The sequence below is a fragment of the Hippocampus zosterae genome, chromosome 13 (genome assembly GCF_025434085.1).
Source record: "Hippocampus zosterae strain Florida chromosome 13, ASM2543408v3, whole genome shotgun sequence".
Lineage (NCBI taxonomy): Eukaryota > Metazoa > Chordata > Actinopteri > Syngnathiformes > Syngnathidae > Hippocampus > Hippocampus zosterae.
In genome coordinates, this window is record NC_067463.1 from 18,724,500 (window position 1) to 18,846,395 (window position 121,896).

Here is a 121,896-nt window from a genome sequence, read left to right on the forward strand (position 1 = left end):
ATATATGTCGGTGGGAATTGTGAGGGGAAACAACCTAAAAGTAAGTCTCTGAGCACATAATGATGCCATTACTATGCACACCCACATAAAATGTAAATTGTGGAAGAGCAGTGGTTTTAAAAATATAATGGGGGGGGATTATGCTGGTCGTGACTGGATGGTCGAGACAGAACTGGAGCCCCCCCGCCCTCACGTCCCTTTTTCGCACCTTTACATCGACATAGGGGAAATACAGTCCCTGAATCAAGACATATTGTCAATTTCAGGGATCCTTGGTAATCAGCATGGGATGGCACCCAGAGGAAAGACAGTGAGAATCTTAAAAGGTAGGACCTAACTCTGCGATCCTGCCAACCTAACCAGAGATGGACACCTGGCCCAGTTGCCTCTATAGGGGCAAAACGGGGGATCTAAAGGCAAATGAATAAAATGTCTGACATTGTAATTCTGGAAGGTTGTAAAATCGGACAATCGCAAACACTCATTCAAAGTCTGAGTTTGACTAGAATCAAATAAACAAATGGACCTACACTGTAAGGTGGGCAAATGCATAAATAAGGACATAAAGATCGACTTTTTTTCTTTGAAACTGTATTTGATCCTCACTGAAAATTAAATTCTGTTTATTTTCATATTCAGTCGAACAAATACAAAACGACATTTTTTTCAACATCAGATTTTGTTTTTGAATTGAGGTACTAAGTTTTAAATTAACTTTATGGTCAAGTATGAAGTATCCGGTTTGTATTGCAGCAAACAGAATGAAAATTAATATAATTGTATTTCAGTGCAGAAAGGGTTCTTTTTGGCAGCACCTCTGACTGTTCAATCACCTACATTTTCACAAGTGATGTGTCGGTCGCGAACTAGCCGGTACAAAGAGCCGTAACTTTGAAGTTAACAATGAGCTGTTTTTAGACGAAAAAAAACGACCATGTGGAGCAGGAGGATTTGGGTGCAGCGTACATTAACACAAAAAATATATATTTATAACATGTACAAAGACACACAAATGGTTGTTTTTTTTGTTTTTTCTCCTCGACACTCCTCAGATCTACTTGGGACCTGTCTTAGATCTACCGGTAGATCAGGATCTACCTAATGGGCACCTCTGATGTAGAGTAAGGTGTTTTTAGCCCCCCCAAAAGAACGACCGTGTATAGTAAGGCGTTATTCGACGAAAAAACGACCATGAAGAGTATGGTATTTTTAGCCAAAAAAAACGACCATGTAAAGTAAGGCGTTTTGAGCCGAAAAACCCCCCCACCATGTATAGTAAGGCTTCTTTAACAAAAAACAACAACCATATACTGGATAGTAAGGCGTTTTTACCCTAAAAAAAGACCATGTCAAGTAAGGCGTTTTGAGACGAAAAAAACGACCATGTATAGTAAGGCTTCTTTAACAAAAAAACAACCATATACTGTATGGTAAGGCGTTTTAACCCGAAAAAAACGACCATATACGTCGTCGTTTTTTTCAACCCAAAACGCCTGACGAGACATGGTTGGTTTTTATTTGGCCCAAAATGCCTTACTATACATTGTCATTTTTTTTCGGCTAAAAACGCCTGACTATACATGGTCGTTTTTTTCGGCTAAAAACGCCTGACTGTAAATGGTCGTTTTTTTCGGCTAATAACGCCTGACTATACATGGTCATTTTTTTATCGGCTAAAAACGCCTTACTATACATGGTCGTTTTTTTCGGCTAAAAAACGCCTTACTATATACATGGTCGTTTTTTTTCCGCTAAAAATGCCTTGCTACACATGGTCGTTTGTTTCGGCTAAAAAAACGCCTTACTATACATGGTCATTTTTTTTTTGGCTAAAAAAACGCCTTATTATACATGGTCATTTTTTTTCGGCTAAAAACGCCTTACTATACGTCGTCGTTTTTTTCAACCCAAAACGCCTGACGAGACATGGTTGGTTTTTATTTGGCCCAAAATGCCTTACTATACATGGTCATTTTTTTTCGGCTAAAAACGCCTGACTATACATGGTCGTTTTTTTCGGCTAAAAACGCCTGACTATACATGCTCATTTTTTTCCGGCTAAAAACGCCTTACTATACATGATCGTTTTTTTCGGCTAAAAAACGCCTTACGAAACAAGGTCTTTTTTGGGGCTAAAAAATCCTTACGAAACAAGGTCGGTTTTTTTCAGCTAAAAACGCCTTACTATAAATGGTCATTTTTTTCGGCTAAAAACGCCTTACTATTTATGGTTCTATTTTTCAGCTAAAAACGCCATATTATACATGGTCGTTTTTTTTGGCGAAAAACGCCTTACTATAAATGGTCATTTTTTTCGGCTAAAAACGCCTAACTAGACATGGTCGCTTTTTTCGGCTAAAAACGCCTTGCTATTTATGGTTCTATTTTTCAGCTAAAAACGCCATATTATACATGGTTGTTTTTTTCGGCGAAAAACGCCTTACTATAAACGGTCATTTTTTTTTTAGGCTAAAAATGCCTTACTATATACATGGTCAGGTTTTTTTCGGCTAAAAACGCCTAACTAGACATGGTCGTTTTTTTCAGCGAAAAACGCCTTACTATAAAATGTTGAGGCTGATGGGTTAACTGAATTGCTGTTGTATTTATAACCCAATAATGTACCAAAAAATGATTGTTTGCTTTCACGACTGTTGGAAACATTTTGTTGCCTTGGTGTTGTCTTGGCACTGAATAACATGCAGAAGTGCAGCACATGCGAGAAAACCCAAAATGGTTTTAATCGGCCACAAAGTTGCAAACAACAAGACATAATGAACAACCACAGCAATGAAAATTAATCTTATTTTTAAAAAAAAGCAGGTCAACTGCTGTCAATACAAATTCATGAAAGGACAAGGACAAGAACAGCAGCTAAGAGACACATAATATGATTAAAAAAATCTGACAAGAGGGAACGTCCAAAACAGTTGAAACTGGATGACAAAATACAGCTACAATTGAACACCCAAAATGAACTGATAATTTAACAAAGTTCAGCACAAAATCATAATTTCAGCAATCCAGAGCGACTGTGACACATGAAAACCAAGTGCAGTACAGTGTCTATCTTTTGAATTTTTGAATCTCTTGAGTCAATTTGTCATTATTTCAGGCGTCACTAACAATACTAACGTCAAAAGCACAAATATCGGGATGAATGTTAGCACATATTGAAGTTCTTTTAACTGCAGGACTGTTCCCTCACAATCTACAAAACGGGAGCAAGGATTTGAAGGAAAATGTTTGTTTGTTTTAATATTTATGACCACATGCATATCTTAAACTGTCATTTCTTATTTTAGAAGAGCCCCACAAAGCATCACCTCATCCTGTTGATGTTAAATGCTCTTGAAAGAGGATTCCATCGAGAAATAAATGGATTGCAACACAAAACGGATCATTTTCAGTCGGCGCAAAAGTGGAGAAAATGTCTGTCCACAAATACAAAAGCTTCCACTTTTGGTGAATTTCCACAAGCCCTTCGTCTGAATCACTGAATTCGTTTAAATTGCGTCAAATTCCGCAAGACGCGCGGGATGGCGGGGCCTTCGTTGACAGATCTATGAATGGTGTCACTCCATGTTTTTTTTTTTTCTTTCTCAAATAAATCTCATCATTTTTTTATAATACTCGTCTTGGTTTCCCTGGACAACACAGGCGGACAAGCGTTACTCCCAACGACACGCCAATTGGAATATCCCGATGTAAATCACGACGCAAATGGATGTCATTTCCGCTTCTTACTTTCTACCGTCAATCAAACACATTATTACGTCATTCACCACAACAATTATCGGTTTCTTCCTTGCTGCAAGAGTGTGTGCTGCTTTGAGTTTGTTTACCTCTGCTTGTGGACTTCCGGCAAGTTGCGCGCCAGATGAACATAGATGTGTGTGTGTATATGGACACATTGTGGAATTTATGCCCTTGAGAAAGAAAATAACGTAAGAGAAATCTCTGTATTCAATTTAGGCTCGCTTACCAAGTGGTAAAATAAGATGGCCGTAAGTGGAGAAAAAAACCCTAATACTCCATTCAATGGAGGTTTATGCGATCAAATGTTTGTGTTTGGAAAAGGAGTAACCCAGGGGTATTGTTCGAATTTTAAAAAGACGAATACAAACATGTTCGGCTTTTTGTGGGCGTTACATAGACTTTCAAAACCCGAATATTGCTAATATTTGGTCTTGAAATGGTTCTTGACTGCATACAAACCTCATCAGTGTTCTGAGGCTCATTATAGCTTGAAAAAAATATTCAAATTCGGAGCGTCAGACTTGAAAGAATGATGAAACGTCGATTTCCTTCTCTGTCTTGCTCAGCCTCTTTCTCCTAATTTAGTTTTCTTCACCCTCTATGGTCCTCCACCGCATGGGTGGCATCCTCCCTCCGCTAGTGATTCTCTGCCCTCTTCCTCCTGACGCGAAGTGAGTCAGCTTCATGAGCGCCAGAATCCCGGCGTTCGGCCTCCATGTCCTCTGCTCGAAACTCATTCGCCAATTGCTCCTCTGGCTCTCTGTCCTCTTCATTTTCGTCATCCTCCTCACTCCTCTCTGAGTCTGACTCATCTGAGTTGCCTTCTTCCAGGTAGCGATAACCTTTGACCTATGGACACATGAGATCATTTCTGCAGGGTTTTTGTCGGTCGGCTCAGTGTTAGAGAAATTTCACCTGATGAAAAAAATCATGATGCTCATAAGGTAGCTATAGAAAGTCAACACAACTCCCGGCTCGACATGAACTGAATAGATCTAAAACCATTTTTGAAAAATATGTTTTGAGTTTCGGCAGCAAGAGTGCTTAAACGGCATACTGAAATTAATTTTTCTCATATGATTTGCAGCTAGATAATCAATACATTCATTCATTCATTCATCTTCCTAACCGCTTGATCCTCACTAGGGTCGCGGGGGGTGCAGGAGCCTATCCCAGCTGTCTCCGGGCAGTAGGCGGGGGACACCCTGAATCGGTCGCCAGCCAATCGCAGGGCACACAGAGACGAACAACCATTCGCACTCACACTCACACCTAGGGACAATTTGGAGCGTTCAATCAGACTGCCACGCATGATTTTGGAATGTGGGAGGAAACCGGAGCACCCAGAGAAAACCCACGCAGGCCCGGGGAGAACATGCAAACTCCACACAGGGAGGCCGGAGCTGGAATCGAACCCAGTACCTCTGCACTGTGAAGCCGACGTGCTAACCACTGGACTACCGGGCCTAGATAATCAATAATGTGAACATTTTCCAAATGTACTTGTAATGATTTGTACTAAAACGATGGGGAAAATTCATCCATTCATTCATCTTCCGAACCGCTTTATTCTCACTAGGGTCGCGGGGGGAGCTGGAGCCCATCCCAGCCGCCTTCGGGCAGTAGGCGGGGGACACCCTGAATCGGTTGCCAGCCAATCGCAGGGCACACAGAGACAAACAACCATGCACGCCCACACTCACACCTCGGGACAATTTAGAGTGTTCAATCAAAATTGAAATAGTTAATTATGGCTTATTAAGCAACAAATATACAGGTCTGGCCCACTTCGGATAAAATGAGGGTGAATATGGCCCGCAAACTAAAATAAGTTTGACATCCTTGTTCTTGTGGTTAGTTCGTCGGCTTTCACAGTTGAGGTTCTTGGTTAGAATCTCAGCTCAGGCCTTGCCGTTTCCAACTTCCCCCTGCACTTATGAATCTTTTCTCGAGAAACTACGGGCCTCGTCCCAAATACCAAAAACATGTTCAGTATTTTAGTCCAACTTTAGTCTTTGTGTTTAAATTAGTTTTGTTTACTTTAAAGACTGCTGAATTCTGTGACATTTTTGAGGGACATTGAAAATATCTTTAGTATAAAATGAACTGCAATCATTTGTGTTTTGGTAGATTACAGTGTAATACATGCAGGACTGGTTTGGTCACCTTGTGCCTTGGTCGAGGGATGCGGGGCAGCCTGTGGCGCACTTTCTTGGCAAGGCGGCGCTCCATCAGCCAGTAGCAGTAGCAAGCTAGCAGTAAAGTTGCGAGCAGGATGGCAAGTTTAGCCTTAATTGTGTGGGGGAGAAAGACGGGATTCAAATATGACATTTCATTGACAACATGAACGGCAATTCAGTATCATGTATTTTCCGTCGGTTCTTTCTAAAACACTTTCCCTACATTTTTACCCCCTCCAATTCATGCCAAGAAGGTTTAGAAGTTGAAAACACAAATCTTTGAAAAATGTGTTGACAATTTTTGGAAGACGCTGTGTTTTGTGGATGTTGTTGAAAACTTCCAACTAATCAGTATATACTCTCTGTCGGTATCTAAAGCCTCAAATAGGAAGAGGAAGTGCAATTGATGCTGATGTACATAGTTTTTTCTTAACAAAGTGACTGAATCGCTGGTGTGGCTTTCATTTTCAATAAGAATGGGCCGGGCGATGGTTTAACTGATTGTTCACACAAAAAGATATGCTGCATGAATTAAAAACAAAGGGTGAAACATACCTACTTTGGGTTGGCTGTTGTGGAAACACATTTTCTAGCCCTGTGAGAATTGACAACGTTCGGCACTATTATGCAGCTCTCTCACTTTCTTAATGAGAGTTTGTGTAGATTTTAGTTACTCTGCTTCCCCAAATACATGTACACCTAACCCGGCATGAAAAAAACCTTTACAAGAATACAACACTGCAAATATGGACATTCCATTCATTGAGAATATTACAGTATTGCAATTCAGGATAAATACCCTAATACGGTCTCGAGCACACAGTCATTAAAAAAAAAACAGTCACATATACTGTATACAACAAATGTGACGTAAATTCTCACACCTTCTAGTTCAATTCAGACACATACTTAAATGAAGACACTGGTCAAAACAGAAGAACAACTTAAGCAGTTGAACCAAAGTGCAGATACGACTTTTAATCCGATCGAGAGGCCTCTTCCCACACTCCGGCGGTGCAAACTGTAAGTTTTTCATGTGAAATGGAGTGCGTCTCTCATGTGACACGTGTTTGCACTTCTTCATCTTCATCTTCATCTTCCGAACCGCTTGATCCTCACTAGGGCGGCGGGGGGTGCTGGAGCCCATCCCAGCCGTCTCCAGGCAGTAGGCGGGGGACACCCAGAATCGGTTGCCAGCCAATCGCAGGGCACACATAGACGAACAACCATCCGCGCTCACACTCACACCTAGGGACAATTTAGAGTGTTCAATCAGCCTGCCATGCATATTTTTGGAATGTGGGAGGAAACCGGAGCACCCGGAGAAAACCCACGCAGGCCAGAGGAGAACATGCAAACTCCACACAGGGAGGCCGGAGCTGGAATCGAACCCGGTACCTCTGCACTGTGAAGCCGACGTGCTAACCACTGGACTACCGGGCCGCCACATTGAGTGCACAAAAAAACAAAACAAAACCAACCCCCCCCCCCAAAAAAAAACATCACATAGCATGGTGTTCGAAGAAGTAAAAATGTTCCCACATGTAGCGACTCATTTTATCCCTCATATCACCAGGCGAGATTGAAGGAGGTAGAAATATTTTGGAGACATGAGGCAACGCTCGTCGAGTATCAAGTGTAAGGAGTAAAAGTAAAAAAGTTGTCAGTAAAACAAACCAAGATATGTGCAGATACATGACGAATACACTTAAGTACAGAAACATTGTTGATTTCCACCACTGATGAAGTCACTTACCCTCATCGGCAACTCTGACCAGAGGTAGACTGCAAAGATGGCAATGGCTTGTAACCAGTGATAGATCGTGTAGACAAAGTCCAGACGTTCCTTCTCCTCCGCATATAAAATGCCAAGCAAGGCTGAAACAGACACACACACACACGGAAATATGCCTGCTTCTATCGTAATCCAAAGCACATGCACGTACCAGCACATCTCAGGTGCTACTCACTGCTCACTCCAGTCTTATTCAGGGCCGTCCCAAGCCCCCACAGCATAGAAATGATCAGAAGCGGGGCCTCATACTCATCGTGTCGAGGACTTGGTGAAAACACCATGAGTACCACCAACAGCACCAAATGGACACTGGCTCCTGCTGCCAGACACACCCACCGCGGGAGGCGGAGGAGGCAGAGGGACAGGAAGGAGAAGATGGAGCACGACAGCCCGTAGACCACAATTAAGAGCCACAGTTTTTGTAGGCCCAAAGTACAAACACCGTAGGACTGTATGGAGAGAAATGATTGATTAATATGTGTACACTTGGCATGATATTGTGCTTTTCCGCGTGTATCAACTGTATCTAGTACAGTGGCACCTTGACTTTGGAGTCCTTCAAATCCAGATTTCGCCCATTTTTTTTTTGCCTTTAGTTAACAGAAAATTGGCTTCCAAAACGCTGCCATTAATGGCCACCAGACGGCGGCAGAGGACCTCACAACGTCCAGTCAATTCAAGAGGTTACCTCGCAAGCACGGAGTCTGTTGAGTTTTATGCTCGCATTTTCCATTTTTGCCCCGATTAAAATCATTTCTTTGCTGTGGACCTTTGTAATCTGCGGAATGTGTGCAAAAGCGTGGCGAAAAATACAAAATTAAAAAAAAAAACGTGAAGCAATTTGATTTACAAGCATGGAACAAATTAAACTTCTAAGTCAAGTTATCACTGTACTGCACTACTTAATGAATGAACAGTGAATTTGGATGACAGTTTAGTACCAGGCTGAGTCCGGTGATGGCGAAGAGGACTTCCAATCCACTGTAGACAAAGAAAGGGCAGAGAAACCGCAAGCGGTAGTCCCTCAAATGTTTGAAAGGAAGCTGGAAGATGTTCCCCCAGCCAATACTGCGCAGATCGATCTCCTCTGTTGGGCGGTACGCAGCACCACACAGCAAAAGGAACTGAATGAGGTAGAACAATTGTACTTTATGTTTAAAAAAAAAATAGACAAAAATCGAGATTTTTAAAGTTAGAGAAAAATGAATCAAAAGATATGTATCGACATCATTGAAGTCCATGAAGCCTTGATTTCTCACATAAATGTTGCTTCATGCAGAAAAATTGTGCTAATTATGGGATTTGCTGTTTATAGTGTACCGGTACTCATAGTGACGTGTGCAGGCACACATCTTTAAGTTACACATATTTTCTCTATGACCTGGGGATCAGGAAATAAATATTGCTGCATTATTATTGACTAATTCAAATTCAATCCATCTAGTTCAATTGCAAAATGCTAAAAGGCGTAGTGATGAACTCAATTATTGTACGCGTCGAAAGATCTAGTTTATTCGATTTAGAGCTTGTAAAGAGCTTATTATTACTTCATTAACCCTATCGGGGACAGCGGTTACTCCAATGGGAGAGTTTACCATGTTATCTGGGTGCGTGAAACGGTTAAAAGGTCGGATTGTTTTTATATGATGTCAGAGTGTGTGTTGTTGTAAACGAATGAAACGAATGAAAAGAAAGAACAATACGTTTAAACTCTGTGGATTGTTGGGTCTTTGTAACAAGTCACTTACAATGATCATGGAAAGGAAAGCAAAGCCCATGAGCACGCTTTCCACGATGATCAACTTCATGGACTGGGGTAGACTTCTCAGCACCGTAGTGTTCAAACCTGGAACCACACCACTGATTTTGGCCCCTGGGAAGCAAATGACAAGAAAGTTCAGCCAGGACTGTCTGGAATACCAGGTTAGGAATGTCATACAGTGACAACTACAAGCTGAAACCTTGAAGATTCATTTTAACTAAACAATTTTAACAATTATAAAAATGAAAGAAATCTTGATTTTGGAAATAATCTGAGCAGTCAAAATTGAATTTTGAGCTACTGGATGGATGAGATGCACTTTAATGTGATTCCGTTTCCCTCCGGAGGAAACTCAGCGAAATAAGTGTTCCACAAAAAATGTTTGATGATGATGCAAATAGTCATCCACCACTGTAGTTCATTCTAAATGTGTTTTGATTGGCTTGAGGTCAGGAAACTCGATTTCCGCAACGCTGAACTGATCCAAACATGCATATACTGTATGTACAGTACTTATATCTTGCATACATTTGTCCACCGTGTCCTCTGAGATTAAACAATTTAGGGGGGAAAACAGAGGGGAATAAGGGTAAGGGTTTGTTATATTTCGCAGCTTTTTTTTCTCGCCAAAATACATTTAATTGGGTGTTAATTAGACACGGATTTTCACTCTTTGCAGGCTGCCCAGGTCCTTATCCCACCACAAATAGCAGGGGTCCACTGTAAAAGGAAAAATATTGCTGTTTAAAAATGAAAAGGGAAAAAAAAAACTGGTGAAATGCCATTAAACATGTTTGTGCAAGTAACATTTAAGTTTTTTCTTTTAGTTTTACACATGTAGAGAAGAGAAAGCTTTGATTTAACATTCTAACAAAATGTACCAAGAGCTCCCATTGCCCTCAGCATGTCTCAAGTTAAACGAAACTCTCAACATATCAGTAAGTCCCCAAAGGTTTCGATTGTCAACTAAGTTTTACACAATTTCAAAACTTTTTATTTCAGGTTTATATTTATAATTTTGGGCGGCCCGGTAGTCCAGTGGTTAGCACGTTGGCTTCACAGTGCAGAGGTACCGGGTTCGATTCCAGCTCCGGCCTCCCTGTGTGGAGTTTGCATGTTCTCCCCGGGTCTGCGTGGCTTTTCTCTGGGTGCTCCGGTTTCCTCCCACATTCCAAAAAACATGCGTGGCAGGCTGATTGAACACTCTAAATTGTCCCGAGGTGTGAGTGTGAGCGTGAATGGTTGTTCGTCTCTGTGTGCCCTGCGATTGGCTGGCAACCGATTCGGGGTGTCCCCCGCCTACTGCCCGGAGACAGCTGGGATCGGCTCCAGCGACCCTAGTGAGGATCAAGCGGTTCGGAAGATGGATGGATGGATATTTATAATTTCAAACTATTCATTTTCTAACAAATAAAAAGTGTATGGAATTTTTAAATAAATGAAGGAATACATCAATAGTTCCCTGAAGCTGACCTCGTTTTGAATTGATCTCTTCATATTTTTAAAAGAGGCAAATGTCGATCGTCGACAAAATGCCAAATGTCTGCATCGAGAAGCAAACGCGCGCACACACACACACACACGCGCACACACACACACTTGTATTTTTGCTGTGTTACTACATAATGCTGAGCTCAAAGTTTCCAATGATGGTGCAGTGTACCCATGTGACTTTACCACAGCTTTTGACGTTGAAGAGAACGTGATTTTTGTCAAGAATGTGGTCATTGAGGAGGAGACTCATGGGGAACTCGGCAAAGACGAAGCTCAGCTAGTGAGAGACACAAGGAAGACAAGCTGTTGTAGATGATGGAGGCAAAACAAAATTATATTATGAGTCTCGGTCATCAGACCTGCAATCGGCCAACAAATATCTAAATATATCTAAGATGACTTTTTAAAAGAAGAATTATTATATTCATAACTTGGTGAAATAGCTTCAACTTAAATGTGCGTTTTATTTCAGAAACAAATTGGGTTTTTTTTTTTTTTTTTTTAAATACCAGACACTGATTGGTGCCACATTTGTGTCTGTTCAGTTTATCTGCGGCGTAAGGATGCATCATCCCAATGTCGGCTTACACTGGTTCCAATGTTTCGTGGAGCCTTTCGGTTAACTGTAAAGTCATCGCTTTGCATTTTATTGTCAAACGGCGTCTTTGTCAGTTAATCAACGTGTTCTCTGGTATGTTGTCATCTATAAGTACAAGTACGATTGCAGTATTTTGCTTCCTCTACTTGGAAGAGGCTGCAAGGTCATAAACTTTCATAGTTTCAAAAGTTGATTGATTTATTTGTTTGATTTGCAGTGGTTGCAAAGTCCTAATAAGCTATCGCCTGGGAGGATAATGATCATTTGTGCTGTTTTGAAGCACATTCAAATGGGAAATGTTGTTCATGTTTTATGCATGTCCAGACTGAATGTCACATTTTTGTATGAGTGGCGGAGGAACTCACATGGAAGATGATACTGAAGATTGACTGGAAGATGATGATGTATTTGTGGCACATTCCCTTTGGGATCTTCTTCTGCTCCTGTACATGCTCTTCCTTGTAGTTGACGTATTCATAATACTGTTGTGCCATCCTGTGTGTGTAGTGACAAATAACCTTTCAGGGTCTTCGGTGCAAAGGTCGTGTTTCTCAAACCACATAAAAATGGGAGTGAAATCATATTTTACCTCACTAAATGTTTGAAAACAAAGTTATTTAAGAATGAATGCAAATAGTTTGATCTCAAAAGTGAAATACAACTGAACTGTACTTAACAAATGTACTATAGTGAATAACACTATAAAGTTGAAGCCAGTGCCGAATTATTCAATTCAGTGATTCGACACATTCCACAAAAGGGGACCTGCGAACCACCTGCTCATGATGACACACATAATGTCCCTCCTTCCATCCGTTATCTGAAAAGCTTTACCTTACAAGGGTTGCGGATTTTCCAACTTTTGTCCGAAAAGCGCAGGTAAACAAATGCGCTTTATGATCCGTGCCCTTTCTCACCTCGTGATATAATTTCCAAGGGAAGCCCAGAGTGGCACAATGGCCACACCGATGGCAACAGCAGACGGAACCAAGGTGTAGTAACGCTCCCAGTAATTGGTCGAGACAAAAAAGGCATAGATTCCGGAAGCCAGAAACATCATCCACTTTGTTCCTAGAAACCTTGGATGAAGACATTAGGTTGAGATGGTGTATCCGAGCACCACTGTCTGATGGAATGAGCTGTTGTACATCTACCTGATGAGAATGGGGGTGTACAGCAGCCCTAATATGGGCGTGACGTTGATTCCCCTCAGCATCTTCCGATCAATGTCTTCGAGACCGAGGTTGCTATACTTCACTTCGCGATAAGTCATATCGTAATGAAGGATAAGCTGCATCTGCAATAACCCTGGAGAATGCAAAATATGCAACTGAGTTTGTGGCCGCGTCTCCGGACGCACGTCAAACTATGACAGAGCATTCTTACCCATGTACACACTGTACATAATCATGGCTGCAACGCTGGCTGCGAGAACATTCTTGATAACTCCAAATCGCTTCCTCCTGTAGTATTTTCTCTCTTCCTCCTCCTCATTGTATTCTGCCTGTGGACCCAAAAACTCCTCCATCTTTGGGAAACAGTGGTTAAATGTGACTAGACCACAAGAAATTAAAACAGAAGCATGGAAAAAACTTACCGTATTTTCACGACTATTCGACGCATCGTACTAATGGCCGCAGTCTCATTAATGCGTGACATTTCTGTATTTTACACATACACAGGACGCATCGTACGAATAGCCGCAGTTTTACAGTGGTAAAACATACGCCAGCTTAAACATACGGCATGCATGCGCGCACTCTAACACGTTAGCTTGAAGCATACGGTAGCATGCCAAAACATACAAATAAGATAAAAACACGTTTTTAAAAAGGCAACGAAAGCAGAACTGAGTTCGGGTGTATTTTATTTAGCCATCGTACAATGTTGTCACGTTTTTCGATCAATCATCACCTAGAAATCCATCAAAGTCCTCATCCTCTGTATCAGAAGCAGAGGACTGCACATCTCAGTTGTCATTGAATGCATCACATGCTAGTGTGAGTTGCTACGCATTGCCGAGCGGAAAGAAGGAGTAGCAACAGCAAAGTCAACATTTCTCTCGTGTGAAGCTTTCCCACATTTGAAAGTAAAGAACAGAGCGAAACATGGTGGCAGCGCGTGTGTGTGTAGAAAGAATTGAACAATTGTGCAAGTACCGTAATCCATCAAAAACGCCGCGTTCCCTCTTGTTGTTGCGTATTGTGGCGTAACTCGCCAAGCGCTGCCTCTCACTCTTTGTAAAGTTGTGTTTGCCACCGATCATCCATTGTTCCCATGCCGTTTGCAACTTTACTTTGAACGCCCGGTTGATGCCAATGTCCAGCGGTTGGAGTTCTTTAGTCAAGCCTCCGGGAATAACGGCAAGCTCAGAGTTCATTTGCTTGACTTTTTTTTTTCACCGCTGCTGTGAGATGGGCACGCATGCCAAAAGCATAACCGGTGGCTTTAAGTTTGAACTGAGCTTCGTAGGCGTGCGTGTCTTTTCGTCGAATTTATTTTCAGGGGTTCTTAGAAACCAAAACCGGAGTTGTTTTGCAACAAAGCACATTGCCACACTCTATACAAGTGTTGGTACTGGCTTGAGGCGTCCACTTACACGCCCACCCTTCACCATTGGCGGACTAGCTTGTCTGTCCTCTCTCTCCCTCTCTCTCTCTCTCTCTCCCTCTCCATATATGTATGTATACACGCCCACCCTTCCCTGATTGGCCGACTTCTTTCACAGTCACTTCCGCCTTTTCTCTATATAAACAGCGTGTCGGCAGTCAGTCAGATTTTGGAACTCAGCGCATATAAAGGACGCTCCGCACCATAAGGCGTACTGTCCATTTTGGAGAAAATTTAAGACTTTTAATGGCGCCTTATAGTCGTGAAAATACGGTACTTCAACCCGAAGTCTGCCTATCACAAGGACAAGATATTGTAGGTTTGATTAAACACTGTGTAGCAGAAAGCTCACCTGGCCCTGCATGTTGTCTTCTTGACCCACATCCAGCATTTCATTCGCAGCGCCATTGGGGGCTGCTAAAATCTGATCCGTTTCTTTGAGCTCTTCCTCCAGATTCATGGCTGCCATCTGGTGACCACAAGGAATACAACACCAAATGAATGAGCATTGCAAGCACACGCTGTAATTGTGTACTCATCCAATTAAATCTTTATTTACAAACAATAAGTTCCGCATTGGATTCCAAATATTTTGCTAATATCAGGGTAACTACTTCTTGAATATGATTGATTAATTTGATGACCCAAATATGCGCAATGTCCATTCAAATCCACAATTTCACATTTGCTTGTTTTTTGTTTTTTTAATTGAACATATAAGCACATAACATAAATTATTTTCGTAAGAAATAAAAAGAAGACAAAACATATATGGTCATCACCAAGCACAGTTTAAATGTTCAAAAGAAAGTAAGAAGGAGAATACGTATACAGTCAAACCCCTTGTTCATGTCCCCACAACGGGTGAACAGGCATGAGCCAGATGATCAAACATTGATGGACTGCATTTTACTTGGCTGTAAAATGACCTTAATTTGATTTACTGATGATTTATTACAGTAGCATTTCCTTAAAAAAACTACAAAGGAAAATGCAGATGAAATACCGGTACATTTCTTACACAGGTTCTATATGTGTGTGTGTGTGTGGTCTGGTTAGTCACATTGCACTGCTATTATTTTGAACAGCACTGTTCAATGATTTCTCTGTGGCGTTTTCACTTTTTTTTCTGTCTCTAAGGGGAAAAACGAATTTGTGGTGTGCGGTTGTCAAATGACCAAAACTCAGAAAACAGGTAAGCCGTGAGCAACAGTCATTTTCGGTTGACAGCAAGTGGCAAAATAGCAGATGGATAAAAACAGCTGGATTTAGTTGCTCAATTCATATTCCACAAATAATGCGATATTAATCCGAATGTTTAGGTGTGGGGGGGGCAGCTAAAACATTTTCTACTCTTCTCGGAAAATGCAAAGATGGCGGCAGTCGACTGGGGATTTTGTGGGGAGCTGGAAGAATGCCTGATAACTCGCCCTCTCTTTCCGAAGTGATTAATTCCTGCCATGGGTTTCAGGTCAAGGTTCCGAGTAACTTTTTCCACATCAAATTCATATGTGACGGCCCTCATGGGGCTTGCTTTCTGCACCCTTCATCAGTACTGGATTGGCGAAAGAGAAAAAGACCTTCCGCAAATTGTTTCCACAAAGAGAAAGTTCAAAATGTGTCTGCAAAATAAAGACGTCAGATTAAATTGGAAATACAGTTTTCAGTCATGATGAATAACGAATGTTTCTCTACTTATCATATCACATAGGCTACGGTACGATAGTTCCTCCCTGTCCTTCCTTGTCATTTAATAAATTATTCTTACTTCTCTGTGTAACTTCCCCATTGCAATTTGTTCATTTCTTTTCCGTCGTTTCATTCAAATCTTATAAACTTTTTGTTCTAACAATTCTTTTAATGAGCCCCCATTGAATTTTGAAAGATTTACACATCACAAGCCCATTTCGTTTCTTCTAGGCAGCTAATAAATTAATAGGATATCCTTTATTCGTCCCACAATGGGGAAATTTACAACTGTTAGATGTATGTTGACATTATTAAATACATGTACACATCTTCAGAGCATAAGTACGACTACTATTTTGAATATGGCCGTGATTTTAAAAAGCAAATGATACAATTTAAGGCTGGATTAAACTAGTTAATACGGCTTGTTACCTGCGAAATTTTTAAATCTCTTAAACGGTTATTGCCAAACTTTACAAGTTTAGCATTGGCTATTGGATTATAAACAGTTAAAACACAACTGCTTCTTGGGGTTTATGTTAAGCACAGAAAGCAAAAGCGCGTGCTTTCCAATGCCGAGATGTACGAAAACATTCAAACATCTCGTCGTATGGTGCACTCTCACCTCAAGTGGTCATACGCAGCAAGCCACTTACCATGTCTGATACACTCGAATCGAGTCGTGCGGAGCGTGAAGACGTCCAGTGCCCACCGAAGGGACAAGCACCAGTGCCGAGCCTCTCCTTACACGTCGCGGATAGGTTAGTCTTTCGTTTTCCAATGTAAGGGCCACAGGTATATAATTACAGGAGTTTCGAGAGGAACCGAAAGCCACCTTTTCTTCACTTCCTCCCAATCTGCTCGTGTTTATTTTAAAGGGCCAGGCACAAATTTGCCGCCTCACTCAATGACTGGAATGATCGTTCCCAATATCCGCTTCAAAGTTTATTGCTAACACACATGTTTACTCCATCAAATAATCAAATTGCTTTATTCGGGTTAGGAGGGGGGGGGAAACATTGCAGCCCCGATGATATGCAGTCTGACGGCTGACGGGGAGGTTAAAGGTAACACGCAAAATGAAATGGAAATTAAAATAGAAAAATACACGGTCCACCTATAACACAATATGGACAAGAATGACAGAATAAAGTGTGTACAGGTACATGATAAAACGTGAGGAGGGTAGCAACGTCCTACATAATTCAATGTCTTCCAACATTTGTATACTGTGTGTTTTGAGGCTTTTTACCCCACTGACAACTGTTCAACTACCAAGCACATGTTCAATAATCCTCACATTGCTTTCAAATACCGGACAACGTTTCACATTCAACTCACTCTTTATCGTAGTATATGCACTTTTAAATAGTTTTTAAGTCAAATGAAATAGTCGATATATACAGTGGACCCCGCATAATCAGTGATTTAGCCTCCTGCCCCATGCATTTTAATAGGCGTCAATTTTATGCTTTTTTTTAAAGATATATATATACTGTATGTGGATTTTCGCGAACACGAGCCGTCCACGCTAGCGCCTATCATGGGGCCCTTAGTTGCTTAAAAATTACCCACGGGGGTAGTAAAAATATGTTAAGCATGCAGTGTTAGAAGAGGAGAAGCTAACTTCTCATAATGAAGAGGATCCTGATTGCTACTGGCTGTGATGAAAGCAACTGCAAGCAGGTCAACGGAAAGTACAGTAAGCTTTGAACTAAAGATAAACTTGTCTCTGATATATTACTGTACTTCAAAGTCTAAGTAGGACTGATCAGCTAAAGTAAAAAATAAAAATGAAATAAAACTAAAATAATAAATGCAAACATATCCAAGGCCTCCACTTTGATGGACCAGGCCTGGTCGAATATATTAGTCCACCTCCAGAGAGGCTCTTAAGACTGTTTCTGAAGGATGTGAAGGTGTACAAAATGCTCAGACAAAATGCTAATTCCATTGCCATTATAGATTTTTTTTAAGTCTTTGGCATATTGTCCTGTTCTTGGTGTTGCTATCCGCTGCCGACAGCTGCTTTCCTCATCATATCTTCATCTTGGACCGAGAGCTCCGTTAGCTTGCGTCCCAGCCTCTCGTGGAGGTCCAGGTATTTGGCCACGCATCGGTCAAGGCACACAGACTCGCCCTTCGTCAGCTCCGGCTCTTTGTAATGTGGGGGCACACATTTTCGGTGGCAGGCGTTGGTCATTCTGTAAATGAAGAGTGTATTTGAGCTATTATGATTTGGGGTACTGGGCTATTATGACTTTTTACCATCCGGTGAAAAGTTGTATCGATTAGTGAGATATGCAAAGTACACCAGCAACTAAAATCATTGTTGCATTAGACATTTGTCCATACAGTTAAGTCTGGGTGTTTTTTTTTTCCTATATGATGGACCACAGATAATGTTCATCTGAATCACTTTATAAGGCCTGAAAGAATGTTCAACCAGACAGCAAATTCCATGTAAGTATAGATCTAACAATGGGGAGTAAACATTTTTGACTGGAAAACTAGGTTGAACCTATTTGCAAATATGTTTGAATGTACTTGTAGGCTAAATCCTAAAAACTGCATCCCCCCCCCTCCCGCACACACACACGATGCCACAGGGTATTGACTTGCAGATACCCAAGGGGGGAAAATGCATTTGGCCCTCACCAATACGTTCAAAAATGAGTTAAGTAAACATTGTTCATAAGTGTTATGGTTTTATGCCTGTAGTGCATGATTTCCTTTTGACATTTTCCCCCATAAGGGCACCCGTAATGTGCATGAGCAAGTTGCGCATGCACATACCCCACAGCATTACAAGGAAAATAAATGGCATTGCATTCAGGCTGTCAGGCTGCTGAATAAAAATAACAACAATAATAATAATAATAATAATATTTAAATGATGTGAAAGACAATTGTAAATAGCACTGCGATTTATCCATTTTGTGTTTATATTGCACTTAATTGAACGGGGTTGTTGTTGTTTTTTCTTCTTTCTTCTTTCTACCTACATTCTTGCTGCTGGAGGCTGTAAATTTCCCCAGTGTGGGACAAATAAAGGATATCTTATCTCATCTTTGCACGAACCTTGCCTGCAAGCTGAATTCTCATAGTACTTGCAAGTTCACAAAAAAACAGAATCCAACTTGCCCGAATCAAACTCATTTTGTCCGAGTGGCGCCGCTCGAGTGTCGGACCAATCACAAAGCAACAGTGAATGGGGGAGGGGCATGCGATTGCGAGGGAAACCGGAAGCGCAGTGGGCGGAAGAAACAAGCAAACCAAACTGGCAATATACAGACAGTTGCATGGACGCCGCAATTAAATAAATAGATCATATCGCCCTTTGTCTGCATATTTATGTTGCAAAAAACGACAACTGTCACTCAACGCCATGATGCCATCTATGCCAATCATCGAGGACTCAGCTGGTCAAAACAAGGCACTTGCCGGTGACTATCTTCATCCGTTGCCATGATTCGTTAAACCAAAAGTTTGGTAGGCGTACACAAATTGCAGCATCACCTAAGGTGTCAGTATTGTACTGTACATTAACCGGCAGATCACGTTGGAGCAGTGTCCCACAATGGTACACACACTGTACTTTCGGGGAATACATTCATACGTGGCTTTACTGCTTCGTTAACATTTATTGGTGATCGATAATGGAGCCGATTTGCGTACACCTTTGTTGGAATTGGGGTTAAAATCCTCCGTAAACACAGGATCCGCAGTGAAATGGTGACGTAGATCCAAATTGGACTGAAATGTAATTTGGAAATATGTAACAGTTGATAGGCATGCGTCAGAAGCGTTATTGCTAGGGAGTAACAATGTTAATTGTGAGGACGCCTCTATAGCATTCAGTTCCCACACGATACATATTCGGTAAAATATTTCTGCAAAACGAAGATACGGATGCCAGGATATCGCTGGCCGTTTTCTGTGCAATTGTGATATGTGAAATTTGTATTATATTCTCAAATATTTTAATAAAAGCTGTCACGTTCATTACGGTGCTCCGAAGAACCAAGGAAGCATGTGTCGTGGTGATGAAACATTTTTATATTGCACGTGCTTTCAATTATTATTGAACAATACGTTTTCTTTGTCGTGCTTAACGTGAACACAAGTGCGGAAAATGTTGGCCCGTATCAACAGTTAAGACCCGGTGCATAGACAATTTTACAGCCAGTATTTCGTAGTGATTCCTCTTACGCTGCTGCATTGGTTCTTTTAATAACTTATCACCTCAATGCTAAGCGGGAGAGCAGTATTTCAATGAATGAACACAGCTAGCTCTCATTAGCTAATTGCGACTTTACCGGTTGTACATATCAGCCATCATCTCCACTTCCAGCTCCGCCGCCAGCTGTTGAGCCCTCAAGGGATCCATGACTGTATTGGGAGTGCAGACCGCTGTCTTTCTGACCGCAAACACACCGTCGTAGTGACCTGTTCTCCCTGGACAGTGGCGAAGTTCCTTGCCGGCGAGGTTTGCATAACCTTCAAGCCCGAACCACACACGTGCAGTCACATTTCCGCCACCACTTCCGATGTCAATAAAGTTCAATTCAAAAGTAGACATGTAAAGGCAGCGCGCCCTCTATTGTCCTCAATACGTAATTTCAGTACAAGAAAGCCAATACAGTAGACTGTAAATCACTTATGCAAACAAGTACATCAACACTATGCAATTAACAATAACAAAATTTATTAACGGTTTGTTTTTTGTAAATACAGGCTTATTTTTTTCCACATACAGTATTAGTATGGAAAATTATTTCAGTACCCAACCACTTTTCAAACAAAACAATTTTTACACATAACAAGCAACATTTTACATGCTTTTTCAGATTAGGGATTGGAAACAAAACTGCAAAGAAAATGTGAGATACTAGTGTTGCCATATTTCTCAAACAAAAACACGCAACAGGATATATATAAAAGCCTATCATACAAAGAGTCACTAAATTCGGCATCTGACAGGCATAAAAGTCCAACAACACAGAGAACACTAGGAATGACCTCTACTCACACAACAAAAAGGAGGAACACATATGAACATCAGGCATCGCCCGTCACATCAATTTCTCCTTCCTCGTCACTTTGTGTAGCATCAGTGTCGCTGACGAAGCACTCGCGCTGCCAGGTGAAAGGCATTTTTTCTGGGGAGGAGAGCAACACGTCTACTTCGATTGTCCCTTCTTTGCTGCCTTCTGGGCTCTTTGGCGACCCAGTGGTAGCAGGTAGGCATGTACCGATTTGGGGGTTCCCATTGAGCTCCAAAGGCATTTGATTTTGCCGGCTTGGCTGCCTGTCGCAAGGAGAGCAGCCTGGATTGTAATTTTGAGGCGGCACCACAACAGAATTCAATTCTGCAAATCAAAGGAGAACAAGCAGTCAACTTTCCTGCTGACTTTTGTATAAAAGAAAGTTCATTTGCAACAGCAGTGGCCACTGGTTTTGCCTTCCTCATGAATTGATTCCCATATGTTGAATTGCTCCTTTGAGATGGTCGATATACCAACATCAGTGACCGTTTACTCTCGCTGTCCAACATCCAAGAGTGTTCTTCCCTTTGCTGGCAACATTATATTAGTAAACTAATAATTTTTTTAAATGCATTTTACAGCTTTGCACATTCAACATTTGCATCTATGTGGCTCGCCATTTTTTCACAGATGAAGATTGAAAAGTCATGGTGATACATTTTATGTTTCAAATCAATCAATTTGCACTCAGGAGACTTCTGTTTAAGAAAAAGTCAAGTGAATAAGCAGTTGCATGTGATATACCCGTTTCAAATGAACCAAAAGAAATTCTTAAGATTGTTGAAATTAAAATAAAAATGGAAATGTGAAACAGACTGGCTTACTGAAATTTGTTGAACAATATTGTTGTTCAATGTAAAGAATGTCAGCCAAGGTCGGCCCCCCCGACATTTTACCACATAAAATCTGGCCTCTTGGCAAAAAGTTTGGACACCCCTGCTCTAAACGAATAATGGATGATCAAGGTTGTCGTCATTCAGTTTGATGATTCATTTCTAAATGAATCATTTCATTTTGACACCTCCACATTAAATGTTTTCCACAAAATCTCAACTAAATTGGTCTTTTGTCGACATCAATTAGTTTCTTCTAGTTTTCCTCACCGCCTTGACTTTCACAACGAACACATCGGAAAGCTAAACACCTATTGTATAACATGTATAGTAGTACCTTGCATGTGGGTCGTCTGTGTTTGGTCCCCCTCGGACTGTTGAGGAATTGATCTCTTGACCACGTTCGCCGACGGATGCGCGTCACTTAAGACAGCCTTTCTAGAAGACCTCCCCAAGTCTTTCTCCTCGGTCGATTCGTTGAGAACGGGACTGCCAGTTTGATTGACAGCAACACTAACGTTGGCAGAGGATTCTTCCTGAAGCTCAATAACATCAACGTCTTCATGATCATCTCGGCTTTCATTTGCTTGCGTTCTTAAGTTGTGGGCCTTCAGAAACGTCTGCAATTCCTTGAAAGCAACCGTTTGTTTGGGCTTATTGTACTGCTCACTAGGCTGAGCAGCGCTTTTAACCCTTTTCAGTGTAACGGCCTCCTCTCCTTTTCCATTCCTCATTTTGGGTCTTTTTCCTTTTGCGACGTTACTCTTTCCCAGGTCGATCTTTGACAATTCCTTTTCAATGTTCTTCTGGTTGTCACTCAATATGACAGCAGGGGCCGTGTTTGGAGAAAAACACGCCTTCCTCTTTTTTGACGGTCTCCCACGTTTCCGCTTGAAGAGACCGACTTGGTTTGATGCAACAGAAGGTCTCAGGGCCTCAGACTTTGTATCTGGCATACTTTGTGGGCATGTGACACTCGAAGGCACTTGAGTTGTTTTCATAAACGCCGTGGTCTTGAGGCGGGTTTGGCATGAGCTCACCGATTTGGAAGATACCGTGTTTCTGCTTCTCTCTTTCAGATGGTTCTTTGCGGTTGACTCTTGGTTCTGTTTGGCCGAAAAAATGGGCGGTGATTTTTCAGAACCTTTGGCCAGATTTCTTTCTTTTGCCAGGACATTGTTTCGTGACATACTAACCGAGCAAATGCTCATGGTTGTTTTGCTTTTAATTCTATCACAGATTGAACCGGTGGCATCTTGTGGATAATCAATGCAGACTTTCCTTTTTTTAGGAGGTGCATTGCCATCCATAGCAACAGCATTTTTACATACTAAAGTTTTCTTTATCTTCTGGGGGTAGGATTTCCTCTCAGCAGCCGTTGGACACACTCTCGCCCTGTTTTTAATACGAGGTCGGGTGCAGCTTAGGCTTTGCTGTGGTTCACACACCGGCTTTTTCAGGCGTTGCATTGGCCGGGAGTTTCGACGTGCCTTCAATAAATGGGGATGTTTATGTTCTCCGTGAAAAATCAGTAATCCAGAATGTTCTGGGATCAGAGGTCTTGCACAGTGAGGCAACTGACAATTACGAGCGACTGGGTCATTCATTCCTACTGAAGGGAAAGACTTGATTGGAGAAAGGCACCTCGGGAGCCGCAAATCGTTCAACCAAGGCGGCGAAAGCAAAGACAAGGGCTGCCGCTCCGGGACTGGTGGGTAATTTCGATCATGGTGGCTCAGTCGATTTGTTTGCCTCACGGAGGATGGATCCAAAAGAAACGGTTGATGTGGGATTTTCACACCGCTAGATTCACCAAGTGGCACACTTTTGGAGTCGAGTTGTTTCTGAGCTGTAAAGAAAAAAAAAATCCAATCAGTATTGTTCAAAAAAATAAAAATCTTTGAAGAGTGCTACAAAGGCAGCAGCAACATATAACAGCAGCAGTTGTGTGCCAACAACCCGAGAGTTGGTTAAAATTATTCAATACACTCATAAAAAAAAACATTGAATCACTCCATTCCATACCCCCTCAGAACTCCCTGAGGCACACGGTCGAATGCCTTCTACAAGTCCACAAAACACTTGTAGATGAGTTGGGCAAGTTCCCATGCCCACTCGGTGGTATATTAAGATATTTTGTGATGTTTTCTTTAACCAATGTATATCTTCTCAGAGGTAAACTCTTGAACCTGCTTTGGAATAATTGCAAGTAAATGATTACAAGTCCGTGCCACTTGGTTACACAACAAACAGTGTGGCGTAGGGAGGGATGAGAATGGCCACTCACCCCTCCCGATGCACACACTTTAGAGGATAAAAGGAGGGGAGCGATGCTACTTCAGCAGAGTCCGCTGTGGGTTACCGTACGAACGCCCAGCTCGTATTGAAGCTCACTCTGCTGAGGGTGTTGGCTCTCCACCCTACTGGCACACGGTAAGAGTTCTTTAGCTTCATACAACTTGTTTGAACGGTGTTATCATTTCTGTGTGGGACCAATAAAGTGCCTATTGTTGGTAGCCAGAAGTGTCTTGTCGTTATTTCTGAGTGCCCATCTCCGACGATCCTTTAAAAAAACTTGATATTCATTCAAATTGAGTATCAGAAGTGTTTCAAAACACTCGGCCACACTGCCGAGGGTATATAGGCCCACAAGATCCAGAGCCGTAAGGAACTCCGGGAAAATCTACTCCACCCCCAGAGACCCTTCCACAGAGGAACGTTTCAACCACCTCGGTGATCCCAGCCATGTATACATTCTGCATTGTGTTCTTTGGCACGAGTGCCCAATCCAGGGCTGTTCCCCAGTCACATCTGTGGTCAAATTTAACTTTCAAACAGGATCTTTGTAATGTTTGGTTATGGAACTCAAGCAAACCATTCTTACTCCAAGCAGCTATGGTGTTTATCCAAGTGTTAAAATTCTATGCCATCGTCTCCTATTTCATTATTTAACCCTATTGTCACTGCAAAGCCAGTTGAGTGGGCCAAGGACACAAAACTAACTGTTGCACTATTACACTCGGCTCCTTGGAGGTGACAGCATTGAAACGAATTCAATGATCAATGATGTGGATGTATTACCCATTTAGTTCTAGTTCATGTCAATCCACTGCTACGGTTTCGTGGTAGCGAGATGCCACGGGGGTGGACCGACGTCAGGGTTCGATGTAGGCTTGCTGTGCGTGTGACATTTGCCTCCTGCTTCTTCTAGAACAGAAGTGAACTCAACATTTCCAGCATTCTTCAGTTCTTTGAGTTTATCAACTGAACCGTGGCCGAACTGCTCGTGAAGTTTCTTTACAGCTTTTGCATTTTTCATCAGTGATATTTTCTGAAATAGCAAGCGCCATTATTCATGTATGCATTACTTGCGGATTCTTTTTCTAATATGCAGTATTTGTACAGCAAATGTCATGAAGAATGTAATTTCAAAAGCTAACAGTTGTTTCAACAGGGCTGTGGTATCTTGCTTCAAATCTAGCACAGCCTCTGCCTGCTCTCTTTCGGGAACTTTTACTTGCTAGCAAGGGAATGTCTGATGGAACCACTTGTGTTTCCATGCGTCATTTTGTTGTTCGTATGTTTGCTGGATTTAAAATAAATAAATACATTCTCAAATCTTCCATCTTTGAAAGGCTTGCTGCTTTCAACGCTTGTCGCTTTTGGCGTTTCACTTTCATCCAATCCCTGTAAATAGTTCGAGTCACTTTTCTCCACAGCTTCAACCATGAATATTTCTTTGGAAAACGGCGTTGTTATAATCACATGCCTGATCACTGCCCTGACTTTCATTTGCCGTCTGTACATGTTCTTTCTTCTGAGGACAATCTTTTACTAAGTGGTGTGTGCTCTGAGAAAAAAAATGTCCTGTTCCCAAATCAACTTCGTCATGCCATTATCCTTGTCATCATCTGCTTGTATTTCCAGATTTATGTCCCATGTTCCACTTTTTTTCTTTTTTTTTTAAATCCAAGTCCGTCACAGTTGTCAGCATTTCCACTTCATTTTTCTAGTTCTCACAGGACTTTCTTTCATCAAAGCCCGGGAGCAATCTGTAGCCGTTAGCAGCTGACATCCTCTGCTACCATGCTAACCTCCACTGATAGAACACATTCGAGTTGTTTTGTCCATAATCATTATTTGATGCTGTCAACAGCTTCACACAACCACTTGCTCAATAACAATAAAACATATAGCAGACTCCTCACTCACGTCATCAGTGCACATTCCCTCGTAACAAGTTGATAACTGCGGTAAACAACAGAATAAACAGTAAAATACTTTAAACTTACTTTTCTTTGATGAAAAGAGGGGTACCACCAATTCTGTCCATGTGTACAAAAAGTACTGGCCGTGGAAATTCATAGTACAAAGTACATAGTTCTTTGAAAGTTTCCAGAAATTATCTTCAAATATGTATGATGTATTTGGGGTTGTGGGGACACTGATGTCAGGGTGTTAAAAACAAATTAGATAATCATCCTGGCAAACAAAGTCAAATGAATGAATGAAATCCATGTTCTACCTTGACTGTTTGTGCGCAAGAACGTTTGGCACTTGCCACTTAAAACACCGTCAATATCACCGCACACTTTTTCGTCAATCGGCATTACATGATTAAATGATTTCTATCTGGAATCATCCCATCAGATTAGAAACAGTTGAAGAAAATGAGAATTAACAGTTATCTTGAAATATATATATATATATATATATATATATATATATATATATTTATATATATATACGTGTAAACCTGCATTCTCTTGTGGCTTCAAAATCTGTTTAGACTTTACCACCACAAACAATTAAAGGCAACGGCAAATGTTAAAATTATGAATAAAATTAAACTAATTACATAAATGCTGCTCTATTTGTGGCTGTGGTATATGCAGCAAACCAAATCTTTGTTAGCAGCTACAAAAATACACAAGTGTTGAGTAAAATAATGGAAACACATGCATTCAAATACCTGCATTTGTTGATGTATGGGCACTTTGTTCCACAATGTTCTGGAAATGTTGACATTCGGCTGAAGGTATTTTACTTTGCCCTGTGTCACCATCTGGAACTCCCAAGTCAGGTAGAATGTTCAGACCCATCATGATGTCCTCCAGCAGCTTTTGTATTTGCTCATCAGATTCTTCTGCAAGGCCCTGAGGCTGTGGAACACATGCTGGCGGAGGCGTTCCATTTTGGTGTGGAGCGCTATCATCAATGAAGTGATGTGACGGTCCAGGTATAGTACTGAGGTGGGATGGAAGTTTAGTCGAGCAACTGGGTTCAGCTTGTGCAACATGGTGATCTGACGTCAGAGCTGCAGTTGGGTGTGCCTCCTACAAAGAGATAAGGACCAATAAGATCAAATATAATGAAATCCATCTATCTTCTGATCCGCTCATCCTCACGAAGGTCGCGGGGCGTGCTGGAGCCTGTCCCGGCTGTTTTCCAACAATCGGCGGGGAACTCCCTGAACCGGTTGCCAGCCAATCGCAGGGCACACATAGACGAACAACTATCCACGCTTACACTCACACCTAGGGACAATTTAGAGTGTTTATTAACCTGCCACGCATGTTTTTGGAATATGGGAGGAAACCGGACTATCCGGAGAAAACCCACACAGGCAACGGGAGAACATGCAAAGTCTGCATGTTTTAAAAAAAAAAATTATCAGGGTTCATTTGAGATTGCAGAGACGTTTGTCAGAACCATGCAAACAGTTTTTCCAGTCCCCGTCACATTTTGAGAGCTCTGATGGTTGAGCGGCATTCTCAAAGAGATATGGGTTTACATTATAGGTAGCTACCAAAAACGTTAGCCTAATGTTACTTATTCACTTGATCGGCTACGTTATAATGTCGTCATTGGGAACTCCGGTTCGTACAGAGCCATATCCTGCCTGTTTTAGAGCTTTATTTACTCCAACGCACCTGATCTAATTGATCATGACCGTTTCAGGCGTCTATTGGAGTGCTGAAGAGATGATCGATTCAATCGGGTGTGTCTTGAAGTAGAGGGAGATGAAAAACAGGCAGGATATGTCTCTTGACGAAGTGGTGTTCCCTAACCTGTCATAATTTCTTGGCAGAGAAGCTCAAACGTTTCCTCCTTTGACAAAGACTTGCTAACCGGAATAATGGAGCAAATAGAAGGACAAGAAAACAGAAAGCAGCACAGTGAAAATGAAATATACTGTTTGGGAGCAACAACCTGACAGTTACATCAGATGAACCAGAGTGAAAGAGAACAGAGATGTTGCTCAATTAAAGCTTGCTGGGAAAAACTAAAACAAAAGAAAACTGCCGTTGGCGGGTCAGGGGTATTTCTGTTACAGCCTTGTATGTTGATGCAGAATTTCTCTTCAGCTCCAATTCATTACAAATTTAGAGAGTATTGACCCTGCCTATCAATTTTGTGTGAGGTTTAAATATAATTTAAGATGGAAATATGAATAAAAATGCGATTGGCTGGCAACCGATTCAGGGTGTCCCCCGCCTACTGCCCGAAGACAGCTGAGATAGGCTCCAGCACCCCCCGCGACCCTAGTGAGGATCAAGCGGCTCGGAAGATGAATGAATGAATGAATGAATATGAATAAAAATTGCGCTTTCGAAGTACAGTAGTAAGTACATTTCATATCGAGACCTAATGATTTTCATTTCTGGGCAACCAGCAGATGGAGCAGCTGTAACAAATAAGGAAATACCAACAGGAAGAAAGGATGGCCAGATTAACAAACAAACAAAGCAAAAAAATTTAAGACCCTATCCACCTCAGTGTAGACGAGTGTGTGTGTGTGCCGAAACTTTAGGACCTACTGTATATGGTACAGGCTCGCTGGTTTCACACATTTGAAAGATGAAATTTAAAGAATTTGTCGATTGCTGTTAACTTGTTTTGTTTCAGTTGCAATGTTGATTTAAATGTGAAGCAGGTTTTGCACTGAGGTTTTAAGGTTCCCCAGCCTTCCCGTCCCGCTGTTTGCGTTTGTCCCCAAATACAGAACTGCACGACTGCATCAAAGCTGCTAACAAACAGTCCTTACCATTGCGGGTCTAGAATTGCGCCCACATATTGAGGGATAAAAGCTATTCTTGTGAAATAGAATCAACAAATTTCTTGAAAGATTTAGACGATAAAAGCAAAATTTTGTGAGTCTCCTACACTGTGTATTTTACCTGAGATAAAGGGGCGAACCCTGACGTTGTCTCATCCTCATCTTGAATGGACACAACCTCCCATAGTTTTTCTTTTGCCTTCCTCCTCCTCAGCTTCACCTGCAAAGTATCAACACACTAGTTTACGTAGCCTGACCCAAGATGAGGATAAAAATGTGTGAGAAAGTGCACACACACCCAACGAAAACAAAATTAAGACATGACCTGAGTCCTAAAGGCCACGCGCGTTACAGCATATCCTCAAGAACCCTTTTACAAATTTCTCTACTCCAACACCCTTGTGTTGCAGGGTATCAAATTTGAACAAAACAAAGTGAATTTGTCATCTGTCAGTTTCCAAATTGAGCAAAGTGTATTTAAGGCTAAAACATGTAAAGTAGTATGTAGATGTAACCAATGCCATTCTACATACTTAGACCTGAATAGTGTTTCAAAAACCGTGACATGCAGGGGTTGCAACATTCACTTTTACTTCTCTGTACCTTAAAAGAAATTTGTGTTGACTTCACCAGTTTCATCTTGGCCAGGTTCTTCTTTGCTATATTGGTAAATGCAGGCCTCCTCTCTGTTGAGTTGGGATTTTCATCTTCTGTCATCTTCTTTGCTTCATCTCTGCTTGTCTTATTCTGGTCCTTTGTTTGAGTCAGCACAAGGGCACTGCCACTAGAATCAGAACATCCATTCTGAAGCCTCTCAGAGAAGGAAGTGTGATCGCTTGAACTACAGGACTGATTCCTGTACACTTCGCCATTTGCGGTTGGACTTGTAGAGGCAGAGGGTTGGTATGAAATAGATTCATACACGTCTAAAGGGAAGTTTTGGGATTGAAATGTGAAGTGTTCCAGAGTTTCTGGATGAGTTTGATTGTCTAATGGAGTTTGTGTCCCAGTGGATACACAACTTCTCTTCTTTGCTGAACAATGTGTATCTTTCTGTCCTGCCACCTCGGGATGCACATGTGCATCTTTCCTCATACTGAAATTAGCACACTCTCTGTCAGCAACTGTTACAGCAACTGTTAACGTGCAACATTTACTGCAAATCCCGACCCGATTCTCCTGGATTTCCATGTCCTTTGCAGACTCATTTCTCTGTCTCTCTATGAGGGGTGCGATCCCAAACTTCTGGACTGCATCCATCACATCATTCTTTTCCACGCTTCCATTTACCTCCAACCCCCCTGAATAGAGTAGACCAACGAGCTTCAAAAGGGTGTGGGCCTTCAAAGACTGAAGATGGAGCTGGCGTTTTTGCCCAGATGGAGGAGACGGTGTGGATGACAGCTTCTGAGATAAGTAAGGGCTAAAAGCAGCCAGAACACAGCTGTGGGTGGGCACTGAAATGCCTAAACAAGAGAATGACGAATACCATTAAATCCAATTGCTTAAGACTCGGATCATTGTAAATATATTTTGTTTTTTTTGTTGTTGATTTTTTTAACCCTCTGGGCCTCACCCTCAGTTTGCAAAAGTGTATCACAGAACTCGGCGCGGTTTTGTTGTCTCTGGAGCTCTCCAAGAAGCTTCATCTCATAGTCCCGCAAATGGTAGTGCTGCATGTTTCATTGACAATGGAGGGTTGCTTGGAAACCTAATTAAAAGCAACCACACAGTAAGTCTTCTACTTGCTAATTTTGGGCCTGTTTTTATTTTGACGTGATAAAATATGCTCCAATCGTGTGAAAATGACCCGAATTGAAATACCATTGGCCTCCATTCTGAGCAGGTGGTTAGCCGCCGTGTGCACGTGGTCTTCGTGTAAGATTTTGAATAGTTATCAATATTTAAAAAAAAAAAAAATTAACGCTGAAAGCGACAATTGGCCGTGGAATGTCCTGATATTAAACTACAGTATTGCAAAACATTAGTAAGTATACGGCACATAAGTATGGCGAATGTGCAAACAGATGTGTCAATGACAATCAGTTGAAATGTCATCCTAACACATGGTCATCAGCGCAGCTAGCATTCTAGAGTTCATTCATACATTCATTCATTCATCTTTCGAACCGCTTGATCCTCACTAGGATCGCGGGCATTCTATTTTACTTACCCAAATTTAATTGTCGCCTGTACTTGTTTTTTTTTTCCTTCACACAACGGAGGCCCTATCTAAAATGAACTGCGTTTTGAAGTGGGCACTATGTTTATCTCAGTTGCTAACTTCTGAGCTTCCATTAACTGACCGTGGCGCCACAGGTAGGGCCTTGCAAGTAGCGATGACGTCATAGCGGAGGACTACAAGCTCGCAGTTGGCAGGGCTGAGGGACTATTTCCACAATTGCAAAAAATAATTATTCACAAAGTGGAAACCAACTCAGGCTGAAAAATCATTTCCTTTTTTTATTAAAAACAATATTGCTAGTTACATAAGTCATTCATAAATGAGAATGTGCAACTTTAAGAGCAAAGGCAGAAATACTCAGGTGTAGTTTATAATCAGTTTTCAACCAATTGCAGATGTCTAAGTTGGATCTTTTTTATGCTTCTAATTAAGACAATTTTCAATCTAACAAAAACGGATTGCATATGCGTTCACCCAGATGCCCAAAACAATTAAACCCAAATCAATATTAAAACAAAAATACATAAAGCCATAAAATTAACAAATATTCTCTTGTGTATATATATTGTATAAATGTGCTTTTATTTTTCCCCCTCCTCTACCTAAAGGACAATTTCTGGTCTATGTTTTTTTTTTAAGCCAAACGAACATAATCCCAAGCAATTCGCTATTCTTTTAATCAGTCCTCTCTTCGAGGCAACTTGAAAATTAGGCAGTTGGCACGAAAAATTAAAGCAAAGAAACAAAATATCACCTCGTGCTTTTTTTTCCTTTCTTTTTTTTGGTGAAATTATCTACATCTTACTTTGCACTAGGGAATATTGTGCTCCACATAAGCACAGAACTTGAGAATGTGGGCAAAAAAGGACAACTTTCTTCTCCCATGTGCTGTTCTGTTGACTTAAAAGGCAGGTAGGCGGTGCGTTTGTGGCACACATACACAGAATGCAAGAGTTTTGCCTTTAAACCACATCAACAAAAATCAATGCCATACCAAAAAAAAAAAAAAAAAACAGATGTAGTCCATTAACTCATAGAACACAAAACTCCGGCATTCCATATACTAAGACGGTGATTGACAAGCCACATTATGGTTTGACACACCCATCATACCTATCCTGAGTAATCAAGGCACTCTAGTTGGCCCACACAATCTCTGTTAAGACAGTACTGTATTACACATTCAGATTATGGGCTCACAAATAAGAAAAATGCCTCTGCTGAATCACAACTGTAAGGAGTTCGCAGTACATAGCGCAATCAATCAGATGTCGCAGGTGAAGACTGATCTTCCACTAAATCATAAGAGACCCCAAATTCATAATTGACGCCCCCTTTATAGTGATATCAAATTCAGAAACTGCAGCATGCCCATGCATCTTCGTGATGGACTTTCACAAAGAAAAACATTGTACATAAAGCTTCCGTTACGTTGTTAATAGAATTCAGTAATGGCAGCTGTAGCGGCGGCATTGTAATTTGGCACATGTACATGTCGTACAGCACAAAGCAAAAACAGGAACAACCACTACAAAACTCGAAATCCATGTGTGAGCGCCTAACAATCAACAGTTGTTCTACAGTAACAAATATTTCTGTAGTTGTCAACCATTAAAGAAGTTGGTGGTGGTTGTGTGTGTGTGTGGAGGGGTGATTACACTAACCCTCAATTTCTTTTAAACATATACATGTACAATTTCCCCCAAACGTCTTATTCTCCTAACAGTCAAACCTGAAATTGAGCAATAGTGTTTTCCAGGCAAGTCGTAGTGTAGTTGCGCAGAGATGTAAGATACGAGAACAATCTTGTTGTCATAAAGCCATGTCACTTTTCCAGTTTTTATGGGGGTTCCTTGAATGTCAACTGCAAAAGGAGGACTGTTCGTTACGAGGGAATAGGATGCAAAATCATGAGCAGCAGAGAGGAGAATGTGAAGAAAATGGTGGTGGTTTGTCCCATCGGTAGTGTTCTGGTCCCTCTTTGTCAGTTCAGCAAGGGCAGTGGGCGGGAGGATGTCGTTTTGTGATGCACACGATCAGTTTTTCTGTAAGGGGGGGGAGGGGGGGGGGGGTCCAAGAATAAAATCATTTGCCAGAAGATATCATTAGAATCACAGCAGACAAACTCAATCATGCAGCTGCTCACAACTTTGTCACAAAATTAGAGACGACCTTGAAGAACACTGTTACGACAGTACAATGGAAGCTCACTGGCGACAACAGGAAAAATCAGGCCATGCTAGTGAGCTGAATGCGGCTGCCGGAGAGACAAACATACCATGCACTGACATGCAGTTACACACTGGATGTGGCCTAACCATCATAAGAATCCATTAGAGGCAAAGAGGCCTGTCTTTCCCCAAACCTCACACCCTGGGAGATAGGGGGGAGGGGTAGGGGGGGCAAAGAAAAAATGTGTGACAGAGAATCAGCATAGAGAAAATTAGTGGCAGAAAGTGACGGATGGAAAGGAAGGAGCAAAATACAATACAGTTTTAGTTGATGAACGTCAAATGTTTGAGGCAAGCATATTTAAGAAGGGGGTCTAAGATAGAAAAACAGGGGTGGCAAAATGTTAGGTTCTTTTTAATTCATAAAGCAGGTGAGAAATGTGCCAGACAATTATAAACCAAGTGCTCCATTAAGACATGAAGAGACATGTTGTCTGTGGGCGTGTGTGAGCATGTCCCTTATCACAGTAACGTTCGCTGCTGCGAACATGGGAACGAATATGTGTATCGAGTGCAAACATGTAACTTTGAAGCAAATGTTGCAATATTACTCGAATTCTTGGCTACAAATAGCTAAAGCGGATGTGATTTTAAAAAAAAATACAATTGTGTCCAAAAAGTTTACATTTACATTTGTCAAAGTCTGTAGGTTTCACTGTTTTACTGGCGTTGTACTGAGACCAGCATATGTATTTCTGGGTTGTGCCGCTGTTTTCAGAGTTATGGTCAGAGATCCACAAGCTAGATCCGGCTAACGGAAACATTTATGTGGCAGACATTCTGGCAGGGGCGATGTTCCGGTCAAATGCAATGGAAAGCACAGACGTTATTTTAGCGTCCCCAAAGCACACCGTTCATAAAGGGGCAAACCTACCTATCCATATCTAACTTTGGCTGTTGTTTACTCGAGAGCTGATCATGCACATATCTCTTGAACATGATTTTTGTGCAATACAAAGTTGTTTTTTGTCAAGTCTCTCTCCATGGTATTCTGCATCCATGGTCAACAATTTGATTAACAATTAGGTCAACAACGAGAAAACCATTCGAAATATAAATTATGTAAAAATATAGGGTCTTATACCTGCGCTGCATCTTTATCATCAGGCTCGATTGTGTTGTCCAGAGTGTTCCTTCTCCCTCGTTGGTCCAGCGTGGAATAGGCATCTAAATAGGAGTAGCATATTCAAAGCAGCAGTCTGAATGTGCTTGTAATGGAAAGCCATCATTTGTAGTTTAATCTCTTCTACATCCAAGTATCGTCTCAAGATGAGCATGATACATGATGAATAAAAAATAACAATCATAATAATAATAGTAATTAAATGATGTGAAGGAAAATTGTAAATAGTACTGCGATTTATCCATTTTGTGTTCATATTGCATTTAATTGAAAGATGTTTGTTGCTTTTTTTTTCTCTTTCTTCTTTCTACATACATTCTTGCTGCTGGAGGCTGTAAATTTCCCCAGTGTGGGACGAATAAAGGATATCTTATCTTATTATACAACTTAGTTTCTTGTAAATGTGTTGTTCTGTGGTCATACTCGCCTGGTCCCATGTCGTTCATCGGAATCATTTCTCGGTCACCTTTGCCACCTGACGACAGTAATGTTAGAATGAAGTCACGAAGATGTCGGTGTTTTATTTAATAGGATGTGAATTTTAGTTTCATTTTATTGCTGACACAAACGAAGATTGAGGGCCGACATAAGCAGTGCATTTGAAATGTCTTTACTTTTTACTGTCTGACCTTTGTCTATGAGCGGCAGCGTGCTATCCTCATATCCTCCGTTGGTCCGAGTATTGTTACTTGGAGGGTTTAGATTGACCATGAAGTCAGTTTTCTTCCATCCATCCTTCTCCAAAGTGCGGCGCAGCTCCTTGTAGCCCCATACAGTTTGCAGCACCAGCCCAGCCCCACGCACTTCTCTCTCTGACCGATTACTGGTGATGCCAAAGAGAGGCAGAAAAAGGGTATTTCAAACGCACACAAAAAGCCGAAACAAGATTAAATGCTCTGCTTCCTATAATTCAGTGAAGACCCGTACCCGTCCTTGTTGATGAGGACTAGCCTCTCAATTCCTTGTGAGGCCCTGAGAGTCTTTGCAGCTTCCAAGCTTGAGCCCAGCACCTCATGGAGCGTGCTCAACACGGACACCACGGTAGCTTCTGACAGTGCTCGCACGGGCTGACTCTGACCGCCACCAGGAAGGTTGGCCACTAGGTGAGGCACTGCATGTTTGCCTGACCATATAAGCAATAAGCAAGTGTAAAAAGTGTGTGAGTGTTAAAGGTCAATTAGAAAGTATCGTTTATTCAAGTAGAGAGCTGCGAGCTTCACCTAGTAGGTCTCTGTTACGAGCATCAATCGCCAGGTTACGAAGCGCACCCGACATCGCTCGAACCACTCGGTCGTTGCCGTGTGCTAGCAGTTCAGTCATCATGGGCAAACCTTTCTCCTGGCGTAGCAGGGCACGGATGTAGCGGCCATACTGCACAAATACGGATACATATTCATTTGCAAATCAGGATGGGAGATGGTAGTTATAATATGAAAAACAAAAATATGACTATTTACAAACTCAATACATAAAAAAGGCATTTATGTCTTGAAATTTTATTTGCTTTTTTCTGTTTTTAATAAGTATACATTTTTTTCAAATTTTACGACGTACTATCACGACACGACAGTCACACGTTGACTACTATGCGAATTAGATTTCCCACAGCACTGATTGGACAAGCAATGATCATCTGCAGCCAATGATTGCCAAGCGGGCGTGTCATAACTAACTGACATGTTGAGTCGGGTGTTTCTTAACCTTCACGGCAGAGGATCCGTCGAACCCCTGAGACCGATTCACCGAACCCTTAGGGTTGGATCGAACCCAGGTTAAGAACCATTGGTTTAAGGTGTATTCTTCCTGACAGTTTTAGTTGTTCTGTGTTATTTTATATATTTTTGTACATTTGTTGCAACGTTGTGCAAAAAAAAAAAAAAAACGATTTGCTCCGTTCATCATTTTGTTTTAAAAATGTACTCCTCATGAATAAAATGTTGAAGTAATCTCTTCTTATCTTAGTTTTCAGTACAAATACTTAAAAAACTGGCAATTTAAAGACGATGTATTTTCTCCCGACTCCACTCAATACCCCAGCTCAGCATAAAGCATGTGCATGTATGAAGCGGGCTGTGGTGCAAAAAAGGTTGAGGACTACTGGTCTTAAGGATTTATTTTAACCACACAACCATCAAAATAAGTAATAGACTGTATAACTATGGCTTAGGGGCTGGGACGAATTATTGGTAATTGCATTTCCATGGCAAAAGTTAATGGTCAATGCTTGACACATAGGAGTGCATGCGTTTTTTTAGTTCAGATGTTGGACCACTTGAGAACATAGCTCCATTTGTGCACATCTAAACGAAAAGCAGCGCTTATTGAAAGGAGGTACCGTCCAACGTCCAGCGCACAAATTCTGAACAGCTCCTGCCGAGGCCTCCAGCACCGTGGGGTTCTTCGACTCCTTCAGCAGAGAGGTATAGATGCGAACCACCTCTGGTTGGAACAACAGCTCATAGCCTACAGAGCAGAGGGGGTAAACAGGCGAGCACAGCAGGTAAAGTGGAAGCTACTCAAAGCAGGGAGAGGAAGATAGAACCTCTAAGTGTTAGAAAAACAATCACTGTTGATTGAACTGGAGTTACCTTTAGCTGGTGTTGTTCTCTTTGGAATGTCTATTGTGTCTGCAGCTGCATCCTCATCTTTCTTTCCTGGAACAGACATTGTAGTTCCACAAGAAAATGACTTAGAAGTTGACTACATTCGTTGTTAGTAAATTGGTTAAGTTCTTTCAGTAAGACGGTTTGCATGTTAGTACAAGGAGAACACTCTAATCTGTTAACTACAACTACGACTACTACTACAGCGACTGTTACGACAAACAGAGAACGCAAAGTCACACCACGGTCAGGAGCTTACCTTTGGAAAACCACTCATCTGAAGCCCAGCGCCGAAAGGGAGAGAAAAAGTGGAGAGGATCAGAAGAAGTAGAGGAGGACAGATGAAGAAAACGCATTTAAGCAAAAGGAAGCTCTATAACTTAGGACACCAAGTCAACACCTGCCCCAACACCAATGACTCTACCCACAAGAATAAGCATCACAACATGCCGGGCATGAAGACTTGATGGAAGCAATGGAAGGACACTGAAATGTTATATACAGAAAAATCTGACAATGAAGACACTGATAAAGATGAAACATTCAGCATGTATCAAGGTTGTACATCCTCAACAATATGACAATAGAACCAGTTCATATGATGTACCATTCGAGGGATGTTTGTCTCAAGCTACAGTCTTTTTTTTTAATGCCCATTTGTAACAACAGGATGGAACTCTACGTGCATCAAGGGAAACAAAAAATATACGCATTATACATGTAGACACCACACACACAAAATATATATATAGCTGTCAAACGATTAAAATATTTAATGCAATTAAAAATGCAACTGTAATAATTAACTCAAATTCGCTAAAAATTAATTGTGATTACACACACATTTTTTATCGTTTCTGAATTTCCTTTGATATTTTTTGTCCTATTTTTGCATGAACATTTTTCACTTGGAGCAGTCATCCACACATAATCTCTCACACAATTTTACTGTCCATCAACAACAGTGAAAAAAATATTTTGTCACACAACAGCTGCTTTAACAGCTCTTTTTATGGAATCAAAACAGAGCAATATAACATTATAAAGTGCACATCTAAGGTTAACTAGTACTCAGCCTATAGTGGATTTAAGCCATGGTTGCATAATTCGTTTTTCTCAAATTATCAATACCGCCCGCATATCAATATGCCCGCATATCAATACAGTCATGGTATATAGCCTACACTTCGAGAATTACTGGCCTTGTGTAAATATTCATATCGTGTACAGAATGTTATTTTCTCTGATAACATGCTAAATCGCGTGTGGTCTCATGCAAATACCCAGAAAGTGAAGCCACTTGAGGAAAAAGAGAAAAGGAAAAAAAAAATCAATACTCTCAATGAAACACAAACAGAGCAACTGGAAAGGTTGACCTTTCTCTCACATTCTCAGCATTCCTGTGCAAACTTGTTGGTTTGTTTGGGTGGGAGTGTGTTCAAATAAGATGAGACTCAGTTCCTGAATCATACCTTTATTCTTGCGAGAGCTGAAACAACCGCTCTTCTGGCTGGATGGGGCCGGGCCCTGGTTGACAGGTACAGCTTCTTGGTAACGCTCACAGCCGGGGATTTCACGATGCACATGATATGATAGGTTTCTCAGCAGACACACACTGTTCTCTATAAGCTGTACAGGAATAAAAGGAGAATGAAAATTAAAACAATAGATACAGCATGATGATGTAAAATAAAGATAGCCAATAAAAAAAGTAAACACTCCGAAATGAGTGTTCATGGGGCCACAATCGATGCATCTTGCACCTTCTGTACCTTGTTGTCGACATCTTTACAGTCAATTTGGGACTGGACGATGTACATGAGGGAATCCACTAATCCTGTGCACTCTCTCAGCTTCCGCCTTGCTTCACTTCGCTCCGAACTCACATTTCTGTCATTGGGCAGAAATTTGACAGGAGCAGAAAGAAGAATGTAAAACCAAAACGGAGAGGCCAATTGAAAAGTCTAGATCCAGTAGGAAATGGAAAAACTAAAAAGGTGAATTCAACTCAATGTAAAAAAAGATTGCACTTATGTGCTTGGGCACACCCCCAAAACTAACCCTCTGAAATGCAGCTCACATTTCAACCCTGGGTTCAATTGTCAAGGGTTGGAAGAAAGGAAAGTTAGCAGGGGAAAGTTATGTCCTCCTTGGCCATGTCCACACATATACAGATATTTGATTGGCTATGCTTTAAGCTTGTGTCATTGTAACTGTGAAACATCATCAAACGTAATTAAACTTCACTGAATAATAAAACTGGAATTGCAGCGATAGCTTTAAATGCCCTGATTTCATTTCACACAATCACAGATGCAAGCATGACTTTTAACACGCAAGGTCAATTTAAAGAAGATATTTGCATATTGGCTAAAGGTAATAACATACACACAACCACGATTTAAAAGTCAGTGACCATTGTTGGGTTTTCTTTTCTCACCACTCGAATATCAGTAAGCACCATTGAAGGCTTTTTCGTAAACAAAAAAAAGTTATTCTTCTGGATTCCATTAAATTACAGATCAACATCATACCTTATCATGCACCGAGCACAGACTTCATACATATCAGTGTCAGAGACTAAAATCCAGCACAGTATTTATATTTTTTTCGAGGCCCTGGTGTACAGTAGCTTCTTGAAATTCCACATCCCATTTTAATTTATTTGGATTCAATTGGGAACAATTGATATCTGCAGAACCAATTTGTGTAAATCCATCTATTCACCCTTTCATCTGCTCTAAATAGCACGTCTGCGTCGCAATGCTACCTTGATGTTCTTCATTTGCACTCATACCTCAGGCAGCCCGCTGTGTTGGTGAGAGCTGTCTCCCACTCCAGGTGCCTGGGCTTACAATTTTCCTCCCCTCCACCGCCATTGCTCCCGCGTTCCCAGCCTGAACGAGGTACCATCACTTCATCCGAGAGGGCGTGTAATGCGTGGTCCACAATCTCCATTTTTACAGAGTCATGGGATGACAGGTTCCAAAGTGTCCCTGAAACATTTTGTATTTCGAATATGAATATTGATGAAAATCAAAACTCCTCAGGAATATAGGAATAGAAAGTCACGGTCACAAGATACACATTTGCATGTGTGCAGCTAACCTGTGATTAAGTCGGTAAGGTCCTGCTCATGGGTCTTTCTCAAAAGCCTAATTAGGGCAGGCACTCCATCACAGTTCTTGATGGCGATTTTGTTGTCTGGATCTTTACCAAATGAAATGTTCTTTAATGCTCCACAGGCTGCATAATGCACCTGTGACACACAGTTTTCATCAGACTAAAATGATTACATTGTAACATTTGAAAATTCCCACATCCATGTTAAGGCACCCAGCAACTGTAACCTTGACTAAAATGTACTTTTGAAAAGGTTATGGAGCAGGCAGCTGACCGGACCTATTTCTCCTGCAATGTCTTTCGACAAACAATAGACAGACTGATAACAGCTCAGCTAAATATAGTCATTTGTAAAGTATTCGTCAAATTAGGGGACTTCCTGGCCTCAATAATGCAACTGAAGCAGTGTTGTGACTGCCAGGACTCAAACTTACATCAGCAGAAATTCACCACAGCTTGTACTCAATTTAAATTTGAAAGACCAAAGAATGTTTAGACAAACTATATTTGGGGCAAATGCTAACAGCAGAATTTGCCAGGAACATCCAAACGCTGTGTGGCAACCACCACAGCAAAAATCTATTCCTGCCCCTCTTTCATTCACTATTTGTGTTAGAATTTGGGAGTTTAATACATACCAATAAACTGTTTCAGTGTTGCATAACTAAAACAACCTCAACTGGGAACAATAATAATCACCGTTACAAAGACATTAGACCATTGCAAAACTAAACTTACATCTTTGTTTGGGTTGTCAAGCATTGATACCAACGCTGGGATTCCTTTCAGACGTCGAACCTCTGACTTCACCTAAAAGCAGAAGGCTTTGGCTAAGTCATAATGCACATGGTAAATGCACATTCTGTGTGCAGAGGTACATAATTAGACAGAGCAACTTCCCATTTTAAACAATTAAATGTGAAAGGGGGAAATAAGTGACGAGTAATCTGCCACAAATTCAACAACCATATTGATTGAAGGTGTCAATTCAAGTTGAAAAAAATAAAAAATAAAAAAATAAAGACGAGATTCAAATTACCGTCTGTTCTACCAAAACTCCTACAGACACGCTTTATAGAAGTATAGGTACATGCTTATCTTACCTTATCATTCTTATAAGTGAGATGCTGCAAGTATGCAGCAGCATTGCTCCTGACTGGATCCAGCCTGTAGTTGAGCATGGCAACAACCTCTGGCAACTCAGGCTGACGCCAGCCACCTGGGCCGGGGCCTTTCCTCAGAGTGCTGTCCAATGAAGCCATGCTTCCTCTCTCTCCCTGTGCCATCGGGACACCACCTCCCCAATAGTACATGTCCCCTGGACCACTCATATCACCATCCAGCGTGCCCTCGTAACTCCTGAGGATGAAGAACCAGAGCCGAGAGATGAACACACACACGCACGCACGCACGCACAACATATCCACACTAAACTATTCACCAAAGTAAAAAAATCCACATGACGTGCAACAACTCACCCAGTCCTACGTGGTGGCCCTTGGGGAAAGCCTTGGTGGTTACGGGGCACAGTGCTATAGTGCACTGGATGGCCCATGCCATAGTCAGCTTCATCATAGCCCATACTTCGGCGATCATCCTCCAGTCCGTACGACTCGGGAACAAACCTTGGGATTGAAGAGAGCTCCACTGCACTTCCCATTCGTCCAACCTAAAAAGCAGGAAAATGTTTCACATCACACACTTAGACTCAGAATTTTGGACTGGGCTAACGCTGCCATTCCATGACATTTAAGTCAAGTCACATTTACAAAAAATAAGGTATTCAATTAATTATATGGATAATCAATTAAAAGTTATTAAAAAAAACAGTTCAGGATAGTCTAAATCTGAACTATAATTGGGATAGGGAACATATGGCGGCCCAGGAATAGCGAAAATCCGCATATGTTGTAAATGATGTCCAGTGATATCCATTGGAGCCAATGCATTTTTTTCTCTTTTTAAACTTTTCTCTTTAAAAAAAAAATTACTAAACCTCAAATATGTGTTTTCCATGAAAAACGGGGGATGGCTCCACAATCTCTAATGTCTCCCATTCAAATCTTGTTAGCACTGCTCTAAATGAACAATTTGGTTGAGCTGAAAATCATATTCACTTTGAAAGGATAGTATGGTGGAAAACTGCTAATTCTACCTGTGGTTGAGCAGCATAGGGGTCTATCTGATTCCTGCTTGGTGCTCTGTAGCTTGGATCCAGAGTTCGATAACCATCTGGATGGACTGGTCTGGACAGATGATTGACAGAGAAGTGAGAATATCACAGATTGAAGTTTAAAACACAAAGGTAAATGATGACCATTACAGACGGTGTGCTACCGATAGCGATCATCCACACGGGCACCCCTGCTGAGACTTGCGTATGTTTCAGACGGGGTTCCAGCACGGTAGTCCTCATAGCCCACTGGAGGTCCATATTGGTAGTTGCGGGGCACGGTGTGAGTAGGGTATTCCATGGGTACACCTACTCCAGGAGCCTGCCTGTAGCCCCGGTCCTTGGGTGGGATGTAGGCGCCCACGCCAGTCGCCGAACCCCCACCATCCAAGGAAAGTGTGTCGGATACGGAGGGGATGACTGTGCGGGTGGTAGTGGGCATCACTACTTTTTTTACCTAGAAAAAGAGGCAGGGTGGGATCCGAGACATCAGGATCTGATATGGCATAGTACATAACCTTGTGCAATAAAACCCAAAGATCAACTACAAATCTGAATATTTTCATTCAGAGAATCTAAATGCAAATCAGGACGTATTTTACTCATCTGAAAATCTTTTGTAGGGCGTCTTTATGTTCATTCATTGTTGCTGCGATTTTTCAGGGATTCGTCCCGTACTATTTGTTCGGGTCTTTGATTTATGTCTGATCCACTGGCGGCGACATCGTTTGTTTTATTTTGAAAGGTTAGAACTCGACGTTTATCTCGACTAACCCAATAGTCAAAAGGCTTTACATGATCAACATTTTGGAGGTGATTGAGTTGTGGGGGAGAAAAAAAAAACATCACCGATCTGATCATAAGATGGACCAAACTATTTAAACAACTTGATTATTTACTGCATGTACAGTTGTGGGACTATAATTTGTCATGACAAATTTTGACAAGTTTAAACATCTTCATTCAACATACAAATCCATCCATTGATTTCAAGAAAGTCGATATAGATGCGAAAGCAAACTAATGACACTACACCACACTTGTGCAGAGCACAAACATCCATCTACATTTTACCAGGGGTTCTATGCGTCTTGTGGTGCCATCGTCGTTGGTCTCCACAGATACCGAAGGTTTGGACTCCAGGGGCTCTTGTTCCACTGTGTATGTCTCCTGCACCATCTGACCAGGCTCCATCCTGAACTGCACAAGTCCATTCCAGAGTTTCAAAAAAAAAGTCTCCCACAGTTTACCTTTGTTAATAATTAAACAGTCGACTACGAGGGAGGTTTGTTTCTTACGTGATGTGTCCCGTTGACGTAACTCTCGTTAAGTGTTAGCCTCTCTACGTCTGCATCACAAAGAAGGCGGCCGTTCTATGAGGAGGAGGAAATGTACTTCAAGCTTGTTCAAAGCAATTTGAACGAATGAATCACAAAAATTCTCAGCAACGGTAAGGATCTCCAAGTGGATGGTTGTGCCCTTTGGCAATGTCCTCCTTTGGACTCAAAAAATAATGATTTTAATTAATGATTCAAGTAATGCTACTATCATATCAGATTAGTGTCAACTGACGAGTAATGCTCGCTAATAAGTACATTATATTATTCGTAGTTATTAATAATCACAGCCTCATAATCTTATTTCCAAAATTCCTGAAACCATGCCAATCACATCAGAAAATGGTGTAATGGGAATGCAATGAATGAAAGAATATGAGTGAAAGGGAGATGAAATGTGTGTTGACTGTCAATTTCAGTAGATTGTAATGTAAATTCCAGCTCCCAAACTTTCTTAAAGCCCATATGTATGTCACGCCGGGTGGATAAGGTTTGCAAGTGGTGCGCACGCAGCAAATGTTTTTTTTTTCTTTTCTTTTTTTTTTTTGTCAGGGTTCGTTCAATGTTGAAACAGTTGCAAAGATGTTGGACGGTCTTTCCCAAACAGCTTTAATGATTGTAACCATTTCATCCCGTGACCATCATATTTTGAACATGTTCAACAATTTCTATGCAAAAAAACAACAAAAAAAAACTATTTGAGACTATTAAAATTGTCGTGGAACATCTTTACGATCGTTTGGGACCTTGAATGAAACCTGATGAAAAAAAACAACTTTCATTCCGTGCGCACACCTTTTAGGGCCATAAAGCCATGAGGATCAAACAGATCACAGACAAGGTCAAACTTGTGTAACAATGACTCAGAGATGAGACGTTGCTCTGGTGATAAATAATGATAATAAAAATAAAAATATTATTATTATTATTATGATAATAATAAAAAATATGGAATACAGAAAGAATCAATCTGGAGCTGTCATATTTATTTTTATATTTATTTTATATTTAAGTCGATCGTCAAAGCATGTTGAAATCTGGAAAAACAGAAAAGACTCATTTAAAAAGTGACAGTCCGGAGACGGTTTTACTGGTTGTACAACAGAAGAAAATGTTGAACCAAAGAACATGTGAGAGCATGTCAGTAACCAGGGTGACAGAGAAATGCCGAAGCCTTTGGGGTATGTAAACAAACAGAAAAACGGCAACAGGATACATTTATCTTGCCCTCACACAAAAACGGAACATGTAATTCAAGTACGCTTGTATTCATCCATTTTCATCGCATCGGTTAGTAAAGAGGCTGAAGGTGGAAGACATGAAAGTATGATTCAAACCTCAATTCAAACTGTCACGTGGATGCGAGTGTATGCAAGTACACAGCCAAGATTTAACGCTCCACCTCTAAAGAAAGTTCAACCATAACTGGCAACTTGTTCCACAGTCCTTGATGAAATGAAGAAAGTGACTGCAAGTTAACCTTACCCCAAAAACAGAACCAATAAACATCTAAGCACATACTGTACATCATTGAAGTCTTATATAGAGGGAAGATCGGGTCGCCCGAGCCCGACCCAACCTGAAATTCGGGTCGGGCCCTAAAAATGTCAATCGTTGCTTCGGGTTCGGGTCGGGTCGGGCTTCTCTCTCGCCGACTTTTTTTTTTTCCTTCCAGTCTCTGTCGAGTATCCACCCGTCATTGTTCAGCTTTGTCTCTCTGCAACTCTCTCTTAAAGTACCACGCTAGATTCTTAAGGACGTACTGCTGCAGTGGTTTACGGCCCAATTTTCAACCCGTCAAAATGACGGACGGCCTTAAATTTTCCCCGTCCACTCTTAAAAAAAAAAATTTAAAAAAAAATTTTAAAAATCAGTCAATGATGGAAAATTGTCGGAAATTTCGGGTTAGCTTCGGGCTCGGGCCTGCAAATCAAGCTAAGTGATCGGGCTCGGGCCGGGTCGGGCTTAAATACCCTCGGGCCGGTTCGGGTGAGGCTAGATTTTTTTTTAGGACCGATCTTAGCTCTCGTCTTATATGGTGACCATACTAGAGACAAATAAGAGGATTTTTTTTTTTTTTTTTTTTTTAAAGAAACAGCCATTTAACTTGATGGATTGCATTGGTGTGCTGGGATGAATTGTTGGAGCAGTAGGAGGATGGGGAAGACACCGAAAAACATGGATGTTCTTGGGGAATGGACAGGGGACAGAAGCGTGTGTAATCACAACATATAAAGAACAGCCGAGGGTCAAAATGATACCACTCAGGAACACTCCACCGCGAATTGCGTCACTAAAATATTCACTGTGACTACTCAACGATAAACACACGTTTACTGCTAAAATGTATTAACATTACTTCACATATTACTCACACATGCCCAGTTTCTTCTGCAATTCAAAATATCAATGTTGGGATAGGGCCCAAATGACAGATGTACCTTTACCTCACCTTCGTTACATATCCAAATTAAAGCTCCAGTGAGAACCGGCTAAATTCTTTATCCGCGGCTTCTGCTGCCATTCTGTCCACACGCACACTGATTGACGCTGACCGTAAAAATGACAATGGTGGAACTTTGTTCGATTCAAGGGGGATGGCCAGATGCTTGAGGGTGGATGAGAATGGGGGAAGGAATATACACCGTTACCTGCATGTTGGGGAGGGGGCGGGGCAAAGTGCCGGCGCACGACCTCCGCTCCTCCTCCAGAGCTCGGCTCAGCATCTCAAACTGCCTCTCCTGCTCCCGCACGGAGGCCAGCAGGGAGGCCGTACTCGCACACTGCTCCATTCACACACTAAGAGCAAAGCAGAGGAAAGGGAAGGGACAGGGTCAACACCAAAGAGCAAGAGGGATTTAACCAACACCAGGAATCAAAGAACCAACAGAGGAGAACCGAATCACCCAGATAAACAAACGGGTATGAGGGCAGGTGGTCACCACTACCATGCACAAATGAAAACTGCACCTAAAGGGGTGGTACTCCAAGTCATAATGAAGGCAATTAAACAGTACAATTTAACACAGTGATGAGGAGATAAGGAAGAGATTAAAATAGCGGTTAATGCCATGAAATATAAAAACAGTGTTAAAAAAGGAGCTTGCAACCAGAGCTTCAGTCAATCTCAATGATTACGACCAACCTGAGGGCCGAGCATTAACTTGCAGAACTCGAGCAAAGTTTGTCGACATGCTCTTCTGCTCAGCAGGTTAAAAACAGAAATAAGTGGTTTGTAAAAAGAGGTACTACAGAACCAGAGTCTGAAGTTAAACCCTTTTGGGTTGTGGCCATGCCGGGCCACCATGAGCCATGTTGTGGTGGTCGTGCCAGAACTGCCCCTGTTGTATACTTGTGAAATAATCTGACGTTTCAGTGATCATTTCATATTTTGCGTGATAACACGGTATTATTTAAGACATTAAGAATATGTTGCTTCTGTGTAGTTACTTTTTTTTTGGACATTTTCTGGACTTACCTTGAACAAGCCATTCCTAATGGAAAAAGATCAACGATAATCAATAAATTTAGGTAGATTAACCTAAATATATTGAATATTCATGCTAAAAATAGAGGTGCATCGATTGATCATTTGGGATCGGAATCAGGGCTCAGTTAATTAATTCTGGAGGATTGGTGAATAGCCAACTCCTAAAAATAAAATTGATCTTCGCCGCAATCGCCGTATTCCTCTGCACAGAGGTCTGAAAGTTTTTGCTCTGTCCTGCTGTGAAGTGACGAATGGGATTTTCATTTTTATTTGAGAACTACTTCCTGCAGTTTAAACAATCTGTTTGTTTTGTTTCATCTGTATTTTGCTCAGTGCTTGCTGTCGGTGCTCTTCCAATTTAAAAAACAAAAAAAAACAAGATGATGTTGATTTCATCGTATTTACTTGAAATGTGTACTAGCTCAGCCGCACCAGCGTCAGTGAACTTTGGGTGGCCCGACACAGTCAGATTATAGTTGATGTAGAACCGTGAGAATGTTTTAAGGTGCAGCATGGGCAGCTGGTTAGCACTCCTTCATTCCAACTTCCAAGCAGGCAGTAAAACTGTGAAGGAATAAAAGGTGTGAGCAACACATCCTCAGTTACTAGAAAACGGGAGTCATACCATCCCTAACATGCAATTTAAAAAGTCAGAAGCGTTTCGAGTGAATTGAGCAAAAGATGTGGGACACAAATGCGCAACAAGCAACGGTTACCTTTGGTGTATGAAAATTAAGCACATGCTCAACAATTGGCATCTGCAGCCACGGTGGTCATTCAATGATATATTGGTGATTGATGCGGGAACTATTTTAAGATTCATCTCCTTTATATGTTCATGAATATGTGATTGGTAATTTGACAGCATGTCTCACTCCAGCAGATGTGTGCACCCAAGGGAGGAAGGGAGGCACCACATGCAGACTTCAGTCATGGTGCAAATATTAAAAATAAAAAAACATAAAAATCACACATTGCAATTAGCCATTCATCCTTTCATTTTCTATCAGCAGTTGCTCATCAGGGCTGCAGATGAGTTGCTAACTTTTGGCCATTTAATCACAAGGTGCATACGGTACATTCTAGACATACATCCATTCATCCATGGGCGATGTTGATTCTTCTCACCTCATATGTTTGGAATGACAATGACGGAAAAAAAAAAACAAGCACGGGGAGAACAGGAGGGTCACGGGTGAGATTTGAACTGTGGACCAGCTACAAATTAGAAATAAGTGAAACCTTGCGATCATTGCACGTTTTTTTTTCATTTGGCCCATTACATTAGAGAGAACTAGACAGACAGCAAAAGGTTTAATTGCTCATTTAAATACAACAATGATGTGCTATTCAATCTCATTTGAACAACAGAACAAGTGTTCCACCTTGTCCAACTCTGAGCAACCAAGGATATTTGTCGTATTATTTGAAATGTTACCTTGAAAAAAACATCCCACAATAAAAAGGAGTAGTTTTAGGCCAACTCGATATTTTCAGTCATATTTATTTGGATATGTGTTTTATTTTAATTACTCTTTTTTCCCCCTTGTATTGTGCTGTCTATGTTATCAAATTTAAAAGTACAAAAAAAAAAGAAAACAGAAAATTACCATTACTTTCATGTAAATTTAAGGGAAATCGATTTATCAGAATATATATAATTATTCAAGAGTTTTGATTTTGGGTCATTCCATGCCAAATCACCCAATAAATCTGACCAAACAGATTTTGATTTTAAAGATGATAGCATACCACAAATGCACAGAATTTAGGTCAGTCGCAGCAAGCCTTTGCAAACTGACCACCCAATGGCGGACACCTTATATGATGCTTGAGTTGAAATGCTGCTCTGACACTGTAATTAGCTGTCACTATGCAGATAACAAGAGGCAAGGATGAACTTCCGTGTACCTAGAAAAAAGAATCAAGTATTTGAGAAAGCAAATTGGCCAAAATCCACCTCTACTTGAGAGTGGATCTTTATGAGTGCATTCATATCCTTAAGTGATTATTAATGAAAAAGTAAGACAAAAACAAATCAAGAAATAATCCATCTATGGAATTATAGGCCAGTGAATTGTAAACACATTGTAGTGGTGCGGCAGAAGACTGAAATTATGTTTTTTCTTTCCATTTGAGTCCTCTTCCACTACCACACATTTAAAGGCTAGGACCAAAACAGATAAAATAGACACACACACACACACACACACACACGCGCACACACCCTATTGTGATACATTCCACAGTCAGATTTAGCATGTCATATCCTGTCTCAGTTGTTGGAATCTGACCGAATGTGTCGTCCCTATTCCCCGCTATGACCACCCTAACACCTATTTTATTATATTTTTCAAGATCTATCATTTCCTCATCAAACAGGAAGAAAAAAAAAGGAAGAAATAAAACCCCAGTGGATAAGGCGAGCAAATTGAAGGAATTTGAGGGGATGGGCCAGGGCAATTTTATCACAGAAAGCAACAGAGAAATAATTATGAAACTTGACTTCAGCTGCTCTCAAGTATTACACCAAACCATTCACGCAAGTCCGAACACAACACATCAGTTACGTCTTCATTCTATTTTGACCTTTAGTTTGTCAGACTGTAATTTAAAAAAAAAATGTAACTCTTGTTAGGAACACGGAGAATAGCCTCTTATGCTCCAGTGCTATAAACATCTACAAGTCGTAAGCACATCCCCACCACCAACATTCTTGTGGTAGGGAGTTTCTGGGAGAGTTTTAAATGGCTTTAGCCACTTACAAAAAAAAAAAAGCAATACTGGTCATTACTTATTTTGCCATTAGCAGCACAGCAAATGGTATATGCTGGAGTGTTCGCCGCAAACCCAGTCGCCGGGCGTACACAATGTGTACCGTACAAGGATGGAAGCCTTGCAGATATCCATTGCATACTGGAACCTTGGCACTGAAAGAACCAGTTTAAATACCTGACCGATTGTTGCATCATCTTGATTTTTTTTATATACCAACTCACCATTCCAGATAACGCTGGAACATGGACATGGCGCACAAAAGCAGGCATGGCAGAGGTCAGGCTGTGATAAAATGCTGTTGTGGCTTGGACATGTGTACTGCTGACACAGCCTCATTTGAATTGCCATACAGAGATTTGGCCTCTGTGGGTTTCATGTGTTGGTGCTGGCACACATCCAACCAACTCCTGCATTGACTATTTGGGACTATGGATATATTCACAGGGTTTAAATCTAATTGCATTCCTGAAAAGAGACAAAAATGCAATTTTTATTTGACTAAAACCAAGACTGAAATGTCATCGGTTTTCCTGGACTAAAACTAGACAGAAAATTGCGCAAATCCAGGTTCAGAAAGTAAAAACCTGTTTACCTGTAAGTTGAGTAGAAGAACCTGTGGCTAAAGCCAAACGTGTGGCAGCGTTTTCAGCTTTCTAGACCTGAATTTGCCACCGTTGCTAAAATGTCATCAGTTGTCTTTGACTAAAACGTCATCAGGTTTTTTTGTCAACTAAAACTAAACAAAAAATCATGAACAAAAGGTGACTAAAAGAAGAATAAGTCTGAAATGCTCAGACTTTTAGTCAACTAAAACTAGTAAAAACTAAAATGACAGTTTGGTAGGAAACAGCCGATAATACCTGCTTGTGGCGTAACGTCGCTCGAACATGCATTACAAACATTCGCCATCTCATCAATTAAATGTGGAGTAACTGTATTTTCGGTGCTCTTCGGTTTTATTCATAAAACATACGACCAAATTTATCCTCTTCATATTTGACAGTTTGTCATTACAAGGGAAAAAAGTTTTATACTCTCCTCGATGTCTCATGAGAAGGAAACCTACAAAAGCAAGCGCTTCAGTCTGCCTCTACTCTGAAAGCCTTCCAGGTTATCTTGAATGTTTTAGAAACAGAAATTTGACCTGAACCCAAATTTTGCCTCGATAATCGGTGACTCGAACCATTTCACACATAAGTGACATCATATTACAGAAGGAGATTCACTTTCTTCTTGATGTGCGATTAAAGCTTGCTGTAATAACACAGTGATAGGGAATGCTCCAATTCATTTCGCTAATCAATGCAAGCATTTGTCCTCGACAGCGTCCCACTGCCAAACAATCGCACCAAAGAAAGTAGCCACAAGGACGAGTCAGAGCTGAGCAAAAGAATCAGTCCTCAGTGGAGTTTTTACAGCACAAAGAACAAAAAAGGTCTGACAAAAGGGTAAAAGCATTTTCAATATTATGTGACGCAGATTTATAATCGCATAATTACTACAACTTATATTTGATGAAAGTGTGCTGCTTCATGATGGTAGCAAAGTTTTACCTACGTTTCTTGTTTAGGTCTTGGTGGCGACTCATGCGCTGCCTGTGCCCCACCCACTCGGGTTTTGAAGCCGCACCGCCACCACGTCACCGGCGAGGGAGCACTGGCCGCCAAGTCAGCGGTTTTGAAGGTCCTGAGAGGAAGGTTTTGCTAACGTACACTCGCGCAGCATAAGCCGGCGTCCTTTACATTGAGTTAGCTCTGTTGCCGCTTTACACCCAATGCCACTGTTACACTCATGTAAAAGTTTGGTTATTCTTGGTTTTCTTTTGCCAACTAAAGTACTTTCTGTCCTCAGGCAATGGCAAGAGTGTTCAATATGTGAGAGAAATAACGTATGAATCATTCTCATTTAGCACACCGCCGCTGACTGCAACGTCGGTCTTCATTGGGATATATACAGTCATAAATGCATCTTCAACTATTCTCGCAACCACGCGATTTGTGTTAAATCTCCTCCAGCGGACTTGGCTTTTCATAACTAGCTGCCTGTGTTTTAACGCTGAGCAGTGATGATGATTATGAGTGTAAAGTCACGTGATTATTGTGGGAAATGAATCCCATGATGAATGAAAATTAAAGAGCTGTCCATGGATCTTTTGTTGTACTATCACAAATTGGGTTCAGTGTGCTGGTGGCGGGTAAACGTGATGTTCTGTTTTTGCAAGGCTATTTCAATGCATCACGCAATTCACGAGAGGGAGGAGTCAGCATGACAGCAATGGATTCAGCGGACGTAAGGGAGGACTTTGTTCGTGTGTACTCTTGGCCCCTGGCTGTTTTATTTCGGTGTCTGCTACGGCCCACAGTGGCTGTGTTTGTGATTTATAATAAAAGGTGAAAAACAACTAACGTCTGACTTCTTACGCTTAAGACGTGACCGTATTTCATCTTTTTTGGGAAGACCTCACGGCCACGACGGGCCATTGGAAAACGAATACGAGAGCGTAACAGCAGACAATGGCTCATTTAAAACCTAATGTGAAAATATTCATTCATTCATCTTCCGAGCCGCTTGATCCTCACTAGGGTCGCGGGGGGTGCTGGAGCCTATCCCAGCTGTCTTCGGGCAGTAGGCGGGGGACACCCTGAATCGGTTGCCAGCCAATCACAGGGCACACAAAGACGAACAACCATCCACGCTCACACTCACACCTAGGGACAATTTAGAGTGTTCAATCAGCCTGCCATGCATATTTTTGGAATGTGGGAGGAAACCGGAGCACCCGGAGAAAACCCACGCAGGCCCGGGAAGAACATGCAAACTCCACACAGGGAGGCCGGAGCTGGAATCGAACCCGGTACCTCTGGACTGTGAAGCCGACGTGCTAACCACTGGACTACCGGGCCGCCTGTGAAAATATTGTTTACTTTAAAGTACTTGATAGTGTTAATAAACACTGACACTGGCAAACATAAAATGCAGGCTTGTTACCCATTTTACTGAGGAAAAAAGTCAACAGGACAGTGTGTGCAATGGTGAGAGGGATCACTCTACTTATCAATGGAATAATTTATAGGATAAATCCATCCATCCATTTTCTGAACCGCTTTAACCTCAATCCTTGCGACTATGAGTTGCATTCCTCAATGCATGAGCCGCTAATCACACTTTGGGTATGTCAGCCAACTTGCGACATCACTGGCTCGGTGCAGGGCCATAGCTTGTCATCGTGAACTTCCCACCTCACCGCAGCACTGAAGTTCAATTTGGACAAGCATTATGTCATTTATTCATTATCTGTAACGCTTTTGACTGGTTAAATCAACTTATTATTTCTCACTAAGAAACTACATTTGAGTATATTTTCCGAAAGCAAAGGCGAATAAAAAAAATCTTTCTGGTGAACCTTGTCACCGAGTGTTCGCCTGCTGACGCACGACGACACAGCTATGGAAACGACGAAGACGACGTATGTGTGCGCACCTACAAACGTGTGGCATAAAGAAGCTGAATAAAAGTGTGGCCTAACGTACTTAAAATAAATGTCGCTGACTGCGACCCTCATCTTTAGCATCGCACTGAAATCACAATTGGGTAGCAAAGACAATTAAAAAAAAAAAGTGGACAGGACCGTAGTGTAGCCAGCTGTGAAAGCCGCCCTGCGGATGTCAAACTTCAAATGTATTCTTTTCATTGGCACACATAAGAACACAAAAGATGATCGGAAGACCACGCACGCACACACAACAAATAATAGTGTCTTAAGATCCAAGATCATAAATGCACAGCCATGACCCTACTCTACGATCATGTTTCTTGCTAAAATGCTAGCTGCTCAAGTGAAACTGCACAAATGATGTTTAAGATGTTTTTAATGCTTTATTTTTGATACATGAAATGCCAGGTTTAAGTTAAGTTTTAAGTTATGTTTTCCCACTCAAAATGTTTCTAGACAATAAAACAGTGCTACTGGACACAATGTGAATTTGACTAATTTAAACTGGACACAGATTGGTTGCTTGTTATGAAATGAAATATAACGAGTACAAATGTAATTGATCAAAATACTCGATTATTCTTTAGAATTTTCTGTAGGGTACGTAAATACTGGAATATTTAATGGATGCAGCCCTACATTCAACCTCCCTGTTTAATTGTCATCTTTGTTGAATAAAAATAACATTTTTTTTTATCTAGAAATGTGTAATTTGCTCCTTAAAATAAGAAAAACGTTATTCTTCTCACAAATGGAGAAATTCCCAATTTACAGCAGAAAAGTTATGAAAGGAAGAAAGCAGAAGAACAAAAAGTATAGGAGCTGCTGTAAAGGCAGCCACTCTTGCGGCGCCATCTTGATGTCATAAATAACATCACAACAAAATAATACAACACAACACACAAGACAGTCATTCAATCTTTAACCACTTTTCTGCACACTCTTTGGTGTTTGAAGCAGTTCTAGATGAAAGAGGAGAGGATCAAAGTGTCCTTTCACCAGTGGATCAGGGACGTCATGCTGAAAACGTCATTGATTAGCAAAACTGCTCCTCAGTTGAGCCTTGAATCACATATTCAAGCAGCCACTGAGAGCCACTACTGGAGATGCACTTGCCAACGGTTTAAAATAAAGGTGTTTCACAACGACAAACTTTCCCAACTATCCAGTGAGCCTTCTCATCTCACATTTCAAAATGCGCGCAATTCGTTTGCCGTGGCTGATCACGTTTACCTCCTGCTTTGAGAGCGAAATGACGTGATCACTATTCAAATGAAAACACACTGCAACTGTCGGAAGGAAGGCAGACAACCTGGGAAAGCTGACAGACAGGGAAGGAGGAGGAGCAACGAGGAAAACGCCAGCTTGCGAGAGCGACACACCCAAGGTTTGCTGTGAAAGGCCGTCATTACTGAGACTCACAAATGATAGCCCTGCCTAAAACATCAGGGTGAGCAGCAAACTTCAGTCCTCAGCGACTGCACTGATGCGAATGAATTCTTGAGATTTGCAACCCTGTTATATAAATGAAACCATGTGGACGTACCTGAACAAAGGGCTTGCCCATACCTGCCCCCAATCGCTTGACAACTCTGTTCCAGCAAGTAAAATCAGCCATATCTGTAGGCTATTGGGAATATACAAGGCATGTTCATACCACACAGAGCAAAACTAACCAGTTTGATTCCTGCACTTGATTTGAACCGTGTCACAATTGCTCTAGTTTTGATGCACTAAATACCATGTTGGATGGAATCCAGCATCCCTTCTGATCCCAGTGTAAATTGAGAAGGTGCAGGCCTATATAAAAGGACACTGAATAATAAAACGAAGCGCGCCTGTTGTCTTTCCTTCTTTTGTCTTGCCACACCCCACACGCCCAGACTAACACGACAGGTTTTCTTGCTTTTGTCACAACCACTCCTGTTTCACCTGCCACACACCTTCAACGACAACGTTCGAAACGTCCGAGTCCGTCCTTATATCGTGAAAGCGCGCTGCGCCGATGTCCGCCAAAACAGCAAAGAGTCGTTCAGGAAGGAGTCACCATGACATGATCTCAACTAATAAGACAACCGAAACTGGACTTTGACCTCGAACTTTACAATCGCCAGTGATGTGGGCTGGCCAGTCACTTCCGTGTCCTCTTGGTTACTCTTTCACACACAACCCTCACATATGATCAGTTCAAATTTGACACAAGTCTGACGAAAGTTGCCGTGTGTCGATGTGTCAAGTAATCAAAACTAAAGATTATATATTGAAGGCGTGAGTGACACAAATCCTATCGGTCACAAAGTACTACAGATATTTCGCTTGGTGCAAGTTCGCTATTTAACGTTTCTACACAAATTGTGCGTAATCAATTGTTGATGGAAAACGTGAGTTCAGTGACAGAAACTAACACTGCTGATCGTAGCCGAGCTCACGAAACTTCCATGCTATCCCTTGAGCTGCTGTGGCTAGCGGGCTAACGTTACGTTCCAAGGAAAACAACGTCACGAATAAAATATGGTTTCTCTCTTGTGCCAACGCGTTCCAAGCAGGCCTAATTGACGTGTATCACAAAAAGAGAGACCATTACCGTTTTGCTGGAAGTGTTTGGCTTGTTTTTAGAAGTCCATAAGTGTTGGCGATGAGGTTTCAGGCCTCGCCTAGCCGACTGCACTCAACACACAGTCCAAAAATCTAGACCCGCAGTCTGCGCGAATAAGTGAGCTCCGACAGTGCGCAGCAAAAACGCAAAAAAAACAGAAGACGAAAAAAAGTGCCGCAGCATAGCAAAACACAGCATAGAAAGTGACCAGCGCTGGGCAAGCGTTCAAATTCAGAGCAGAGAAAACACCCACCTATACAATTTCGTCTGTGCCAGGCTTGTTGTTCACTTGACTGGGCTGAATGCTGAGGGCTCTTCCTCCTCTGCTGGGGAGAGCAAGAGACGGAGGGGCGGAAGCGGGGTGTTGAGCTCAAACCAGCGGAAGGCAATCCAGATTTGCGAAGGGTCTTAACATGTATATATATTATAACAGCGTCTCACTTTTCACAACATAATATATTTCTACTTTATCAATGGTCCATTTCGCACTTTGATACGAGCTATATTATCAGACTTGGTTTCGAAATGCTGTAGTTTACCAGTGTAATGGAACGCTATATATGTTCCAATACTGCCCTCGTGTGGCGGCCCCTAAAAAGGCAGTTTGGGAGGAAAAGGGCTTCATTGTTTTGGTTGGTTGTATGGCACAGTACAGTATTTATTTTATATTTCGAAGGCATAACATGAAAAGTCATTCTCGTATTTTAATATTTTCAGAATAAAAAAATTATAAAATGAATACAAATGTTATTAAATACAATACATAAATGTATTGTATTTTATTTGTTTTATCGAACAACTCCTTTCATTTTGAGTTGTTCGAAATCATTTTGCATTGTCGTGAAATCGACATGCAAAATGACCTGCATTATGGTGAATGGTGCACAGTACTGTAATGTCATCAGGCAATTGGCCTTTCCCAATATGGAAATGTCAATGTCCTGCTAAAGCAGGGGTCCCCAAACGTTTTCCTGTGAGGGCCACATAACTTTTCCCTTCTCTGATGGGGGGCCGGTGTCAGTTTGTAACATCAACGATCGTAGGGGAGCTTTAAAAAATTATTGTTTCCCAGAAAGCCACACATAACCAAATAACCCTTTCCATGTTCTTTACAGAAAAAACAGGAAATAAATACTAACTAAACAACTCTCTCTCTTTATAGCCCCTTGAAATCCACAAAAAAAGAGTTCTGCCATCTACGAGAACGCCACCTATCGTGTCTTGTTTGTGTCTGCTATCGTCTTGTTCACATGTTCTACTAATTGATCTGAGACACAACTAAAACACTGAAACATTGCATGGTGCGTAAATAACTTTGTGACCTTGATTTCAACCCTATTTGCGTCATGAGTCATTTTGCCCCGAAGACCACCTTTGTACAGCTTCCATGGAAATGTGAATAAAAACATTTCATTTTTTTCTGCAGTTGGGGACAATCTAGGAAAAGTAATAAAAATTCAAGTTAAACATTTATCATTTAGGGGGTTTTGGGGCGTTTTTAACACAGTGACGGGTCATTTTGACCCAAGGACAACAGGAGGGTTAGAGGGCCGGGTCAAATGTGCCCTCGGGCCGGATATGGCCCGCTGGCCGTAGTTTGGGGACCCCTGTGCTAAAGTATACCTCTCTCCCTCTCTCTCTCTCCCTCCCCTCCCTTTACCTCCCTACCTCTCTCTCACTCTCTCTCTGTCTGTCACACTCACACACTTTTGATTGAGCCTAAGCCTACTCGTGTGTCCTCAATTTGGCACTTGATGTGCCTAAATAACCTCAGCCCCAATCTGCCGTGTGTCAGGTTTGCCACACAAACACACTGCACTTGCGTGTCATGACCTGTGGTCGATGACTTGTGAGTGTGTACAGAAGTGAGTCCTGTGCACACACAAGCATGAGTCATCACTCCTCGGCCGCAAGAACGTCATGTTCTGTCTTATCGCGCATCAAAGCAAAAGTGTGAGAGGATGTTCTGTCAGCGTGGCTTCATCAAGCGACAGGTGGCAGAACAAAATATGGCAAATTAAGCACATTAGCTGTCAATGTCCAATTCTTGCCACACAGTAGGCCTACTAGGATTCCGTATTGGAAAACCAGCCTCGTCTGATCAGAATTGATCAATTCAGCCGTAGCTCTGATACGCGTTCATTCTCAAGTGTGAACTATGGAAGAGCAATGAGCACAGTGCACTGCGCAGTGTGCTTTCAAATCACATTTCCCAATGTGTTATCCTGACTGCTTGGTCATACTATTGTCATGTTACACACAAAGCAGGAAAAGGGAACTGCTTCGTACGTAACAGAGAAAACTAAAATAGGTGGATGCCCAAAATAGCAGACACTGACAAGGACTTCGTCTAAACAATAATATTTATTGTAACAAAAAACACCGTGTAATAAATAACAGAAAGCGCTGGTAAAAACGAGAACCGGGAAAATAAGGAAACGCAACAACAGAAAACGGCAAGGAAATACAAATAAGCAATCATTAATAAACGTAGGCGTTGAGCCGAATCCCCATGGGAAGAAGAAAATGTAACCAACCGTAAATGGTAAGCGAACAATAACTTGCGAATATGGGCAACGGCAGTGGCACGGCATGAAATACTCCGGCAGTGAGTTGACTGCCGGAGCGCCTAAATATAGCAGGTGCAATCGCCTACAAATGGGTGGCAGGTGTGCAGGCGGGAAGCAAGAACGCCTGCCCCCTGCTGTCAAATACGGAACGTGACAACTATATTCCGGGTCAGGGAGTAACAGCTCCAAAGTCACTGTCCCTTCATACAAAACGTAAACCCGATCATCTGAATTTGCTCACGCTACAGTTCAAATCTAATTATTGATCTCATTTCATTCATTTGATCTGGCAATTTTGTCAACCGAAACAACAGGCGCGAGCTGTGTAGTTGAAATGCCCTTTTACAAAGGGAGACCTTTTGGTTTCCAGGAAGAAAAAAAAAAAAAACGATGAACCACGCTGTTAATGCGATGTCATACTTGTCTAACGGTCTAACTTGGGCAGTTCTGCAGAAGTCGGTGTGTCTGTTCTATTTCGGTGGTGTCGGGTCTCCACGGAATACTATACTTGTCATCTCGTCCTGGAAAAGTACAATGTGAGAAATAAGCCTTGTGAAAGCACGACGAGGAGGCGTTGCTACATACTTACAGCGGAAGTCATTGCTTCACGCACGCCCTTTACACGGTTGTTGCTATGTGACTGCTGAACCTTTTTAGAAATCAGCCTGCTTTTGGTCATTAGAGTCATCGTCTACCTCTTTGAAACTGCGAGCTACGTCTTGGTTACTGAACAGAACAGGCCTTGGGTTACTCATGTGGTCCACGGGGGCTATCCGGTGGCCACGAGCACCACACGTTGGTGACCCCCGGTTTGTACCGTGTTTATATTTACTTAAGTACGTTGTTGAAAAGCACCACACAAACTGCTGCGCGCCATTGTGTGCGCGTGTTTGCGTAAGGGTGTTGTGAGAGAGCGGCAGTGTGCTCACACACTTCGTCACCAGCGCGTGACCTCGCAGACTCCTTGACGGTCAGGATGACGTCGCTCGGCTTCCTAATCGGTCTCCCGCCCCCACCGAGGGCTTATAGGCTGCAGTAAGTGCAGCCAAGTGAGAGATATCTGCTTACACTCACTTCACGGACGTCACGTCGCTCTCTGCGCTTTCATCTTCACCTCCCAACAGAGCGGCGAACAGAAAGATCTTGAGTACACGGTGGACATAGATGAGGACGGAGATGGAGACAATGCGTAAGACGCGGACTCATTGCTGTTGTTGTTTGTTGTGTTTAAGCTGTGTTTAAACCTTTCATGCACCCTGTAACCTGATAACACGATGAGTTGTCTGTCCACTGTAGTAACCGCTGCCCCTGAAAGGGTTCATGTGATTCCATCCTCATGTTTAAGGGAGCAGTACGGGAGAGGTTTTAAAACGAGTGGCATCTGCTGCTTGCACGTCACTATTAGAACATACTGTTGTGTGCGCGGCGGCCCGGTAGTCCAGTGGTTAGCACGTCGGCTTCACAGTGCAGAGGTACCGGGTTCGATTCCAGCTCCGGCCTCCCTGTGTGGAGTTTGCATGTTCTCCCCGGGCCTGCGTGGGTTTTCTCCGGGTGCTCCGGTTTCCTCCCACATTTCAAAAACATGTGTGGCAGGCTGATTGAACACTCTAAATTGTCCCTAGGTGTGGGTGCGAATGGTTGTTCGTTTCTGTGTGCCCTGCGATTGGCTGGCAACCGATTCAGGGTGTCCCCCGCCTACTGCCCGAAGACAGCTGGGATAGCCTCCAGCACCCCCCGCGACCCTAGTGAGGATCAAGCGGCTCGGAAGATGAATGAATGAATGTCGTGCGCGCTGCGTGCGTTCAACTTTGTGCTCCAAGATGTGGCAACAATGTGCAAAGTCTCACTATTGGTACTTTGATCGCATGCGCGTGCCAAAGTTTGCACATTTCAATAAGATCCCATTAAAAAAATACATTCATACCCATATTTGCTAAATGAATTTCTCTCTCTTATATTCTTAAATCTAATACGGTCAAGCATGATGGGGTCATTCTTCCTTTTTGAACAGAGAATTTGAATTGAATCTCGGTGTGTAAAATACCTCACTCAGATGGTATGAACTGATTCCGTCCGGTGTTGCATGTTTGCTGGGATATTGACAAAATCATGTTTTGGCAGGTCGAGTGCAAATCGATGCGACCCACATTGGTTTAGTTGAATTGGCAGCGGCTCGCAAAAATAACAAGCGAATACTGTAGCTTCCTTTGTTAACAGAGAAATGCAGTATTATTGTACCTTACTCCTACCATGTTACAGTCCAATCAGTCAGTGATTTTCCACAAAGTGTTTTTGTGTCACAGGCCAGTTGCAGTGTCAAAGTTTAATCCGCTAGTTAATTGATAGGATATGCTTCGGTGTGCTCACTCACACACGCAAACTTCTAACTGTTAAAAAGTAAACTCAATGTGTAGAGAGTTTTATCAACCCAACCGCTGTACAGCAGCTAACTTGTGAGTCATGACAAAAGGTGCTCCTGAGCACACGGACTGAGTGGAATCTATTCTATTCCATTTCCAATACTTTGGGACTGAATAAATGTCACCTTTTCCATGACAAAGCAAATAACGGAGCTTCTCTCAGGGTTATCAAATAACAGATCAGAAAACATGCAGGCAGGAACAATAGTGAATCAATTCGTGTTGTCGACTGCTTGTCGTCTTAAAAGTTGAGGTTGAGCTGGGTGAGTAGAATGGTAGGATACACCCTGGACTGATTATCAGCCAATCACCAACTTCATACTCTTAATTCATATCGATGGGCAACTTACAGTCTTTCCATTTATCGATTTTTGTATTTGTTTTCCTGGATGACGTGTTCTTGTGTTGAGCATGTGCAGGTAACTCACGTTTCACCGCGCTGGTGGTGTTCTACCCAGGTTACCCAATGGGTGGCGGGGCCACCAGGCTGTACAACGCCTTGGCTCACACCATCAGCAGCCGTGGTGCCAGCAGCAATCGTGTCCCTCTACCTCTGACCCATTTGGACCCTTACCAGCCAGCGGACACAAGGCCCGATCCTGATTTCTGCCAGGTGACCGACCGCCTGCCTTCCGACCATGGGATACACTGAAATGACACAGATTTAATATACAGAGACTTTGAACAGGAAATGACAGCATCTGTTTTGCTTTGACTTCCAGGAGAAAAAGGGGTCCCCGTCGTGTCCCCTTGATCCAGCCCAGGTTCTGAGACAATGCGAGATGGCCCTCGGTGATCAACCGCCACGCTTCCACAGGACTTTCATTCGACGCTCGAATGGCAATGCCGGCGCCATCCGGGTGATGCAGTGGAACATTCTGGCCCAAGGTAAGAAGAGATTGCTGTCGGACGCCATGTTGACACAAATTCTCTGGCTGCACGTTTGTACTTCAGATGTAAAACCCATTTGGGTGGGCATGGATAATTTATTATTTAGTACCGGTCAGAATTATGGAATGGGATGGAAGAGCTTGCTCCTGATGCCGCATCGATTGTTTTTATTTTCGTTTTCCAAGATCGGCAGCTTCACAAAAGTGGTCTCAAAATATTACACACGCGTATGTGGGAAGTATGACCCCGTCCCCACGGTAACAACCAGGAAGAGGATTCTGAAGTGCAAATGATTGATTTGTATCTTTTCTTTCGTGGTGAATGAAGCTGAAGACCTTCAGGGCCACGTTTGCTGTTCAAAACGCAGATGGGCCAGGCCATTCGTAGATGGGGGGGGGGGGGGGAGATAAAATGTTTATCTTAAATACGCAAATCGGTGTATTTAAATCAGTGGCTCTCAAACTTTTTGCACAAAGTACCACATAATAAAGGGGCTTCATAAGAAAAGGACATTTTTTCACATTGTTGATACATTTATCAGTACCTAAGCATACTGCTAAGGGTTGTAAAACAATCCAGTGAACCATCGATTTATCGTTCATGCACAGCGTAACTCATCCTGCTTGACTTACTGTAATTAAAAGGACATTTAAAAGCAAAGTAAACAATTTTTTTAACAGGTTTCCGAAATGACTAAAAAAAGTGGACAGTGAAAGAATACAATTTTTAAAAATATTTTATTTTTTGCCAATTTTTTAAATATTATTTATATATTTTATATATGAATACTCTGAAAAACAGTAAACATAGGTATTGGGAAATGTGCACAGTTTTTAAGTAGGATTTAAAAGCATTTACACTTTATTTCTATGTTTTGAATCTTTATTCATTCATAATATTCGCGCTGATAGTCAAGGATAAGTTATAATAATAATAATAATAATAATACATTTTATTTATAAGCGCCTTTCAAGACACCCAAGGACACTTTACAATAACAAAAAACACAAAACAATACGGGTTGAGCAGCGGCAGCCAAAACGCGCCAGCGTTCACTCATGCTAGCAAATGGCTAATTTGCGCTGTCGTTGATTAAACTGGTTTGGACACGGTGTCGCGGAGTGCCGATGCGGATTTGGAGCTGGGAGTCGCAGCTTGGAGTTTGAAGCGGATTATAATGATTATTAGCTAAAAATAACTTGAGAAATGGGTTTTGATATGATTTCAAATGTTTTTTTTTCAGTAGATAATTGAATAAAAAAGAAATATATTTTGCTTTCCCAATTTTAAAGAAAATAAGCTTCACGAATGCAACTTGATCATGTTAATGCTCAGTGGGCCATACGTAGAACGTTGCGATCCGTAAGTGGCCCGTGGGCGATACTTTGGACACCCTCTGCGAATCACCAATGTACACTGTTAACTTGCTGTAATTGTAGCTGGGCGGGTGTTATACATCTCATTGATCATGCAGATCCAATGTTTTAATGAAGCGAGGCACAGGAACGCGATCTGACGCTCATTCATTCGTCCACTTGCGGACTCTGGTAAATGCTAATAAACTGCAGAATTCAAACATTGTGAAAGCAGGAGCACGTTGTGCGCCAGTCTCGTTCTAAAGTTCTATGTCTCTCTCTCATCAGCTCTCGGCGAAGGACTTGACAGTTTTGTGCTGTGTCCTCCGGAGGCCCTCAGCTGGTCCCGAAGGAAGTACCTCATCTTAGACGAGATCCTCACCTACCGACCTCACATCCTGTGTCTGCAGGAAGTGGACCACTACTTTGACACCCTGCAGCCGGTTCTGGCACGTCTGGGTTATAGCAGCAAGTTCTGCCCGAAGCCCTGGTCGCCGTGTCTGAATGTTGAGGGCAACAACGGCCCTGACGGCTGTGCACTCTTCTTTGATGAGTCGCACTTCGAGTTTTTGGATTGCGTCAGTTTACAGCTCTCTGCCATGATGATTCCAACCAATCAGGTGATTACAACCTTCTTGATGTCACAATTAAGTGCCGCAAACTCCCCCCATGCTCTTCAAGTTGTAAAAATATGTAATTGATACCCCCTCGAAAGGTTTAGAATTGCCAAAATATGCCACAAAATGGTGGCAAAGTTCTATTTTTCCCTAAGTGAAACTCCTCAACTCGCTTCAACACAGTTCCCGACACCAAAATGTTACAAAGAAAACTTGTGTGATAATGAAACTCCTCAACTCCAACATAGTTCCTTGACACGCAAATGTCAATTACAGCAGAACACAGCGTTTGTCTCAGTGAAGCTCCTCAATTCATCTGAATATTGTTAATTGGCTCCAAATGTCGCAGAATGGTGCCAAAAGTCATACTTTTATTGCCAAAAAGAGCGACCGGGTACGTTTAGCAGCAAATAGTGGAGGATAGATTCGATTGCATGTGCAGATGGGCACACTGTCATGTTTTTAAGACGATGTTCTGCATTCTTTACACAATTTAAAAAGGTTCCCAGGTGATGTAATAACATGTCTCATTAAATTAGCCTGTTTTGAAGGGCTGGCCCTGCACATGTAAGTCGGCAATCGTATCGACCGCCCTGTGTACTGTTGGCCCTAAGGCAAAACTGTTTTTGTTACCATGACGACCAGCAGAGCCTTGGTGTTCTGACTGTTTTCCCATCTCTCACATGCCGTTCTGCGGTCTCAGGTTGCTTTGGTGATGATACTACGTTGCCGAAGCACAAGGAAGTGCGTGTGCGTAGCTGTGACCCACCTGAAGGCCCGCGCTGGCTGGGAGTGGCTCCGCAGTGCCCAAGGGTCGGACCTCCTGCGCCAAGTCCAAAACGTGGTCCAGAGACATTCCGCGGCAACATCGGCAGGCTCCAACTTGCACATCCCTCTGATTATCTGCGGCGATTTCAACGCAGTCCCAACTGAGGAGGTGTACTGTCGTTTTGTGGCTTCTCCTCTTGGCTTGGACTCGGCTTATAAGAAACTCAGCCAAGATTGTTTGACCGAACCACAGTACACAACGTGGAAAATTCGCCCGACGGGGGAATGCTGCACCACTCTGGACTACATTTGGTACAGTCAGGACACGTTGAGGGTGGATGCAGTCTTGGACTTGCCCTCGGAGAAGGAGATTGGCCCCAACAGGCTTCCGTCCTTCAGCTATCCTTCAGATCACCTCTCTCTGGTTTGTGACTTCAGCTTTAAGGAGGATGCATGACTGGGGGAAACAAATTCTGAGAACACACAATACATCATCACTGACATGTGAAACTGTGCAACAATAATGAAGGAAAGAAAGCAAATATTATAAATGAACTGAAACTTCTTCTACCTCCTGAACTTTGAGATTGTGCTTCGATTCTTGGATTAGGTTCCACATCTCTTCCTCCAAGTGTGATCTGATGGACATACATGCACAATGCATCTGATGTTACATCCTAATATTTTAACCGAAACTGTAACATGCTGCTAGCAAACTGACTGAAATAAACATAATTTTGTGATATTTTCTATTTGTACCATTACGTTCCACCCCACCATATGTTCAGACTCTATTTAAAGCTCTTACTTTTGCTTCCCATCGTGTTGTGTAGACTTGAGGCAGGAAATTGTATTCATATTAAAAGCTTCAAGAATCCCGAGTACTGTGTACTGCTAATTTAGAAAACAAGTACATGTTTCAAGAGCATATAATTCACCAGTGGAACATTAAGACAAATAAATGACAATCTTGACAAAAAATCCTAATTGTGGCACCGCCTTAAAAGTCCATACTCATGTCCAACCATAAAAAGCCAGAATTGACCACTATTCACAATGCCCCCAATTGATCATATAAATGTAATCATGCAGAAGGATTCAAACTGATATCAAGGGGTGGGGGTCTCACTGGTGGTGAAGTGGGTCAGCTAAAGGCCATTCACACAGTGAACCCAAGGTTTCATTGCCGCATATGGAATTACTCCCGTGTTTTGTGTTGAAAAGTCCAATTTGAGATCATCTATGTGGTAGAAAAAAAAGATGAAACATGTTAGTGCAGTGCTGCAGGGCAGATTTCTTCTCCGGTGAAGGCTACCTTTACCGTATTTTGCATACAATTTAAGTACATAGAATTGACTTTCTCATAAAATAGTGCCATGAATATAAAGTTGATACATTTACCAATATTTCTTATTGAATTAATGACAATAAATCAACCAATTAACACAAAGGCGCTGGTACCTCAATATCAGATCGCACCATCCGTCGTCGTTCAAGCCGAAGTGAACTTCATGAGACAACCAAACAGCATGTTGACAAGCCACCAAGCTTCCGGGAAAACGTGTTCTGGACATACGAGGGGGGAAAAAAGTTTTGGCAATGCACATCAGCTCTTTGCTCACAGATGCAAAAATGAAGCGTAGCATGAAAAGAACACTGCTCCTACTGTGAAACATGAAGGAAGGCTCTGTTGTGTTCTGGAGATGCTTTGCTCATGTGGTACAGGGTGTCTTGAAGTTGCGCAGGGTAAAATGAAATCTAAAGACTGGTATTCTTGAAATGTGCTGCCCAGTGACAGAAAACTCTCAGTTCAGGGATTTTGCAACAGGATATGCACAACTAAAAACATCCAAGAACGGCCAGGAGGAAAACATTGGGTTTTTCTGAAGTGGCTTTGTTGAGCGCTCATCTAATTCCGATTCAACGCCTGTAAACACCTTTCCGAGAAGGGCAGAATCTCAAAGCTATAAAAACAGATTCATTGCAGTGATTGGATGAAAATGCTGTGCAACCAAAAGTTAAGTTAAGGGTACCGTTTCATTTTTGGGTTTTTTGTGGCTTTTTAAAATAATTCTGTTGACCGGCAGCACAGTGGGATAGGCCAGCACACCCGCAACCCTTTGAGGATAAGCGGATAAGAAAATAGATAGATGGATGAATTCTGTCAAACCACGCGTCATATCTTATTCTTATTAGTTAATGTTTATAGAAACATTTTTATTACTACTTTTGATGTAAATGCAGTGGCTAACCACGGTTGGGGAGGGGTATTAACCATTTTGTCCATGTGTGGGTTGAAAAGATACTCAAGCATTAATCCCACCCACACCAAAGCAACAAAACTATTTTTCAACTAAAAAAAAAAACGGTTGAAATGCTTCAGTAAAATCTACTTTAATACACTTTGAAACAAGAGTACAACAAAATAGAATATACTTCAAATGTTGAATATACAAACAGTTCAGTCTGAACACAAAACTTCAGTATTTTCCCCCTTTTTTGTTAAAAAAAATGAAATGTAGGTGTAGGGCCAACGTGACAGGAAAAAAAATATGACCTTTTTTAAGTGACCTCTGGGACTTGAAGACTGACATCACATTCAGGATACTTAACACATCCGCTATCAATTAAAGAATTAGGTTATATACATATTCCCATGGATTTGTTTATCTGAGACGTGGCAGTGTGGACTGGCTCAAAGTCAACCATTAGTTAAGAAAGAAAAAAAGAACCCTCAATGAACGTTCTGCATAACTGAGATCGATGATAGAAAGCACTCAAGGGTTTGTATTTCTGATGATTTCATGACGTTAACTGTACAGTTTGCATGATCTGGTTCGATTGCCACAGCTAAGAACTAGTAAAAAGATAAATCCCTATTTTGCTGACAATTTGCCGCCTCATTATTTCAACTGTCTCAAAATGAAATCAAAACAGACCAGTCATGAGTCGTGAGAAACAAACCAGTGCTTTGATCCCCCCGTGCCAAAAAAAACTCATAGCTCCGCTATTCCGTTAGCAAATGTTCGATCCTCTTGTTTCTGTAATACTGTGCTTGGTACAAGTTATGAAAAGATTTTTAAAAAATAAAAATTAATTCAACTTACAGTTCATATAGTACATTAAGGAGGTCAAAATTAAAACCAAAGGCTGCCCTGTTATTAGCTCTGTAAACTATGTATCGTAGCCATTTACATATATATAGTTCTAAAATACTCCTTTGGGACTCATGTAGCACCACACACACACGTGCAGACATACATTGATTTGCACAGTGCCTGAAGTAGAAATTGCTGGTTGAAACAATCGCACACAAAAACAAAACAGAAAAGCAATCAGGCTTCTACGTGCGTACACTTTTTTTTGAACCAATTAGAGGACATTGGACTTTTGTTCAAATCGCTTGTGTAGTGTTTTGGGTTGATGAGACTTTCTGCTCGTGACGAGTTCCTTGTGAGCGGGCGTAGCGGTAGTGATATGGGTTGGTCCCTTTCAAGTTTGTCTGTTCCTATTTGCATGTTGGGCTCCACCACAGACTTTTCATTTTACAGGCTTGGCTGAAATGCTTCATGCAGCAGAGAGGAGAAAAAAAAAACGGCATTTAAAAGTCTATCAAACTTCTGCTGGTTATCACAAGTGTAATAAAAAAAAAAACAAAGTTTCATGTACAAAGTGATTCACTCGGGTGGGGAAAGGGAGCGTGTGTGAATGACCGGTGGATCTCAACACTCTGGCTCTTCAGTCTTCACCACCTCGGTGGATTCCAGTTTGATTAGCGCATGCGACGGGGCGCCTTTGACAATGCCTTTATTCTGCGGGACAGCGACCGTCACGGGTACCTGCACCGCTTGGACTTGGACACCGGCAGCCTTAAGCTCGTCCCCACTCACCACCAGCTCCGAGCCATTAAAAAGGCCACCGACCACGCGCGGCTGCGGCGAAGCCGAGCCTTCGGCCGTCGCCACTGTGACGGAACCCGCCGGGCTCCCCGACGGCTGTGCCGTCGCAGCAGGCGGTTGTTGTTGCGCTTGAGCAGGCACAGGCACAGACAGCCTCATAACCTGTGCTCCCGAGGTCACACCGACCGGGGCCAGGGTCTGCACCGTGAGTGGGCTTCCTAGGAGGCTGATGCCAGTCGCTGGCGAGCTGACACCGGGCTTGGCGGCGCCCGTGGGGGTCTGCAGCTGACATTGGGCTAATTGGTGAGCTGGGATGGTGATGATCTTGGCCAGCTGGACGGTGATCTTCTCGCCATTCTCTGCTGTGGCTGGGACCATGGTAGGGATGGTCTGGATCACAACCTATGGCCAACAAATGAAATCTGTACCCCAACGAACAAACTGTGGAAAATTGACAGTGAACTCATCTCTGTATAAAGAGTTGTCTCTCTGGAATGCTGCGTTTATTAAAATACTTGTATAATTATCCACTGTTGACATGTTTTGCCTGAACCTATCCACTTCCTGTCAGCCATTTTGGAAATGCCGTTATCACTGCATGTCCAGCAGAAGCAAAGAGCTGGGACTGAACTCCCTATTTTTGAAGACATGCTGTATTAAAGCCTGGGAACTGAACTTATTTGTGGGGGGACAAAAATAATTGCGTCTTATAAAAAGAACCTTCATGAGGTAGGAGAAAATTCCCCAATGGAGGTCAACACACCTTCTGTTGAGAGTTGGCAGCTCCAGCAGTAGCACCAAGAGCAGAAGCGGTGGACATGAGGGTGGTATGCCCAGCTGCCCCCGTCCTGACAGCTGACTGCTGCATGGCAACCGTCGAAATCTTCTGACCCAATGATGTCATCACGACCGGCACCTGCATGGCGACTCGCACCGTCCTGGAAAACATTCATATGGGAGCGGACGGGTTATGCCACAATCGCAAAATTCAGAGAATTTTCAATGTTGGAATTATTTCATGGGAATAAACAAAAAATTTACAAACGTGAAGGCAGATTCTTATTAGGCATTGCAATGAAGTTGAGCAAAAACTATTTCAGCTGACCGGGACTAAAACAAGCAGATTTCATGCAAATTTAATTGAACAATTATGCTACATGCCAAGATGGTTTCTCGAAACTGGACTTTTTTTTTAAAGGACTTTTCCCATTTCACAATTTGAATGGGACTTTGCAAGGACTTTTTTTTGGCATCCATTATTGTCATTTTTTTAACAGGTTAGGAAAGGCAGACGGGTGATATTTAACACAAGACTGATGTTTTTCTTCATCAACACAAAAATGTTTTTGCCAATCAAAACTTTCAACCTCGCAGCATCGTGCCTGCACTCCAGTCACTCACCTGGGCCCGGACGCATTTGAAAGGATAGCCGCCTGTTGAATCTGACTCCCATCTCCCAAGGTGGTCGCCGTCCCCGAGACACTGGCCGCCACGGTCTTGTCGCCCGTGGCGGCAGGGGCGTGTGCCACATTGGCTCTGCTGCCGCCACGCAGGATGTTGGGCTTTCTGAAAGACACCTCGGGGCTCTTCCTGAAGGACAGCTGGGAGCCCTTCAGCACGACGTCTGGCGGCTGCAGCATGCGCTGGTAGGACGCCGTCGTCTCCGAGCGCATCGGCACGTCGGTGACGGACATTTCCGTCTTGTCGTCGTCAATGATCACAAGATTTTTGGGCATTTCTTTAAACTGGTAAACCAGACGCTGGCCTTCGACTTTGGCAAGGATTCCACGCTGGTAGTAGTATCTACAAAAGGACACCGTTTGTGAGGGGGGAAAAAAATGTGTTAACAAAGAGGAGGTGTAGCTCGCATCAAACGGCAGAGGTGGGCAGCAGGGCGACGTCCTCACCTGAGCGCCCGACCCATTGTTTCATAGTTCATATCTGGCTTGTTTTTGTGTTTTCCCCATAGCTTCGATACGGCCTTGGAGTCCACCAGCTTGAAGATGCCCTTCTCCCTCTGTGTCCACTTAATGTACCTTGGACACGTGTTCTTGTCCTGCAGGAGGTCCAAAAGGAACTCCCATAAGTAGATGGTGTTTCCTGCTGGACATCAAGTGAGTCAAATGTTCATCTGGGCCTTGGCCTCATGTCGCTTTGACTGACACGACACAATACCTTTGCCTTCTCTCGACTTCTTCCTGAGCCCGAGATCAACTGAGCCATTCGAATACGACTGATGCGTTTTCAGTTTTCGTCCAGCTACAAAGTAGAAAGAAACAAAGAAATTCAGATGCCCAGTTCCATGTACATCTTAAATGGCACAAACATCTGCGTTTAAAGTCACAAAAAAATGGAACAACTCACACATGCAGCCGTTGTTAACTACACGTGAAAATTCACAAATTCGTGACAACATCGAAGTAAACCACATTTTAACATATCTGGTGTTCGAGTGTTAAACCATGGCAGGATTTGCGAAATATTGGCAACTCCACCCCGCCCTATTTTATTTAATTTTTTAACTTAGCGCACCTGCCTATCCAAAGTTCACTGCACGCCCTTGGAAAGAGACATTTAAGATTTGAAAATGCCAATTGGTGGTTTTTAAACTCTGACAAAGAAGTGGAAAACGACTGAGTCTGTTAGCAAGCCACGGTTAGGTAGACCCCGACAAAGACGTCAGCCGCCAACAAGATGCAAAGAAACAACTTCAGCTTAAATATAACATTCTCTACAGCAAAGTTATTTGCCTGCTCATCATGATTTCTTGACAGAAAGCTCCAGATACAAATTCTGCCAGGCTATCTTTACTTGTGATCACGGTGTTAAATAATATAAATATTAAATGTTACTCTTTAGTTGGCCTGATGTGACTCATTCCTCACCACACAAACTCAGAGCGGTTTAAATGAGGATAACCACTGCATGACTCCACTGGCTGCCGGCTTCTATCTGATTCACTTATTCAGAGATACCAACCCCCGTCATCACTGTCTCTGAAACATGTTCTGGATATTTTGTCAGGAACGCCTCAGCCAAAATAACAAGCATGAAGACTCCCAACAACATTAAAACGTATGCCATTTAGATTTTTCACCTCCTACGTGGCTTCATATTGGCCATTTTTTCGCTGAGAGCAAGGTCTGTGTTGCATCTCTGTTGCTCCTAACACATTAGCCATTTCATCATTGCATTTTTTCTTCTTTATATGTCAGCATCTTCCCACTCCTCAACCAAATTCTTTGCTTCCATTTCTTACTTCTCATACACAAGTGTGCTGTCTCAGGAAGACAAGTTCAAAGTTTTGCTTTTCAAAATATGAAAAATCAGGTACAAAACCTGGATTCTGACACACAAAGTACAATGTGAATCCATTTATTTCAAGGTTGGTCTAACTTGAACAGCGCAGTGTCATTCCAGCCCATGTGATGAGTAAAAGTTGACCATTAGGTGGAGCTATTAGGATACTTTTAGATCACAATCAATAAAATGCTTGTCGTGCACTTGGTTTTTAAGGTAAGATAACACACCTTTCACAGTATTTTCGATAAATTGTTTCACTGCTGTGATTGGTCAAGTGAGCAGAATGTTTTTCATTTACCTCTCCTCTTCCTGACAGGCTCATGGTCGTGTTCCGCCTCTGGCTCCTCTATCAAGTCGCCTATATCTTCGTCGTCATCATCATCATCATCATTGTCGTCTTCATCATCATCATCGCAGCAGCCCTCTGTTGATATCTCCACCTCCGTCCCTGCAATGTCCGGACGCATGGCGGCATGGAGGAACTCTGGTGTTGCTACACATGGAGGCACCAAAGATTTTAGACAGCGGTGGAGGGAAAGCGGAATAAATCTGTGAGAGATTTAAGAGCTGGTGGGTGTGAGTGACCTTATGCTGTTCTTTGGCTTCAAATTTGAGAAAGTATTTGGATGCAAAAGACAGAGGTTTGGCATGATAGCCAAGAGTATTCCAAAATTTCAAACTACTAATTTTGATATAGATGGCAAAAAACGGGATTAGATCCCCCATAACCAGATCGAAATAAAATCGTTAACTTACCTGGACTGCAGTCTTCTCTGATACTGGATGGTGAGTCCATGTGAAGCAGAGCCTCCGCAGCCTCGATGGTCTTGTCAGAGCAGTGCACATTAGTGCCATGGACAGAGGCCTCAACTGGGAAAACAAAAACAAAATCCTATTTGGAAATATTCATGTGTGATCTTACTGCTGAAAAATACAATCAGACTACAATATTTAAGACATCCCATGAATTTATTAAATGGCACCGCCTTCACATCTTAAATCGCCACAAATATGTTTTTGCCCCTTTTGGTCATATTAAATCAATATTTTATGATTAACTGTGGAATGAAAAAAAGATAAGTATACGTAAAATAATGAAGAAAGACATAAGGGACAAGAAATTTAAAGAAGTAGCACGGAATACACAATTTTAAATATTTTTTTTCTTGATTCTTAGGACATACAATTAAGATGAACAATTGTCGAGGGAAATAACATTTGATATGAGCGTGTCTGCCCTGCAGAGAAGAAATCGAGAGCACCTGCTGTTGTCAATCAAAGGCGAGAAACACGAGACCCTGTCACTGTCCACGCTCCATGTTTGGCAATTGCTCTGAAGCAATAGGTATCGCATAAGGCTATCTTTAGATTGACGCCCAGTTCCAAAACACACAAGAACATGATGGGAAATGTCGACAGTATGTCCAAGCACACGGGAAACCTGCTATAAATTAAAACAGGTTTGCCGAAAAGTTTCGAGCCAAAGTTGCCGCACAAATTAATTTAACAAGAAGCTTTACACACTGGAACAGTGGTCGTCAAAAGATGAAAGTAAAGCGAACATCAAGTACCAAGTACAACTTTATTGTCAAATGTGCTGTTTGTATCTTGTGTATCTATTTATTACAATTTCCAACATTTTTGAGCGTATAAGAAATCGGTATATTATAAATTGAAACATTTCTAATAAATTAATTCAAGTCTTCCGAAACGGCGACAGGATTCACCCCGAGTTGGACAAAAAGTAGTGCCGCAAATTACTTCCGTGTTTACAGTCCGAAACCTTTCCCTCCAGTTCTCTTCAAATAAGCGTCCAAATCCCGCTGTCACTCAACAAACACAGCCGCGATAATTGGATAAGGCCTCTGCTATAAATCCACCCACTGTGACGTCAATTGCGTTGGCAATGACGTTCCTCACATCGGCTAAGGCCATTTGCCTGGAGGTGTGTCAATCAAACTATGAACACCTCCTCCTTTCACACAACGCTTCCGCCATCAAAATAGGATTTAAAACGTTGACAAATTTGATTCACGAGACTGTTTTTACTTTCTGAGCAAATATTTGCTTCCATTTTATTCCCCACAAAAGATAACACCAAAACATTTAGTTAAAGCGATCAAAGACTTGAAGCCGCGCTTCACACCGACTAAAGGGAGGAAAGCGAGAGGGAGGCCGCCCCACGCTGCGACCACAAGCTACACAACACGTTCACGGAAACAATAGAAACATTAACATATGCGTCGAAAATAATAAAACACAGTTCCGCGCCTCATGAAACATAGAAGTCTGACTAAATAAGCAAGATCCAATTACTGTGGGACTTAATGGTAAAAAAGGGACATTTACATCGCATTACCGCATCAAATATACTCTTGAACAGTCGTGTGCGGCGAAAAAACAAAACATTATCGGTCCGCAGAGTTGAATGTTTGAATGTGGCTAATTTCAACTCCTGCAACTAAAGCCACATGTCCTTCCAGCCAGACAGCGTGGCAAAGGCGTAGGAAAGACAAGAGTTTCGCACTTCCTGGTTTTCCAGAGCCGCTCCGACACCCATTAATCTCCAACACATTGTTGCTGAAATGGATGGTCATTCATGCAAAACAACCACATTGCAGACTAACTGCGAACCGCGCAAACCGGTGTGCTCTGTGTCCTTTTCTGCCTCCAAACAGGCTTCAACAACTCGAAGGTTAGCAGAGCAGCGCAGGTTGCTACCAAGGTGATCACTTCCTGATAGTCCTCCATTACTCCAGCAGCCTACTCTGCCGAGTGAGCGACCACGGTCTAGGTTAACACGGGGCTTGCATTACAACGCCTCTCCAACTAGGTGAACGGCACACAACAATATATTACCGGCTCTGATGAGTAGATCAAGCTGGTTTGCGTGCCCGTCACGTTGCGAAGTCGCCATGTTTCCCCCTTGCTGAAGATTCACATTGACTTCTCACTGAATTGTACGGGAAGCAACTATCTCAAATCACTCCGCCACCCGTAGGAAATCGTCCAATTCAAATCTCCATGTAACGACCCCATTGATGTATTCTTCCGCGGCCGACACAGGAAATCCTTCCGTTGCCCCCGCTACTTGCGTGAAGATGTCAACTCAAGCTGCAGCGAGGAATCATTTACCCCAATTAAAAACTTCGTAAAAACATTCAGTTTTAAAATCAAATTTTTATGCAAAACAAAAGACACCGTTTCTGTGCGCGGTTTTATATGGCTGCATTTTTGCACACAGACAGCAACTATACTGTACACACATGCACAAATTTTATATATATATATATATATATATATATATATATATATTCACATACATACATACATACATACATACATACATACATACATACATACATACATACATACATACATACATACATACATATCTAGTATCTCTTGTACGAGTTACCTTTTTTACATATGCAGCAGCATTCAAACCATAACCCTCCATAGTTCCAAAGGAAACATCTTTTTTTTTTTGCGATGCACACACACCCCTATGTTGTCATGCAGAGAATCTTTTGATGTGGGCCAATGTCCTTTCTAAATGTATATACCTCTTCCCACAGACACAAAACAGTATGCCATTGAAGGGAATTCAGCTGCTAAGAAGGTAGCTTCAATCCAATTTCAATGTCACATTGTTCAGTAGTCGTCTATGCCACTTTTCCTCAGCCACCTATCCCAGCAGACTTTGTGTGAGAGGCGGGCGGGGATACAAAACAGACTGATCACCAGCCAGTCGCATGGCACATACAGACAAATAATATTCACCCTTATAAACAATTTAGAGTATTTAAGGAACCTAATATGCATGTTTTTGGAATGTGGGAGGAAGCCAAAGTAATTAAGGAAAGCCTATGCACGCACAGGGAGAACATGCAACATTGACACAAAAAGGCCACATGAGATTAGAACACCAAACCTCAAAACTGTGCGGCACTACCCAATCTCGCTAACATTCAGTTGTAAAACCTAAAACATTAAACCAAACAAACGAAAACACCATTCAATGTTCCCAATTTAATTGTTGAACTCTAGATTCCAACTCCAAAATGTAAAATATTCCTGTAGAAATGAGAAAAAAACAATTCAAACTCAAATATAATTTTAAATGTAAAACTTAACAACTGCTTATTCCATAAAGTTAGAGAAAGCTGGAGTCTACCCAAGGTGGCTTAGGATAAGATGGAAAGCACACCATGGGATGATCTCGAGTCAAAAACAAAACTGAGTTTGTCACATGCACACCTTTGGCCAAACACATTTGTAGACTTACAAAGAGGGTTGGGGACTAGAAGAGAACCTACACAAGCTCACAGAGGACATGAAAGCTCCACACAGAAAGGCCCAAACAGAGTGAGACTTCTACAATGATGTGTAGTAATTGCTCCAACTCTTTAAAAGTACGCTGCTAACACCATACATACTCATGACAACCACAATCAGCTTTGTGTGTGTAAAGAATGGTTTAAAAAAATATATTGGGCACCTTGTCCACAAGATGGCAGTGCCTTCCTATGATGATAAACGATGGGCGTAATCAGCTCTAATGTTTCACGTAGGCACTTACTGTGTTTTAAAGTACACTCAGAGGCTATATCCATTATGCAAATGTAATCATGTGTAGTTTCATAACTTTTTTTAAACATCTTTTCATGGGTCAAACAATTTGTTTTTTGGAACTGTAAATTTGCTGTCCCCTCAAAATAAGCCCCCAGAGAGTCATTGATGTCTAAACCACTGGCAACACAAGCGAGTAGACCTCTGAAAGAAAATGTGCTAATGTGGCCCAATTAGACATTTTCCTCCCCGGTATAATGTGACTTGTTACCATTACAAAGTATCAGGGCGATAAAATTGGAGTGTGTTACATTTGGTTCCCACTCCCCTTCTCTTTTTTTTATTGTAAAGTGTCCTTGGGTGTCTTGAAAGGCGCTTGTAAATAAAATGTATTATTATTATTATTATTATTCTCTCACACTCACACACGTTTACCTGACGTTTACTATGGAATCTCATGGCAAAGAACTCTCTGAGGATCTGGAAAAAAAGAATTGTTGCTCTAGATAGAGGTGGTCTATCTTAAAAAAAAGAAGATTGACAACAGCCTGAAATCGAACTGCAGCAGTGTGGAAAAGACCATACAGGTGTGCCAATAACCATAATTTTTTTATAAAGCTTCATCCTTGTTCGGGATGGCATGCCACCAGTGGACAGGTAGGTTCCACTCAGAACAGGCCTCATAAAGGTCGGCCAATCCAGAAGTATTCTTCTGCAAAGAAGTACTGACACCATTGCTGCAGAAGGTGAATTCAAGTGAGGGCCCGGCCTGACAATGATCTATCCATACACTGCACGCTACATTAAATTAATCTCTGCCTCTTTCTAAAAATGATGCACAAGAAAGTCTGCAAAAAGTTTGCTGAAGACAAGCAGACAAAGGAGATGTCTTACTTGCTGAGACCAAGACAAACGGATTTGCTTCATGATTGTGTCGTATGTGTTGGCATATTGTGGCATCATCTAAGTCCGATGTACAAAGACAAGTCTTGCCTCCAGCTGAGCATGTTGGTAGGATCTCATGGCTGGGCACGGTGAGCTACAGATCACCAAGGGTAACCATAAATACTATCATGCCTTTGGAAGACTGAAACGGGGCATGGCACCCTCTCCTTTGAAAGCTCGCCCGAATTGTGGTATTCCAATGTAACAACCCCAAACACATCTCCAGCAAACCCACTGCCTTGCCCAGGAGCTACGGGGAAAGATGATGGATTGGTCAAGCACCATTTGAAGATTTTCACTCAGGGGTATACTCACTTTTGTTGATTGTGGTTTAGACATTCGTGGTTGTGTCTACAGTTACTGTATTTTGAGATTGACAGTAAATGTACTTTGTAATACAGTACAAGAACACCCAACATTGTAGTAAAGTGTCTTGTCTTCAGTGATGGACCCATGACATGACAAAAGAAAACATTTAAGAAAATGGGAGGGTTGGACTCACCTTTGTAAGATCCTATTTAAGATACTGGATGGACAACAACAATTACTTTCAACACAATTCAGGCCGGGGGAAATGACGTTTTGAGTGGTAGAGTTCACATGCTAACAACTGACTATATACAATTTTGAAACTAGGGGCGGAGAGTATTTTCAAGTCACATTGTTTTCACAAAATCAATTTGAAGATTCTCGGCTAAACGTAAAATGACAGCTTTAAACAATTTGCAGCATGCACCACTTTTTTTCGAAGCCATCCAACTGCAGTACACGACAACAGGCTCTCTAATTTGCCAGTCACTGCGTGCTTCAATAAGTGCATTCACACAATCGGAACTGTATGAAACGTGCTGGGCAGCAGCAGCAGTATCAGGAACAGCCTCACTAGTTGAACTATATTTCAAATATCTTCTCAGTAGTGAAGCTTCATTTTTGACCACATAAACAGAGCACTAACTCGCAACAGTTTTTTGGCAGCAAATAATTAAAACGAGCTCTGCATGTGTGCATTCATGTGTGAAGAGAATTTAGACAGGAAGAAGGAGAGAAAAATGACAAAACAGATGAAGTTGAAAAGTATAGCTTTGGGTTTGTTTCTCAGAAATATTATTTGGACATGTTACTTTCTCTACAAAATAACTCATTTGATAAATACAAAAAGTGACAGTTAACAGAGGAGAATGATGACCAAATCTGCAACTATCACACAGTTTGCTTAGGACACATTGTTCAGTTATGTTTATAATAAATTCACTACATTAGCCAGACATCGATACTGCAGTCATACTAAGAAGCATGATGACATGCAAAGATTTACATCCGATAGTATACCTACAAAATGAGTACATTTAGATTCTGTTTCAAAAGGAGTTCAACCAACTGCAGTAGGTTAATGGCTCTGACAGTGGTTTGCTGAAGCCCCAGAGCAGGGGTGCCCATTACGTCAATCGCGATCGCCTAGCTCGTGGACTGGTCCCGAGTCGATCGCCAGGGATGTAGAGGAGAAAAAAAAGCAACTCATTTGTGTGTCTTTGTGCATGTTAGTAATATATTTTTAGTGTTTATGTAAACTGCACCCTAATCACCCTATCCGTCTCATTTTCATAAAAAATATAAAAAATATACAGTATGTATAAATGAAGCAGGTAAATCTTTAAACTATGGTGGCGCGTAACCTGCGTCACCGGAAGTTGTTAGCGCTCGGCAGTCTGCAATTGCAGCTTGTGATCAGAGCTCTTGCGCTATATCTTTTATGATACCATTATTCTCAATGATATCATTATTCTCATTCTGAGTTTGTTTTGTGTACAATTCACTGAGGGCGAGGGCAAAGAATAGGAATCTAGAGGGCAGAGGGAAGCGCTTTCAAACAGTACGCGTGAGCTACGATAGTTAACAGGCCGCAAAAGTGCGTCGCTTGCCTCCGTGTCTGGCTGTTGCTCATCATGGCGCGTGCGTGTGTATGTGCGTAAGCAGTAACAGGTCAATCGCGGGAGGTTGGTTGATCGAAAAGTCGATGTTCGGTCCAAAAACTTTGGGCACCCTTGCCCCAGAGTGTTGGAAATGGCTTTGGAACCTTTTCCAGACTGATGGATTTCAATCACTTTTATTTTAATTTCTTCGGATGGTGGCATGATGCATGTGTTTTTGGGAGATCTTGTAGCCTACTTCACTTTGCCTGACAGATTCCATTTATGTGATTTCTTGATTCAACACATGGTGCTAGGGTGTTGTTGCCTGTGAAATTGAACTCAGCTTTCCCAAAACTGTCGTGAGTCACAGTTACCGGTACTTTATGATTTAAAAAGGCGGTAGAGGAGGGCAATTACTTTTTCCACATAGGGACAAGTAGTTTTGGATTTTTTTGTGCCTTAAGAAATGAAATTAGAATTTAGAAACTGCATTTTGTATTTTTTAGGGTAGTCTCTGCGTGCTATTAAAATTGGTTTGATGAACTGAAATCTTTGAATATGATAAATATGCAAAGAACACAGAATTCAGGAAGGGAGCCAATCCTATTTCACAGCAATGTCGTATGTGTCAGTAATCATGTCCAATAATTTGATGACATCATGCTTGCATTGACGTGATATATCCAACCCGGGCAGTTAAATTGCACTCAAAATGGCAGAGCTCGGGCACGTATCGGGTTTCAGACATCCCATTCACGTAAAAAACAGACATATGTGTTTTTCACAGGAATGAGTGAATTTGTACATTATACCACAACAACATCGGCACTTAAGTGCGAACGGTGTGGCAAGTACTATTTCAGGTGATTTTAAGTTACACTTAATATAGAAGAAATGATGTCTCACCTGCCCCCCTTTCGGACTCCACATCCTGCTCACTGCTCACTTCCTGCATTATGTACGTTTCGTCACCATACACCACCACCTGGGCTGAGTAACCAGGCTCCTCAGATAAAATGGCACCAGGAACCTCCTCCACAACGACTGTTGGGTCGGTCTCAGCTTCTCTTCCATCATCTACCTCTTCGCCGTCACACTCGCCCTCCACTTCGCCCTCCATCTCCAGATCCACATCAAACTCACTGTCCTGCTGGGACATGTAGCAAGCAAGACTGTCAAAAATAATACGCTTAGGAAGACAGTGAGCAAGTTGTTGTTTTGTGTTTCTTTTCTTGTGTCTTTTCAACCAATTCAACCAACCTGCTGTGGGTCCTCCACTGCTGTGACATACTCGACCACTGTCCCACTGTTGTCAACCAGTACCACTGAGGTCATGATTCATGCTCGTGAGTGATTGGCAGTCACAGCCTGTGACTCCCGACAGCACCTCTGCTTGGTGGCTTCCACCGCGGTAGTGAGAGATAGGCCCTGGAAAGGGAAGACAACTTAAACAACATGGATGCAACACAATGAAATGACGAGAAAAATCACGGGAGCTTTTGCGAAACACGTGAATTATCTTGAGTAGGCAAAATAATCCAGTTGCGACATTCTTTGCAGTTCACAACATGCGGGAGTTTCCTTCCTATTGTGTTTCCCAGCAGGAAGTGCCGGTGTGCTATTACAGACCAACTGTACTGGTAGAAAGCATTCCCTAAAAATGACACAGTGGACGGTTGTAAAACAATGCAGGACAACAGTGGTCCACAGGGTCCTAAATTGCGCCATCTTGTGGGCTCACAACAAATGACTCTTGACGGTCCAAATATACAGTCAATATTTATGTTTTCCCTTTCAATAAGACATTGCACCGGTTGATTTTGTTTAGGCAGGAATGATCATTCAATGATAGCGATTTGATGACCGTAACAAAATATCATTACGATATAGTGGTACAGTGATCCCTCGCTATTTCGCGATTTGTTTATCGTGGCTTTGGTGCATCGCAGATTTTTTCATTCATAAAAAAAAATATATAAAAAAAATACTCGTCTCACCCCGCAAAAATCAGTGCTAAGTATTGTTTACTATGCGTGCTAGTGTGTGCCACTCTGCTCAGGCGCAGAAGGTCCACGTGGGGCACGCATGGGCCACGCAAGTGAGTGTATGTGTGTTGCTGAGAGAAAGAGAGAGACAGAGAGAGGATGCTTAAGAGAACAAAAGCAGGTCTCTTTCATCCTTAATTGTCTTAATTGACTAATCATAAACTGTCTGCTGCACTCGGCGGGATCGCTGGCCTGTGTGTGTGTGTGTGTGTGTGTGTGTGTACGTGAGCGCGCTCTGCTCAAGTGCAAAGGCCCACGTGGGGCATTTTTTTAAAATATATAAGTTAATATGTCGCTACTTCGCGGATTTTTGTTTATCGCCTGTGGTTTTGGCGCCCATTATCCGCGTTAAACGAGGGATTACTGTATTGGGAAATATGGTTCACTTTAGAGTACACTGGTGAAAGGACACGTTGATCCTCTCCTCTTTCATCTATAACTGCTTCAAACAACAAAGTGTATGCGGGAAAAGTGATTACGATTGCACGACTGTCTGTGTCTTACGTGTTTTGTTGTGTTATTTTGACTTCAAGATGGCGCCGCGAGAGTGGCTGCCTTTCCAGCAGCTCCTATTTATTTTGTCTTTCTACTTCTTCCTCTCATAACTAATGCTGTGAGGTGGGAATTTCTCCAATATGAGACTATTAAAGTTTTCTTATCTTATCTTATCTTGGCAGTCATGGGTTCCTCAATGCGCTGTCGCTCCCCAGTGCCGGCAGTACTCAGTGGGCCCAAGACACCACATGTCCTTTTGCATACTTGTCTTCAGAAATGTGTTTGTGCGTCATTTTAGAAGTGACTTTCTTCTGAGATGATTCAGATCAAGTTGATCCCGAGTGCGCCCATACAGTGTAATTTCTCACAGGCTGACCCTCAACTCCTTCAACCACTTCAAAGACAACCTCTGGATATGACGCTAAGCATTTTCGCTCCAACTTTGCTTCATGGAACTTATCCTGTTTACCTGCTGTCTTGGCCTCGAGAAATCTGTCAGGGCTGAGGGGTGAGTCGCTTGGCTTTCAGGTCAATATGTGGCTACATTTTACAGTTACTTCTTATTGAAAAAAAGGTTTTTGTCGAGTGGTAGATCCTAACATCCTTTTCATCTGAAATATTAAACTCGCAGAACACAGGTACAAACCAAAACAAACACACGAATAAGAGACCAGTAATTCAGGCTGGACTTGCAGGTTGCATTGATTCAAGTATCATAGAACCTGCTAGACAACTCCCAACAATTGTTCCGACCTCATTTCTCAGCTCAAACAGAATGGTCATATTTTCACAATTCAGTGAGACACTTGCAGTATAGAATAAAAATAGTCATTCCTATATTGTCGTCTTCTTGCTCATTAACATTACAAATTATTATTATTATTATTGCTACGGTATAAGTCCAAAGATGCACTCATCTCTCAGTTCCCTTTATGCTAATATAGAATGACTAAGTTTTGACAATTCTTCAAGAATCCTCTCATTCAAGCCAGCTCCAGTCTGGAGAATCTTGCTCGCAGGACATCAACATGATTCCAAGGAAAACAGAAAGGACATCATATATACTTACAAGACAGACGAGGCATCATGTATACTCTCCCCCCTTCTTCCCAGAGTGTGTCAGACTTTCCAAACCTTCCCATGTCCACCACACATCCTTCCATCTCCTCACTTTGCTAACGCCGTGCGCGTGCAGTTGTGGAAGGAGCAGCTCACAACTAACTCCATGTAGCCCTGCCCTCATCACATGACAGGGGGTGGAACCAACACACACAGTAACAGTCACATGATTTTTTTTTTCTTTTTTTCATACAATAACCCTTTTGTTGCAAGCTACTCGGTCAACTGCCAAAGACACAACGCCCTGCCCTGTGCCCTGCAGTAGAGCCCTCGGCCAATGCTCACAGACGTACAATGATGACACAGCAACCGAATACAAGTGTGACCTCAGCCACTTACCTGATACTGTACAGATACAGAATTTCCCAAAGTAATGTCCCCTTCAAGTCATTTTACAAACTGGACTTTTTTCCAGCACTCTTTATTCTATTCATTCAGCACAATAGATTATTTCTATGTTCAAGTCTAACAAACAGTGTATATATGCTGCTCTCAAAGAGGGACTATAAAACTGCATGACACCAATTTGTAGCATTCCGCTTAACTGTCAATTGACTACGTTTCCTTTATCTCCTATGTGGAAATAAGATCCATCCATCCATTATGTGAACCTTTATCCTGACGAGGGTCGCGGGCATGCTGGAGCATATCCCAGCTGACTTCAGGTGGTAGGGGGTATACACTCGGTACTGGTTGCCAAACAATCACAAAGGGGGGGGATGAATATTCATTTATTGTTTTTAATGAAGCATACTGATGACATACCAGACAAAAAAAAAATAAAAATCAGATTTCATGATAAAACATGATAAGTTTGGCCTCTGCATTCGACAGAACAAAATGAAGCACTTCCTTCCAGTTTCGGTCACTAGCGTAGCTCTGTGTATATAAGTGTGTCTTCTTTTTAAATCTTAAATGTTTTTAAACATGTATTATTTCTTTTTCGGCACTATTGTTTTAAGTATTGTAGAAGAGCGGATGGCAAACTCGTCAAAGTTTCATGTGATGACAGCATTTTAAAAGGTGAAACTTATCACAACAAAGCGTGAAGATTATCACGGAAAAACTTGACAAGTTATCTCGTTATGTGAAAATTATGGTGTTAAAATGTGAAACATCGCATGATTTAACGTGAACAATGATAAGTTTGACTTCCGGTTTAGTCACTAGTCTAAAGTCAAAAGTTCCGGTGTTTAAAAAGATTGAAAGAGTAGTCATTATATACGACTGACCTGAATCAGAAGGAATTGTTTCATTTTGATATGCCGAATGTGGAAGACAAAGTTACCAAGTTTTAATAGAATAACTCATCACATTAACACATGAAAATGTTCACACTACAATGTGAACCTGATCACATTATATCGTGATCACCCCCGCCCCCCGCCCTCCGGCAACAGCAATATGTAACTGTTGTCCTAAAATGAAGTAACTGAATTTTACATAGCAATTAATTTTAAATTGTGTGATTCCAATTAAGACATAGTTGTAAACGGTCTTATTGTATCCAGTGTCAGAGGGAGAAGGCGGATATTTTAGCTGACTTTAGTTAAAAGACAGATACTACACCGTGGAATGGTCGCCAGTCAATCACAGGACATAAATAGTGTATATTTCTTTTCTTTTTTTTTTTTTTACCAATTGTTCCTTTGTAACTAAAGAAGGCGGGTGTTTTGATGACAGACGATACGGTGGGATGAGTGGTTAGCAAATCTTACAATTCTGAATTAGGGGTTTGAATTTGGGTTCTGGCCTCCCCGTGTGGATTTTGCTTGTTGTTTACATGCTTGTGTAGGTTTCCTACTCTGGTTTCCTCTCACATTCCAAACACAAGCTTCTTTGTACAGTAGTGCAAAGGAAAAAAATTCTCAATCCATTGCAATACCCCCCCCCCAATTTATTATAGATACCGAATTGCGAATCGAATGGCCACTGTCATATGCAAGTACCTTTGATCTTACGGTTTTGTAGATAACCCGTGGTTTAACGAGATGGTACAGACTCACAAATCAATAATTCTAGCACAAAAACACATGTCAGAAGTCACCATATATATATATATATATATATATATATATATATATATACATACATACATACACGCTGCAAGAAGGAGAGATACAGACGCTCGTTCCTACCGACTGCTGTCAGGCTGATGAATAAAAAATAAAAATCATAATAATAATAATTAAATGATGTGAAGGAAAATAGTAAATAGTACTGCGATTTATCCATTTTGTGTTCATATTGCATTTAATTGAAAGATGTTTGTTGTTTTTTTCTCTTTCTTCTTTCTACATTCATTCTTGCTGCTGGAGGCTGTAAATTTCCCCAGTGTGGGACGAATAAAGGATATCTTATCTTATATATATATATAACGTTGAAGACAGCAGTTTTACAGTTGTTGAAGTTGGCAAAGAAAGTGATGATACATGTGCTGGTTGGACTTCCACTACAACTAACCCCTACTTAACTAACTATCACTTCTCATTTCATTGAGGAAAGAAACATGAAGTTTACATGGACTTTACTTTTTCAATACAGAGCTGTTGTCATGTTTTTTTTACATTTGTGCTCCATATGGACAAATAAGTCAAGTGCTCATTTGTATCTTCAGGTGTTTTACTGTTGAAAATTTTACGTACAGACAACATAAAATCAATCAAAACATCAAGATTCAGAAGAACCAACAGCAGCTGAGCAGAGGCCTAAATGGCTTAGATGAAAAGTGTAGCATGACATACTGGTTGGGTGAAAGATGAGTCGATCATTTTAATATAAATCAGACAGAGCCTTCACTCACTAGTCCAGTTCTTTTGCACCTCCACACCAGACAAAACCCTTTTTGTCACTCACATTAAAACCCTAACAATCCTTCCAGCAACAAAAAGATGCCAATTCCGACGATGCATATTTACTGATACCGATTTTGCTCTACATACCCAATTTCTATCCCTCTTAGCCTGCTGAGGATCACAGTGGCAGGGCAAGGGAAGGTTCACCGCCGACGTACACTAATCTATTAAATGTTGCAAATCATCTTTAAAAAAAACTGATTATTTCCAGCGACAAGTTGGACAGTAGCCTTACACAAGAATATTATGACACCAAGAGCTGAAGGTGGAACATAACAGGCCACCGTCTTGCATCACCCAAAGATCATAGCATTTGCCATGCTTTAATCTTTCACCTGGAACAAAATAATTTCGGATTTGTTTCTCTGTTAGGTGGGCTTTGCTTGGTGTTGGTCTTCAATTCATTACTTTGGATAGTTGGGGAATGTGACATCATCTCTCTGATTTCAGTGAATAACCAAGGAAAGACTTTAAAGTCGACTACCCGTTTGACCTAGTGGGGCACTGCTTGTCATTTGTCGCAACTAAAGTGGAACATAACGTGAAAGGGTCGTGGTGGGATGATACCGTTGCCCATCAGCGTTCTTAAATGACTGTGCTAAGCAGCTCTAGAACCATTTTTACATACGTACGCTCAAGTTGGCAATCAAAGTGACGCTCAATTGTAAATAGACACAGCAACGTATTGTATCTGTCGTAGAAAAGCAAAACCTGAACATTGATATAAACATGGCTGGCTAACGTTAGCTAGCAATGTTAGCATCCTCCTAGTAACACCGAGCTGTCAAAACACACGCGCGCACACACACACGCACAGATATAAATGACGTGGTTAAAAGTGCAGTGTAATAAGACAGCTCACTTACTGTCAATTTCTCCCTTTTCGTTTCTCTTCTGTGGGTAACGAACTTATTTCCATACAGCGAAACACGTTCAATGATCAGCGTTTGGGATCGCGCTTGCTCAGGTAGTGAGCTGGTGTGTGTTGAGGGGGTGGTTTGTTTGTGGACGAGTCGTAGTCCCGGTTAGCCTTGGCAGTGGTTAGCCAAGAACAAGAGGAAGGGAACAAGCTCCATCTAACACACGGTCAGTGTGAGGAAAAACCGTACCAAACAAATGAGCGATGAATCCGCCTGCGTGATTATTTCCCCCGATGTGGAGCCTCTCCCCTGTTAGTTCATCGACTCGGTTTGTTCGGGCAAATATACACGAGTGACGTCACACCACAAGCTCATCCGACGTTTGCTTGTTTGCTGACAGTGGTGGAAGGAAGTCACAAATTACAAATATTTCGTTACGATCCTTTTTTTTGCGGTAGTTGTACTTGTACTTTACGTTCTGCTCCTTACTTTTTTCAGCTTCCGCGGATGACAACGATACATTGTTAAAAGACATTTACCCCTTGGTTGATATTTTGATTATAAGGCGTGACATGAAACGTGAACAAGATGAGGCATTCATTCATTCATCTTCCGTACCGCTTGATCCTCACTAGGGTCGCGGGGGGTGCTGGAGCCCATCCCAGCCGTCTCCGGGCAGTAGGCGGGGGACACCCTGAATCGGTTGCCAGCCAATCGCAGGGCACACAGAACAACCATCCGCGCTCACACTCACTCCTAGGGACAATTTAGAGCAGTGGTCACCAACATGGTGCCCGCGGGCACCAGGTAGCCCGTGAAGACCACTTGAGTAGCCCGCCAGTGCCTGGACATTGTGATTTGCTAGTAGAAATTATGATTTAAAATGCAAACATTGGCAGTACTGTGAGACATTTCGAAACACGATCAAAGTCTGACAATTTAAATCATCAAGTATTAAAAATAACACATCCTCATATTATTGAAGGTATTTTGGACAAATATGTTATTTCAGACGTGTATCAATTTGGTAGCCCTTCACACAATCGGTACACATGAAGTTGCTCTCACCCTCAAAAATGTTGGTGACACCTGATTTAGAGTGTTCAATCAGCCTGCCACGCATGTTTTTTGGAATGTGGGAGGAAACCGGAGCACCCGGAGAAAACCCACGCAGGCCCGGGGAGAACATGCAAACTCCACACAGGGAGGCCGGAGCTGGAATCGAATCCGGTACCTCTGCACTGTGAAGCCGACGTGCTAACCACTGGACTACCGGGCCACCCACAAGATGAGGCAATAAAAGCAAAATACCGGTACTACCCATATATAGCCATACATATAGACAAGTAGTCGCGATGAGTGTAGCGCGAAATGGGGGGGGGGGGGAATTTGCGTGTCTGTGCATGTTATTAATATTAATAATATTAATAATATGCACATACTGTATATAATGATATTATATTAGTTTTGTGTTAGTGTACATTGCACCCGATGCTTCCGATCAGGTTTACTTTCACTAAAAAGTATTTAAAATATAAAATAAAAAACCAGCTGCGATTGGCAGGCAACCGGTTCAGGGTGTGCCCCGCCTACTGCCCGAAGACGGCTGGGATGGGCTCCAGCACCCTCCGCGACCCAAGTGAGGATTAAGCGGTTCGGAAAATGGATGGATGGATGGTAAAAAAGCAGTTCACCTTTAACCGAGGTGGTGCGTGACCTGAATCACCAGAAGTTGTTAGCGGTCAGCAGTCTGCAATTGCAGCTTGCAAATAGAGCTGCTGCAATATACCATTTTTTGGGGAGGGGGTTGGGTTAAGTCTCCTTAAAAAGATTGTTTCAAATGCAATTCACCGATGGCGCTGGCAAAGAATTGAAATCTGAAGAGCCAGGAGAACCAAATGGCACACGTGAGCCGCGATAGTGATGTTCATGCACTTAAAAGTGCATCACTTGCCCTCGATGGGCATTCAATCAATAGCTTTAGCAGGGAAGCCCAGGCTTTCCTCTCCCCAGCCACTTCTTCCAGCTCTTCTCGGGGGAACCCAAGGTGTTCCTAGGCCAGCTGGGAGACATAGTCTCTCCACCATGTGCCGGGTGGTCCCTGCGGCCTCTTGCTAGTGGGACATGCCCAAACACCTCATCAGGGAGATGTCCAGGAAGCATCCTAATATTATACACTAATTTATAAATCAATTTACTTCCGCTCATGTGGAGAATGCAGAGACAGCAGCTTTAGCAGCGAAACTCAGACTTCCCTGTTCACACTCACTTCATCCATCTCTTCCGGGGGATTGCCAAGGCATTACCAGGCCAGGCCGGAGACAAAAGGAACTTTTCCATTAGCCCCGCACCACACTGAGAAGGCCTCGCCCCGATGTTCGATTTTCCATTAGACGTTTTCCGGACGGAGAGGTTGCAGTGGATCCGCTTCTCAGAACCATTTCAGAGGTGGTGGTAAGCGACGGGCATCTGGGGCCGTGAGATGCCATGTCGTCACTGATATTTGATCGGCTGTGAGCGATGTGGCAAGTAACTTCACCACACACACCTATTTCCTGGTATTCGAGATCTGCTGCTGACCGTCACTAATGTCATAAAAATACCCTATATTGTATTCAATAAATATAATAGTGTTTGACAACAACGCTAAACCGTATTTACAATTTTCTGTGTATTTATGGGTGCATTTTTGATAGTTAATGGTAAAAAAATAACAACAAACAAACAATTGAGCACACTCATCATTTGCTCTCTGGCCTCCATTCATTTGAATGAGAGGTCTACTCTAGCAGCAGGCCTCCTCGCCACTCCCCCGGCTCGACCAATTGTGCCGCCACTTTTCTTTTGCACTTTCTTCCAAGGGTTATCGTAACAGCCGGTAAAATCGCCAAGTGAGAAACAAAAAATATAATTACCAAGTGTGCCTGGTGAAATTATTTGCGATTGGTCGATGAAACACTGACAAGGAAGGCCAAACGGGAATGCTCTTGTCGGAACAGGAATGCCCCAGCTGCAGCTGGACGATTCTCAAAGATGGACGGAGTAGCCCACATGGGCCGGCCTGAAATACTAATGGAAAAAGTGATGGACTGACGGACCTTCCGTCACGAAGTCTAAGGAAGGTCCATTTGTTCATGCAACTGCCTATTTGTTGTATTAAATATTTAAAGATCCAAAGCTCCAAGTTTTAGCATAGCGACCCGCTAGCATCTTGTTAAGTATCCACCTTGGAATTCCTTCACCCCGGTTATTTTGAATACGGCAATACAATGCAAATTTTACAACTTCATCAAATCGTCCAACAAGTTTTGTATCTATCAACTCATCTTTACATTGATTGTCAAAAGGGACTAAACGGATGGAATGTTGTCCAACTGTTTATTTGTCCAGTTTCTATGTTAGCATACCGTGACATCTGATTTGCTCATCACAAAGATTCAACTTGATCTTGTAGATCCTCACAACATTTATTTGTAATTATAATCAACAATAAATAAGAACATTCTTAGTATCATTTCGTGTATGCTATTTTTTTCTAATGAAAATGTTTTTCTTTTTCTGCGCAAGACTCAACATCTTAATCAGATATTCAAAATACATCATTCTGTCGGTAATTCTGGGGGGGGGGTTGTATATAAAAAGAACATCAATACATTTAGTTAGAAATTGAAAACATTCTGTCGGTATAGTGGAAATCTAAGATCTGCTAGAAATTTAGTGTCATAAATAAAAATGACAACCTAGCACTGCCAATTTTAAGTTTTCTCTCCTGTCCGGTAATTCTAATGGTGACATCTAGTGGACATAAGACGGCACTAAAATAAAACCAACAGGTCAAACACCAATTTACGATATTGATGACAGACTTTGGGACATTCTAACAACTCAAAAGGACACGTTTGAATAATAATTAAAAAAAAATACATTGTTTGAATTTTCTTGCTGACCCAGGTTTGACTGACAGTTGGAGTGATGTGAAAGGCACACTGTCAGTTCATGACTGGCTCATCATCACCACCACTGCCTCTGGACCTGTAACGAATAAATTAATAAATACATTTATTGCATATTGTACTGTCGTTTATTTTCAGAGAGCACAAAAAAATAAATAGCTATATAGCTACATGTCATTTGTTCTTTTTAACTCAGCTGAAAATTGAGCTAAAAGGCAACTGCAGTTCTAATTTATATACCGTAGTCAAACAGTCAAGCGTGCATCATATTTATTCATCTTCCTAACCGCTTGATCCTCATTAGGGTCGCGGGGGGTGCTGGAGCCTATCCCAGCTGTCTCCGGGCAGTAGGCGGGGGACACCCTGAATCGGTTGCCAGCCAATCACAGGGCACACAGAGACGAACAACCTTCCACGCTCACACTCACACCCAGGGACAATTTAGAGTGTTCAATCAGCCTGCCATGCATATTTTTGGAATGTGGGAGGAAACCGGAGCACCCGGGGAAAACCCACGCAGGCCCGGGGAGAACATGCAAACTCCACACAGGGAGGCTGGAGCTGGAATCGAACCCGGTACCTCTGCACTGTGAAGCCGCCCCGCATCATATTTAGACTCTGCAAAACATTGTAATGACTCCTAAATGTTAATTTATATTTCAATGCTACTTATACATACAGTAACCGAGAAGGAATATTGAGCTACTTTAGCATCACACGAAAGACAACCGCCTGTTCGAAAGCATTTGCTTACTTGGTGTTTCTTCAGGTGATGCTGCTTTGCTGCTTTCATTCGTCTCATCTCCAGCGTCCTCAAGGATTTCGGATAGCTGATCAGCAGTGGGCATCGTCAGCTGTGCCAGAGAATCGTCGTGGCAGTTGGACTCTGGTTCAGTCGCTGAGAGCGCCTCCGTTTCTGACCCATTCTCAGCTTCTGGAGGCTGAGTGGTACCTTCTTCTTCTTCTGAGGCAGCGGCCGTCTCCTCTTCTGGAGCTTCAGCTTCAGCAGCATCCTCTCCAAATGTCTCAGTTGTAGGCAGCTCTTCATCCACTGGAGCTTCAGCAGTGACACTTGCCTCCACAGATGGTGCAGCTTCTTCGGGTGAGGCTTCTTCAAGTGTGCTGTTCTCCACTGGATCTGGATTCTGATCTTCAGCATCCACCCCTCCTGCATTGTCTTCGGTGGGATCCAAAGTTGCAGCTTTCTCAGAAGGAACTTCCTCCTCTTCTTCGGTAGCTGGAGACAGGGCTTCCTCTGTTGTCTCTTCTGCAGACACTTTCACTTCTGCGACAGCCTCTTCATCACAACTGAGCACCTCTGCGGGGTCCTCTTCATTCGTGACGACAACTGTTTCAAGTGAAGCTTCTTCAGCAGCAAGATCGATGGTTCCCTCCAGGGCTTCAGTTTGTATCACTTCCAACACAGAGTCCAAACGCTTTCCATCGTCTTCTATTTGACGGGCAGCTCTCACCAAACTGGACTCTCCAACAGAAGCTGCTGCAATTTCAACTGTGGAACCGGACAGTATTTTGACAGCTGTAAGAAGATCTGGCACAGGCTCTGAAGGACAGAAAGTGAACGACTTGAAACTTGAAGCGAAACACCGGGTCAGATGATGAATTTTTACATACAGTCACGACAAGATCTTTTCAGACAGTTGTTCTCACTGGTGCATATTTAACTCTGTCACGAAGCAGAAATTGGGTGGTACTCTTCTTCATGCTTTTTCTGCTTGGCATCTAAGTGGTTTGATGCCACAGTTACTGGAGCTCGTCTGTTTGAGACCCCATACTGTCAAACGTTATTGTAATTGTAATGTCAGCATTGTTATCCTCAAACTATAAATGATTTTAATCCAGACAGCAGATCTTTTGAGGCCTGTAATGTACAATGTCATATACGAACCAAAGCCGAGATTTGTGACTGCGCGTGTGAATGTACCTTAATCGGACATTCTAACTCTTCTAATATGTGCATATATCTAATGTTTGGTTTCTTAGGTTACACCTAATATTGCCACAGAAAATCGGTTCACTTTAAAAGTCATTGAAAAAGAGTCATCTTCCGAGCCGCTTGATCCTCACTAGGGTCGCGGGGGGTGCTGGAGCCTATCCCAGCTGTCTTCGGGCAGTAGGCGGGGGACACCCTGAATCGGTTGCCAGCCAATCGCAGGGCACACAGAGACGAACAACCATTCACGCTCACACTCACACCTAGGGACAATTTAGAGTGTTCAATCAGCCTGCCACGTCTTTTGGAAGTAAAAATACGAAAGATGTAACTATTATTTAGGTCCATTGCAGAGGAGCATGAACATGGGACAGATTCCGAATGCAAATTTGTTGTTTCAATACATGGGATAAAAAGTTACTGGTTCTATCAGGTGTTGGTCAATGACAAAGGGTCAGTGGAAAAGGCCAAGGTATTAACTGAAACAAGACTAACACAAAGAAAGGAATTTCTACATGGGCTTCACCACACTGAGGATGAATGCACAGAAGAGGACCTTAAAGCTCCCCTGATTTTAAAGAGGAGGAGTAGACACGTGTAAGATTACAGTTTTGTATTTGCTGCTTGAATGATGCAGCAATATATATATATATATATATATATATATAATTTTTTTTGTGGTCAGCTTAGCTTTCCAAATTGTCTGAAGCTATAAGACAAATTGGTAGATTTTGAGGAAAAAAGCAAAATATGAATGCGGGTTTTCAACTTTGTAACTTTGTCTCACAGATAAGGCCATAATAATACTCAAGCGTATGCATTTGAGGAAACAAAACAGAATGGGAAGGCCGCTAAAAGGAGAGGATGATCGATGGTCTCACTTTTAAAATGAGACAAAGTTGCTGGCAAAGGAATCCCACAGACTACCACTTTGACCAGAATCACATTATTGAACTGTGGCACAAACACAGACTAGAAGGTATGAAAGGACTAGGTGAGAATTTATTGAGCGGAAAAGTGATCACATTTGGGAGATAAAAACAAGACTGCTGACCCCAAAAAACACACTGCGGTTCTTACAGTCAAGCACACATTTAAGTAACAAGTTGGTGCAGGACTGTCAGTTTGGTTCTCCCAAGCACAATTTCTGTACCAACCCAAAAACCACACAATTATTTGCAAACATTCTAAAGTTTAGTGTGTAAATCTGGTTTTCATTACTGTAATAAATGGAGGCCAGACTAAATGCTTTTGTTTTCCCCCCCTTAATCTATGTTGGGGTTCGTGGGTTCTTTTTGTGGTGGGAAGCGTGCACTCTGAATTTGTCGCCATCTTCTATAAGCAAACCCATAAGGCATCATAGGTTTATGCTGCATTATCCACACAAGGAACAGTCTCTGCCTCAGCGGGGGGACTAGGGAGGAGGGCTTCATCGACTACTTTTGTACCAGCATTCGCAGGCGCCTCTGCCAGGGGCTCCTCCGTGACCTCCGCAGGAGTAGGAACAGCTTCAGCCACTACCGGTGGATCATCTTCCACAGCACTTGGCATAGCTTCATCCTCAGTGGCAATGACCTCGGAGACCACGGCGACATCTTCTTCAGGTGTTGCGCTCTCAACAACAGGCTCGTCCGCGCTGTCCGCCACGGGCTCTGCAGGTGCAGCGACAGACTCCGTGATCACTTCAACAGGCGCCTCGGGCTCGTCGACTGGGGCGGGTTCAGCAGCCGCGTTCACTGGCTCAGCTGATGAAGCTTCAGCTTCAACGATGAAGAATAGAACAGAATAAGAACTTTCTCTTTTGCAGGAATATTTAATTCTGTGACGTTATGTAACTGTCTGGAGTAATATTGCACCACTCAAACGCTTGCCTTTGTGTGATCACGTCATTCTCCACATCACTGTTTTATGTCCAGCGGAGGTTATGATCATGTTGGAAACACAACAGACTTCTGTCCCAAGACTGCCTTACAACTGATGTGCAGAATAATTTGTAATGATGTAATTTTGCCTACCCCACCCCAAAATATTGTACTGTTGCATGTAAATAACATTGACAATTCTGGACTCCCCCCGCCCCAAAATAAGAAAAGAAAACAAATCACTAATTATTTCAAACACTATATTTTTAGTTTTTCAATATGACTGATTTAAAAAAATCATTTGATCTTTAAAATTATTTTAGATGTATTTATGTAACATACTATATATGTATTTGTCACGCCTCATTATTTAAGACTTGAAACAACAATGACAACGACAGCAACGTTGTTGACAATCCTCGGTATGTTTGCATCCAGTTAGTAATGTTCATGACACTGACATGACTTTGTTTGAAACACATACCCCAAAAATGTGTGACCTATCACACAAACGTCACGCAAAAATCATGTCCGCCACCAATTAACCACAATAAGATGCCCGATAGTATCAACAGTTATTGGAGTGTAGAATACATAAGAGTGTAGAGTATTAAAATATCAATGACGAAACCCTTCACACCCGTCAGGAAGATTGGAAATGAAAATTCAGGTATGCGGATGTTTAAGCGCTAAAGAGGTACAATCGACGTTGTTGCTCTCAAAATTCAGTCCAGTAGTACATGTCAAAGAGATAACTTTTAATACCAACATGTCACCTTTGGAAGCTGGCGGTCTGCTTGGAATTCAAATCAAACCCCATCTTTATGACTAAGTAATTACCACATGAACATTGCAGATTGTTCAGCTGCTCTGAGGCCAAACAGGCGTAATTAATTTGAAGACAGTAATTGGGACAGACATGCGATTGAGAATGGTTATTCGAGCATGTTTATTTCGGTGGTGCAGCCAAAACAGAATCAACAGATCGAGTACTCTCTGTTCTTTCTGTGTGGAAATGGGAATGGGAGCTGACCTTTTGCTGTGGAGCCCATGTTGGCCAGTCTGTCCTCATAGCGCTCACTATCACCAAGGACCGTCTTGTAGGCCTGAGAGACAGGGCAAATATTACGATTAAGATTAAGATATCCTTCATTTGTCCCGCAATGGGGAAATTACAATCAGAATTCAGAAAGGAAAAACGCTGGGTAGGGAGAGGGAAAAAAAAATATGGTACACCTGTTGCATTATAGCAGACAAAAAATAATCAGAAACACGTGTTTGGGTCATAGAAATCGCTACATTGGCCATAGGCGTGAGTACGAATGATTGTGTGGCTTTAGGTGCGCTTTGATTGACAGGCCATCAGTTCAGAGTGTATCTCACCTCTCAGCCCAATCCCAACAGGATAAGCAATAAGGCAACGAATGGATGGAACTTTTTGCCACAAAGCAAAATGGGCAATTGGCATTCATCCTTCCATCCCCGTTTAAAGTGTGTGTGTGTGTGGGGGGGGGGGCATCCTGACAATGCTCTGTATGACATTTCAGGAAATGTGCTATCATAAGTAGAAACAGAAATAAATTTGAGAAACACATTTTAAGAAATTAGGTTATGTATACCGTATGCCGGGAATTGATCGCTTTTGTAGCTAATTACAGTGTTTATTATAGCACCATGTGGCCTTCACACCTGTTTCAGCATTTTTTTTCCCATGTACAGAACACGCACAGAGTTCACTCAGGTTCGGTTGGTATGTCAAAAAATGAGTCCAATTCAAATGCAATATGATACCTAAAATCTTCATACGGTTTCTTACCATTGCCCATGAAAGGACATGTTGGAAATTGTTGCATCCACAAAAAAGCCACCAATACTTACATAGACAACTGCAGCAGTGAGGCCTCCTCCGCACACAACAAAGTATGTCATGTTTGTGGAACCACCAGGAACCCCGAAAGCCATGTGCCGCACCGGCGCTGCGGATTGACAAAAAGGGAGCCAATTGATTTGATGAAATATTTGGAGGGGCGGGGGGCATCCCAAGTGAAGAGTGACTTGGTGCAAAGGTCAAGTACACGACGATAGCATCAAGGTGTTCCCATTTTTTAATCCTGTTACACAATTGTGGCCATGGTCATTTAGAGCCGAAGAGACGGAAAGATTTCGCAACAGCCAAGTTAAACACCAAACAATCCCCTAAACGAAACATCCGGCGGACCACACAAACAAATTCGAGCTCATTTTAGATTGGGATCAACAACAACACAGACAAGCGATTTGACTTCATGCAATGAATTTGTCTCCCAAGGAGGAGCTTCGAAAAGCTTCTTAATGGACTATTGTCACGGCGGAGGACAGGTGAGAGTGTTGTTCTGTCGCTTGTGAAGATTTGCCAGTGTTTAGAGGATTGGCAGGGGGTGCATGCAGAGAAGGCCATAAATAAAACCACCGTGCACCCAAAGCACTTTAATCTCATCTCCAGGTCACACACAAACAATCTTCGCCCAGCACTGATACGTGCCTTCAAACACACACTGTACAAACGGTGTATCATAACAAGAACGTCAGTTCCAAGGAATTCTCGAGTCAATTGCATCGGACAGGGAAAGAAGCTAACAGTTCAACCCTTGAATGAAAGGGGTGAAGGGTTCAACATTGTGTGCAACTGTGTGGCCAGTTACTGGTTAGAAAATAATAGTAATAGTATGGTTAAAGGGGCTCCTCATATGGTAGCAACAGTGGGTGGATATTGACAACACAGGCATTGAGTGGATAAGTATTGTCTGCGGTTAAGAGTTAAATGAGGAACTGAATTATGTACGGGATGTATGGATGGTACAAATTTGAACAGAGATTCGATCAGTTTGAGAACTCTTTCGGGAAAGAAAGCAGAAAGCAGAAAATGGACTTTTTGGTTTTTGACCTCATTCTTGCATAAGAAACTTGCTTGCTTGGCAACCTAAACAATTGGCGACTCTATCGGAGGTCGGGAAACAGCTGGAGTGATATGATGATATTATTATTGCGTCAGTCAATTTCGCAGCACCACCAGGCCTTATATTCAGAATATATCTTATTTATAATAATACATTTTATTTATAAGCGCCTTTCAAGACACCCAAGGACACTTTACAATAACAAAAAAACACCAAACAATACGGGTTGATTAGCGGCAGCCAAAACGCGCCAGCGTTCACTCAACCCGGAAGTCAGAAAGAAACCACAGAGGAGGGAGAGGGGGAGAAAAAAAAACCCACGCTCGAACTACCCTCATTTTGAGGATAATTTAAGTTAGGCAAAAAACTCCTGCACATTTGTTCAAGTCTTACATGCCATCCGTTCCACCTCTCCACTTGTCAACGTACAATGTCGATTCTAAAAAAGGTGCTCAAAGTGCAGTGCGGCAAGAACGGTAACGAGAAAAAAACTTGTAGCTTTTTAGGGAGAAGTTAGGAGTCAGTATCTGAATAACGTCAACTATCATAGCCCAGAAGGACTAGTTGTTTGATTCTCGGGAAGACGACATGTCTGTTTAGGGACAAAATTCACTCATTCAATCCCAGCCATTTTCACTGGCTCTCAATCCAAGCGTTTTACTGGATTTTGACTGATCTTGAAAGACCCGCAGAATATGTGGTTCTAATGCTATGTAAACATGGAGCCTACCAAAATAAAGTTTGGACTCTCTTCTTTCAGCAGAAAATATCTTTTTTTTTTTCATTCTTCAGCAATCGGCATTACAAAATGGCTAAGTTTCTTGAAAATGGCGATTCCTGGGAAAAAACTGAGAAAAAGAGCTTTTTGTAAAAGTATGCATTTCAAGCACGTGAGGCACCACTGCCACCTACTGGTCACTTTTTTTTAACATGATTTACAATGCAAACGGCTTATTCTCATTTACAGATTGCATCGGACCCTTCTCCTCTCTATGACGTAAAAAAAAAGACTTAGACCTACAAGTACGTCCTTGGTGGGGGGGGGGGGCTAATTTTAAAAAGACGTACAAGTACGTCTTGTGGAATGAATGAGATAACATCTTTGCCTTGACTATTGCAGTGCATTTTTGGACTTGTAGTTCCTTACCATCATGAATATACAGTACAGTACAGCATACTGACTGGCGAGTTCAAATAGCGATAAAAAACAAAGAGTATGTCCTGAAATCCAAATAAAAGTGCAGTGGGTGGTTAGCACATCTCCCCGAGAGTTTTGGTCCTCCCCCAAAGTGACTTGGGAGATGTTCCAGCACACCCACAAGTCGAATAAGGATAAGTGGAAATGGATGGCCTAACCTAAGAAAATTTGTCAAGTACAGTAGAACCTTTACGGCTCTTAAATAATAGATTCTGGTTATTTACTTTATTTTGTAAAACAATTGAGGACAGGGTCAAAATGCTCATTCTCTGGGCATGCATCCAAAAATATGTTAAGCCTCAATCTTGTCCACACAATGCAAGAAATTAAAACATGTACGGTATTTTAAAGAGAGTCAAATTGAAACACTGCTCACTTTAATCCACCATGATTCCTAATTTGGAAAACATGTTGATGAGCACATTTGTCTCTTTAAAAACACGTATATGTTTGTAACTTTGAGAGAAAAATTCATTTATACTATCCATCCATCCATTTTCCAAGACGCTTTATCCTCACAAGGGTCGCGGGGGGTGCTGGGAGCCTATCCCAGCTGTCTTCGGGCAGTAGGCGGGGGACACCCTGAACCGGTTGCCAGCCAATCGCAGGGCACACAGAGAAAAACAACAACCTGCGCTCGCACTCACACCTCGAGACAATTTCGAGTGTTCAATCAGCCTGCCGTGCATGTTTGTGGAAAGTGGGAGGAAACCAGAGGACCCAGAGAAAACCCACGCAGGCCCGGGGAGAACATGCAAATTCCACACAGGGAGGCCGGAGCTGGGATTGAACCCGGTACATCTGCACTGTCAGGTCGATGCGCTAACCACTGGACCGCCTATTAATTTATAAATTGTCATAATGCGTGATATTCTCTGTTCATCTCTGACAAAATGCCACTGTGGACATGACTAAAAGTCTCCAAAGTGTGGTGTAGAACACCAAAATGAACTGTCGTGTTTTGAACGCTGAGCTGCTGATGCAGGATAGTCCTCCACCCTCTAACACCATGACGCTGCAACACGTTGAAAGGCCAAGTACAAGTTATTTATAAAGGTAATCAGTTAAGCTCACTGGCAAGGTCCAAGCCCGTTAAAATGAACAGGCACGCCAGATGAAAGCAGACAAGATGGCACCGGAGGCAGAAGGCACACGTGTGAAGCACCATGAGCTCTCTTGACACGTGTGCCAGATGTCGCGATGGTGAAGGTACACAGCTGCATATAATACAATACACCCACCCCCATGGAACTTTTGTTCTGAATAATAATCATTCACCAGTCAATTCTGGAAGATATACTAGAGCCAGAGCTAGTCATAACTTACTTCATCTGTCCATTTTCTAGCGCTTATCCTTTCGGGATCATGGATAGCCTGGGCCTATTACAGCTGAGTTTGGGCGAAAGGTGCGGTGGACCCTGGACTGGTCGCCAGGCAGTCACAGGAATTCGTATTTTTCATTCAGGAAATTGCAAACACAAAGCAGTCAGAGCAGTTATCCCTCCGGCTGAATTCCACATGCTCAAACCCCAGAGGAAATGATGATTCAGGCAAGGACGCGTGAAAAGACAAAGCACTGTGAAAATAAAAGCCCTCAATCTTCATCACTTCACATGCAAAGAGGCGTTTACGTGCGATCATTCCAACTTAAATACATTACAAGAAATATATGGATTTTACGTTCACATTCATTCTCCTTTGGTTCACCTGCATAATCCTAACAAAAATCAGTAAAAGACAACATTCACAATGGTTGACCACTGAAAAACTACACTAACAAAGAGTGTAAATAAAAATACAGGCAAGAAAAAAAAAGAATTTTGATGGAGTTATTGTGTTGGGATTCATTCCATATGCAAGTAACTGATCTGGAGCTGGTGAATGTGTATCTTGCAATAAGGTCTTGTTATGGCTTGATAAAAGTTCGAATTAATCTTCAAAAGTTGAATTCTTGCGCCTCAAATGACAAACCAAACCCAAATGCAACTTTTAATCTTGAAAAACTCTGTATCAAAATTTGTATTCTATTTGCAGTGAGATTTCAAATCCAGCGCACAGGACAGAGTGTTCCTTTATACAGGACACTTTCAAAACTGTACAGTATACTGTATTTCTACTATGCATATACCGTCTACTGTATTTGATCATTAAGTCGATAAATAAATAGAGGGTTACCATACATTTGCTCATTGCTCAAACAGAATCCCATGTAATCCCATTACCTGACAAAGAAAACATGAATATCGGTCAAACAATTCCCCCTCACGTTAAACAAGTGAGAATGCAAAAAGTATGACATAAAAACAGACATGAACCTGACTTACCTTTTCTAAATGTCGATGTGAAGACCCTCTGAGCTACCGGGCCGAGTCTCTGGCAAATACGTATACTGAACATTTTGCTCGATAAGTAACCACCGACAGCTAAACGCCTGAGTCTGAAGCTGAACGCTTTTCAAAACTTCTTTTGAGCCTACTTCTCTCACGCCGTGGCTGCTCTTTAGTGTTGATGGAGAGGACGTCACAACACGGTGTAGAAAAAAAAACGTCTCACTTGAATGCGCCCTAGCGGCCAGTCGACGAAACAGAAATAATGTTTGCTTTTGAAATGGATCAAATCGTAATTTTTGTACTTTAGGTGACTAGAGTAACTAACTAGATAGATAGATAGATAGATAGATAGATAGATAGATAGATAGATAGATAGATAGATAGATAGATAGATAGATAGATAGATAGATAGATAGATAGATAGATAGATAGATAGATAGATAGATAGAACAATACTAATCACAACATTACTATACAGTATAGAAAATAATTATATACTAGACACAAAATTAGAAAAACACAAACGTTTTGATCAGTAAGTATACAAGTATATAAGTATACAAGTATACCAAACAGGTCCAGCACTTCCTTGTTCTCCGGGTCGATGAGATTCCAGATACGTTTTTTTAGCTGAATCCGGATCTGCCTTCTTTTTTCCTCTCGCACATCAGGTTTTAATAATAATAATAATAATAATAATACAAGTAATATTTATGAATCGGGTTCAGCAACAGGTGAATGTTTTTCCGAAACGTCATAGCTATAAATACGTCATAGCTATAAATCACAACGAATGGTAAAATCCGTACTGCGCAACATTTTATGGGTCTAATTAAAAAAAAGAGAAAATATCTAAAAAAACGGACATGCTAATGAAATAAGTTACGTTTTTTTGAAAGAGCGCCAAAAATACGTTTTCATACAGATAAAACATCTCTGATTAAAAGGTTTATGTTTGTGACGAGTGGAATAAAATATAACATTTATCCTGCTGTTCCACTAGATGGTGGTAATGAATCAGGACGTTTACTGAGCAGCTTCCTTTGAAAGCGCAAGAGGTAGAACACATTGTTACTGGAGGGATTGGGGAAAAACTAGTGGAAATCGACGCATTGAATTTAAACTCCTTCTGCAATGATCGAAGCATCGTAATTAAACTGGCGTTAGGTATTTTAAAGGCGAGGTGAGCCGCTGAAAGGTGAGTAAAGTATGTCAATCTGTTCAAGTTTCGTAGACGTAGCTGTCTTGCCAAATGTGAGGTCGCAATGTCACTGGATCTGATATTAATTGTGTTTCTCTACTGTCAGAGTACACGAGCAGAATGAAGGTCAAGATCAAGAAGTGGAACGGAGTGGCGTCGTGGTTGTGGGTAGCCAATGATGAGAACTGTGGGATATGCAGGCTTGCTTTCAATGGTTGCTGCCCGGACTGTAAGTCAAACTTTACATATGTCGTTGTGGGCTGAGTCGAGTATAATATTGGTAGCACCGTCCGAGGGTCTTACGGTGGGCGAGACTGAACAATTGCAAACTGTACAACATAAATGAGTCATTCGGAGCGATGAAGACGGTGATAACAATACAGATAGAAACTTACTTTTTTTGTTTTTCCAACGTAGTCTCCCAGCACTGTCACACGCGTGAAAATCTTTGGACTGATGTCTCAGCCAGTCGCTAACAACACTTTTGACTTCAGCCTCACTTTCAAACTTCGTGCATCTCGTAAACACTTTTAAGGGACCAAACGGGTGAAAGTCTGAAGGGCCGGCCAGCCCTCGTGCATCAATTTCGGATTGTCGAAAATTCAAATTTGAACGATTCGGAGTGCCCAACTTTCAGCCAAAAGGTCACTATTTACAAGCGAGCAAACGTTCGCACCCGTTTTACAGGTAAGGTGCCTGGAGATGACTGCCCACTGGTCTGGGGCCAATGCTCCCACTGTTTCCACATGCACTGCATCTTGAAGTGGCTCAACTCCCAGCAGGTCCAGCAGCAGTGCCCCATGTGTCGACAGGAGTGGAAGTTTAAAGAATGAGCTCAATGTGGAAAGTATCCCAGGATGTTTTGGTCATCATGCCTGTAAATACGTATGTATCATTTTTTAAACTTGTATTGTGCATCAAAACTAAAAATGCCTGGTCACAGTTGTTAATAATAAAAAGACTAATTGATCATTTGCTTCTTCTCCCGTTTTTTTTTTTATGGTGCCGATACGAAAGAAATATTAGCCATTTGAAGGCGACATAGCAAAACCAAATTGTCAGGCATCCTGAAATTTTAATTTCCTCACCTTGTGACTTGGCTGGTCTGCTGGCCTGAAACTGAAACGTTTTATGAAATGAATCAGCCGACTAATCCGATGAACACTTTATTTTATAAGTATAAAAATAAAACTATACAGTTATCAACATGTGACTAGAATGCCAGGTTTTATATGTATACAAAAAAGACATTGCAGTTATTGCTAAGTTTGCTTCTATTGGTCAGAATCCATTCTTGGACATAAAAAAAAAGAACTACGTTACTTCTATTTTCTCTCGGTATCGTAGCAGATGCTAGAATGCATAGAAAAATATGGACTTTGTTTGGGGTGGTGGGGCAGACGCTAACCCTTTGCAATACAAGCTTGCAAATGAGCAGCAAACTTTCACGTTTAAATCAATGCATCAACCTTCCAGGATAAGAATAATTTCAATTATTTCATTTATTTTTTTTTTTTTTACGTGTAATCTTTATCATTCAAACTCACTGCAGGATAAAAAGATGTGCATGTAGCCGACTGCTGCAAATCCATGTAGGAAAAAGCCTGCTTCCTTCCACCAGACATTCATGGTCACCTCCACAGTTCGGGCAGCTGTCTGGTTCAGGATGCTGAACCCAAGAGGCCTCTTCTCTCCGCCCCGTCAGAACAATGAGAGTAACTGCACCGGTCTTCCGTCCCTATGTAACACTCTCAGTCATTGTCGACGAAACCAAACAGGTCCAGCAGTTCCTTGTTCTCCGGGTCGATGAGATCACACGGCTTCTCGCCACAGTTGTTTTCCAGATTTGAATCGGCGCCCAGTGAGAGAAGATAGCTGAATGTAACACACACACACACGTCACAGTCATGCCTTAGTGTCAGTTTCAGGGAGGTCAATGAGAGACAAGAATGCAGCGGATAGCCCGGCTTCTCTTACACCGTAATGTGTAGGACGTGCTTGTCGACATGTAATGTCCTCGCCCCCCCCATTGGTTATGCGTCCTAGTATTCGGACTGTTATGGTGACCAACTTGGTTGCGAAGACGCTCACCGTGCAATGTGAGGGAAACCGTCGCTGCAGGCCATGTGCAGCGGGGTCCACCCTTCTTCGTCCCTCTGGTGGATGCTTGCCCCAAAGTGGACCAACAATTTCACGCATTCCAGGTTTCCAGACAGCACAGCTTCGTGGATGGCAGCCATGCCTTCACACACACCGCATCACAATGTTAAAGAGCCTACTCACTCTAAGCATGGCAGAATAGGCACATGAAAATTATCTGAGCAATTTGTCGATTGCCAACTTAAGGTACATGGCATGTGGCCCCTTCCGTATTCGAGAGAGGGGAGGGGGTAAGAAATCCCAGAAAAAAATGGGGGTGGCGGGGTATTATGGATACCAAAATATATTTCCGCCAGGTTTAAAGTGGAATTTTCTTCACACATCTGGCTAGGAAGGGTGTTGTCTTATGTGGCCTCCTCGTAGCACTGATGATAAATGATGGCCCTCATGGCCCCCCTCCAGCATTTAACTTGCCTATTCACGGCCCACGTACTAGAACCGCTCTTTGTCTGAACTAGTCGGCTGTTGCTAATGAAGCAAAACTGCACTCTTTCACTGATCGCCCTGCTACAAGTACTACTGGTGGATGCTCGATGTAAACTAGTAGAATTTTATCATGCTTCACAAATATATTTTGTAGGCCTGCGTATTACAGTAGTAGCACACATATCATCATCTAGTGCGCTGTAGCTATTAGTTGTCCTACAAGTGATGACAGAGAGAGTAAATTGGACATTTAAATAAGAGGTCAAGGATATCCAATAAATGCTCAAATGATTTTCCATATAAGCCCCGTGATAACGAGACTCACCAGAGGGGTAGATGGTGTCCAGCGTGACCCTTCTGGCCCGGATGAAGCGTCCAATCCTCTCCAGCTCACCATGCCGAACAAAGTCCTGGAAAACGATGTCATTGGGGAAATGCACGGTTCGGATGGGCTTTTGAGACGCGGAGCTCTTGTGCTTCTCCTGGGCATAACCCCGAAGTGATACGGTCTGAGTCGTGGGGAACTGGTAATACTTCATTCTCCTAAGAGTTTGCTTAGGGAAGAAAGAAAAAAAATTCAAGCGGAAGAAAAAAGGTTTGAGGTCAATGTCTTTTCGCTCAAAAGTCACTCTTCCTCTGAGAGACTTAACAGTGTGGAGCTGCTCCGCTGAAGGCTAGACTTCCCCCTTTATACACCCTGTCTGGCTATTTTAGGAATCGCAGTGGCAAAACGTTCACCCCGACAAACAGACATGTTGCCCTCGAATGGTAGGAGTGACATCACATCAGCAGGGGGAGACAATCTTAGGATCGGAGGCAACATAAGGAGGGCAAAGAGAGGAGATGCAGCATCAGGACTGTGTCATGCTTCTCATGTGGTACCATTTGCGTACTGCGCAAATGCCATCTTGTAAATAAAAGCGTGTGGTCACCAAAGAGTGACCGCAACCCCCTCAAGCTTTTCTGACAGTAGTCCGTTTTAAAATGTTAGCTCATAGGACAGCGGGTTTACACTAATGAACACATACATTTGTAAATGAATGGGGTATTAATGCCTTAATTACTTTTCAACAGATTAGGGTTTACCACATACTTTTTGGGAATCATCTGGATGTAAGGGTGGCCAACTGGTTAGCACGTCTGCCTCACAGTGGAGAGGTCATGGGTTCAATTCAAGGCCCTGGCCTTCCTGTGTGTAGTTTGCATGTTCTCCCCATGCCTGCATGAGTTTCCTTCGAATATCATTTTCCTCTCCCATTCCCCTATGGCATATTAAGATATTTTGTGATGTTTTCTTTAACCAATGTATATCTTCTCAGAGGTAAACTCTTGAACCTGCTTTGGAATAATTGCAAGTAAATAATTACAAGTCCGTGCCACTTGGTTACACAACAAACAGTGTGGCGTAGGGAGGGATGAGAATGGCCACTCACCCCTCCTGATGCACACACTTTAGAGGATAAAAGGAGGGGAGCGATGCTACTTCAGCAGAGTCCGCTGTGGGTTACCGTACGAACGCCCAGCTCGTATTGAAGCTCACTCTGCTGAGGGTGTTGGCTCTCCACCCTACTGGCACACGGTAAGAGTTCTTTAGCTTCATACAACTTGTTTGAACTGTGTTATCATTTCTGTGTGGGACCAATAAAGTGCCTATTGTTGGTAGCCAGAAGTGTCTTGTCGTTATTTCTGTGCCTATCTCCGACGATCCTTTAAAAAAACTTGATATTCAAATTGAGTATCAGAAGTGTTTCAAAACACCCTAGGATGATTGAACGCTCGAAAGAGTCCCTTGATGTGAGTTGATGCTGTCGATGTGTGCCCTGCGTTTGGCTGGCAACCAGTTCAGGATGTACCCTACCTACTGCCCAGTCAGTTGGGAAAGACTCCAGCACACATGTGAGCCTCCTGAGGAGATCGCAGTTCAGATAATGAATGGGTAACAGGTGCACCATGAACTGTAACCCATCATAATCATTCACACCTTCCACCGGTTCCCCTTCCTCTATTAACCAAGAAGTTGACTGCGTACGACACAAATGCAGAGCTCTATGAATTTTGATTATATAGACCACCCCGGTTGAAGGTCTGTATTCTCCAATGCGCTACAAACGTTGTGAAAGCACTGTAAGATTTATTGTAAAGGGACCATCACTGCGGCATGGTTAGAACAAACGTAATTTCACATTTGCTAACCATCAGATGCGTATAGCCATTTAAAAAATATATTTATTTCACAATGATGTACAGCACATAAACTGAGTGAACTATAATATGGACATGCAGAACACCATATCTGGGCCATGTTACAAGTTCAATCAATAATGACTGCAGGCAAAACTGTTTTAGATTGTGTTTATTGGCCACCACTTCACATTTTCCACATCGATCTAGATATGATGGAATGCTCCAAGTATCCTCACTGCTGTACAGATGTCAATTGTATCACCTCGCTCTACTCATGCCGCCAACTCCCACAAGACGCACACGCGCGCGCGCACACACGCACACTAGAGTGAAGACCGATACAAAGGGTACAGTATGGGTGAGGGGTGGTGCTATGGCAACTGCTTTCTCTGCCTATCAACAAACGCTTGTCATTAAATGTCGCACATCTGTCTGCTTTAGTAACCACAATGAATCTCGCAAGAGGCATGAACACAGTGCGACTTTTCAGAACTAGCTCCCAAAAGAGAAACATCCACAGCCAGAGTGCGTGTCCAAAGTGCCAACACTGCCCCAACAAGGTCGACTGCCTACAAATGGGCACGATGGTCAAATAAAACAAAACAAAAAAGTCCTGAATTAAAAAACAATATTCATAGTTAAAGCAATTAAATAAAACAAAATTTCCACCCCGAACCAGTTCCCACCCACCCTCCAAAAAAGTTAACAGATTGTTCCTTTTAGAAAATGGTCAGTCGTCCCCATGCTAAGCGAGGAGTTAATTTTTAGGGGATGACAAGGACAAAAGAAAGTAGACTCCGCCACCAGTTACACACAGAAGGCAGGTTGTTCAGATATTTAGCTACATGTGAGAAGAGGGGAGAGGGGAAGGGGCTTTTTGCTACACTGTGAGGGATCATTTTTGTGGAAAAATAACAGGTAGGTCATTTGTCCCCTGAGAGATCAATCCTTACAAAAGCAATCGCACTAAACCCTTAGACCCAAAACGACGAGTGCACTGACTCCTGACAGATGCTAAGGTGTACTTTTTTTGGGGGTAGGCGCAAAAATAAAAATAATTGTGAAGAGGATCTCAATCCCAACATTTTACAAAAAACTGGCCAAGAGTAGACATGGAGCTTTGCAGAGGCATCAGCACCTTCACGGAGGTGAAAATTTGTTCTGTGTGCCCCCTTCCCCCAAGTAGAACAAGACCTGTCAGTGAATGAGAAAGCATGAAACGATAAACTGACTGGCCAAGTAGTGGGCCGGCTGGTGGACTGACCGACGGCTAGACAAGGAACACAATGGTCTCAGGAGAGGGATGGGGCTGAAACAAAGAGTGACGGTAGTGTAGGTGATTGGTAGGAGGGGGCGGAGCAGGACTCTCTTCTCACAACCGTTTACAGCTCGATGTGTCTATTCTCCTCGCCGTCAGAGTCCTCATCCTGACCTTCTTCCAAGTCGTCCAAATCCTGGAAAGCAGTTGATACGCATGTTAAACATTTCATCTCCTAAACCACCCGTAGAAACCAAGGAATTTTGTCAGATATTACTGCTACGTGTGGTGGACTGATCCAGACCACTTGGAAGGACATTGGGACTGCTCCAATTTCTAATTGGAGATATTCAACATTTGTGGATTGTTTTGGCAAACTACACTGCTTCCCCTTTGTCCGTCACGTTTGTCTTCGCTGAAGTCGTGTTTAATCTTGAAATATTCATGATACCGAATTGTAAACAGAGTTACATTTGACATCCTTAAACATTGTGATTTTTTTATCATGTGTGGCGTCTCCCAGGTTTTGGAAGTCTGAAGACAATTTTAAAATCATGCTGAGCGAATCAGTCTTAAGTCTCGAGCCCTGAGATATTCAGAGTTGCTTGGGCAAAGGAAGACACTGTTAGCTGCAGGCACTGCACGTGTGCCACTGCATGCTTAGGTCTGCACAGGCAAAGCCCAGTAAGCAGTTCTAACAGCTGTAGAAGATATTTGTGGACATTGGTGGGCTGCACCATAATTAGACTTCGGAGAAGGAAGCGTGTGGTTGGAAAAAAAACAAAGTGGAGTGCAAGTCAACATTCACTCTGTTCACAAATGACCTGTAATGCACATTATCCCGACGCATTAACACATTTGGTCAGATCATTAAAATGTTTAAGCACCTCCACTTCATATGCCAATCTTTAAATTTCTCAACATGGGCTGTATGGAGTTTGTATGCTCTCTCCATGTCTTTTCAAAAGGGCCACTCCGTTTTCCTCCCACGTTTCAAAAACATGTACAGTAGCTTCGTTGAAGATTAAACCGCCCATAGGTGTAAAAGTTTGTGTGAATGGTTGTTTGTCTATTTGTGCCCCATGATTGGCTGGAGGCCAGTTCAGGTTGTGCCCCACCTCCCACCCAAAGTCACTTGAGATTGGCACCAGCACCCCCCGAGCCAAGAGAGGCCATTTGACTCAGTTAAAGCCAAGCCATATGGAAAGCAAAAAAAGTGGGTCACTTCAAATGTTACAACCTACAATCCCGCCTCGTCCCTTCAATCATATTGGAAACTGCACTTTCTGTGCATCTAAATATCGTAAAAGGTGATCCCAGCAAACGACTTCCTTGTTCGTCTCTGGGTGCGACACATGCTTCCCAATTTCCGTGGGCTTCGGTCAAACGTTCTAAGATTTCTTCTTTCCACTAACAAGCATTTTTTTCCCTTTTTGGTGAGGAACATCACAATATCAAAATTTTCACCCGGCCCAATGAGTCTCAACTTTTAGGTTGGGGTGGGGGGGATTATCGTAGCACTGCTGTGGGGCTGAAAATCATTTTAATGACTTCAGATTCTAACTCAATTGAGTGGGGAGGGAAAAAAAGGTGTGGGGGGTGACTCCTTTTGCAAGGCACTCTACATTATGTCAACAACTTCGCAACATGGGCCATTTTCACAGAGTGCTTCAAGTACATATTAGCGGTGTTCACACGGCAAGAGTTGCTCCGGTGCTACACCGGCACTGCGCCAGTAGAGAGTTCACACATGCAAATTTGCTCCGGCGTAGCCCCGGAAAACAGTTTGCACCGGATCAAATTTGATCCACCTCCGGGAGGTGGTTTAAAAATTTGCTCCCGAGCAAATGCTCGTTTGTGGGGCAGTCCCCAAACGTCATCTTTCCTTTTGTAGGAGATTGGACTGTCTCGGAGTTGTTTGTTCCTTTATAGAATTTATTTTGTGATTTCCTCTCTTGATTTTTCTGTTTGGAGCATTACATGTTTGCTTTTCTGAGTGTCATTGAAGTCATCGTTGATTTACATTTTCAGGGGCGGCCACTCTCGAGCAGAAGGCACGGAGACCGAGAAGGACGTGCCTGTACAGCAGTTGCTTGAGTTGTGTATAAGTTTTAAAAAGAACCAACACGACAGCTCATTTGTTTTCTGTCATTTTGCTCCGCTGCAGAAACTGCCGTGTGAACGCAAGTGGAGCTGCACCGATGCTGTGCCGGTGCTGACACGCTCAGCGGCTTTGTCCGTGTGAAAGCTCTCCAAAATTTGCTCCGATGTAAAATGTATCGCAAGAAAATACATGGGTGCAGCGCCGGAGCGAATGTGTGCCATGTGAACACCCCCCTAAAGAGTATTGATGCTATGGAGTGATGACGATCTCACCTCAGCATCAAAGTCATCATCTTCATCTTCATCATCCTCATCATCATCTCCAGCGGGGGCACCTCCCTCCTTACCACCGCTCTCCAGGAACTTTGTGAGTCCTTCCAGTGTTCTCTCCCCATTGTAGTCAATCACCTGTTTACAAAACGGCAATTGTCATGAATGTGAAAAATTGTGCCAATAATCTGCTTAGCGGGTTCTCCATATGAAGGACACGCGAGTTTCAAAAGAGCTCCCTTTATCCGACTCCATATGTGATGCAGTCATGTCATTCCTTCGTTTTAAACTCCAGTCAGAAATGAGAATGTTGACTCAATTGTAAGGCCATTTGCAGGCTGCGTCACAAGCAGGAATGGAATGAGGCCAACCAAGATAAATTTGCCGAAGCTCGAGGTCAGCAGACTCACGTTTCAACACAGTGCCGAGTAATCAAATTGCACGAATGACACTTAGGATGCAAGGCACCATAGAGGTTACATAGCTACGCAAGAAAATGCACCAGATTTCAGTGGGTGCGATAAGAAGGTCACCACGTAATTTGGGAAATGTTTTGATTCATAAGAATGAGTGAAAGACCTTGCGTTCTTCTCCCGCAGGGAAGAATTTCAGAGTCGGGAAGCTATGGACTTTGACGGCATCGATTTCATTGGCTGTGGAATCCATCTTGGCCACAATGATGTCAGCGCTGTCCTTGTACTTCTCTCCCAGCTTTTCCCAGATGGGATTCAACTGCTTGCAGTGACCACACCAAGGGGCATCTGCAACAACATAACACTTATCAAGTCCAGTCAAATACAAGTATATTGTCAAATATGCTTTCGAAAACACATGAAATTTAATCTCTTAACCAGACAAGAAACTCATTGTTTGAACAACAAAGTGGAACAGAGAAAGGCACATTCAGAGATAAAGTTGCCTCCATGGCTGGAAACTGACTATACTCCAAGTCACATGCAGTCAGAGATAAATGGCACAGATGCTTGCCGTGTTGCTGAGCAACACTCCACCTGTTGATAGATGGTCACAAGCTGAACGACAACTGATTAAAAAGACGAAATCTAAAATAGCACGCATTTGGATGGGAATCACTGACAGATAAATCCATCAGCTATTTTTACAGCCACCTTTTCAACATCAGTGTCTGGTAACAATTAATACCGCACGAGCGGCCATGAGACGGTATGCGCGAGGCATGACCATCTACTCTTTGATGTGAAAAAGGCTTAGCTGGGTTACAGGGGAATTTATGACTTGAGTTACAAATGCGACACACACACACAGAAAAAAAAAAATCCCCCTCCAACAGGTGAATGAACCCTGTGCTCATCTTATTCAAAACAATTACTCATTATGTTTTCGTCAACAAAAATCTTACAGAATTCGACAAAGACATTCTTCTTGGAATCAAAGGCGACATCCTCAAAGTTCTTGCCAACCAGAACCTTGACAGGGTTTTTGTCCCAGTCTTCGGGGATCTCCTGGCTCATCAGGTGAGGCTGTGTGGAGGAGACAGAACGGTCACTCCTCTTTGTCAAACGATTCTTCTATAAAACAAAGCTTGTTCTGGCTCAGTCATTGTGCTGGTGATTCACTAGCAGGTGTGATCGTTTAGAGCAGGTGTCACCAACATTTTTGAGGGTGAGAGCAACTTCATGTGTACCGATTGTGTGAAGGGCTACCAAATTGATACACGTCTGAAATAACATATTTGTCCAAAATACCTTCAATAATATGAGGATGTGTTATTTTTAATACTTGATGATTTAAATTGTCAGACTTTGATCGTGTTTCGAAATGTCTCACAGTACTGCCAATGTTTGCATTTTTAAATCATAATTTCTACTAGCAAATCACAATGTCCAGGCACTGGCGGGCTACTCAAGTGGTCTTCACGGGCTACCTGGTGCCCGCGGGCACCATGTTGGTGACCACTGATTTAGAGAGCGCTTAAGTCTCCCCCTTGTTCATAGTTTAACAACTTATGCTGAGACATATGCTTTGTCTTGAAGTTTCCATCTTAAACTATTCAAAGTGAAACGAGTATCAAAGCAGCGTTGGCAGTTACGTTACCTTCAGTTTCCCTTCTGTAAATTGTGTGCAGAAAGCAACAATTTCCTCTGCGGTGATAGCGGTGCTCTCTGGCTTGTACTTGGTCATCTCATCCTCCAAGGTGATGAGGCGGATAGCAGGGCACTCCTCTTTCTTCAGGCCAAAGAAATCAAGGATGCGCTGGTTGTCATCCAGATTGCTGTCAATGAAAATGAACAAGATCTGGATGGGAGAGATGGACATGGTAATTAAGCTTGGCCGGATGAGGGACACTGGATCCTTGGAAGAGTCGACTGACCTGCCCTTTAAATGACTCCGCAGCCTTCTTAAACTGGTCCATTTTGTCCTGGAAGTCTGAGGCCGATTTTGGCAGAAACATGAGAATGTGGGACTTGATCTCACCTCCAAAGATTTTTGGGGCAGTCTGTGGATGATCGAAGATATGAATGAGATCACTTGTTGCATTGGTCGATACTTTGGACAGGAGTATTAAAAATGAGTAAAAATTAGATGATAAGACGTTCTGGACCCCACCAATTACCTGCTCGGTGAACTCAATGACAAGAGGGAGCTGGTTGGCTTTGACAAAGGACAGGAGACTTTCCTTTTTGGTCAGGTCACCATCAAAGGTGTTACGTCCCTCATCAAACTTAAAAACAGAACAGATAGAAACAGTCAGGTCACAAAGATCATCCCACCCTTGTTTGCACGTGAACGCCACCCAAAAGAAATTAGACACTGCTGCCAAATCCCTTAATATTCCGGTCTATAAGAGTGCCACATGGGTAAAATAGAATTTTAATGTGTGAATAGCTCCAGTCAAACTGACAGCTTTTACGGGCACACAAGGGCAAAGTGGCATTTTGCCGATACCATGCTGGCAGCTTTGCAGGCAGTGATTGGTTGTGAAATTTAAAACGCTGTAGTGATGAGCAAGTCAAAGTTCCCAGCTGCTTATTAACACAATGTTCGTTGGGAGGGTTTGCTTCACTGCAAGCAAATCACCCACGTGAGAGCAATGTTATTCCATTTGGCTCAGGTCTTCACACGGCCATCTACAGGAAGGATTGACTTGCACTGATCGTTTAGAGCTAATCACCTTGAATAGTGACAGAATAACTAATAATCACCAAGTAATTTAATCTCAGCTCAGAAAGGATAGACCAAAAGGGTGACAAAAGCCCGAAAATGAACTTCAACAAAACCATGTCAAAATGTTAGCCCTTTGTTCGCAATAGATTGGTGAATGCCATGCATGGTACTTTGTTTCATACTGGAGCGTTCGGTCCCTGAGCACCAAGCGCTCTACAGTGTATGCTGATGATAACTTTATTCATCATACCAATTTCATGCACAACACCAAAACACTGAACACCGCTGTGTCATTGTAACATTTGTTGTAATCCAGCAAATGACCGATCTTAAAGTGGAACCAAAGGGGAGAGACATTTTTTCATTTGTATGACGATGATGGTCCATCAATATATGGTCTTCTCATGGAACAAGTCAATGTCGCTCAAAACTTCAAACTGATTATTTTCCCCACCAAAACATATATATTGCGTATGACAAGGACACCACCCAAAAAGCTTTAATGTCAGACCCTGTCGGAATAAGTTGCATATTCTACGTCCATCACCCATGTAATAACGCTTGCATTCATCTGCTCATGGTCAATGTGCCTCAGAGAGAAAGAATAGTTCAACCTCATTGGCTTCACATAATTATGTCAGGCCAAGAGCATACCTTGCAAAGCAGTGATGTGAGAAGAAATGTGGGAGAGGCTCTGATGGGCCGAAATTAGCCGCAGAGTTGATACCCTCCTGGGGTCAACATTATCAAATTACAAATCTGTAAATCAAAGACGCTGCAACCGCCCCGAAACAAGTCACACATGACCCATTTAAGATGCATTACTTTTACACTTGTGAACCATTTAATTCATTTCTTTGCCTTCATGATTAATTCATTTCTTTGCCTTTGTGATTTTGGGATCGGAGGGAAAAAAATGAACACTCAAATTAGGGATGCACAATAATCATTGTGTCAATATTGTGAGCCCGTCAAATCCAATAAAAAGCTCTGATTAAAATTGAATCCAACAATGAAGATGAAAAGCCAATAAATCCAGGCTGCTCCTGCATACAGCTGTCAGTGCATTCCTTTTTATTGAATTAGGCCTGTCGTGGACAGGCCTCTGAGCTCGCTCATGGAAATGGCGGGTTGCTTGATGACCAACCCTTTACCCACAGTGAGGACACCGGCGTTTGACAGCAAATAAACCACTTGGCACAATGGTTTATAGTTCACAGGCCCAGCTACTGTATTCTTGCCTGAGCTGATGGACGGATTAAGACAAGATTCACTACCGAGTTATGTGCACGTGATGTTAGCCCATGCTACCATTACTAGCTTGCTCGGTTTGATGGCAATGGTATAGGAAGTCTATGCTATCGGAAGGAATCCGAATTAAAGAGGACCACCTGCCATTCACGCAAATATTGGGAGCACTGCATTACAAGATGGACAATCAATTTTTGAGTCAAGTAAAGGATTTTAAATGTGACTTATGATCCGAACAATATACGGTCATTCACTTACGCAGGACACAGCGAGGAAAAATATATTGCACTCACCTTCTTGAAGAGAACAACACCATCTTGGGAGACCTCAAACTTTGTGAAAACTGCATCATCTGAGGTTATGCCGAAGGGAATGTCTTCTACTGCTTCAGCTGCTTTTTCGAACGCCTGTGCCCCGGCAGACTCCACATTCTGCTTGCAAAGTTTGGTCAGAGTTATACTGACAAAGAGAGCCAAAGCGATTTTCAAATAACTGACTCAAAATAGTCCTTCAATCGAGTATCGATGAATTTTGAGGAATGGAAAATTCAACTTTAGATATTACTTGAAAGGACAATGAGAAAATAAATTGTAAGGTAAAAAAAGAACATACTGCAATAACGGCAACTGAAAAAAAGCTGTTCTTGCCAGTTTGGGCCTCTTAGGGGTAAAGTATGTGCCGTGCATATGCTACATACTTGCTATGCAAGCAACATGGTGGAGTTAGGGTACTTTCACAATGTCACAATGTTGGGAACTTGTAACCGCATTTCGTCATTCGGCACATTAATCGGTTTCCTTCGATACGAATGTTTTAAAGATCGAAATCATGACACCAAAATCGAAATCACGATTTCCATTTTGATTAATCGCCCGGGACGAATATGAACTAATCACAAAAAATATTCCCTCACCTTAAAGAATCCAATGACCACCACCTCATGGTCGGCTATCAGAGTCTGTGCAGCAGTAACGTCAGCCAAGGTGGCGACTGCGGGGCCTGTGCGCTTCTTTAGCCAGTTGATAAAGTCATCTGCTTGCCTTCCAGCTGAAACAAGAAACCGCATCAAAACAAAATTAGCATTTGCCAGTCAGTCTCGTATAAAGTACACGAGTAAAAAAACCTTACCCAGTAAATAACTTGGGTAAATGTTAAAGTTATGTCAACTGTATTTGTTTATAAATGTGTGTGTGTGTGTGTGTGCAATAAGCATTGTTGAAAGGTCACTGCTAATTAAATTGGGTGATTTTTTTAAAAGTCTTTAATGTAAAATACACAGTAAGACACTCCGGTGCGCAGCCCAGCTGTCATGTTCCTGACAGATTTTTAAACTAGGAAATGAATGCTTAATTGTTCAGTAAGGAAAGAGGAGAGGAAATAGACAATTTTACTCTGGTACTCCAGATATTGTATGTTATGTTACCATTTGTTGAATATTGCTCCAAGAAAAATAAACAGGAGCCAGTCTTTTATCTTCATTTTTAATGTATTTATCAAATATACTTGATTGTTCTACATGTCGGAGCAAATATTGTTATCGTTGCTGTTCTGTGAAAAACACGTTTGTCCATATTAGTCATTTTCTAATGTTCAATCTGTGATGACTGATTATTTCCTCATCTAGAACTGCTTCAAACAATAGTTAGGATTGTATTGCCATATTGTACATACTTTTATTTAAGTTGTATAATTTTTGTTTTACGTTTTCAAGGGTCTGGTCGGCGCTTTGTTACTGCAACAGCTGTTGTGAAAGCGCGATACAGTATAAAGATGTATTATATAAGCTTTTTATTGTTTTTCGCAAATGGTCATTCAATTAATATTTTATGGCTGCAAGACATTCCAAAAAAGGTGGGACTGGTGGGAAAAAATACAAAGTTGAGGAATGCTCAATCCATCACCCGTTTGCAATTTTTAATGATGAAAGCTACATGCGGGTTTTGGCAAAATACAAATGGAGAAAAATAAATGCTGTCCAAGCAATGCCTTTTCCATGGACCTCATTCGCAAACCACATTATGCGCGTGTTACAAGAGCGTGGCTTTGTAGTAAAAGAGGGCAAAGACGTATACAGGCTCATAGTCCAAGTGTTTTTTTTCCCTAATAGACTTGTCAAGTCAAAATGACCACAATGTTTTCCCAACATTAATTCTTACTCAAACTAACACAGATTCCAACTCCCTAGTCTTGCGTTCCTGAAAAACCCCCAAAACTCTTGGGACCGTGAAAGCATTCCCTCTTCTTTGAGCCAACAGAGATTTGACCCAGAAAGAGTTGTGCGGACAGAGCGAGTGGTGATAATTTTGGAACGCATTGCCAGAAAGTGGTCTGAAGTTATGACTAGAGTTTTATAAAACCACCTCTCTTGTGTCACATGGAAGAAAGCCCAGGCCACAGAGGAGACGTGACTGACTGCACATATCACCAAAGACTATAAAGCAACTAAAACATGTCCTACTGGCATACTGAGCCTCGCAGAGTCGAATGACTTCTTGCCGCAAGTTGCCTGTGTTAGTATAAGTACAGCACGCTGCAGAAAGCAACGCCTCGCCCGACTCCTAAAAGCTTTGCAGTGATGGCCGACAGTTCACACTTTGAGCGCACATTGCATGTAGACTTATTCCTGCCCACTCAAAGCATACATATGATGCCAGACCAAGGATCCGTGCATACAATATGTAAAGGTGATGGCAAACCAATAGAGTTTCCATCGATTGCCCACCAGGGACATTTACATGTACTTGGTGGGGTTAACAGTATAAACCCCACCCCACAGTTGAGTTGTGGTGAGTTGAGAATTCAAAGTGTTGAAAATGTCTTTCCCTTTGATGATACAAGATTAAAGGTTGAAAAATAAATGACAATTTTGGGGGTTTGCTGAAAAGTTATAAAGTAAACTCAGTGGCAGATAATGCTCATCGCTGGCCGTAATCTCATAAAAAATATATATATATATACGCAGGTATATATAAATAATTATCAGTCCACACAACATGCTGGTCTTTGTACACATTGACCAATTCGTTGTTACCGTTTGGTTGCTTTACTGTTGTATATGTTAGTTGCACCATATACAGCACTTTGTATGCAGCGATGCTCGAAAGTGGTATATAAATACAGTTGAGTTGTGGTGAGTTGAGAATTCAAAGTGTTGAAAATGTCTTTCCCTTTGATGATACAAGATTAATGGTTGAAAAATACATGACAATTTTGGGGGTTTGCTGAAAAGTTATCATTTGGGCGACACGACGCCAGCACTATTTTTGTTCTTGCCTTGTTGGGGCATGTCATTCATTTTGTGATTTAGGGCGATACAATTAAACTTCAGTTTAATTTAAAAAAAAATACTTTAGGTGATGATGCAAAAATTAATGTTTTTTTTCAGGATTTTCCCACGGTCATCAGCCCTGTACGCCAACAGGCGCATTCCACCTGATAGCGTTATACTGTCACAGCCAATTCTTGTTATCCCGATCATGAGCACAGAGGACACAAACCCACGAGTTGCTGACCTGAATACTCTTTGGGGGACTCCTTGTCTCCACCCTTGAAGAACTTGATGGTGGGGTATCCACGGACGCCAAACTCTTGAGCCAGTTCGGTCTCTTCAGTTGCGTCAACCTTAGCCAGGCGGATCGCTGAACCCTCGGTCTTCAGCATGCCAGCGGCCTTGGCGTACTCTGGAGCCAGAGCTTTGCAGTGACCACACCATGGGGCATCTGAAGAATGCAACACAGAAAGAACCTTGAGATTTGAAATGCAGGTGAAATTATTGCAGCCTGCATAACTGGGGCAACAAAAGCTTGGGAAGAGACTTCACTCACTCACGCAAATCCAAGACACACACAAGGCTCAGGAGACAAGAGAATGACATGAGCGTCGAATGCACCAAACTGTGTTTTATAAACTAGTATTGATACTTCACAGTTCATCTCAAGATCATATTTTTAGCAACATTTTGATGAGCATAAACCCCCCTGCATATTTGCGGTTCGAAATTCACAAATTCACCTATTCAGTGAAATTTTAACATACTCTGTCATGGGGGTGGGGGAGACACACCTGTTTGCTGGTTTTGTGCTTAGGTTAAAGTCATACTTGAGCACCATCTTGTGGCAAGACACTTATGTTGAAGTTAACTGAGCATGAGTGAGACATAAGTCGTGCTTTGTTAGCATCTTGTGGCATAGGCATTTGTATAGAAAAAAAAAATTAGGAAGAGCGGTCAAGTACTCAGATTTTTACTATTTGTTGGGTTCCGTCACTCTACCACAAGTAGTGTTCCAACTTGGGTTGCAGTGAATCGTACTTAAAGTATCATGGGAAGTGGTAGACTGAGCCAGAGAAGTGTTGTCGTTCGCAAACTATTTGAACTGAATGAAAGTCCCTTTTCGGTTGAGGTCAGCCAAAAGCACGAGAAACTCCTCCAAAAACGGTGCTACTCGCAGTCCCAACACAATTCATGAGTGTTGAGGGGCAACAACGATATCTTTCCATACATTACAGTGTGCTTCACTGTGACTGCATATTATTTTCCTTCACACGTTCCACCAATCCTTTCAACTCTGTGAGAACTACACCAAAATTGTTATATGCACACGCTTATGATAATTTAATGATATTTAACTGTAAAATATTATAAATGCATATCAAATGTTAAGTGGTGTTTAAACGTGCTCAACGTTTACTGTTCTAATGTTCAAAAGTGTTAAAAAATATTCAATAAGTATTTTTTGATATTAAAAGTATCTTTGTGTCCTCATATCTTGAATGACTAAAAATGAAGAATTTCAAGTTGTTTTGCTTACCGATTATTTTGAGTTTGGCCATGATACCGTTTCACTATCAGTACTTTAAGCAGGTATATTGCTAGTCAGAATTATAGTATGGTGACAATACTACGGTTGTGTAATTTCAAATGAGAGTCGGCGCTGGGTTTAAAACTGGTCTAGGTCGGACAAGAGATTTTGACTTTATTCACTTACGTCGTGTAGATCATCGCATCGAAACGTAGAAGAACTAACAACTGGAGCGGAGCGAGTGAAATGCATCCGTTTGAGCGAGGCTGGACACAAAGTTAAAAAGATCCAGCAGACACTTGGGAGTCAGAAAGACGCAAATCTACGAAACTTTAAACAACAAGGCATCGATTCAACTCCTGATGACAAGCCACCATCCAGCAAGGAAGCAATGCAAATGGCAACAAAAATCCTTCAGTATGCACAAGAATAACCAGACATCGGTGATCAACGGGACAGTTACTTGCAACTAGCAAGAAAACTATGACACACAGGCAAACATTGTCATAAACCAAAGAATGCATCCAACAAAACAATCCAAAATGCATATTTTTTTCCCCAAAGATAGAAAAAAATAAACCTTAAAATACTGTATGTATTTTACTGTAGTGATTTTGTTTTTGGATGCACCTGTATTGCAATTTTTGTGATGTAAACAGTTTTTTTGACAGTATATTTTTGTATTTTATTGATTGTGTTGTTACACGTGCATTTTGTCAACATACTTGCAGGTTCATAAAGGACATGTAGCATGCTCATTTCCCAAATGAGGAATTTCTGTTATCAGGACAAATTGGACAGCGCAAACACGAGTCCGTACTAGAGAATATTTACTGTATTGCATCACAGTGATATCTATATGATGTGCAATCTGCGAAAACACGCTCATGAACTTTCTTTTAAGTACACGTCAACTTAGCTCCACACCTCCACTGAGATCCCGCCCATCCGAGCTGTGCGCAGCCAAAGTTTTATGCTGCCCATTCTCAACCCGTTGGGTTGTCTTGACTCGCGTCCAGCTGTGACTGGTCCACACGGGGAGTCACGTCACAACTAACTGACGACAGGGCAACGGTACTCGCCCGAACGTCACAAAGTGCAACTCATTCCCCGACAGTGCTATATTTTTTTGCTCCATTGACACCCCCCATCAAATTCACGCGCTCACATAGCAATAAAAAAATATTAAATATTTTCTTGGTAATCACGGTAACAGGCCTGAAGTAGTGCCGATTGTCGGCGTGACGCAAGTTTTGGTGACACTGGACATCACAGTTTTCTACTTCGCCAGTCTGTTAACGAAGTCCAGACAAACTGAAAACATTTCAGCAACGGTTGAGTCGAAAGTGCACGCGTGGGCGGACGGAAAATGTCTAATGAGCCAGACTGGGACAATTAGTCACTTGCGAGACAACCTGTCGAACGTGACTAAGTTTGCCGCTAATTACGACTGGCTAATTTGCTAGCACGCTAACCGACAAAACGACGAGTGTGAGGAAGCAACCGAACAATACATTGTGAGAGTTTGGAAAAGTTTGACATGCTTACAGAATTCTACCAGGATGTCGGGGTGCGCTTTGAGAGCCTCGTCGAAGTTACTCTTCTTCAGCACCAGAACGTCGTCTTCCTCGGCGATTTCAGCCCGACTGGCTACAGCTAACGTGCACAGGATGAAAAACTTGAGCATTTTTGCCTTCCGAGTGTTTCTTTGCAAAATAAAAAAGAGGGTGGGGGGCCAATTTCTCTGATTGAAGAGTTGAGTTTTTCAATTTGCCGGTGATTTTCTTGCTCGAAGTTAGGATTAGGAGCTTGCGATTTAGTGTCTGCCGCTACTAACGTGGCAGTGCAAGCAGAAGCCAGAGGGGTTAGCTATTTTGCGCATGCGTATTTATCAGGCCGTAAGCAGTTCGTGTTGAATTGTGACTGGACCACAGCTGTCCGCACCTGGAAGTGAAAGCCACGTTCACTAACGTTACTGAGTACGTCTCAATTCACCATTTCAACGTCTAGTCTTTGACTCGTCTATGTCCGCGCCTCCCACAGAGAGATATCAATTCGACGAACGAAGAATATAATCGGAGATAAGAGATGTACCCACTATGGGTGACGTATTAAGCCAAATGGGAAACGTCAGTGATGTCAAGACACACCTCCCGCACTTTCCTTTATGATTTGCCCAATAAATAAAGCGAAACGTGTTTCCCTTTCTTTCCATTGCGAAAGAATGCAAATTTAAAAAAAAAGAAAATCGAATTGCATTAAATTAATTGTCTTTAAGGCCTTCTC

General features: G+C 42.1%; 10 protein-coding genes across 22 annotated transcripts; 2 read left to right on the forward strand and 8 right to left on the reverse strand.

Annotated features, from left to right (window-relative positions):
* Positions 1-2,717: 2,717 nt before the first annotated feature.
* On the reverse strand, positions 2,718-16,793 carry unc93b1 (unc-93 homolog B1, TLR signaling regulator). Of its 2 annotated transcripts, XM_052083288.1 has the most exons (14): positions 16,695-16,793; positions 16,544-16,630; positions 14,551-14,667; positions 12,975-13,116; positions 12,743-12,896; positions 12,506-12,667; positions 11,954-12,083; positions 11,174-11,267; positions 9,483-9,607; positions 8,676-8,858; positions 7,910-8,183; positions 7,696-7,817; positions 5,926-6,048; positions 2,718-4,608 (listed from the first exon to the last, which is right to left on the reverse strand). In XM_052083288.1, the coding sequence occupies exons 2-14, from the start codon at positions 16,544-16,546 to the stop codon at positions 4,396-4,398; spliced, it is 1,842 nt and encodes a 613-aa protein (XP_051939248.1). In that variant the 5' UTR covers positions 16,547-16,630; positions 16,695-16,793; the 3' UTR covers positions 2,718-4,395. The 2 variants fall into 2 exon arrangements, with proteins under 2 accessions (XP_051939248.1, XP_051939249.1); XM_052083289.1 differs by having other exon boundaries at positions 12,975-13,092; positions 16,544-16,732.
* Positions 16,794-16,862: 69 nt separating this feature from the next.
* Positions 16,863-20,435, reverse strand: timm10 (translocase of inner mitochondrial membrane 10 homolog (yeast)). Its single transcript, XM_052083399.1, has 2 exons — positions 20,207-20,435; positions 16,863-18,091 (listed from the first exon to the last, which is right to left on the reverse strand). Exons 1-2 carry the CDS (start codon positions 20,275-20,277, stop codon positions 17,896-17,898), a joined length of 267 nt encoding a protein of 88 aa, XP_051939359.1. The 5' UTR covers positions 20,278-20,435; the 3' UTR covers positions 16,863-17,895.
* A 143-nt stretch (positions 20,436-20,578) lies between these two features.
* On the reverse strand, positions 20,579-30,988 carry LOC127612549 (uncharacterized). The gene is made up of 6 exons (XM_052083231.1): positions 30,405-30,988; positions 29,432-30,294; positions 28,950-29,048; positions 26,741-27,104; positions 22,106-23,617; positions 20,579-21,259 (listed from the first exon to the last, which is right to left on the reverse strand). The coding sequence occupies exons 1-6, from the start codon at positions 30,505-30,507 to the stop codon at positions 20,949-20,951; spliced, it is 3,252 nt and encodes a 1,083-aa protein (XP_051939191.1). The 5' UTR covers positions 30,508-30,988; the 3' UTR covers positions 20,579-20,948.
* A 283-nt stretch (positions 30,989-31,271) lies between these two features.
* On the reverse strand, positions 31,272-56,438 carry ctnnd1 (catenin (cadherin-associated protein), delta 1). 6 transcript variants are annotated; one of them, XM_052083247.1, is made up of 23 exons: positions 56,214-56,438; positions 46,255-46,402; positions 43,565-43,639; positions 43,341-43,466; positions 42,431-42,723; positions 42,249-42,339; positions 41,572-41,762; positions 41,197-41,452; positions 40,832-40,903; positions 40,079-40,229; positions 39,768-39,966; positions 38,743-38,860; positions 38,443-38,599; positions 37,230-37,247; positions 36,956-37,021; positions 36,703-36,830; positions 35,588-35,738; positions 35,295-35,490; positions 34,997-35,190; positions 34,795-34,842; positions 34,329-34,411; positions 33,332-33,386; positions 31,272-33,058 (listed from the first exon to the last, which is right to left on the reverse strand). In XM_052083247.1, the coding sequence occupies exons 2-23, from the start codon at positions 46,393-46,395 to the stop codon at positions 33,003-33,005; spliced, it is 2,865 nt and encodes a 954-aa protein (XP_051939207.1). In that variant the 5' UTR covers positions 46,396-46,402; positions 56,214-56,438; the 3' UTR covers positions 31,272-33,002. The 6 variants fall into 6 exon arrangements, with proteins under 6 accessions (XP_051939207.1, XP_051939209.1, XP_051939208.1 ...); XM_052083249.1 differs by having other exon boundaries at positions 33,292-33,386; XM_052083248.1 differs by lacking the exon at positions 37,230-37,247 and having other exon boundaries at positions 56,214-56,436.
* A 2,721-nt stretch (positions 56,439-59,159) lies between these two features.
* On the forward strand, positions 59,160-65,329 carry LOC127612613 (nocturnin-like). The gene is made up of 5 exons (XM_052083348.1): positions 59,160-59,719; positions 61,409-61,563; positions 61,673-61,838; positions 63,485-63,816; positions 64,517-65,329. Exons 1-5 carry the CDS (start codon positions 59,695-59,697, stop codon positions 65,036-65,038), a joined length of 1,200 nt encoding a protein of 399 aa, XP_051939308.1. The 5' UTR covers positions 59,160-59,694; the 3' UTR covers positions 65,039-65,329.
* Positions 65,330-66,959: 1,630 nt separating this feature from the next.
* Positions 66,960-86,949, reverse strand: LOC127612569 (ETS-related transcription factor Elf-2-like). Of its 6 annotated transcripts, none has more exons than XM_052083274.1 (10): positions 86,591-86,949; positions 80,471-80,638; positions 80,117-80,360; positions 72,540-72,653; positions 72,082-72,276; positions 70,656-70,739; positions 70,388-70,583; positions 69,882-70,283; positions 69,244-69,418; positions 66,960-68,882 (listed from the first exon to the last, which is right to left on the reverse strand). In XM_052083274.1, exons 2-10 carry the CDS (start codon positions 80,543-80,545, stop codon positions 68,304-68,306), a joined length of 2,064 nt encoding a protein of 687 aa, XP_051939234.1. In that variant the 5' UTR covers positions 80,546-80,638; positions 86,591-86,949; the 3' UTR covers positions 66,960-68,303. The 6 variants fall into 6 exon arrangements, with proteins under 6 accessions (XP_051939234.1, XP_051939238.1, XP_051939236.1 ...); XM_052083278.1 differs by having other exon boundaries at positions 70,388-70,580; positions 80,117-80,357; positions 86,591-86,948; XM_052083276.1 differs by lacking the exon at positions 86,591-86,949 and adding an exon at positions 82,820-83,440 and having other exon boundaries at positions 80,117-80,357.
* A 2,806-nt stretch (positions 86,950-89,755) lies between these two features.
* Positions 89,756-101,047, reverse strand: mgarpb (mitochondria localized glutamic acid rich protein b). 2 transcript variants are annotated; one of them, XM_052083328.1, is made up of 6 exons: positions 100,809-101,047; positions 96,229-96,326; positions 95,384-95,456; positions 93,937-94,248; positions 91,292-92,047; positions 89,756-90,616 (listed from the first exon to the last, which is right to left on the reverse strand). In XM_052083328.1, exons 1-6 carry the CDS (start codon positions 100,879-100,881, stop codon positions 90,579-90,581), a joined length of 1,350 nt encoding a protein of 449 aa, XP_051939288.1. In that variant the 5' UTR covers positions 100,882-101,047; the 3' UTR covers positions 89,756-90,578. The 2 variants fall into 2 exon arrangements, with proteins under 2 accessions (XP_051939288.1, XP_051939287.1); XM_052083327.1 differs by having other exon boundaries at positions 89,757-90,616; positions 91,292-92,098.
* A 786-nt stretch (positions 101,048-101,833) lies between these two features.
* On the forward strand, positions 101,834-102,991 carry anapc11 (APC11 anaphase promoting complex subunit 11 homolog (yeast)). The gene is made up of 3 exons (XM_052083400.1): positions 101,834-102,012; positions 102,122-102,244; positions 102,703-102,991. The coding sequence occupies exons 2-3, from the start codon at positions 102,136-102,138 to the stop codon at positions 102,846-102,848; spliced, it is 255 nt and encodes an 84-aa protein (XP_051939360.1). The 5' UTR covers positions 101,834-102,012; positions 102,122-102,135; the 3' UTR covers positions 102,849-102,991.
* A 177-nt stretch (positions 102,992-103,168) lies between these two features.
* ppp1r27b (protein phosphatase 1, regulatory subunit 27b) lies at positions 103,169-105,524 on the reverse strand. Its single transcript, XM_052083393.1, has 3 exons — positions 104,927-105,524; positions 104,107-104,257; positions 103,169-103,890 (listed from the first exon to the last, which is right to left on the reverse strand). The coding sequence occupies exons 1-3, from the start codon at positions 105,138-105,140 to the stop codon at positions 103,767-103,769; spliced, it is 489 nt and encodes a 162-aa protein (XP_051939353.1). The 5' UTR covers positions 105,141-105,524; the 3' UTR covers positions 103,169-103,766.
* A 1,415-nt stretch (positions 105,525-106,939) lies between these two features.
* p4hb (prolyl 4-hydroxylase, beta polypeptide) lies at positions 106,940-121,487 on the reverse strand. Its single transcript, XM_052083313.1, has 11 exons — positions 121,159-121,487; positions 118,324-118,530; positions 115,725-115,858; positions 115,105-115,242; positions 113,010-113,117; positions 112,767-112,892; positions 112,490-112,690; positions 111,795-111,915; positions 110,996-111,177; positions 110,420-110,554; positions 106,940-108,239 (listed from the first exon to the last, which is right to left on the reverse strand). Exons 1-11 carry the CDS (start codon positions 121,295-121,297, stop codon positions 108,168-108,170), a joined length of 1,563 nt encoding a protein of 520 aa, XP_051939273.1. The 5' UTR covers positions 121,298-121,487; the 3' UTR covers positions 106,940-108,167.
* Between the last annotated feature and the right edge of the window lie 409 nt (positions 121,488-121,896).

Bases quoted from the DNA above. Each gene is read 5' to 3' on its own strand.
- LOC127612549 (XM_052083231.1), bottom strand. From the start codon at position 30,507: ATGCAGCACTACCATTTGCGGGACTATGAGATGAAGCTTCTTGGAGAG. The intron at 29,049-29,431 runs GTACAGAGAAGT...GATACTTTGCAG, and splicing joins CAACACAAATTTCTTTTAAG to GTGAAGCTGAGGAGGAGGAA. The intron at 21,260-22,105 runs GTACTACTATAC...TTTGATTTGCAG, and splicing joins ACAGACGACCCACATGCAAG to AATTGAATTCTGTTGTGGTG.
- LOC127612569 (XM_052083274.1), bottom strand. From the start codon at position 80,545: ATGACCTCAGTGGTACTGGTTGACAACAGTGGGACAGTGGTCGAGTAT. The intron at 80,361-80,470 runs GTTGGTTGAATT...TACATGTCCCAG, and splicing joins CAGTGGAGGACCCACAGCAG to CAGGACAGTGAGTTTGATGT. The intron at 70,740-72,081 runs GTAAATGAAAAA...TCTACTTTGTAG, and splicing joins GCCTGTCAGGAAGAGGAGAG to CTGGACGAAAACTGAAAACG.
- anapc11 (XM_052083400.1), top strand. From the start codon at position 102,136: ATGAAGGTCAAGATCAAGAAGTGGAACGGAGTGGCGTCGTGGTTGTGG. The intron at 102,245-102,702 runs GTAAGTCAAACT...CCCGTTTTACAG, and splicing joins CAATGGTTGCTGCCCGGACT to GTAAGGTGCCTGGAGATGAC.
- unc93b1 (XM_052083288.1), bottom strand. The intron at 11,268-11,953 runs GTGAGTTCCTCC...GTCTCTCACTAG, and splicing joins TCTTCAGTATCATCTTCCAT to CTGAGCTTCGTCTTTGCCGA. The intron at 9,608-11,173 runs GTAAAGTCACAT...TTTGCTTCCCAG, and splicing joins CTTCAACGTCAAAAGCTGTG to GGGCCAAAATCAGTGGTGTG.
- LOC127612613 (XM_052083348.1), top strand. From the start codon at position 59,695: ATGAGGACGGAGATGGAGACAATGC. The intron at 61,564-61,672 runs GTGACCGACCGC...TTTGACTTCCAG, and splicing joins CCGATCCTGATTTCTGCCAG to GAGAAAAAGGGGTCCCCGTC. The intron at 63,817-64,516 runs GTGATTACAACC...CTGCGGTCTCAG, and splicing joins TGATGATTCCAACCAATCAG to GTTGCTTTGGTGATGATACT.
- ppp1r27b (XM_052083393.1), bottom strand. From the start codon at position 105,140: ATGAAGTATTACCAGTTCCCCACGACTCAGACCGTATCACTTCGGGGT. The intron at 104,258-104,926 runs GTGAGTCTCGTT...GTGTGTGTGAAG, and splicing joins GGACACCATCTACCCCTCTG to GCATGGCTGCCATCCACGAA. The intron at 103,891-104,106 runs GTGAGCGTCTTC...TGTTACATTCAG, and splicing joins GGTTTCCCTCACATTGCACG to CTATCTTCTCTCACTGGGCG.
- mgarpb (XM_052083327.1), bottom strand. From the start codon at position 100,881: ATGTTCAGTATACGTATTTGCCAGAGACTCGGCCCGGTAGCTCAGAGG. The intron at 96,327-100,808 runs GTAAGTCAGGTT...GTCAATCCGCAG, and splicing joins CACATCGACATTTAGAAAAG to CGCCGGTGCGGCACATGGCT. The intron at 92,099-93,936 runs GTACAAAAGTAG...TCTGTCCTTCAG, and splicing joins AGAGGCGCCTGCGAATGCTG to AGCCTGTGCCAGATCTTCTT.
- timm10 (XM_052083399.1), bottom strand. From the start codon at position 20,277: ATGGATCCCTTGAGGGCTCAACAGCTGGCGGCGGAGCTGGAAGTGGAG. The intron at 18,092-20,206 runs GTAAAGTCGCAA...CTTCATTTACAG, and splicing joins ATGGCTGATATGTACAACCG to AATGACCAACGCCTGCCACC.
- p4hb (XM_052083313.1), bottom strand. From the start codon at position 121,297: ATGCTCAAGTTTTTCATCCTGTGCACGTTAGCTGTAGCCAGTCGGGCT. The intron at 115,243-115,724 runs GTGAGGGAATAT...CTTTGCAAGCAG, and splicing joins TGGTCATTGGATTCTTTAAG to AATGTGGAGTCTGCCGGGGC. The intron at 111,178-111,794 runs GTAAGATTTTTG...ATGTTGTTGCAG, and splicing joins GAATGTCTTTGTCGAATTCT to ATGCCCCTTGGTGTGGTCAC.
- ctnnd1 (XM_052083247.1), bottom strand. From the start codon at position 46,395: ATGGAGCAGTGTGCGAGTACGGCCTCCCTGCTGGCCTCCGTGCGGGAG. The intron at 41,453-41,571 runs GTGAGTTGTTGC...CTTCATCCTCAG, and splicing joins GGGCCACCACGTAGGACTGG to GAGTTACGAGGGCACGCTGG. The intron at 33,387-34,328 runs GTATAAGACCCT...CCTATCTCCCAG, and splicing joins ATGATAAAGATGCAGCGCAG to GGTGTGAGGTTTGGGGAAAG.